Source organism: Hevea brasiliensis, chromosome 17, assembly GCF_030052815.1.
Source record: "Hevea brasiliensis isolate MT/VB/25A 57/8 chromosome 17, ASM3005281v1, whole genome shotgun sequence".
NCBI lineage: Eukaryota > Viridiplantae > Streptophyta > Magnoliopsida > Malpighiales > Euphorbiaceae > Hevea > Hevea brasiliensis.
In genome coordinates this window covers 42,926,941-43,071,119 of record NC_079509.1, presented here as the reverse complement: position 1 = coordinate 43,071,119, position 144,179 = coordinate 42,926,941, and the positions used below count along the sequence as shown (strand labels likewise).

At 33.1% G+C, this 144,179-nt stretch overlaps 2 protein-coding genes and 1 non-coding gene across 5 annotated transcripts; all 3 read right to left on the bottom strand.

Moving 5' to 3' along the window:
- Nucleotides 1–63,307: 63,307 nt before the first annotated feature.
- On the bottom strand, nt 63,308–63,414 carry LOC131175720 (small nucleolar RNA R71). The gene has a single exon (XR_009145909.1). It is a non-coding gene; the product is annotated as a small nucleolar RNA R71 (small nucleolar RNA).
- Nucleotides 63,415–70,601: 7,187 nt separating this feature from the next.
- LOC110658845 (probable 1-deoxy-D-xylulose-5-phosphate synthase 2, chloroplastic) lies at nt 70,602–73,960 on the bottom strand. The gene is made up of 9 exons (XM_021816606.2): nt 73,678–73,960; nt 73,403–73,582; nt 73,135–73,299; nt 72,593–73,015; nt 72,186–72,459; nt 71,782–72,089; nt 71,395–71,676; nt 71,034–71,318; nt 70,602–70,930 (listed from the first exon to the last, which is right to left on the bottom strand). The coding sequence occupies exons 1-9, from the start codon at nt 73,807–73,809 to the stop codon at nt 70,778–70,780; spliced, it is 2,202 nt and encodes a 733-aa protein (XP_021672298.1). The 5' UTR covers nt 73,810–73,960; the 3' UTR covers nt 70,602–70,777.
- Nucleotides 73,961–107,930: 33,970 nt separating this feature from the next.
- On the bottom strand, nt 107,931–118,796 carry LOC110650455 (ADP-ribosylation factor 1). 3 transcript variants are annotated; one of them, XM_021805417.2, is made up of 9 exons: nt 118,637–118,796; nt 118,310–118,514; nt 118,146–118,184; nt 117,737–117,799; nt 113,926–113,944; nt 113,043–113,154; nt 109,654–109,701; nt 109,227–109,357; nt 107,931–108,276 (listed from the first exon to the last, which is right to left on the bottom strand). In XM_021805417.2, exons 2-9 carry the CDS (start codon nt 118,410–118,412, stop codon nt 108,243–108,245), a joined length of 549 nt encoding a protein of 182 aa, XP_021661109.1. In that variant the 5' UTR covers nt 118,413–118,514; nt 118,637–118,796; the 3' UTR covers nt 107,931–108,242. The 3 variants fall into 3 exon arrangements, with proteins under 3 accessions (XP_021661109.1, XP_021661111.1, XP_021661110.1); XM_021805419.2 differs by having other exon boundaries at nt 118,310–118,489; nt 118,637–118,787; XM_021805418.2 differs by having other exon boundaries at nt 118,629–118,779.
- Nucleotides 118,797–144,179: the final 25,383 nt, after the last annotated feature.

The window sequence follows — 144,179 nt, the reverse complement described above, 5'->3', positions numbered from 1 at the left end:
CATTATTAATATTTATCAAATTTAAATATAAGAAACATTTTAAAAATAAATTTTAAATTTTGTATAAAAATTTTTATTGAGTAAATATTCAAATATATATTAATATAATATTTAAAATAATAATTTCACCCTTTTTTAGTATAATAGAAGATTTGAAAAACTCACCTTGGTGCTAGCTCCCCTGCTGTAGGTACCTTAAAAGCAAGTTCTTTTGGTACCTGGGTGTTCACTCCACTTGCCTAACTCATTTGCCCAAGTTGCAGAAGGTAATAATTGAATTGCTCCTGCTCGATGAAACTTGCTTTGTTGTATATTATGTTTACTTGGAGGTTGTGTTTGAAATTGGCTAAATATTGAAAAGCCAATTTTTTGGATTCTTGTACGTAGAGGAGATTTTGTCAAAATTTTTAATGACCAAGTGCCTTTGTTAACCTGCAGGTGCTTCTATAGATGCCTTTATAGGTGCCTCTATGGGTACTTCTACAGGTACCTTTATAGGTACTTCTGCATGTGCTTTTTCTCAAATACTTCTAGAGGTGCTCAGCCTTCATCCGCTCTTGTTAAGGTTAATATAAGTACTTACAGTCACCTAAGACCATTGTATACTTGAATAGCTAATTTCCTCAGGTGTTTTTCATGGGTATCTAAATTCATTTATTTGTTTTTACTTTTGCAAAACTTGCACATAGAGAATGTAAGTGTAGGTCTTCTGGCATTTACTCATCAAGCGCAATTCTAGCCTTATTCTAGAACTACCTATTGACTCTAAGCTCCTTCTAAGAATTTTTTTGCATGTTTTAATAATTATATTTTAATGTAATAAATTTAGTATACATTTGAACACTTGATTACCTATTGAATAATATGTCATGTTTCAGCTTTCCATTTATGAATGAAAGTGGCCATGAGGCCTATTTACTACATTAACCTTCTATTTGATTTATATAAGTGGCGTTAATGCCTACTTAATTACACTTAGCCATTATATCGGCTTTATCTATTCTATTTTTTGCATGGATCTTAGGAAAAGTTATAGGTTCGCTATTTAATGTCACAGGCCAGCTTGAGTATATTATGTTTGGTGTTTTCCCATTGGTTTCCTACAAAGTGCAATGGCTTTGGACTTGCAAAATCACATCATTAAAACCACTACCTTAAGAACTGGAGCAATTATAATTATCATATAAGGTACTTGAATCATAGGACCACTAATTCCTCTTATACTGCCCCAAGGGGGAACTTTGGGCTGATGCCTCTCGAGTCCTTTGATACTCAGGGAAGTCAAGTTTGGCTCTCCGGCATAGGAATTTGGTTGTTAGAAACTATAGTAACTTGAAGATCCAATTTTCATTTCCTCACCAGCATGCTTGAATTCAACTTATCGAGGGTTTTATTTGTTGGAGCTGTGGTATTAGGAACCAAAACTATAAGGGAAATAATTCCCTTGATATGGTAACTATCGCCCTCCAAGCCTAGAGTCACCTTAGAAGCTACTAGTGCCACTAGAATTGGAGCCACATATACCAGCATCTAAGTAATTGGTGTAGCTATCTTGGGAACCTACACAGTAGATATGGTAGTTCCTTTAAAGCTACTGACCTAAGTCTAGCAATACCTGAGGTGTCTGCATCTGCTGAGCAATTGATACCACCTAAGGAACTAAGATTGCTTCTGCATCATAAATGCCAGGGTGAGTTATTGGATTAGTTTTGCTAAGGATTTGGGCAAAAGCAATGGTCTTACTGTTGGATGGCTAGTTTGAACTAGTGCTCTTGGTTAGCTAGCCACTTGCTCTTCTCTTCTATGTAGTGGCTGATACCTTTCTTCACTCTGAGCATGGCTTTCATTAGAGCACTATCTTAGGGAGATTGTTGTTAAGGTTGACCCCGAGCTCCTTGGCACTTCCGAATAATATATCTTCTACTTAATTCAATTAGCATTTAAATTATAGTATGAATAATTCTCAACTGATGGTGATGTTTTTTAGGTTTTTTTTTTTGTAATTTTATAGAAGCATTTCACTTGGGATGATGCAATTGATAATTTGGTGAAGATAGCGTGGTAGAAAAAGGCGGCCGAGTGGTATCAGTTGTTATTGTGGAGTATTAAGAAAGAAAAAGATAGGGTTGTGTATTTACTAGACACTGCATGGCAAAAATGGAATGTGGCATGCAGTGATGCTAATATCAAGGCTAAATGCTAGCAATATTTAGCCAACCACTACAGCGAGACAGTTGGTGCAAGATCTAGTATTTTCATGCAATTGTGAGGGATCTATTCCTGTGTTTGACATTAGAAGAGAATGGTAAGAATACACACACATATACATGCACTAAATAAAATTGATGTCTATTTCAGAGATCATGGTTGGGAAGAGACCCTTTGCCACACAAGCTCTTTAAGGAGACCCACACTAAGAAGGGGACCTATGAGTTCATCGATGGATGATATAGAGCCACTCATACAAATATTAATTATATTTTTGGACATATATCCCAATTATGTCTTCGACTGCATGCTAAGTATACATGATAATTGCTTTTATATCACAGTTTGACTATTTGTTTTAATGTGTAGGATCGATATATTGCACTATAAGAATAAGGGTCTCAGCCATAGGTGGGGTTCAAAAAGCCTTTAATTGTGAATGAGGCACAATTATACTATGAGGAAGTAAGAGTGGTGGGGGGGAGAAGAAGCAGAGAGTGTAAAGAATATGTTTCCAGGCTTCAAAATTTTTCCCTCAATCCTCTCAAGGAGCTTCATCAATATCATCTTGCCATTTGTCAAAATCATTGTAGTAGGAGCTTCGAGAGCTACGACAAACATTAGCTATAAAGGTGGAGAAAGATTGGTAGAGATAGTAAGAGCTGGAGAAGAGAGAGTGACAACGATAATAAGAGATGAAGGAGAGAGAACAATAATGAGAGCAGGAATTGAGGGAATTGAGGGAATTGAAGGAAAGAGAGAGGAGCATAGACAACACAAGATGTGTGAGATTAGAGAGATGATGATGATGATGCATTGGGCATTTTCACAAACATGTTAATCTATAACTTCGAATTAACACACTCCCTCTGATCAAGATGACTGCAACAATTAGCATGGTTTAGACTAGGTTTTATATACTGTTTATTTCAACATTCATGCACACCATTTTCATATACAATTTTGTTCTTATTTTATGAATGATTTTAATTTATAATATTTATATGTGCGAAAATGTTGTTACTATGAGACTATATGTGTAAATACATAGATAATTAGATAAAAATAAATAAATATTATTTTATTCTATTGAATGTGTTTACGAACAAATTTACAAACAGAGACAAAAGTGAAAATTCCATTTGTAATAATTTGTTTCTAAAGTTATAGAATTTGTTAACTAAGTTTACAAATGGATTGCCTATCCATTTGTATTACAAACAAAAAAGAAAATTCATTTGTAAAATAATTACAAAATAGCATTTCTTATACCAATTTGGTCCATTTGTAAATATTTTTACCAATAGATTCTCATTAATTACAAACACAAATTTAGGTTTGTAAACTGCAAAAACCTTGTAATGATGTATGCACCAATGTTAGATTGATAGTATCTTGTATCAAATAATTTTTTGATTTTGGGAATTTTGTTGTAAGTTTTAGTTTCTCTTTGAAATACAAATGAAAGAATCACTAATAAATAATACAATTACGCATTGTTGTTGATTTATTCTCGCCAAGGATGTATGATATGAAGGAGAGGAAGCATGAAAAACATAAGTTTATATCATTGAATTCAAAGATTTTTCACCTAGGGTCACATGCATCATGCAAGATTCATTTTTATCTATTTGATTTCAATGATAAACATCATATTAAAACTCTTTTAATATGTTTTTGGATCTACATCTGCCATTTAAGATTTTAGAATTAATCAGATTAATTATTAGAACCCTAGATTAGATCAAGAACAAGTGCACTAACCTCTTGATGTACTACAGTGTATTTGACACCGTTGGGATGCGTCTAGGACACCAAATGTTATCCCTCTGGCTTGTCCACACTTAGATCACCTATGGCAGCCTTTGAACAGCTTCTAAAGCTTTTTCGATGAATTAGAAAATCAAGTTTTGCCTTTTGAGAGATTACAGATGTAAACAGGACACTAGAAACAATTTCTAGTATTTTTAATTCAAGATATTGTTTTCTAATCTCTTTGAATTGATGAGAGATGAAGAAGAAGAGGAGGAGTGGCAGCCAAGGGTGGCGGTACCAAAAAGAGAACAACAGCTTATGTTTTTGTTCTTTCATCCTTACACTTATATAGCTAGGTCACCACTTAAAACACTTGCCACATGTCATCCTCTGATTGGTTCTAGGTTTAATTGATCCAATCACATTATGTGATGAGAATCAAGCTACATCCACACCAAAGGATTTCATCCAAGGTCCAATTACTAGAGCTAAAGCTAAATCACTTCAGAAATTAATTTGTGAAATCATAAGGAGCAAGGATTATAAGCTGGAATGGCATAAAGAAAATTATAAAGAATTAAATTTGGTGAAAATTAAGCTTAGAAGTGACCAGGTGTCATGTGGAGCATTAGGTTACATGGAATAACCTGTGGACATGCATGCACCAGATCCAACCCATGTACATGCATCTGCTGGCACCTTATTCAAGGAATATTCCATCTGTTATAACCACCTCTCTTTTGGACTTAAATGCCCTTATTTGTTGCTGTATTAAATTTACTTTTTGTAAGGAGTTTTTAGTCTTTTGATAGATTAATTTTTGTTTGGACTTAAAGCTCCTTACAACTGTTATTAAAGGAGGGATATTTTGTCTTTAGCTTTGAAGCCAAGAGGCTATAAATACAATTGTAATGAGAGAGTGGAGGACACACTTTGAATATTAATGAGAGATTGTTTCTGCTCTTTTAGTGAGTAAATTGGTTGTTGCCTTTGTTCTTGTGAAGCTCATTAACTTGTTGAGATTCTATCTTGTAAGGTTTAATGTGCATAATATTCTTGGTTTATTCATTCTCCATATGAATTAGGTCAAGAATCTCATTTCTGATATTTTCTTTGAATTACACAACAATCTGATTGTGCTGGTTCAAAGATTCAAATTCATACATCTTGATTTGGTGCTTCCCATATTGTTCGTTTAATTCTTGAATGTGGGTTTTCAAGTTACCAATTGCTTGAAGGTTCACATCAGTTTTGGTATCAGAGCAAAGGGACGTCCAAACAAGGTAGATTCTCTATTTGCTTCTTATTCTTTTTGTTTGTTACCTTTTTCATATTTGCTGTTTGGCTCTAGTTCCATATTTGTTTCTTTTTCTTCATCTTGCATCTGGTTCTTTCTTGCTAAACCTTATTTTGCTTCTTATTGTGTTTCTGTTATTCACATTTTTGTTCATTGTATGCTTGACCGAAATTGGATCTTGGGGTTTAGTATGACTTGTTTGTTTAAAAATTTGTTTTGTTGAGTTTGTCTTGGGGTTTTGGGTTAATCAAGCCAAAGCCATTATTCTAGCTATCCATCTTGCTTCCTTCATTTTGATATCAAGCATGAGAGATTACTTGGGTCATTGAGTTTGACTTACCTATTAGGCCTGAAACTTTACCAGCATTATTTGGGTGTGTTTAAGACGTTGGGTGTAAATTTTGGGGGTTGTTTGATATTGTTTGCCTACTAAACCAAAATTTTGCGGCAGATCTGATCAAATTAAGTTCACATAGCAAATAGACCCAGAAATGCCAAAAAATTTACAGGGTGTTTATGCCCCATATCAGTAGTTCCCAAATTAAATTTCAGCTTAAAATTCATCAGTTTGTGTGGGGAACCAAAATTTTGCGGTAGACCCGATCAAATTAAGTTCACATAGCAAATCAGTCTAGAAATTCCTGAAAATTTATAGGTTGTTTGTGCCACATTTGAGCTATTCTCAAATTAAATTTCAGCTCAAAATTTAATGTTTGTGTGGGGAACCAAAATTTTGCGGCAGACACGATTACATTTGATTTACATAGTAAGTCTATCAAGAAAAGCCTGAAATTCTAGCAGCAATTAGTCAGTATTGGGTTGCATTTGCCTACTCAATTTCAGATCAAAATACACTCATTTGCTTGGTGATCCTAAATTTATGCAATTCTTGGTGTATTGTGTGAACTGCTGGTAATTGTGATAAGTTGGTGGCAAACTTGGATATTTAACCTTGATATCACTTCTTTAGGTTGTCACTTTTCCAGCTTATTACTCTTTTATTTTGGTGTCTTCTTTCTTGATTCCTTATTGCATTACATTTCCATACTTGAGCTTTTCTTTTCTTGATTTCTTGAGTCACATTATTGCTTTTTTTTTACTCGTTTTGATCCGTCACGTTCAAGAATTTTATTGTGTGTTAAATTTTTGTGATTACAGTCTTGGTTTGAGTTACTTGAGTTTGATAAGAACTTATGGACATAGCCAAGAGAGGTAAAAGGCACAGAGTGGTGAGTTCATAAGAGGGGAAAAGCCTTGTTGAGTTAAACACGAGTGGAGTGTCCCCTATTGAGTGTAAACACGTAAGGGAGTGAGTGAGGTGTTTTCTTTACACTAACCATTTTCTTGTAGGTCTGAAAACATGTCTAGAAGGGGTGATGGTAGTGAGGGGGAAGGTGAAAATCCATTCTACATGCAGGCTGTCAGACAACAATTTGAAAGAATGAATGTTGTGTGCAATGGAATCATAGATAGGTTGGAAAGATTGGAGAAAAGAGATAGGCAAAATGAGAGAAGGCTAAATAGAAGGGATCTTGTACCTCCAATAGTTGAATATGATGAAGATGAGGTTGATAACTATGATTTTGAGGTTGAAAGACCTAGGAGGGGTAGATATGAGAGAAGAGTTGAAGATAGGAGGAATGGAGATAGGGGGATAAGAAGAGAGGAAAGAGAGAGGAATAGGGTAGATGACAATATCAAAAGTATTAAAATGAGCATCCCTTCTTTCCAAGGGAAAAATGATCCGGATGTGTATCACTATTTAGAGGAGAAGAAAGTAAAGTTAGTAGCAGTAGAATTTACTGATTATGCTTTGGTATGGTGGGATCAAGTGTTGATTAGTAGAAGGAGAAATTATGAGCAATCAATTGCAACCTGGGGTGAGATGAAATCTATAATGAGAAGGAGATTTGTTCCTAGTCATTACTATAGAGAGCTACATCAGAGGTTACAAAGATTGACTCAAGGTTCTAAAAGTGTTGAAGATTATCATAATGAAATGGAAATTGCAATGATTAGAGCAAATGTAGAGGAGGATAGAGAAGCCACCATGGCTAGATTCTTGAATGGGCTAAACAAGGAGATTGCTCATATTGTTGAGTTACATCACTATGTTGAGTTGGAGGATATGGTCCACATGGCTATGAAGGTAGAAAGGCAACTTAAAAGCAAGTCAAAATTTGGAGGAAATGCAGGTACTTATTCATCTTGGAAGTCTAACTGGAAGAAGGAGGATAGGGAAAATGCTGTTAGCAAATATAAGAGAAATGAGGAAAAGAAAAAAAAGGTGGAGAAGAAATTTGTAGAAAGTAAAGGAAAGGAGGTTGCAACTACTACCCGAAATAGAGATGTGAAGTGTTTTAGGTGTTTGGGCAGTGGACACGTAGCTTCTCAATGCCCTAACAAGAGAGTCATGGTAATGAGAGAAAATGGTGAGATAGAAACGGAGGAGGAAATTGTTAGTGATTCCACATCTTCAGGGGAGGAGGATGCAGAGGTGGAATATGCTGCTGAAAGAAGTGCTCTAGTGATTATGAGAGCATTAAATACTCAAGTAAAGGAGGACATTGGTGATAAATTGCAAAGAGAAACAATTTTCCATACAAGATGTCTTATCCAAGACAAAGCTTGTAGTGTCATCATTGATGGGGGAAGTTATGCCAATGTTGCTAGTACTATTTTGGTGCAGAGATTAGGGTTGAGGACTTTGAAACACCCTAGACCCTATAAATTACAGTGGTTGAATGAATGCGGTGAGGTGAAAGTAACAAAACGAGTGCTGATTTCCTTTGCAATAGGAAAGTATCAAGATGAGACTATGTGTGACGTGGTTCCAATGCAAGCTGGCCATTTATTACTTGGCCGACCATGGCAATTTGATAGAAAGGTGATCCACGATGGGTATAAAAATAGGTATTCTTTTGAAATGAATGGAAGGAAAATCATTTTGGCACCTATGACACCAAAACAGATTTATGAAGACCAAACAAGGCTTAAGCAAGCAATGGGTGAGGTAAAATCAAGAGTGGCCGAAAAGAGAGCAGAGAAGAAAAGAAGGAGTGAAAAGAAATTGACTGAAAATGTTGTGAGTGAGCAAGACAAGGGTGGTTGTGAGGAAAGAAAAGAGAGTAAAGAAAACATTCCAAGAGTGCTTGAAAAAGGTGAAACTTTGGCGCAAAAGGAGAGCTGTGCGGAAAGAAGGGAGAGAAAATTAAGCTTGTATGCTAAAGGAAGAGATGTGAGGAATTCCATGTTTGCCAGCAAGCAAATGTTATTAATTGTGTTTAAGGACTCTTGTTTATCCACATCTGACCTTAACCCCAATTTGCCTAGTGTTATTGTCTCCCTTTTGCAGGAATATGAGGATGTGCTACCTGAGGAGATGCCAGCTGGACTACCACCTATTCGAGGGATTGAGCACCAAATTGATTTTGTACCTGGAGCAGTTATTCCCAACCGTCCAGCCTATAGAACTAATCCTGAAGAAACCAAAGAATTACAAAGGCAAGTTGAGGAATTGCTAGCTAAGGGTTAGGTGAGAGAAAGTATGAGTCCATGTGCTATACCCGTCCTTTTGGTACCAAAGAAAGATGGCACATGGCGCATGTGTGTGGATTGTAAGGCGGTCAACAAAATCACTGTAAAGTATCGCCACCCTATACCTAGATTGGATGATATGTTGGATGAACTTTGTGGTGCTTGTGTGTTTACCAAAATTGACTTGAAAAGCGGATATCATCAAATTCGCATGAAAGTAGGTGATGAATGGAAGACTGCATTTAAACCAAAGCATGGACTATATGAGTGGTTAGTGATGCCTTTTGGGCTAACTAATGCTCTTAGCACTTTTATGAGATTGATGAATCATGTGTTGCGTGCTTTTATTGGAAAATTTGTTGTTGTTTATTTTGATGATATATTGGTTTACAGTAGAGGCATGAATGAACATATGCATCATTTAAGAGCTGTATTCGATGTGTTGAGAAAGGAAAAATTATATGCTAACTTGAAGAAATGTTCATTTTGCATGGAAAAGGTTGTCTTTTTAGGATTTGTCATTAGTGCAAGTGGTGTTGAAGTCGATGATGAAAAAATTAGAGCTATTAGAGACTGGCCCACTCCAAAGTCTGCGTCTGAAGTGCGTAGTTTCCATGGACTAGCTAGTTTTTATAGAAGATTTATTAAGAATTTTAGTACCATTGCAGCACCATTGAATGATCTTGTCAAAAAGAATGTTAATTTTGTTTGGGAACAGAAACAAGATGATGCTTTTCACAAAATTAAAGACATGTTATGTTCCGCTCCTGTGTTGGCTTTACCTGATTTTGCTAAGACTTTTGAGATTGAGTGTGATGCATCAGGTATAGGTATTGGAGCAGTTTTAATACAGGATAAGAGACCAATAGCATACTTTAGTGAGAAGCTTAATGGAGCAGCTTAAAACTATTCTACATATGACAAGGAGTTATATGCATTGGTACGTGCCTTGGAAACATGGCAACATTACCTTTGGCCAAAGCAATTTGTCAACCACACAGATCATGAGTCATTGAAGCATATCAAGGGGCAAAATAAGTTAAGTAGGCGTCATGCAAAATGGGTTGAGTTCCTTGAGACCTTCCCATATGTGATTCAATACAAACATGGGAAAGAAAATGTGGTGGCTGATGCCTTATCTCGAAGGTATAACCTTCTTGCCCTTCTTGATGCAAAGTTATTAGGATTCGAATATGTGAAAGAATTATATGCTGAAAATGATGACTTTGCTAGAGTGTATGCAGCTTGTGAAAAGAATGCTTTTGAGAAGTTTTATAGGCATGATGGATATTTGTTTAGAGAAAATAGATTGTGTGTGCCTAAGAGTTCCATGCGTGAATTACTTGTGAATGAGTCTCATGCTGGTGGATTAATGGGTCATTTTGGTGTTGCCAAAACTTTAGATGTGTTAAAGGAACATTTTTATTGGCCGAATATGAAAAGAGATGTTGAAAGAGTATGTGTTAGGTGCATTTTGTGTACTAAGGCTAAATCTAAAGTTTTGCCACAAGGTTTGTATACACCTTACCTACCCCTAGTGATCCTTGGGTTCATTTGTCTATAGATTTTGTGTTGGGATTACCTAGGTCTAAACAAGGCCATGATTCAATTTTTGTTGTTGTTGACAAGTTTTCAAAAATGGCACATTTTATTCCATGCCATAAAACTGATGATGCTATAAATGTTGCAAATTTATTCTTTAGAGATATTGTTAGGTTGCATGGCATACCTAAGAGTTTATGATGAGAATAAGGCTACATCCACGACAAAGGATTTCATCCAAGGTCCAATTACTAGAGCTAGAGCTAAATCACTTCAGAATTTAATTTGTGAAATCATAAGGAGCAAGGATTATAAGCTGGAATGGCATGAAAAAAAATATAAAGGATTAAATTTGGTGAAAATTATGCTTAGAAGTGACCAGGTGTCATGTGGAGCATTAGATTACAAGGAATAACCTATGGACATGCATGCACCATATCCAACCCATGTACATGTATCTGCTGGCACCTTTTTCAAGGAATATTCCATCTGTTATAACCACCTCTCTTTTGGACTTAAATGCTGTAACACCCTCCCGATAACCACTCCGTACATCCTACTGTTCCGGTGACCGGTGTCGGTCCGGACAGCTAGAATGTCCGGAAAAATATTCAAACTAAAGTCAGGAACCATAATTAACTCAAATATTAACAAGAAAAATTTAGTAAAAATTTTAGAAATAAAATACAATCAAGTTAAACGAGCCGGTGCCCTAGCGATGGGTAACAGGAGGAAGTTGCGGTTCGCAACGAGGAGCCCTAGATCTGAGGAAAAATTATAAAATAATTTTGGGACTCAGAGAAGGGTAATTGAGGTTCCCATGGCATTAGAATGCCAAGAAAATACCTAGAAAAATTTTTCAATCGATACAGCCAATTTTGACCCGTTAAGCCAAACGGAGGGCATTTTGGTCATTTCGCCTTCAGAGGTGAATTTTGGCCGACTTGTCCAGTTAAGTAAATAATTATTATGACTCAAAATATGAATAAATATTGCTAAAAATTAAATTGAAATTTGGTAGAAAAGAAAAGAAAGAAAAAGGAGCTAAATTGGGAATTATGATGTCATGCTTAAGTAATTAAAAATGCTATGGCCAATCACAATTAAGCAAGACAATTAAAATGCAATAAAAATGGATAAAGGAGGCAGAATCTAGAAACCAAAAAGAGCAGCCCTCTTCTTCTTCAAAACGTCTCACTCACCTCCCACACATTCCACCATTAACAAACCTTCCTCCCTCCATTTTTCCTAGCTCCCTTCCACTAAAAACCCTAACTACCAACACAAAAATTCATTCTATCATCTTGGTGATTATTGTGGGAGCAAAAAGAAAAGGAAACCAAGACTTTGAGGAAGGGAAAAATCTGCCCTAAGTGAGGTTAGTGCTACAATCTCATTTTCCTTCTTTTAAATTCTAGTTAGAACATTTTTGAGCTAAGAAATCTTAAGGAATTGAAGTAAATTACATGTGTTAAGGGTACCTTCAATTTTCAGCAGCCCTATGGAGAATTGAGTTTGATTGTTTAATAAACTTATAGTGGCTGGAAATGAGGGTTAAGGTATTAAAATGCATGGATATTGAACTAATTATGTAATTAAGGTTTATGAGTAAATTTAGTTGAACATTAGGGTTTGGGAAGGTGAAATGGTGACTTATCTTTGGAAATGGTTAGAGGACTTATTAATGGTCAATTAGTGACCATTTTAGGTAGGTTGACTCTAATTAGAACTGAAAAATGGGATGGTAAAATGAAAGTATAAACTGCCCTATGGACAGCAGCATAGGGACTGAAATTTCAGTCCCTTTGCACTGCCATAACTTTGGCTGTGCTTGTCCAATTGATGTTTGGCCAATTGGACATGAAACTAGGCTTATAATGGCACATTTTTGCTGAAGAAACCATGCCCGAAAGACCAAAGCAAAAGGGTCAAAACTCAGCCACAATCCGGAACCCTGAAACTGCCTCTGCAGAATTTGACCAAATGAACAGTAACTGTTCATTTGGCCATAAGTCACTGTAGATTTGGTCAATTGGTCTGAAATTTTTACAGCAACAAGTTAAGACATAGACAAACAACTTTCATGAAGGAACCTACCCCAAATTATGGCCAGAACCCATTCAACCAAGTGACTCAAGTCACTGTTCATGCACTATAGATATGGTAAAATTCTGCAGACTGCATATCCGGACAGCCTGGGTTTTTGAGCCATATCTGGAGCTACAAAACTCCAAATGGAGTGATTCAAAAAAGGAAATTCAACTAGACAAAATAAGGAACAACTTTCATGTTTTACATTTCTTCAAATTCCAACAGTAACAGTGTCCAATGGAACAGTGAAGTTAGGGCACCAAAACTGAAATTTTCTGCTAGTGTGGGTTACACTTTGAAATTGCAAAAACACTTAATGCCAACAAGTTTTAAACACCAAATGTGGTATGTTGGGAGTGCCAAAGTTGATGTACACATTTTTATGCTAAAAGTCAACATTTTGTTGACCAATGATGAATAGTAACACCCAAAAGTTGAAATTCACAAATTGACAAATTTAAAAGTTTCAAATGCCCTAGTATACCTAACAAGATTGGTTTGGATAGTTTGGCATGCCAATAGGGTTCAGTTAGCAGTACTGCATATGGCAAAAATGCCATTTTGTGATTTCATGGCTTTTAGCCATTCGACTTTGTATTGAGACTTGGCCTTGTGCACGATATTATTCTGACTTGTTAGGCTGTTACATTTGCCGGAGATGCATATGTGACCGATGGTGTGACGGCCGAGGTACTAGGTACCCAGCGCGATTTACCGTTATCGATCCAGATCGTCTTGTGTAGGTTACTTGGGTCAACAAAATTAATAAAAGTGAACAAAGTTAATGAATTAATGAATATACCAAGATCAAACAAAGAAAGCATACACATTGTATACACATTTATTTTCTTGCTATTTTCTTCTATTATATTATTGCACCACTAAGCATTATTGCTTAGCGCGTTGCTTTTGCCACGCGTAGGTACTGGAGATCCCGACCGTGAGCCCAGTAGACCACAGACTGGGTGAGTTCATCCTGTAGATCTGCTCAGTGTCCGTGTCACCTCAACTTCTGCTGTGCATTGGTAGGACACTAGGTGTCATTTTGACATTTTGTAACTAAATGTTGATTTTTCTTCATATGTATTTAAACTTGTGTAATGTATATTGATGTATATGTAAATTATGAAAATTATATTGTTAATGGAAAAGTAAATGTTTACTTGTGATCTATATGCGAACATCACATGTGAATGATGAATGAAAATAGAAATTGAAATGTTGAAATCTTGATATTGAGATTGGTGTTGATAATGGATGTTTGAGAAATATTGTTGAGATTTTGGATAAAGGGAGTTTGAGATGATGGAATAAAAATATTGGAAGTGTTTTTAACAGGTTCCGAAGAACGGTTTTCTCCATTTTTAGCCGGTACTCCGCCGGATTTTCTTTAAAATTTTCGGAACCTTAAATGAATAATACTTTTGATAAATGGCTTAAATAAATTGTATTTCATTAAATTATATGCAAAAGTATGATATAAATTAATTGAGGAATATTAGAGTGTGCCGGTACACCGTGTGGCATTACTTACTCGGGTATACTGTACACGGGTAAGGGTGTCACATTTAGTGGTATCAGAGCACGGTTTAGGCGTTCAGGCCTAGATTGAGTCCATACCATGCATTGCATTTGTAAGAGTCGAGGTGACACTAACGCAGATCTGTTTATCTTTCTTATTTTAAATAGGATATGGATCCTTCATCTCAGAGGGCAGTCGAGGAGGAAGTGGAGAGTCATACTCCACTGGCGGTGAGGCCCGGGGGCATGAGAGAATCTGCTCGCCACTCAAGCGAGCACCTTTCGGCCTCCACGAGCCATGTTCCAACAAATGGCCGACTTCTTTAGACAGAGATGGTGGGGTAATGCCAGCACCACCACCACCACCGGCTCCACAGTGAAGTCACACTGGAAAGGTTAAGAAAATTTGGGGCGGTGGATTTCTATGGCAAGAGAGAAGATGACTCATTGCGGTAGAATTGGTTGAGCAGAGCAGCGAGTCTTGAAACAACTTCACTGCACTCCAGAGCAAAACACGGAAGCTGCCATCTCTTTCTTGCAAGATGATGCTTATGAGTGGTGGGACACGGTGTCGATGAAGTGCAGTTAAGTCAGAACTTGGGACTTCTTTCTCTCCGAGTTCAAGAAGAAGTATGTGGGTCTTGTATATCCGGAAGAGAGAAGAAGAGAATTTATTAACCCGAGGCGAGAGACAATTGTCGTGGTGAGTATGAGAAAGAATTCGTCCGATTAAGCCGCTACGGAAGGAGATAGTCCCAAATGAAGTGAAAGATGCAAGAGATTTGAAGAGGGACTAAATGATAACATCAAGATCCAGCTCACTGCCTTGGGAATCACCGAATTTACCAAGTTAGTGGAAGCTGCCATAAAGGTTGAAAAAGTGAGAATTAGTGAGTGGACTAGAAGAGAGAGCGAGAAGAGGGGCCGGGTCGGTCTAGTTCGGCTCTGCATCGGGGAAGAAGTTTAAGGGTCCTCTGCACAGAGTTGGGTCAGCCACGGGGCGAGTCGTCTCGGGGCGAGCCACAATTCACCCCTAGGAGAGGACAGTCCACACCATCGGTGGGCAGCTCTCGAGGATGGGGTTGAGGACCAGCCCGGCATCTTCTCGCGTGTCCACACCGAGAAATGGCACAAGGGGGAATGTTGGAGAGTGGCGGTGCTTGCTTGAGATGTGGGTCGACGAACATCAATCGAGAGCGCCCACGCAGAACTACTACTGTTGCTCGACACAAGTAGGCAGACTGCTCTGCACCACCAAGGGGTAGAAGGTCGGGTAAATCAGCGTGGGACCATCTCGAGAGGCCTACATCCGAGCGCCAGAGAGGCCGGATAATGGACCACCTGCGAAATTATGCCACGAGAGCTCGGGAGGAGCAAGATGCCGGACGTCATCGAGTGCGTTCTCCTCTACACTACACTGTGCATGCATTGGTGGATCCAGATCCACTCATTCATACATTTGCATCAATCTACCCGTAGAAAGGGGATCTGGTAGGGAGAGTGACCAAGACATTCTGGTCACTAATCCATTGGGTCACAGTGTGGTAGTGAACAAGGTATACAAGGGTTGCCCTTTAAGGATTCAGGGGTATGAATTCTTGGCAGACTTGATTGAGTTGCCCTTCCATGAGTTTGACGTGATTTTGGGAATGGACTAGTTGTCACGTCATCAGGCAATAGTTGATTGCAAATTGAAGAGAATTTCTCTAAAAACTTCAGAGGGTAATGAGATCACAGTTGTGGGGGAAATAACAGATTTCTTGTCCAATGTCATCTCAGCCACAGTTGCAAGAAGAATGATGAGAAAAGGCTGTGAAGCCTACCTAGCACATGTGGTGGATGCTAGGCAGGCTAAGCCAAACTTGAGTGACATACCCACAGTGAGAGACTTCCCAGAAGTATTTCCTGAAGAGTTGCCTGGTTTGCCACCAGAAAGGGAAGTCGAGTTGCTATTGAGACACTGCCGGGTACAGCACCCATTTCTATTGCTCCTTATAGGATGGCACCCACTGAATTGAGAGAGTTGAAAACTCAATTGCAAGATTCTTTGGATAAGGGGTTCATACGCCTGATGTGTCACCATGGGGAGCTCAAGGTCTTGTTCGTGAAAAAGAAGGATGGGACTTTGAGACTTTGTATTGATTACCGGCAGTTGAATAAAGTGACTGTGAAGAACAAATATCCGTTGCCTAGAATTGATGATCTGTTTGATCAGCTGAAGGGAGCAGGAGTATTTTCTAAGATTGATCTCAGATCAGGGTATCATCAGCTGAGGGTGAAAGATGTAGATGTGCCCAAGACTGCATTCAGGACCCGGTATGGGCATTATGAGTTTCTGGTGATGCCCTTTGGCCTAACAAATGCACCAGCGGCGTTCATGGACCTTATGAACCGTATCTTCCATCCATACCTAGATCGGTTCGTAGTGGTTTTTATTGATGACATTCTGGTGTACTCCAAGACCAGGGAAGAACATGATGAGCATTTGAGGATTGTTCTGCAAACCCTGAGAGAAAAGAAGCTGTATGCTAAGTTGTCCAAATGTGACTTTTGGCTGAATGAGATTGCATTCCTTGGACACATAGTGTCAGCTGATGGGATTAGGGTGGATCCCAAGAAAATAGAAGCAGTGATGGAATGGAAGCCTCCCAGAAATACAACTGAGGTCAGAAGCTTCTTGGGGCTAGCTGGGTATTATAGAAGATTTGTGAAGGGATTTTCCCTAATAGCTGCTCCAATGACCAAGTTGTTACACAAGAATGTCAGATTTGACTGGAATGACAAGTGCCAGACCAGTTTTGAGAGGTTGAAGGCTATGTTGACAGAGGCACCAGTGTTAACACAGCCAGTGTCCGGAAAGGACTTTGTGGTCTATAGTGATGCCTCACATAATGGGTTAGGGTGTGTATTGATGCAAGAGGGGAAAGTGATCGCCTATGCTTCCAGACAGCTAAGGCCACATGAGCAGGCGCCCTACCCATGATCTAGAGCTTGCAGCAATTATCTTCGCACTGAAGATATGGAGGCATTACTTGTATGGTGAAAAGTGCTACATTTACACAGACCACAAGAGCCTAAAATATTTGCCAACCCAGAAGGAGCTCAACCTTAGACAGAGGCGATGGATTGAGTTCCTGAAGGATTATGACTGTGTAATTGACTACCATCCTGGGAAGGCAAATGTAGTTGCTGATGCTTTGAGCAGAAAATCCATAATTGCTTTGAGATCATTGAATGCCCGTCTATCTTTGATTCGAGATGGAGCTATTTTGGCTGAGTTGCAAGTAAGGCCAAACCTGCTACAGCAGATTTTAGATGGGCAAAAGGCAGATGAGAAGCTAATGGCTATTATGAGCAAAATCCCAGAGGGAAAAGCAACTGATTATGAGGTGAAAGCAGATGGGTGTCTGTATTACAAAGGAAGACTGTGTGTACCAGATAATGGGGAATTGAAAGCCAGTATTCTAAAAGAGGCACACACCAGTGTATATGCTATGCATCCAGGAAGTACAAAGATGTATCATGACCTGAAGCTTCAGTATTGGTGGCCTGGTATGAAGAAGGACATAGCTGACTATGTGACTAGATGCTTGACATGTCAGCAAGTCAAGGCAGAACATCAAGTTCCATCGGGTTTGCTACAGCCTATACGCATACCTGAATGGAAATGGGATCGGGTCACCATGGATTTTGTAAGTGGTCTGCCTCTCACCCAGAGGAAACATGATGCAGCATGGGTAATAGTGGATAGATTGACCAAGTCAGCACACTTTCTGCCAGTTAGGACTGACTACTCACTAGAGAGATTAGCAGAATTGTATATCAGTGAGATAGTTAGACTGCATGGAATCCCACTTTCCATCATATCTGATCGAGACCCAAGGTTTACATCGAGATTTTGGAAGAAATTGCATGAATCCTTGGGTACACAACTCCATTTCAGCACAGCTTTCCATCCTCAGACGGATGGGCAATCAGAAAGAGTAATCCAGGTAAACAATTGAAACCCATGAAATTGATACAAATATTGAATTGAAATGATAACAATAACGTGAAATACTTGTCAGGTCCTTGAGGATATGCTGAGGAGTTGTGTCATTGAGTTTGAGGGAAGCTGGGATAGATACCTCCCACTGGCAGAATTTGCATACAACAATAGCTACCAAGCTAGCATTCAAATGGCCCCATATGAAGCACTGTATGGGAGAAAATGTAGAACTCGGTGTCTTTGGACTGAATTGGGAGAAGACAAGCGGTAGGGCGGACACAGTGAAGCAGTGAGGAAAAAGTGAAAATAATCAAAGCCAACTTGAAGGTTGCCTCAGACAGACAGAAATCTTATGCCGACCTGAAGAGAAAAGAAATAGAATATGTGGTTGGCGACAAAGTGTTCCTCAAGGTGTCACCATGGAAGAAGGTATTGAGGTTTGGAAGGAAAGGTAAGTTAAGCCCTAGGTTCATTGGCCCATATGAAGTCATTGAACGTGTGGGTCCAGTGGCCTATAGGCTAGCTTTACCACCAGAGCTGGACAAGATCCACAATGTGTTCCATGTGTCTATGCTCAGAAGATATCGCTCAGATCCTTCGCATGTCATCTCCAGAGAAGAAATTGAAATACAGCCGGATTTGACATATGAAGAAGAACCTCTACGGATCTTGGCTCGGGAAGTGAAAGTGTTGAGGAACAAACAGATTCCATTGGTGAAAGTGCTATGGAGGCACCACAACACTGAGGAGGCAACTTGGGAAAGTGAAGAGACGATGAGGCAACAGTTCCCTCAACTGTTTGCATCAGGTAAATTTCGAGGACGAAATTTAAATTAGAGGAAGAGTTGTAACACCCTCCGATAACCACTCAGTACATCCCATTCGGTGGCCAGGTGTCGGTCGGACAGCTAGAATGTCAGGAAAAATATTAAAACTAAAGTCAGGAACCATAATGAACTCAAATATTAACAAGAAAAATATAGTACAAATTTTAGCAATAACATACAATCAAGTTAAACGAGGTGCCTAGCGATGGGTAACGGAGGAAGTTGCGGTTCTATAACGAGGAGCCCTAGACTGAGGAAAAATTATAAAATAATTTTTGGGACTCGAGAAGGGTAATTGAGGTTCCCATGGCATTAGAATGCCAAGAAAATACCTAGAAAAATTTTTCAATCAGTCTGACCAATTTTGACCAGTTTAGCCAATCGGAGGGCATTTTGGTCATTTCGCCTTCAGAGGTGTATTTTGGCCGAGTTGTCCAGTTAAGTAAATAATTATTATGACTCAAAATATGAATAAATATTGCTAAAAATTAAATTGAAATTTGGTAGAAAAGAAAAGAAAGAAAAAGGAGCTAAATTGGGAATTATGATGTCATGCTTAAGTAATTAAAAATGCTATGGCCAATCACAATTAAGCAAGACAATTAAAATGCAATAAAAATGGATAAAGGAGGCAGAATCTAGAAACCAAAAAGAGCAGCCCTCTTCTTCTTCAAAACGTCTCACTCACCTCCCACACATTCCACCATTAACAAACCTTCCTCCCTCCATTTTTCCTAGCTCCCTTCCACTAAAAACCCTAACTACCAACACAAAAATTCATTCTATCATCTTGGTGATTATTGTGGGAGCAAAAAGAAAAGGAAACCAAGACTTTGAGGAAGGGAAAAATCTGCCTAAGTGAGGTTAGTGCTACAATCTCATTTTCCTTCTTTTAAATTCTAGTTAGAACATTTTTGAGCTAAGAAATCTTAAGGAATTGAAGTAAATTACATGTGTTAAGGGTACCTTCAATTTTCAGCAGCCCTATGGAGAATTGAGTTTGATTGTTTAATAAACTTATAGGGGCTGGAAATGAGGGTTAAGGTATTAAAATGCATGGATATTGAACTAATTATGTAATTAAGGTTTATGAGTAAATTTAGTTGAACATTAGGGTTTGGGAAGGTGAAATGGTGACTTATCTTTGGAAATGGTTAGAGGACTTATTAATGGTCAATTAGTGACCATTTTAGGTAGGTTGACTCTAATTAGAACTGAAAAATGGGATGGTAAAATGAAAGTATAAACTGCCCTATGGACAGCAGCATAGGGACTGAAATTTCAGTCCCTTTGCACTGCCATAACTTGGGCTGTGCTTGTCCAATTGATGTTTGGCCAATTGGACATGAAACTAGGCTTATAATGGCACATTTTTGCTGAAGAAACCATGCCCGAAAGACCAAAGCAAAAGGGTCAAAACTCAGCCACAATCCGGAACCCTGAAACTGCCTCTGCAGAATTTGACCAAATGAACAGTAACTGTTCATTTGGCCATAAGTCACTGTAGATTTGGTCAATTGGTCTGAAATTTTTACAGAAACAAGTTAAGACATAGACAAACAACTTTCATGAAGGAACCTACCCCAAATTATGGCCAGAACCCATTCAACCAAGTGACTCAAGTCACTGTTCATGCACTGTAGATATGGTAAAATTCTGCAGACTGCATATCCGGACAGCCTGGGTTTTTGAGCCATATCTGGAGCTACAAAACTCCAAATGGAGTGATTCAAAAAAGGAAATTCAACTAGACAAAATAAGGAACAACTTTCGTGTTTTACATTTCTTCAAATTCCAACAGTAACAGTGTCCAATGGAACAGTGAAGTTAGGGCACCAAAACTGAAATTTTCTGCTAGTGTGGGTTACACTTTGAAATTGCAAAAACACTTAATGCCAACAAGTTTTAAACACCAAATGTGGTATGTTGGGAGTGCCAAAGTTGATGTACACATTTTTATGCTAAAAGTCAACATTTTTGTTGACCAATGATGAATAGTAACACCCAAAAAGTTGAAATTCACAAATTGACAAATTTAAAAGTTTCAAATGCCCTAGTATACCTAACAAGATTGGTTTGGATAGTTTGGCATGCCAATAGGGTTCGATTAGCGATCGCATATGGCAAAAATGACATTTTGAGATTTCATGGCTTTTAGCCATTCTGACTTTGTATTGAGACTTGGCCTTGTGCCTGAGATTATTCTGACTTGTTAGTTGTTACATTACACAGGAGATGCATATGTGACCGATGGTGTGGCCCGAGGTACTAGGTACCCAGTGCGGTTACCCGTTATCGATCCGATCGTCTAGTGTAGGTTACTTGGGCAACCAAATGAATAAAAGTGAACAAAGTTAATGAATTAATGAATATACCAAGATCAAACAAAGAAAGCATACACATTGTATACACATTTATTTTCTTGCTATTTTCTTCTATTATATTATTGCACCACTAAGCATTATTGCTTAGCGCGTTGCTTTGCCACGCAGCGTAGGTACTGAGATCCCGACCGTGAGCCCGGTAGACCACGCATCGGGTGAGTTCATCCTGTAGATCTGCTCAGTGTCCGTGTCACCTCAACTTCTGCTGTGCATTGGTAGGACACTAGGTGTCATTTTGACATTTTGTAACTAAATGTTGATTTTTCTTCATATGTATTTAAACTTGTGTAATGTATATTGATGTATATGTAAATTATGAAAATTATATTGTTAATGGAAAAGTAAATGTTTACTTGTGATCTATATGCGAACATCACATGTGAATGATGAATGAAAATAGAAATTGAAATGTTGAAATCTTGATATTGAGATTGGTGTTGATAATGGATGTTTGAGAAATATTGTTGAGATTTTGGATAAAGGGAGTTTGAGATGATGGAATAAAAATATTGGAAGTGTTTTTAACAGGTTCCGAAGCAGTTTCTCTATTTTTAGCGGTACTCATGGATTTTCTTTAAAATTTTCGAAACCTTAAATGAATAATACTTTTGATAAATGGCTTAAATAAATTGTATTTCATTAAATTATATGCAAAAGTATGATATAAATTAATTGAGGAATATTAGAGTGTGCCGGTACACCGTGTGGCATTACTTACTCGGGTATACTGTACACGGGTAAGGGGTGTCACAAATGCCCTTATTTGCTGCTGTATTAAATTTACTTTTTGTAAGGAGTTTTTAGTCTTTTGATAGATTAATTTTTGTTTGGACTTAAAGCTCCTTACAGCTGTTATTAAAGTAGGGATATTTTTGTTTTTAGCTTTGAAGCCAAAAGGCTATAAATACAAGTGTAATCAGAGAGTGGAGGACACACTTTGAATATTAATGAGAGATTGTTTCTGCTCCTTTAGTGAGTAAATTGGCTGTTGCCTTTGTTCTTGTGAAGCTCATTAACTTGCTGAGATTCTATCTTGCAAGGTTTAATATGCATAATATTCTTGGTTTATTCATTCTTCATATGAATTAGGTCAAGAATCCCATTTCTGATATTTTCTTTGAATTACACAACAATCTGATTGTGCTGGTTCAAAGATTCAAATTCATACATCTTGATTTGGTGCTTTCCATATTGTTCATTTAATTCTTGAATGTGGGTTTTCAAGTTACCAATTACTTGAAGGTTCACATCAGTTTTGGTATCAGAGCAAAGGGACGTCCAAACAAGGTAGATTCTCTATTTGCTTCTTATTCTTTTTGTTTGTTACCTTTTTCATATTTGCTGTTTGGCTCTAGTTCCATATTTGTTTCTTCTTCTTCATCTTGCATCTGGTTCTTTCTTGCTAAACCTTATTTTGCTTCTTATTGTGTTTCTGTTATTCACATTTTTGTTCATTGTATGCTTGACCGAAATTGGCTCTTGGGGTTTAGTATGACTTGTTTGTTTAGAAATTTTTTTTGTTGAGTTTGTCATAGGGTTTTGGGTTAATCAAGCCAAAGCCATTATTCTAGCTATCCATCTTGCTTTCTTCATTTTGATATCAAGCATGAGAGATTATTTGGGTCATTGAGTTTGACTTACCTATTAGGCCTAAAACTTTACTAGCATTATTTGGGTGTGTTTAAGACGTTGGGTGTAAATTTTGGGGGTTGTTTGATATTATTTGCCTACTGAACCAAAATTTTGCGGCAGATCTGATCAAATTAAGTTCACATAGCAAATAGACTCAGAAATGCCTGAAAATTTACAGGGTGTTTATACCCCACTTCAGTAGTTCCCAAATTAAATTTTAGTTTAAAATTCAACCGTTTGTGTGGGGAACCAAAATTTTGCGGTAGAATCGATCAAAATAAGTTCACATAGCAAATATACCCTGAAATTTCTGAAAATTTACCGGGTGTTTATACCCCATATCAATAGTTCCCAAATTAAATTTCAGCTTAAAATTCATCCGTTTGTGTGGGGAACCAAAATTTTGCGGCGGACCCAATCAAATTAAGTTCACATAGCAAATCAGCCCAGAAATTATTGAAAATTTACAGGCTGTTTGTGCCACATTTGAGCTATTCTCAAATTAAATTTCAGCTCAAAATTTAATCATTTGTGTGGGGAACCAAAATTTTGTGGCAGACACGATTACATTTGATTTACATAGTAAGTCTGTCAAGAAAAGCCTGAAATTCTTGCAGCAATTAGTCAGTATTGGGTTGCATTTGCCTACTCAATTTCAGATCAAAATACACTCGTTTGCTTGGTGATCCTAAATTTATGCAATTCTTGGTGTATTGTGTGAACTGCTGGTAATTGTGATAAGTTGGTGGCAAACTTGGATATTTAAGCTTGATATCTCTACTTTAGGTTGTCTCTTTTCCAGCTTATTACTCTTTTATTTTGGTGTCTTCTTTCTTGATTCCTTATTGCATTACATTTCCATACTTGAGCTTTTCTTTTATTGACTTCTTGAATCACATTATTGTTTTCTTGATTACTCGTTTTGATCTGTCACGTTCAAGAATTTTATTGTGTGTTAAATTTTTATGGGCACAGTCTTGGTTTGAGTTACTTGAGTTTGATAAGAACTTGTGGACATAGCCAAGAGAGGTAAAAGGCACAGAGTGGTGAGTTCATAAGAGGGAAAAAGCCTTGTTGAGTTAAACATGAGTGGAGTGTCCCCTGTTGAGTGTAAACACGTAAGGGAGTGAGTGAGGTGTTTTCTTTACACTAACCATTTTCTTGTAGGTCTGAAAACATGTCTAGAAGGGGTGATGGTAGTGAGGGGGAAGGTGAAAATCCATTCTACATGCAGGCTGTCAGACAACAATTTGAAAGAATGAATGTTGTGTGCAATGGAATCATAGATATGTTGGAAAGATTGGAGCAAAGAGGTAGGCAAAATGAGAGAAGGCCAAATAGGAGGGATCTTGTACCTCCAGTAGTTGAATCTGATGAAGTTGAGGTTGATAACTATGATTTTGAGGTTGAAAGACCTAGGAGGGGTAGATATGAGAGAAGAGCTGAAGATAGGAGGAATGGGGATAGGAGGATAAGAAGAGAGGAAAGAGAGAGGAATAGGGTAGATGACAATATCAAAAGTATTAAAATGAGCATCCCTTCTTTCTAAGGGAAAAATGATCCGGATGTGTATCTTGAATGGGAAAGGAAGGTAGAAGCTGTGTTTGATTGTCATCACTATTCAGAGGAAAAGAAAGTGAAGTTAGCAGTGGTAGAATTTACTGATTATGCTTTGGTATGGTGGGATCAAGTGTTGATTAGTAGAAGGAGAAATTATGAGCAATCAATTGCAACCTGGGGTGAGATGAAAACTATAATGAGGAAGAGATTTGTTCCTAGTCATTACTATAGAGAGCTACATCAGAGGTTACAAAGATTGACTCAAGGTTCTAAAAGTGTTGAAGATTATCATAAAGAAATGGAAATTGCTATGATTAGAGCAAATGTGGACGAGGATAGAGAAGCCACCATGGCTAGATTCTTGAATGGGCTAAACAAGGAGATTGCTCATATTGTTGAGTTACATCACTATGTTGAGTTGGAGGATATGGTCCACATGGCTATGAAGGTAGAAAGGCAACTTAAAAGCAAGTCAAAATTTGGAGGAAATGCAGGTACTTATTCATCTTGGAAGTCTAACTGGAAGAAGGAGGATAGGGAAAATGCTGTTAGCAAATATAAGAGAAATGAGGAAAAGGAAAAAAAGGTGGAGAAGAAATTTGTAGAAAGTAAAGGAAAGGAGGTTGAAACTACTACCCGAAATAGAGATGTGAAGTGTTTTAGGTGTTTGGGCAGTGGACACATAGCTTCTCAACGCCTTAACAAGAGAGTCATGGTCATGAGAGAAAATGGTGAGATAGAAACGGAGGAGGAAATTGTTAGTGATTCCACATCTTCAGGGGAGGAGGATGCAGAGGTGGAATATGCTGCTGAAGGAAGTGCTCTAGTGATTATGAAAGCATTAAATACTCAAGTAAAGGAGGATGTTGGTGATGAATTGCAAAGAGAAATAATTTTCCATACAAGGTGTCTTATCCAAGACAAAGCTTGTAGTGTCATCATTGATGGAGGAAGTTGTGCCAATGTTGCTAGTACTATTTTGGTGCAGAGATTAGGGTTGAGGACTTTGAAACACCCTAGACCCTATAAATTACAGTGGTTGAATGAATGCGGTGAGGTGAAAGTAACAAAACGAGTGCTGATTTCCTTTGCAATAGGAAAGTATCAAGATGAGGTTATGTGTGACGTGGTTCCAATGCAAGCTGGCCATTTATTACTTGGCCGACCATGGCAATTTGATAGAAAGGTGATCCACGATGGGTATAAAAATAGGTATTCTTTTGAAATGAATGGAAGGAAAATCATTTTGGCACCTATGACACCAAAACAGATTTTGAAGGCCAAACATGGCTTAAGCAAGCAATGGGTGAGGTAAAATCAAGAGTGGCCGAAAAGAGAGCAGAGAAGAAAAGGAGTGAAAAGAAATTGATTGAAAATATTGTGAGTGAGCAAGACAAGGGTGGTTGTGAGGAAAGAAAAGAGGGTAAAGAAAACATTCCAAGAGTGCTTGAAAAAGGTGAAACTTCGGCGCAAAAGGAGAGCTGTGCGGAAATAGGGGAGAGAAAATTAAACTTGTATGCTAAAGGAAGAGATGTGAGGAATGCCATGTTTGCCAACAAGCAAATGTTATTAATTGTGTTTAAGGACTCTTGTTTATCCACATCTGACCTTGACCCCAATTTGCCTAGTGTTGTTGTCTAGCTTTTGTAGGAATATGAGGATGTGCTACCTGAGGAGATGCCAGCTAGACTACCACCTATTCGAGGGATTGAGCACCAGATTGATTTTGTACCTGGAGCTGTTATTCCCGACCGTCCAGCCTATAGAACTAATCCTGAAGAAATCAAAGAATTACAAAGACAAGTTGAGGAATTGCTAGCTAAGGGTTACGTGAGAGAAAGTATGAGCCCTTGTGCTGTACCCATCCTTTTGGTACCAAAGAAAGATGGTACATGGCGCATATGTGTGGATTGTAGGGCGGTCAACAAAATCACTGTAAAGTATCGCCACCCTATACCTAGATTGGATGATATGTTGGATGAACTTTGTGGTGCTTGTGTGTTTACCAAAATTGACTTGAAAAGCGGATATCATCAAATTCGCATGAAAGTAGGTGATGAATGGAAGACTGCATTTAAAACAAAGCATGGACTATATGAGTGGTTAGTGATGCCTTTTGGGCTAACTAATGCTCCTAGCACTTTTATGAGATTGATGAATCATGTGTTGCATGCTTTTATTGGAAAATTTGTTGTTGTTTATTTTGATGATATATTGATTTACGGTAGAGGCATGAATGAACATATGCATCATTTAAGAGCTGTATTCGATGTGTTGAGAAAGGAAAATTATATGCTAACTTGAAGAAATGTTCATTTTGCATGGAAAAGGTTGTCTTTTTAGGATTTGTCATTAGTGCTAGTGGTGTTGAAGTCGATGATGAAAAAATTAGAGCTATTAGATACTGCCCCACTCCAAAGTCAGCGTCTGAAGTGCATAGTTTCCATGGACTAGCTAGTTTCTATAGAAGATTTATTAAGAATTTCAGTACCATTGCAGCACCATTGAATGATCTTGTCAAAGAGAATGTTAATTTTGTTTGGGAACAGCAACAAGATGATGCTTTTCACAAAATTAGAGACATGTTATGTTTCTCTCTTGTGTTGGCTTTACCTAATTTTTCTAAGACTTTTGAGATTGAGTGTGACGCATCAGGTATAGGTATTGGAGCCGTTTTAATGCAGGATAAGAGACCAATAGCATACTTTAGTGAGAAGCTTAATGGAGTAGCTTTAAACTATTCTACATATGACAAGGAGTTGTATGCATTGGTACGTGCCTTGGAAACATGGCAACATTACCTTTGGCCAACGCAATTTGTCATCCACACAGATCATGAGTCATTGAAGCATATTAAGGGGCAAAATAAGTTGAGTTGGCGTCATGCAAAATGGGTTGAGTTCCTTGAGACCTTCCCATATGTGATTCAATACAAACATGGGAAAGAAAATATGGTGGCTGATGCCTTATCTCGAAGGTATAACCTTATTGCCCTTCTTGATGCAAAGTTATTAGGATTCGAATATGTGAAAGAATTATATACTGAAGATGATGACTTTGCTAGAGTGTATGCAGCTTGTGAAAAGAATGCTTTTGAGAAGTTTTATAGGCATGATGGATATTTGTTTAGAGAAAATAGATTGTGTGTGCCTAAGAGTTCCATGCGTGAATTACTTGTGAATGAGTCTCATGCTGGTGGATTAATGGGTCATTTTGGTGTTGCCAAAACTTTATATGTGTTAAAGGAACATTTTTATTGGCCGAATATGAAAAGAGATGTTGAAAGAGTATGTGTTAGGTGCGTTGTGTGTGCTAAGGCTAAATCTAGAGTTTTGCCACAAGGTTTGTATACACCTTTGCCTACTCCTAGTGATCCTTGGGTTCATTTGTCTATGGATTTTGTGTTGGGATTACCTAGGTCTAAACAAGGCCATGATTCAATTTTTGTTGTTGTTGACAGGTTTTCAAAAATGGCACATTTTATTCCATGCCATAAAACTGATGATGCTATAAATGTTGCAAATTTATTCTTTAGAGATATTGTTAGGTTGCATGGCATACCTAAGAGTTTAGTTAGTGATAGGGATGTTAAATTCCTCAGTCACTTTTGGACGGTTTTGCGGGGAAAATTGGGCACCAAGTTGTTATTTTCCACCACTTGTCACCCACAAACCGATGGTCAAACTGAAGTAGTAAATAGGACACTAACTACTCTTTTGCGTGCTGTGGTTAAGCAAAATTTAAAATCATGGGAAGATTGCATTCCACTTGTTGAATTTGCATACAATAGAAATGTGCATTCTTCTACTGGCTATTCTCCATTTGAAATTGTGTATGGTTTCAATCCTTCAACTCCTTTGGATCTTTTGCCTTTGCCTATGAACGATCTTGCTAGTTTAGATGGAAAAAGAAAAGCAGAATTGGTGAAGAAAATCCATGAACAAGCCAAGCTTCAAATTGAAAATAAAAATGAAAAATATGCTAGCCAAGCCAACAAAGGAAGGAAGAAAGTCACATTTCAACCTGGAGATTGGGTATGGGTTCACTTGCGCAAAGAAAGGTTTCCCTCTCAAAGGAAATCAAAATTACAACCAAGATGTGATGGACCTTTCCAAGTGCTGACCAAAATTAATGATAACGCCTAAAAAATAAACCTGCCCGGTGAGTATAATGTCAGTGCCACCTTCAATGTTGCTGATTTATCTCCTTGTGTTGATGCGAGAGCAGTTCGAGGACGAATCCTTTTGAAGCGGAGGGGAATGATGAGAATCAAGCTACATCCACGACAAAGGATTTCATCCAAGGTCCAATTACTAGAGCTAGAGCTAAATCACTTCAGAATTTAATTTGTGAAATCATAAGGAGCAAGGATTATAAGCTGGAATGGCATGAAGAAAAGTATAAAGGATTAAATTTGGTGAAAATTATGCTTAGAAGTGACCAGGTGTCATGTGGAGCATTAGATTACATGGAATAACCTGTGGACATGCATGCACCAGATCCAACCCATGTACATGTATCTGCTGGCACCTTTTTCAAGGAATATTCCATCTGTTATAACCACCTCTCTTTTGGACTTAAATGCCCTTATTTGCTGCTGCATTAAATTTACTTTTTGTAAGGAGTTTTTAGTCTTTTGATAGATTAATTTTTGTTTGGACTTAAAGCTCCTTACAGCTGTTATTAAAGTAGGGATATTTTTGTTTTTAGCTTTGAAGCCAAAAGGCTATAAATACAAGTGTAATCAGAGAGTGGAGGACACACTTTGAATATTAATGAGAGATTGTTTCTGCTCCTTTAGTGAGTAAATTGGCTGTTGCCTTTGTTCTTGTGAAGCTCATTAACTTGCTGAGTTCTATCTTGCAAGGTTTAATGTGCATAATATTCTTGGTTTATTCATTCTTCATATGAATTAGGTCAAGAATCCCATTTCTGAAATTTTCTTTGAATTACACAACAATCTGATTGTGCTGGTTCAAAGATTCAAATTCATACATCTTGATTTGGTGCTTTCCATATTGTTCATTTAATTCTTGAATGTGGGTTTTCAAGTTACCAATTACTTGAAGGTTCACATCAGTTTAGTTAGTGATAGGGATGTTAAATTCCTTAGTCACTTTTGGAAGGTTTTGTGGGGAAAATTGGGCACCAAGTTGTTATTTTCCACCACTTGTCACCCACAAACCGATGGTCAAACTGAAGTAGTAAATAGGACACTAACTACTCTTTTGCGTGCTATGGTTAAGCAAAATTTGAAGTCATGGGAAAATTGCATTCCACTTGTTGAATTTGCATACAATAGAAATATGCATTCTTCTACTGGCTATTCTCCATTTGAAATTGTGTATGGTTTTAATCCTTCAACTCCTTTGGATCTTTTACCTTTGCCTGTGAACGAGCTTGCTAGTTTAGATAGAAAAAGAAAAGCAGAATTGGTGAAGAAAATCCATGAACAAGCCAAGCTTCAAATTGAAAAGAAAAATGAAAAATATGCTAGTCAAGCCAACAAATGAAGGAAGAAAGTCACATTTCAACCTGGAGATTGGGTATGGGTTCACTTGCTTTAAGAAAGGTTTCCCTCTCGAAGGAAATCAAAATTACAACCAAGATGTGATGGACCTTTCCAAGTGCTGGCCAAAATTAATGATAACGCCTACAAAATAGACCTGCCTGGTGAGTATAATGTTAGTGCCACCTTCAATATTGCTAATTTATCTCCTTATGTTGATGCAGGAATAGATTCGAGGATGAATCCTTTTGAAGCAGAGGGGAATGATGAGAATCAAGCTACATCCACACCAAAAGATTTCATCCAAGGTCCAATTACTAGAGCTAGAGCTATATCACTTCAGAATTTAATTTGTGAAATCATAAGGAGCAAGGATTATAAGCTGGAATGGCATAAAGAAAATTATAAAGAATTAAATTTGGTGAAAATTAAGCTTAGAAGTGACCAGGTGTCATGTGGAGCATTAGGTTACATGGAATAACCTGTGGACATGCATGCACCAGATCCAACCCATGTACATGCATCTGCTGGCACCTTTTTCAAGGAATATTCCATCTGTTATAACCACCTCTCTTTTGGACTTAAATGCCCTTATTTGCTGCTGTATTAAATTTACTTTTTGGAAGGAGTTTTTAGTCTTTTGATAGATTAATTTTTGTTTGGACTAAAAGCTCCTTACAGCTGTTATTAAAGTAGGGGTATTTTTGTCTTTAGCTTTGAAGCCAAGAGGCTATAAAGACAAGTGTAATGAGAGAGTGGAGGACACACTTTGAATATTAATGAGAGATTGTTTCTGCTCCTTTAGTGAGTAAATTGGCTGTTGCCTTTGTTCTTGTTAAGCTCATTAACTTGCTGAGATTCTATCTTGCAAGGTTTAATGTGCATAATATTCTTGGTTTATTCATTCTCCATATGAATTAGGTCAAGAATCCCATTTCTGATATTTTCTTTGAATTACACAACAATCTGATTGTGCTGGTTCAAAGATTCAAATTCATACATCTTGATTTGGTGCTTTCCATATTGTTCATTTAATTCTTAAATGTGAGTTTTCAAGTTACCAATTGCTTGAAGGTTCACATCATGTCCTTATTGTGAAGTATCCTCGATTGTGAACCTATTTATTATAATTTGTGCTAGAAATACTGTCACTCATATTCTTAACAACTTAAGAATAGAATTTCTAACAAAATATCAATGGACCTTTTCTATTACACATAAACATATCATGTAAACAGAAAAGTGAAAATGCCTTTTATTAATAAAATATGTACAAGATACATATCAAATGATATGCTCTAGGGCATACTACTAACATGATCAAGATGTATTTGATGGAATGTCTCAAAAACTCCTCTACTCAAGATTTTTTTCTTTCATAGAGTGTTGATAGTATGTGGTTATATTGTTAATTATAGTAGAATATATGCAATTATGTATTATTTTTTGGCGTAGGCCATGCCATATGAAGTCATTATCATGATGTGCATTCGGGTTTAGATATTAAATGTTAGTATGTCATTTACTTGTAAAATGGTGGTGCCATACATAAGGCAAATTATTGAGATGACCTTACTAGAAATCTGCATTGTCTTTGCAATAATGGAAAGGATATCACCCCATTCACCTTCCTTGGATGATATCCTCTCATCTTTTACTAAATATGGTAAAAGTTCTATAACACATTTGACATCCTATCCAATCCACCATATGTGTGTAAAGTGAATATCCTTACCCACTTGTACAACCATGAACTTATACGCTCACATTGTCACATACACATATAAATAGTAACCTTGATAGTTTCTTGCAGATAAAACACATACAAGTTAACAAAGAAGTGGAACCAGGAAAAGACAATAAAAAACATAGAGAAAAGGCATGAAGCTATAAATTTTTTATATCAATTTTAATCATCCAAATACAACCTGACATTGAAAGAACTTCTAATAATACTTGGCCCATTCTTATAAACAATTTTTATGCTAATTATTTTTTTTATAGGCACACTATTATTTAAAAGGAAATCTAATACTCTATGTTGAAATATGTGCTTTGCATTCAATTGCTTATATACAACAATTTTGAGATAATGGCTATTTTTAGATTCTTTTATTTACTTCAATTTTAGATATAAGATAATGGTAATTCTGCCATTTTCTTGTCTCAAAATTAATCAATTGCTTTCAATTACTACTTTAAACTTCTTGGATGATGAGAATTATTTTTTGACAAGTCTATTTGATAGAAATGAACGGGAAAAAAAAAAGCATTTGTTGTCATTTCTTTCAAAATCTCACTTAACAATGGAAGCAAGAGGCATGTGGGTTCAACCATCTATTTTATTGTCCCAATCTATAACAAATGAAGGGAATGCACAAGGTTAGTCTTCATCAGCTAATTTTCAATTGTTAACAAGTAATGGAGGAAGAGAAAGAATAAGGTCATATGTTTCATGGAATAGAAATGGATAATATATTTGCTAGTGTTTTAATGACCAACTAAATCAAGGTAATAAAAGTGAAGGAAAGTAGAAGCCACAACCTTATCAAGCAGTTGTGGATAAACTAAGTTACAAATTAGGGCTTAATTTACTAAAAGATAATGTGAAGAATAGAATGAAGGAATGCAAAAGACATTATGTTGTCATCACTAATATATTGGCAAAGACAAAATTCAAATGGGATGATGAAATATAGATGGCGGTGATCACAATAATGGTTTTCATAAATGGAATGAACATGTCGAGGTATGAAATTTCAACTTTCTTGTTTGTTTAATTCTTGCTTTTACATTCTTGCTTGCTTATAAAAATTAATTTGTTTTAGGGCTTTCCTAAAGCATGTGGTTATCAAAATAAAGTGATCGATAATTGGGATGATATTGCTATTCTATGTCTAAGAGATAAAGCCGTTCGGAGAGTGTGTAGAGAACTGTCATGATGCTACTGAGGCAATGGAGCAAGAAAGTAATGAATTGCAATATACTATTAATTCAGATGAGCTAGATAGTTCAAGATCACAGCCTCAAAATTCTAGGAAAAGTAAAAGAACGAGAAAAGTTCCTTTAGCTGATGCAATAATGGAAATAGCTTACCCATTCAAAGAATATTTGACAAATAAGAAGAATCTTGAGTGATCAAAGCTTGCAGGAGAGGAAATCCATGCGGTAGTCTTATAAATTCCTGGACTTTGTTAAGTGAAAATCTTTGATGCAGTTCGAAAGGTAGTGGAAGGGTAATCCAAAAGAATTTTATTTGCTCAAATCTCTTCCTCTTCAAAAAAAAAAAAAAGGATAGAGTTTCTTCTCAATGGCATAGAACTTAGTACTTTTTTTATTAATTTTCATATTTTTGAAGTTGTTGGACGAGTTTAAATATAAAAATTTATGCATGTTTGGTTCATTTGGAATTTAACTATTATTATTATTATTATTATTATTATTATTATTATTATTATTATTATTATTATTATTATTATTATTATTATTATTATTATTATTAGGTGCATTAAGGATAAAGAAGGAAAAGTGTTGGTGAAAGATGAGGACATTAAAGAAAGATGGAGAAATTATTTTAATGATCTCTTTAATAATAGTCAAAATGGTAATAGCGTGAATATAGATTATAGAACAATAGAAAAGAATGTAAATTATACTAGAAGGATTCGATCTTTAGAAGTAAAGGAAGCACTTAAGAAAATGAAAGTGGGTAAAGCCTGTGGACCCGATGAAATACCAATTGAAGTGTGGAAGTATTTGGAAGATATAGGAGTGGCATGGTTAACTAAATTATTTAATAAGATTCTAAACTCAAAGAAAATGCCTGATGAATGGAGGAAGAGTATTTTAGTACCTATTTTTAAAAATAAGGGAGACATACAGAGTTGCTCAAACTATAGGGGAATTAAACTCATGAGCCATACTATGAAGTTGTGGGAGAGAGTGGTGGAGCATCGACTACGTCATGATACTTCTATCTCTCTCAATCAATTTGGTTTCATGCCCGGTCGTTCAACTATGGAAGCGATCTTTCTCATTAGAAGCTTGATGGAGAAATATAGAGATGTGAAGAAAGATCTACACATGGTTTTTATTGATTTGGAGAAGGCTTATGATAGTGTTCCAAGAGAGGTCTTATGGAATGTGTTAGAACAAAAGAGGGTATCTATTAGGTACATACAAGTATTGAAAGATATGTATGAAGGAGCAACTACTATTGTGCGCACAATTGGAGGGGACACAAGAGATTTTCCAATCTCAATTGGGTTACAGCAAGGATCAGCCATAAGTCCTTACCTTTTTACATTAGTTTTAGGTGAACTGACGAAACATATACAAGAGAGTATTCCTTGGTGTATGATGTTTGCGGATGATATTGTTTTGATAGATGAGACACGAGAAGGAGTCAATAGAAAGCTAAAACTTTGGAGAAGTACTCTAGAGTCAAAGGGTTTTAAGTTAAGTAGAACGAAGACAGAATACATGCATTGTAAGTTCAGTGAAGGCCAAACTGGTGATAGGGAAGGAGTTAGTTTGAATGGAGTGGTACTGTTACAAAGTAATCACTTTAAATATCTAGGCTCAGTCCTTCAAGTAGATGAGGATGTGAGGAGGATGTTAGTCATAGGATTAAAGCCGGATGGTTGAAGTGGAGACGTGCCACGAGAGTTTTATGTGATCGTAAGATTCCCAATAAATTGAAAGGAAAATTTTACCGTACAGCCATATGACCGGCTATGTTATATGGTAGTGAGTGTTGGGCACTGAAAGAGTCGTATACATCTAAGATAAGAGTTGCAGAGATGAGAATGTTAAGGTGGATGAGTGGTCACACTAGACTAGATAAAGTCCGTAATGAGAGTATTAGAGAAAAGGTAGGAGTGGTGCCAATTGAAGATAAGTTGAGAGAAGGGAGATTGAGGTGGTTTGGCCATGTGAAACGTAAACATACGGAGGCTCCAGTTAGACAAGTAGAGCACATTAGGTTAGAGGATAGAAAGAAAAAAAGGGGTAGACCTAAATTGACTTGGAGGAGAGTAGTACAACATGACTTAGAAGCATTACATATTTCTGAGGATTTAACCCAAAATCGTTCAGAGTGGAAAAAGCGAATCCATATAGCCGACCCCAAATTTTTGGGATAAAGGCTTAGTTGAGTTGAGTTGAGTATTATTATTATTATGTCATCAAGTCATGCTATGGGTCCATAATATTAAAAAATAAAAAAGAATTTTTCATGCAAAAATTAATTAATTAGAATCTCATGTTAATTTAATATATATATATATATATATATATATATATATATATATATATATATATATATATATATATATATATATATATAATTTGAGTCTTTAAATTTTAGTAATTGCATAAAAATTATATAAATTCAAATACATAATTAATTAACTAACCAAACAATAAATTGCAAATTCAAGAATTGAAATTCTTTGTATTATTAGATAAGAAATTCTTAAATTTATGAATTCAAATTCTAAATTTGAAATCCAACTTTTGAAATCCAAATCCCTCTTTCCAAATGCAACCTAAGGTTGTGTTTGGATTCATGAATTTGGATTTGCAATTTGAATTTCAAATATTAGATTTGAAATTTGGAATTTGAAATTCATAAATTTAAAAGCATCTTGTTTGGCTAACAAAAAGAATTTCAATTTTTAAATTTAAAATGGAGGTGAGTATTCAATAAAAAAATTTTGTTAGGTTGAATTGGAATTTCAAATAATATGGTTAACATTGTTATTTCAAATCCTTACTTTTGTGAGTCTTTATATTATCTTGGATTTGATTGAAATCCAAATTACTTTCTTTTTAAGCTTCTCAAACAATGTTCCTAATCCAAATCTAAATCCACATATTGAAATCCATGAATCCAAACACAAGTATTTCAAATTTCATGTCAATATACAAAATATATACTCATATATTTTCCAAGTGTCCTTATCTTAACATGCTTATTTAAAGTATTCACCAAAAGACTTAAAAAAAAAAAAATCATTGCTCTGATACCAATACTATTACAGCCAATTTTTCATTTGAATAGCACTAAAATTTGGGCAAAATTAAAGCTACCAAAGCTCATAGTAAGTCTAATCATTATCATGAACTTATATTTTTTATGTATAACAATCAAAGTACTTATAACAATATGCAAAAAAAAAAATGCCTCATGAAATTTTATTAAAAATATAACAGCCCAAAATACAACATAATAATTTAACTACTTTTTTCAATATATATATATACACACACGGCACTTAAAGTATTTACCTTACCCTCCCTTGATTATTAATGTATAAATGGTCAGGTAGTTTAAGAGGTGGTGGGAGATGAGAGATGGGTATAGAAGATAGTAGAGATGAAGAAGTTTTTAATAGTCAACAAACCAATGGAAGCATTACCTATAAGATCTTTCCATCCACGATATTTGTGGGCATATGCTTCAGTTCTTGTACATCCCAAGAGTGGCAAGAGGAAGAAGGGTTTGGGTTGACATTTATTGGAGTTCTTTTTTTTCCCTTGAAAATAAATACTTTTATTAAAAAATTCAGTAAAAACTTAACACATTAGGTCTGCTCTATAACTAAGGCCAGCAACCTCCCCACTATACCCAACTTAGGACCTAAAATTTAACAACATCAAATTTTTAAGATAAAAATATAATTTTTAGTATTATTCGAATCTTATTCTAGTGAAATTATTATAATTTAAAGACCTCATTTAAAAATATTATTATTATATTAAATTAAATCTTGATTTAAATTATTGGATTGAAATAATTATATTAAATAAATATTATTTTATTATTAGTGCTATATTTTGATTTAATAACCATTATTTATATTTTGATACTTAAATTATATATTATAGTGTAGTATATTATTAAGCAGAAAATACAATATTCCAATATTATTATTATTATTATTATTATTATTATTATTATTATTATTATTATTATTATTATTATTATTATTATTATTATTATTATTATTATGTTGATAGCTTTATAAAACTTCATTTAAACAAGTTAAGATAGTTTTGGACTTAATTGAGAAGAGTTTGGACCTAATTGAATAAAGTACGAAAGTTTAAGGATCTAAGATGTAATTAAAAGCGAAGTAAAAAAAAAATCAAATTTTGAAAGAACCCAAAACCCCGCCACTCCACCCCTTCTTTCTCTCTCTCTCTTACTCGACTCTCTCTCTCTCTCTCTCTCTCTCTCTCTCTCTCTCTCTCTCGCGAAGACAGTTTATGTTATGGACTTCAGTAGTCGAAACCTTAAGGTTCGGTAGCCGAAGTTGCTTCTGTCAGCAACTTTCCTCTTTTGATTTTAATGCTCTAAAACTTTTTTTTTTCTTTTTGGTATTGTAATAACTTATAATCAAGGATTCATATTTTTGATATGATATTAGGGAGTCTAAGAGGTACAATTGATGTGTTTTTTCATTCAACACTTGTAGAGAGTTAGTGATTAGTGTACAATCAACCGGGCCCTAAGTCAAAGTCTAGTATAAGAGATAGTTTAAGGATAGAATCTACTTACCAAATCAAAGGGGTAAGAATAATTGATAAGTTCTGTGAGAGGTAAGTATAACTGCTTAATTGAATTTTAAATGCCTTTATTTATTGAATTTATGCTTTAAGCATAATCATGCATCACGAAATGCATTAATACTAAGGTGTAATGCATTAAAACTATACTTTTTTGTAATTGCATAATGTTTATGATGTGAGAAAAATTATCGATGACCCATTAACTCCTAATGGTATATGAGATCATGTTATGTTACGTTATATATGTTTCAGATCCAAAAGGCTAGGTGAGGACTATATGAGGCCCTTGATACATGACACATGTCATATTTAAAGAGGAAGTCTTGAGGAGCTTCTATATGAGCCGGGCACATTAGTTATAATAAGAGGAAGTCCCGAGGAGCTTCTATATGAGTCAGACATATTGGTTTATAGGGAAGTCAGTGGTGACATGACTGCCATATTTGTAAATGTTAGAAATTTGTTGCATTCATGTGTTTGATACTCATGTGTATGTGATAAAAAGAAATATATAATTGTTTTAAATAGTTTATGGTTACTGAGCCTCCCAGTGACCACCTCCCCCTGCCCCCGCCAAACCCTAAACCAACACAAGTTTCACAGGTAGGAGATGCACAAAAACCTATAAGGACATTAACATGTTAAAAGATAACTCAAGTAATAGTGGTAGACCTATAGATATGTGTATGTAATTAGGTTTATGTCATAAATCTATTAGAATATGATCATGTATATCTATCAAGTTATGAGGTAGCCTAGTGTATGCATGCATGTATGTAAGGTTAGTGTGGGCATGTATATCTAATGTATGTTAGAATGTGAATGTCCTTGCCAGTAGGACTGTATGGTTACATGGGTAAGTAAGTTATTTCCTTTAGAACTAGGTGGAAGAGCATAATGTACTTTGAAAGCATAATTTTATCAGTGTAAGAAGGGAAAGTTGAGTTTCCTAATTACATACAATAGAAGTAATAGAGATATGATAAAGACAAATGAGGAGATATGATAAAGACAAATAAGAATGACTAACCTCTTGAGTTATTTCCTTCACTTTATTATACTTTATGTTGCATAAATGATATGGCTAATGTATGGTAATGGATGAATGAATAAAGGAAGTAGTGTCCCATTAATCACATTAAACATATGAAATTTTATAATGAAAGTTTACTAGGGGAATCAAGGACCCTCTTATGTATTTCAATACTAAGGATAGACTTAATGATGAAAGAAAAGTAAGGTTTAGTGTGATTAATTAAAGTTAAGATGAAATGTTTATGTAAAGAATGTTCCTTAAGGAAAAAATTTCAAAGTTAATGCATCAAATGCTTTGAATAGCTGTAAATAAATTAGAAAATAAAGGGAAGTGAGTACAATCTCCCTAGGGAAACAATTCTAAGTAGTCCTTTGTTTAACGAAAGAAAGTTAAATGGTTCTTAAGAGCCTTACAAAGGGTGCAAGAAGAGTTTAACTCTGCTTAAGTAAAGTAGAATACAGAGGAAATGGTAAAGTAATCAAGAATAGAAAAAGAAATTTTGACATAATGCACTTAAAGTGTTAAGCTCTTCCTGCTAGGTCTCAGTCTTTATGGAGGAAAGAACATCCCTTTGACTTTAAAAAAAGTTCCAAATCAATACAATAGGCCCTTAGAAGGTCAAAGTCTATAGTCTTAGGTTTGCTATGGGTTCCGGCAACCTTAAGCGACCCATTCCCTAGCACCAGTAATGGCCCCCTAGTTAGGTCATTACACCATGCATGTATTAACACTGATTATCATGATTCCTTCATTTTAATTAAGCTTTGGAATATTAGTGGAGAATGAAGTAGAAATATTAAAATGATTTTAGTTATAGGCAATATCAACTAATTATTTCAGAGTGATTAAATTAATGGACCTAAATATGTTGCAACAATTAATAGGCTATAATAGGATACTACCATTTGACTTTAACGATTTTTCCAAAGCCATTATATTATTGCATGATATTTTACAAAGGCACCATTATTATTTCAGAATTTTCTTTAAATTATTTCATTATTTCAATATTTCATTATTTATCAAACTCTTTTTTAGTATTTCCCTTCAATTTAGCATCCTTGATTACTCATAGGTTAATTAATTAATAGTTGTCTATTATTATTATTATTATTATTATTATTATTATTATTATTATTATTATTATTATTATTATTATTGTATTGAATAAGGGCTTATTGAGAAAGGACCAAATTTAATATGTATTAATTAGGTTATAAAACTTAGAAATTCTTAATTTTACTATAAAATAAATACTCAATTAATAACTTAGAAACCTGTTCATTGTCCTACTCGCATTTTATGCAAGAAGGCAATGAATTATCCATGTGGACCAAAAATGCAGGGATTATTCAATTATTTTTTTTATTGTATTATATGGTGAATGCATTATAATTGATTTTCATTTTTTTTATAACACACATATGGCTATAATAGCTAGGAGGGAGGAGCCAACACAAACTGTGTGACACCCCTTACCCGTCTACAGTGTAGCCGAGCAAGATATGCCACACAGTGTACCGGAACACTATATTTTATTTCAATCGTTTTTATTCTTTCTTAATTTATTTCTTCATGGATATGAAGTGCAATTTGTGAAATTTAACTCATTTAATTCTTTTATTGAAATTATAAATTCATTTGGGATTCCGAAAGTTTTATAGAAAATCCGGCGGAGTACCAGTTAAAAATGGATAAAACAGTTCTTTGGAACCTGTGAAAAACACTTCCAATAATTTCCAATCATTCTCAAACTCCATTTGTATCACATCAATTTATGACAATTTCTTAACAATTCCTCCATTTGTCATTCATTCATTTAACATCATCATCATGCTCAAATCATAAATAAATTCACATATGTTATTTATAAACACAAAGTTACAAATACTTACATTAATACAAAATTATATTACATATGTTTCAAATATACATGATAAATAAGAGTTTAATTACAAAACTTACAAAAATCACAAAATACAAAATAAGACCTAGTGTCCTACCAATGCACTGTAGTCTGTGAGGTGACATGGATACTATGCAGAACTGTGAACGGCCTTACCCAATCTGTAGTCTACTGGGCCCTCTGTCCAAATCTTTAGTACCTATGCGTTGCAAAAGCGACGCGCTAAGCATAAAGCTTAGTGCTGCCAATAATACAAGAAAATATAATATGCAAATAAAAATAATAATTTCCTAATTATTATGTTCATAAAAAAAAATAATTACTAACTTATTGTTTAGTTGAGGGCTAATTACATTTTATGATATTAACTCCTAGCACTTTGTTAATCGTTTTCTTAATGATTTTGAGCTTGTTTATTTTATTGTAATCATTCTTGATCTTTATCTTAATATTTAATTTCCGTATTTTCTTTAATAATCAGTTCAATTACAATTATACTTTTCCATGCCCAAGTAACCTATACAAATTGACCGGATTGGATAAACAGGTAAACTAGCACTCAGGCCGTCACACCATCAGTCATAATGTGTCTCCCAGTGTGCAAACAGAATGGCTAATAAGCCATAAAAGCAATAAGGCATAAAGCCAAGTATAACATCATAATCAGTATAGCCATAGGCTATCATCACAGAATGGCAATGAAGCCATACATCGTGCGCAGTATTGCTATCAGAACCCTATTGGCATGCCAACATATCCAAACCAATCACATTAGGCCTACTAGGGCATATTACAAAGTCATTTCTTGAATATTTGTACTTTATATGTAAGGTTACTATTCATTTCATTAGTCAACTAAAATGTTGACTTTTTCATAGATAATAGGTATATTGGTTCAAATATCACCAACATACCACATTTTGCATTCCAAAGTTGTTGGCATTGGTTGCCAATTCCATTTCAAAGCTTAGTGTTAGTTATTCACAATTTTCAGATTTCAAGCCTCATGTTTACTGTTCCATTGGTTATTTGTATAGTAGGAATTTGGCAAAATTGTCTTCATGAAAGTTGTTCCTTATTGTGTCTTGTTATATTTCCTTTTTTTGAATCACTCCATTTGGAGTTTTGCAGCTCAAGTTATGGCCTAAACACCATAACTTGCCGGATTGGACAGAATCCAAAATTTTGGGCAAAACTAGTTCTGCCAGATTTGGTAACCTAAGTTTGGTTGGTAATTTGACTAGGTTATGGTCAGAATTTGGATTTGTGTTCTTCATGAAAGTTGTAGATCTATGTCTCAGCTTTCATCTGGTAAAATTTTAGGTCAATTGGACCTTTCTACACTCAGTTATGACTAAATGAATAAATACTGTTTATTTAGTCATTTTGCCCAGGCATAATGCAAGTCACCCAGATTAGGGCACTTTTTAGGTCAACTTGGTTTGGTTTTCTGGGCAGGGTTTCTTCATCAAAGTTGTGCCATTATGTGTCTAGTTTCATGTCCAATTGTCCTTGTACCAATTGAACTCTACAACTCTATTTATAGCTGCCCAAACATGCTGGACTCACATCCAGACTTGCAGGGCACTCAAAGGCAGCATACCTAACTTCAATTCCCATGGCACAAATCACTTCATTTCCTAATCAAACATAGCCAAATGGTCACTAATTGACCATTACAACTTTAGTTTATGTCCATTTTCATCCACCACTAAAATTAAATTTCAAAACCCTAACCCTAATTGACTAAACCTCTAATTCATGCATCTTACCCCTAATTTGCTATACTAATCATATAATTTATACTAGGGGCAGCTAATATGTCACTTTAATTCAAAGAATTCTCCTAACCCTAACTCATGTCAAGGCTGCCAAAATTTCATGGAACATAATCATACCTCATTAATTCAATTTTTATCAAATTCTCAACTTGACTTAGCTTAAATTCATGTTTAGAAAGATGTAAAAGCAAAGAATATGGCACTAACCTCTTTGGTGATTTTCTAAGCTTATTCACACCTCACTTTCTTCCAATTCCTCCTCTTCTAATGGCTGCCCAAGTCTAGCTCTAGTGGTAGAGACAAATTTTTGTGAAGGAAAGATGAGGTTTTGAGGTGGTTTTGGTAAAGGTTTGGAAGCTTGGGTGAAGCTTCAATGGTGGAATGGTGTGGGAAGTGGGTTACGGCTGATTTTGGGAAGAAAAAGAATGCAGATTGTTTCTTCAATTTTTCTGCCCATTTTAGGCTTTTAATTATGTTCATAGTTAGGTGTCACAATGTAATTGGGTGAGAGTGCTTTAATGACATCATGTGATGTCATAATTCCTAATTTCTTTCATTTTTCTTTCCTTTTCTTTTCTACTCAATTTCAATTAAATTTTTAGCAAAATTTATTCATATTTTATGTCATAATAATTATTTACTTAACTGGACAAGTCGGCCAAAAATCATCTCTGAAGACGAAATGACCAAAATGCCCTCCGTTTGGCTTATTGAGCCAAAATCGTCTGTACCGATGTAAAAATTTTTCTAACCATTTTTTTGGCATTCTAATGCCATAGAAACCTCAATGACTCTTCTCTGTAGAAACCTCAATGACTCTTCTCTGGAATCTCAAAAATTATTTTATGAATTTTCTCCCCGGTTTAGGGCTCCTAGCTGTGAGGACCGCAACTTCCCACTGAGTTACCCATCGCTAGGGCACCAGCTCATTTAACTTGATTTTATTTTATTTCTAAAATTTTTCCTAAATTTTTCTTATTAATATTTGAGTTAATTATGGTTCTTCAGTTTAGTTTAAATATTTTTCCAGATGTTCTAGCTGTCTAGACCGCACCGGTCACCAGAACAGTAGAATGTACGGAATGGATACAGCGAGGGTGTTACAAACTGCACCCAAAAACATCCATGAGAACTGATGCTGCCTATGAATCTCGGGCTGGCAATATGATATAATGGATCTCGGATAGCCTATAAACAAAGAAAGATATAAGGTTGGCAGCCTAAAGGTGATTAATCACTCCAATGCTTAAGTTAGCAAGTATTTAAAAATGATGGAAATGGATAATAACTAGTAGAAAATGAAAAATTAGTTATTAACTTGGTAGGCACTAGGGGCCCATTTATAGGGTGAGAAATGTTATATTTGTGTGATCCTTGGGATTTTGCTAATTTACATCCAGCTGTACACCTCTGTATATTACAAAAATGCAATAATACTATATCAGCGATATTCTCAGCGGTAATCTCACCTGTTTCAATGGCTTTTGTCTTATTTCTGTGTCTCCAAACTCAACTAACTTATCCTAACTCAATTCAAATTAGAATCTCAAAATATCATTTTTTTTACCTCCTTGTGTTTAGTCTTGTTTCTTTTAACTTGACACCGTTATCTTCGGACCAATCGAATGATGAATCCAAACTTCTCGTGATCGGATTGGATCTGTTCTAGGGGATCTGACCCTTTTGGGGACTTGTTTGGATTTTAGGGTGTGCTGTATCATTAGTGCTCCCTTAGTTCGAACCTTTAAGTTCAACTTGATGTATATTTGTACTCCAAGTTAACCCACGTGTCATACAATTATGGCATTAATGGTTACTAACAGTTGTGCCTCGAAAATCTAGAGGGTCACCATCCCTTTTTGGCGTTCAATGTAACTTGGTGGTTTGATTCAAAATTTATGAATTAAATGTACTATCTAAAAAAGTACATTTTTTACAGTGAAAATCATTTTGCCTTCTGTGTTTCTAAAGCCTCGTCCCCTTCTCCTTGCTAACGCTATTCATTTTGATGACCTTCCGGCAAGCTATAAAAGGTAAACTATTACTCTATTTTTGTTTTGCATCATTGTTTTCTTTAGTTTCTATCAAAAATGAGTAATAGAGATAGCCAAGAGACTCCAGAACAAAATCAAGTAGTTATACTCATAGTTTTGATGAGTCACTAGGGATAGCAATAGCTACTAATTCATCCCTGTAAAATGAAATAAAGGTGGCTGGCCATAGCAATGGTGGTGACACTATGGCTACTAATTCATCCTTACTAGTCTCTTCCCTTTCTTAATCCAAGTGACCTGATTTAAAGTCTCTTTGTTGTGTTTTAGTGCTTTGTTTGCAACAAAAATAGGGTTAAAGGGTTAATTGAGCAAGCTATGTATACAAATGCAATGCATGAATGCTAGTATGAATGCACAATTTTACCTTTATCTTTACCATTACCTTTGAAACCAAAATTTACAAAATCAAAACCGAAATATACAAACCGAACCAAAAATCAATACCAAAACCAAATTGAAATCTTTCACTATAGCTAAATATTCGCCTCCTTTTTTCTCTAACTCGTACATATGGGGTAGGGTAAAAATCTATCCTAGACTTTGGTACACTAGACACACCAACAGGGATGGTCTAGGACGTCCCTTCCTTTACAAACACTAGGTTTATATCCTTAAAGTTTAACCATAAGTAGGCATCCTTTTGTCTAACATGAATTTTGAAATGGACCTAGGCCTATACACACATTAGGTTTATGCATAAGCCTAAGTTCATTTCAACTACCATTAAGACTTATAGTTTGTATAGTAAGGCCATAAATCTAACACAATAAATCTACAAGGCACCTAGGGCTGAAATCTATAGCTCATGGTTTCTTTGGATAGGAGAAAGGGTTATCCATGTGAGCTTTGTCCATTAAGCACAACATCCAAAGCTGTTTATGTATCCGAAGGTATGAGCATGGGGTGTTAGCATTCACCAATTTATCATAGCTCGAGTGGGACTATGGCCTCCTAAACTAGTACTAGCAAAGCTAGAGGGTAAGTGTAATTCGTGTGATAGTGTAGTTCAATGCAAAGAAGTTTAAAAAAGGAATAATATTAAACTATTAGAAACATGTTGGAGTAACCATCTATTATCCCCAGTGGAGTTACCAAACTGTGGGGTTATGTGGCATGAGGCAAAAGATCATCTACTAAGATTTAAAGTCTCTTTGTTGTGTTTTAGTGCTTTGTTTGCAACAAAAATAGGGTTAAAGGGTTAATCGAGCAAGCTATGTATACAAATGCAATGCATGAATGCTAGTATGAATGCACAATTTTACCTTTATCTTTACCATTATCTTTGAAACCAAAATTTACAAAATCAAAATCGAAATATACAAACCGAACTAAAAATCAATACCAAAACCAAATTGAAATCTTTCACTATAGCTAAATATTCGCCCCCTTTTTTCTCTAACTCTCACATATGGGGTAGGGTAAAAATCTATCCTAGACTTTAGTACACTAGACACACCAACAAGGATGATCTAGGACGTCCCTTCCTTTACAAACACTAGGTTTATATCCTTAAATTTTAACCATAAGTAGGCATCCTTTTGTCTAACATGAATTTTGAAATGGACCTAGGCCTATACACACATTAGGTTTATGCATAGGCCTAAGTTCATTTCAACTACCATTAAGACTTATAGTTTGTATAGTAAGGCCACAAATCCAACACAATAAATCTACAAGGCACCTAGGGCTGAAATCTATGGCTCATGGGTTTCTTTGGATAGGAGAAAGGGTTATCCATGCAAGCTTTGTCCATTAAGCACAACATCCAAAGCTGTTTATGTATCCGAAGGTATGAGCATGGGGTGTTAGCATTCACCAATTTATCATAGCTCGAGTGAGACTATGGCCTCCTAAACTAGTACTAGCAAAGCTAGAGGGTAAGTGTAATTCGTGTGATAGTGTAGTTCAATGCAAAGAAGTTTAAAAAAGGAATAATATTAAACTATTAGAAACATGTTGGAGTAACCATCTATTATCCCCAGTGGAGTTACCAAACTGTGGGGTTATGTGGCATGAGGCAAAAGACCATCTACTAGGATTGCATAAAATACACCAGTAATACCCAAGAAAGATGGTAGAGTCATATTGGTCTCACTTAAATACCAACTCATTAGATAGCATTTTCTACACATGCAATTTATACAATCTTAATAGAATCGAGTCCACTGGTAAGTACCGTCTTCTCATAACACTACCACGGTACTAAAAATTTATAGTACAAAGGCATAAATAGACAAGAGTTACCATCAGTGTAATAACTAGGACATATTCATTGTTTTTTTCACGAGACATCTGATTGAGGCATCGATTTCCAAAAGGACAATCAATGGGATTTGATTATGGATGGCAACTTAATCCTTGCACGGGTTCCGCAATCATCATTATCATAGTCCAATATCTAGGTTTGGGATAGTGGGTACATAAGGAAAAGGTGTTAGGCACCCCTTACACCTAGTTTAACCTCGTCAATTCGAGTGCCAATTCTCTACTAATATTTTTAAAAGTCTTGTTTATTATTCTTTTATCAAACTTCTTACCTAAATATACAATTTCTAAACACACAAATAGTTCATGTAAGGGCTATTGTTTATAAATAATTTTCATGTACAAGTACTCCCCATCTATAGGGTTGCTAAATTTAATTAAGTGATATTTACTAAATGGCTAAAATTAATTAATTATTGACAATTTAATTTATAAAAAAATTCAATTTAAAAATAACCTTAAGTTTCTATTTAACTAATTAATTTATTCATTTACCAAATTACCTAAAAATAATTAAACAAATCAAATTATACACATGTATATTTTATTCTAATAAACACATAAGGCCCAAATAATGACAATCTAAAATAATTTATTTCTAATAGACCAATTTATTTTATAATTTACCAAATATTTAACTCAATTTTTTTTACTTGCCAAAATTGGTTTTTTACAAACAAAATTAATTTTAACTTACTAAATATTTATTTAAGTCAATTTTCATATAAAAGTGAGTTAAAAATGCAAACAAAATTATTTTTTATTATTTTTTCGATCAAATCCTATTATACTACATATTGTATGCAAAAATGTTATTTTGAAAATTTAAGAATACTTTCCTTAAAATAATTGCAATTACCATTGAAGCAAGTTACCATGGAAAAATGGGTCTTCTCTTATAGTATGGCATGTTTATCCATGTCTTACTCCCATTAAACTTCACATAGCTTCTACACAATTATTACCCTGTTTGATACTTACATTAGGGTTACTTACCAATTTTATTTATAATATGAAATAAACAAATAAAATTTTATGTTGAAATCTAACACTTATATCCTAATCAATTTAAACTTCTATTTTGAAAAAATTACCTAATGGCCAGAGGTCTTCCAATCCAATTCTAATGCTTCATAACACCATATCACATCAGATACAATATTAAAACTACATCACAATAAAATTTGAAACTTGAAAACAAAAAATTATAAACCAATATGAAATTTTCACATATAGACAGATTTATAATACTTTGAGATTTAAATTTTTAATGTTATCAAAACATGTACAAAAATTACACAAAAATTCCATAAGCATGCCAATACATCAAACAAAATTATAAAATTAATAACTAATAAAAAAACCTTGCCCAATAATTTAAAAAAAATCAAGGTTCACTACTATTTTACATCAGAGACAAATTGACATTACTTTTTTAAAATCGACGTATCTCACAAACCACGAAAGGTATTGACATGAAACCAATGGAAAAATTTAGCCAAGATCCTAAAATTATTTTCAAATTAAGAAACATAGAAAATATTAAAAATCAAGAAAGATATAGGCCCTAAAACCTGGCTATTTTGCATATTAGATTCTGTAGACACCTTAATTTTGAGTGGCCATAACTAACTTAAATCACAAGTTTTTTTTTTTATGATTCTTGAGCTTAAAATTATTAGAATTTCAAAAAGAACACAAATACAATTTTTGAACAATTTTTGAAAAAACATAAAAGCACAAAAATTAATAATAGCATGAACTCAAAAAAGAGACATGTGCAAAGTTATTGATTTCTCTCAAATACACCACATAAACATGTATGTTATGAATATATGAGATATATTAGAAGCATATAATTTTGGGGATACAACATATAGCATATTTCTTAAATATTTATCACTTAGTAACACCCACCTTAATCAAATCTTGAATACTTTCTTCAAGTAAGAATGAAGAAAAGGAAAGAGAGGAAGAAAGAACGAGCAATGAGAAAGAGTCTCTTCTTTTTTTTTGTGGCCAGGTGAATCCATTTTTCTTTTCTATTTTTTTTCTCCCTCTATCAAGTATTTATAGGGTTTAGGCCAAAATTATATAGGAAATTTATGCAATGCCAAAACAAAAAGGTTTAAAGAGTCTTAAATAGAAAAACTTCCTAATTATTTTTTATTTTCCTTTAATTTCTTTAATTAAAAGAATGGTAGGCTTTTATTTATTTAGTCAAAATTTTTCACCATGCCTCATTGGACCCATTGAGTCTAATTAGGCTTAGTTAGGTTTTTTTTTTTTTTAACAAATTCCCAAAATTAAATTTAAACAAAAATAAACTTTATTTAAATTTAATTAATCATTTTTTACTCTTCAAAATTATTTTCTCCAAAAAATATATTATACATATGATTGTCCATTTTAATGTTTCTAAATATATCTCATAGTCATATAATTTTTTTATCATTAGATTCCTCACAACCCCAAAGCACATGCCCAGAAGGTCATATAAATAGGGTCTACATATATATGCTAGTACTGCATAACACGAAGGAGTTGCATTATGAATTGTGTCACATTGGTAGTTCATGGATGTCCAATGGTTCCAATTTTGGAAAGTAAAGGAAAACAAAGAGAAAGGCATGCATGCAATGAGCTCATAAATGAAAAGTAGAGGAAATGGATGTTAGGTAAAGTAATTATGTGTCTCTAACATCTAGGTATTAGAGATTACAAGATCCACCTCAAGTAAGTTATAACTTTTGTGTCCTTAATATCCATTAAGTGTTATAATTATGAGAGAGTCTAACTGTTAATAGGCCAGGCACATTAGACATATAATAAGCTTATGGGATAAGAATTTAAAGTGAGATTATCATGTAACTTAGGATTGCTATGGATTCTGGTGACCTATACCTTCCAATGCCTTAGTGTTGGTAATAGTCTGGATTTGGATTATTACAATCCTAGCCATGCTGTCGAACGTTGTCCAAACCATCAAAAAGTTTCTCTTAATAACTTTCATTGTCACCAAAGATGTCTAGAGAGAACCAGAATATTGGAAAGTATTCATATTGGAAATGGACAACAAAATCATGCTGACCCTTTGTAAGAACTTTTATTGAATGCTTCAATTGAATTTGAGTATCAAATGTGACTCTAATCCTCATATAACTCTTACAGCCACCATTAGTGATAGTAGAATCATAAGAAATAAATTTCCTAATAAAATCACCCAGTAATTTTTGTAACAATTTCATTAAGATAACTTATTAGCACATTATAGATTCACACCCAGAACAATGCTTTATTTATAATTTACATATAAAATGAGCAAATACCACATATAATAGATCTTATTCCATCATGTATTATGGTCCAAGTAAAAAATTTAACCTCTTATGAAGGAATGGGTTTTATTAGAGGGATTGAAATAAGCCTAACAATTTTAATTAACTTTTAAAAGTACCTGACTATTAGGGGTGTGCAATCAGTCAGTTTGATTCTGAATTGAATTGAACTGAAATAACTGAATAACCAAACTAGAAAATTATACAAATCAAACCTAACTGAAGTATGGAGAAAACCAACTTGAACCAAACCAAAGATTTTCAGTTTGGTTTGGTTCGGCTTATCGGTTTCTTACTCCATCTCTCTCAGCCAAAGCTGCAGTGCTAGTGAATGCACAAACCCAAGTCAATCTTCATCAATACCCAGCAAATAATTCAATCTCCAACAAAAAACAAACACGGCAATAGAAATAATTCAGCCATTAATAAAAATGATTCAACAAAATCAATACCCAATTCTATTCAAAAATCAAAAGCACAAATTCAATCAAACATAAAACATGAAATTGAACAAAACCCAAGTATTCAACAATCAAATTCAAACACATAACATGAAATCCAATCCTCCTCATCTTCAAGACTCAGATCAGAGAAGAAGGAGAGAAGCAGAAGGCTATCGATGGGTCTTCGTCTTCAAGACTTAGAGGAGAAGCCACTGTTTTTGTCTCCATGACTTGGGCCTCAGTGGATCTGTACATGAGGCTTCTATGGTTTCTCTTATTCTAGCACATGCAAACTCATCTCTTAGAGAATGAGAACGAAACTGAGAGAGTCTTCATGAAGGAGATGTGATAAGTGCATAATTTATTAATTTTACTCCCATCACATTTAGTGTTTCTAGGGTATCTTTATACCTAATTCAGTTAATTAAAGTATAATTATCTATTAGGCATATGTTTAGAGAGTTATTGGAATAATTGTGTTAAATGGAGAAATTTTAGCATTTGCATTAATTTGACTCTTGTTGTATTTTTTCAGGGTTTTGGTGAAGTTCCAGAGCATAGAAGTGTGGAAGGAAGCTTGGAAAGGTCGAAGGATTGAGAAGCATTGTTGATACAAAGTACACGGGTCGTGTAAGCACAACCATAGACCCGTGTTACATTCTGCCAGAAAAAATCCAAAGAACTGAGGAAGAAAAAAAGTACACGGGTCGTGTAACTTGACCCGTGTAAATCCTGGAGACCCGTGTAACCTTTTGTGCCAATGCAAGACATACCCACTCAGCTCCAGTAAGTTACACGGCCCTAGGCTGTGTAGTGATACACAGGCCGTGTATCCGTCGACAATCAATTTCCTGATTTTGCTTTAGTTGTAATTTTTGACAGACTCTAAAAACCTAACCCTAGACCATTTATTATAAATAAAAGAGACAGTAGCTGACATAAAAAACATCCAATTCAGCAGCCTCTCGATCTCAAAAACTCCTTCATTCTCCATTCTTTTTTGTAGATTTCTTCTTCAATTTTCTGTAAGCCATGAACATGAGTGGCTAAGTATTTAATTCAGTTCAAGGGATTCAAGTTCTTTTTCTTGATTTGTGAGACCAGGTTCTTAATTTAATTTATGTCTTTTTGAATATCTATTGTTTTCTGATTTCATTGTCTTTGATCTATTGAATGATTTGCTAAAAAGGCCTATTAGTTAATTGTTTGATGTGATCAATTGCTAGTTCATCTTCATAATCTGTAATTGTTGTGTGAGATTGAACATGAGTAGAAATTAGGTTTTATTGATTATGATCCCAGTTTTCGATAATAACCTAAGAAAACAATAGGGTGAATTAAATAATTTATGCTTCATAAATTGTTGTTCAGCTTAACTACTTCCTATTCTTAAAGCAATTATTAATTTGATGAGGATTGCTTAATACCAATTCAGTTAATAATTAAAGTCAACAAGAGTGCTGGGCTCAAATTGATGAGTATAGGGAAGTCAGGGGTTTACCTCGCTGTTTGGTAAATCTATGTTAAGTATTCAGTAAGAGATAATTGTATTTCTTTTGTAAATACCACTTACTGTAGAAAATATTTCATAATTGGTGATTTAAGTTAATTTAAATTTTGGTAGATTCGACACCCACCAAAAATTTTGGCGCCATTGCTAGGGACTAAAATTCATTGGATTTCATGTTTTTAGTGTTAGGATATTTTGTTATTAATTTTGTTTATGAAGTGTTGCTATCTTCAAGTTTTTAAAAACAAATTATGGTGTTACTATTCATCGACAGATTTTTGGTTGAATTTGGGGGGCAGATCATACCTATTTTAAAGGAAACGACGCTCTGATCAAGACCAATGATGCTCTAATCAAGATTCATTGGCCCCACCCTCTTGAGCCCAAATTTCATCATTTTCTAGGGTTTTGAGGCATTTTTTTGTTTTTACTTTGATTTCTTTTTGTTTATGACAAGAACTTCTCAATCTGGTTAGTTGATCTTTGATCCAGAAGTAGAAAAAATAGCTAAAAAGTTGAGAAAATTGGCAGATTCCGAATACATTTGAAGGAGTCCAATCTCTAAAGGAGTTAAGTTCGGGTTTGGATTCGGATTTGGATTCAAATTCCTAAAATGAAACCATGGCTGCTAGAACCTTGAAAGAATTGGCTACTCCTGATCTGAACTAATAGCCTTTGTGTATTCAATATCCTGCCTTAAATGTTGCTTTTGAGTTGAAATCTAGACTAATCCATTTGTTGCCTAAGTTTCATGGTCATGCAGGTGAGGATCCATATAAGCATTTAAAAGAATTTCATGTTGTGTGTTCCAACATGAAACCTCAAGGAGTTTGAGAGGATCAGATCAAGCTTCGGGCTTTCCCTTTCTCACTAGAGGGCACAGCTAAGGATTGGTTGTATTAACTTTTTTCTGGATCCATCAACTCATGGAATGGATGAAGCAGATATTTTTGGAGAAGTATTTTCCTGCTTCCCGTGCTGCCTGTAACACCCTTATTTGCATAGCCTGGTATATGTTACTGTTTCGGTGATCGGTATCAGTCCGGATAATTAAGAGGATTAGAACTGTGTTTAAAACACCTAGTTAAGCTCTGAACACAAATAATTAGTAATTGTCAATTAGTTAAGTATAAATAAGAAAAACAGACCATAAGAAGTTAAATGAGCTGAGAGTCACAGCAATGGGTGACCTTCTCGGGAAGAACTGAGAGGTTGATTTAAACTCAAATTTTGAACCGCAAAATGTGACGCTGCGGTCCTTAGGACTATTATGAACACATTGGAAAAGAGAAAATCACGAAAAAGAATTGTTAAGCCAATCAAATAATTAGGTTAGGGAGCCAAAAGAAATATTGAATTATTTACAAACAGGGTTGAACCGGCGAGGGGCAATTTGGTCAATTGACCCCAAGAGCTGACACCTGACCTAACTGTCAAATAAAATCAGAGAAAAGAAAATTTCAGAATTAGGAATTAAATTAAAAAACTAATAGAAAAATAAATAAAAAAAAGAAAAAAAAAGAAAAAGTAAAAAGTGATGACATCATGCATGACCTCATGCATGATGCAATAAATATTATAATTAAAATTTAATTAATTTAATTCATGGTCTTCCTAAAGGATAAATTCATAAAAGAAAAAGAAAAGAAAAAAAAAAGACTTCATCTTCTTCAAAAACGTGAACCATCTCTCCCTCACCTCTCCCTCACCAAAACTCCATGAAAGCTCATTTTGAGCTTGATCAAACCTTAAATCCCACCATAGAAAGTTAAATTTCCATCATTAAATCTTGATTTCAAGCTTTGATAGAAAACTTGACAACAAAAAGAAGAAGAAAGGAAGAGGTTTTGAAGAGGTGAAAATTCAAAGTAAAGTTAGTAAGCAAACTTCCATTTCTTAGTTTAATTTCTATGTTTTTTGTTCAAGTAGCTTAGATTTTAACTTAAAATTAAAAGAAAATAATTATTGAAGGACAAGAGGAAAATTTGGCCAGCTAGGGTTTTGATGTGTATGTGCATGAATTTGATTGAATTCAAAGTGTAGGTAAGTGGGTATGAGTATGGAAGTGATGTTGGGATGCATTGTAGTAGTTAAATGCAACATATTGGTGAATTAGGGTTTAGCACTTAGGGTTTAGAAGATAAAAATATGATAACTGGTCAAATGGTGTGTTTGACATTGTTTGAGATGGAAAATGGTCATTTATGACCAATTGACATGTGTTGGAAGTGTTAGAAGTGAGTTTAAATTCGGATTGAAAATGGCCATGCTACAGGCAGTAGGACCAAGGTCCATTTGAGGGACCGAAACTGAAAATTTACAAGTCCAATTGGTATGAGACCAATTGGGAATGAAAATAGACACAAAATGGAACATTTTTCATTTAGGAATCATGCTCAAAAAGTGACCAAAACCTAGTGAAAAAATTGACCGAATCCGGAATTAGGCAATCTGACCTGTACAAAAATGATCAAATCAACAATATTTGTTCATTTGGCCATAACTTGGGCTAGGCAGGTCTAAATGACCTGAAATTTTACCTGTGGAAAGCTGAGATATAGACCTAAAACTTTCATGAAGAACACAAACCCAAATTATGCCCTTAACTAAGTCATTTGGCCACCCAAATTTGGTGACTTAAAACTGCCAGAACCAGTTTGGTGCCCAGAAATCTGGGTTAAGTTCAATCTGGCATCCATGATTCAAATGGCTATAACTTGAGCTACAAAACTCCAATTGGAGTGATTCAAAAAGGAGAATAAATTTAAGACAATAAGGAACATTTTCTTTGAAGAAAACTTAGCCAAATTCTAATAGTAAAATGACCAATAGAACAGTGCAACATAAGACACCCAAAACTAAAAATTTACAAATTTGCCTAAAAGACTTAGAATTTGTGTAAACAACCAAAACCAACAAATTAGGTAACCAAAATGTGGTATGTGGGAGAAATTAGAATTTTCATACCTATTAAGCATTAGAAAGTCAACAAATTGACTTGAATAGTATCATGAATAGTAACCCCGAAATATAAATTTTAAAGAACGTCAAGTTTAGTATATTAAAGCTAGGTATAAGTAGATTTGAGTTTATTTTTGGAGTTATGATAAATGGGGATACTAAAACACTATGAAACTGTGTGTTTCAGTGGAAAAGAATACCGAGAAAGAACCCGAGACATTAAGTCAAGACCAAGAGGTGACTCGTATAAGGTTTGTTCACAACTAACTATTGTGTTACTTTTCACTTCTAAATTGATTTGAAAAAGTTTATTTTATGATTTATAATTTTATTGTATTGAGGATTTTAATTTGTTAAATGAAATTGTATAAATTAAATATAAATTTCTTATGCATTTAAGGATTTATTCCATGATTTTAAGGATTGTAAATTTTAAGTTTGATGTGTTGCCAACCTTGAGCATGAATTTATGATGATTAAATATGTTAATGATTTGTAAACGCTTTGTAAATAGAAATTGTTTTGAATATGATTTGAAACCACAATTGACATGACAAAATATGTTGTGAATTCTCATTAGCTTGTCTAGTGAAATATCTCCTCTACTAGATGGGGTGAGTTCCTTCCTCTCTGGCTTGCCAGTTGGGGAAGAGTTTGAATGAGTACTCATATATACTAGCTAGACTTTGTTCCTCCCTTTTAGCCTCGGTTATTAGGAGAGTGTGAAATGTCATGGTGTACAACACGGCATCTATTTGAATTTTGGGTCATGGGTTCAACTGTGTAAATTGTTAGCAACGCCCTTTAAATTATGCATAGTTTGATAAATTGTGGTTGAAATAAATAATTTGTCAGTGATTCAAAATATTTTTGTATTGTTTCGGGATTTAAAAGAAATGTAGATAAATAGTTACTATTTGATCAAAATGTTACTCAAATAAATAATTTGCATGAATGAAAATATTGATTTCTGAATGTTATGAATTTTGAAAAATTTAGAAATTTTAAATTTTTATTTGTTATGAATTGTCAAGCATAACTTGTATTAAGTTTTAAATTATTAGTTTGTACACCACTGAGTTTACCACTTAGCGATAGCTTTGTATGCTGTCGCAGGTGAAAGAAAATATAAAGCAGCTAAGCAAGATTACTAAAAGGCATAGTGAGACTATCTTCAGGTATATCATAGGTATACCCTTGTACTTTAGATTTTGATGTAATTCAGTAATTGTATGTATAAAATTTACTTTGAGCAGTTGTACCAACTCTTTTGTAATATATTTTTGGATTGAAATGAAATACAAATTATTGTAAGGTTATCTTGAGATTTTATGTATTTATAAAGTTTTGCACTACTAAATTTTTTTATGATCCCATGAATGTAAATATTAATTTTGTTACCTTAATGAGAGGTTTCAATGTTTGATTTAATTTAAACTGTGTATTGAGTTGCTTGTGTTGATTTGTGAAATGAGATTGAATAATGGAGTTGTTATTTAGAAAAATATTGGGAGTATCTTTATTTTCAAGTTTTGAAGAACTGTTTGCTCAAAATACGGACGGCACTCTACCGAAATTTTTGTAAAAATTATGGAGATTTTAAATATCTAAAAATTTGATTTATGTTTGGACTTTAAATAAAGGTTTTTAGTATCCGAGAAAATTTTACCCACCAATTTAAAAATGAACGAAAATTGTTTCAAAATTCCTTGTAGTATATTTAATGGGTTACCGGTAGGCGAAGTACGGTAATTCATTAGGTGTACTACAGGAGCATGTTACATCTTATGAGGAGTAGAGTGTGACATGTTTTAGTGGTATCAAAGCAAGGGTTTTAAAGTAAATTTTAAACTATAAATTTGAAATATTTTTCGATAAGTACAACTGCTTGAATGTTTCATAAATATAGTACATTTACAATATAAATATGGACTAACGGGGAGAAATCTCCTTGTTTTAGTTGTACAGGAAATAGAAAAAAAAATCCAGTGAATAGATATGGACAAGGGGGATAAAATGGTAGAGCAGTCTGATACAGCTAACGTATAAGGAGAGGCCTTAGTTTTGTAGAGCGTTGGAGGTCCAACTGCACCAATCCCTCCTATACAAATTACTGCACAAACGGCCCAGCAAATGGCCATGTTCTTTCAGTAAATGGCTGATAATCTATCAGCCTAGGCCCAAGCACAAACCCAACCCCCTCAAGAGCAGCATGAAAAAGAGAAAAGTGGGAAACCCATCGGTCAAAGTTCGAGTAGTAATTTGGGAAAGAGAAAATATTTTGAGGGACCCCGAGCTCCTAAGTATGACAGAGGCAGATCTTTAGGGCGGAAGCAATTAAGAACTATTCATCAAAGAACCAGAAGTTCCTACCCTATCCGTATCTGTGACGTTTGTGGAAAATTTCATGGGGGTATTTGCCATAGGGTCACTGGAGCCTGCTTCAATTGTGGTGGAATTGGACATTTCGCCGGAGATTATACTAGCGCACATCGATTTATGCCACATACCACATCAGAAGAATCAGTCTAAGGTTCTGATTTTAGAGGCTCATTAATGGTCAGTAGGGGCAGAGGCAGAAGTAGAGATAACACTTCGGGTAATCCTCGCACAATGGACCAACCCAAGTAGAGGAATACATTAGAAAGAGGGAACGCCATGCATCGAGGGGAAGAAGTAGAGACTTCAGATGTAGTTTTCGGTATGTTCTTAACTTGTGAAAGGAATAATTATGTACTATTTGATTCTAGCTCTACTTGTTTATATGCTAATGCTAAAATTATATGTCCTACTGCTATTCCCTTGCATGGAGATAAATTTTAATGTGTTAGTAATTAGTCTTTTAGGATAAGAATTGCGATAATAAGCATGATTGGAATTAATTTTGGAAAAGTTTCTAGTGAGAGACATCTCCTAGACTACAATAAATTATAAAGTTAATTAGTAAGCCTAATTAGGTAAGGCAAGAGGACCAAAAAGTAAGTTATAGCAATATATCTGCCCTTGATGGAAGTAAAGGTACTATTGTTGATAGATGTCAGTAAGTACCATAATCAAAATAAGTTTAAGATATTAGTGGATTTGAAAGAAATAAGACATAGGGAAGTTTGATCTATTGGGATGTATCGTAGTTACTATGAAATATTCTTGATGTTTGTGCTGTAAGCTGCAGATTACAGTACTGACTTGAGATTTATTGTGTAGAGCTACATACTACCCAATAGTACATAAGGATAAGAATAGTTATAAATAACTTTCGCTTTGGTACAAATATACCAGAATAGAGTTTTATTACTAGAACTGAGTTTGAAAATCCTAATTCGGGATTTAAAACTCTATAATTAGAATATCAAAAGATCATGGTTGTAAGGTAGTGAGACTTAAAGACTCCGTTACCCTAACATGAATTACAGTACATCAAGAATTGTTATGGGACTAGAGATTTTAGCATGGTAAAAATTTAAAAATAACACCTATAGGGCTAAGTCATCCAGTCTCCGATATGGGGTTTATAGTTGTTTTGATATTGCAATAGATCTTTTGCTTAAAGTTTAGTAAGGAACAGTATTCTATTTGTGTAGCAGTAAGACACAAAATATATTTTTATTCCCCTAAAAGAGACAGGATGCTATGGATGACAATTATAACTTATAAAACAGTTAAGAAATGATATTCTACTGATAACAGTAATTCGATATGAACTAGTTGGCCAGGTATTCTTTAGGAAGAGCATAATTTTATTGTGCGGATCATAAGGATTAGATTAGAATTAAAGCGAAACTTTTGAATAGCATGAGAAACAGGAGAGTCCGGTAGACTCTCTTCTTAAGATTAAGGAATTTTTTATGGTTGAAAAAAAAAAAAGGGGAATGATCGCAAACCAGCGGAAAATAAGCTATAAAATATCGGTAGATAAAAGAAAATATAGAAGTAAAAATTAGAATAGTTGGTGCGAATGTAATAAAAAAACGTTATGAATATTAGTTAAAGTGTTGATTAGAATGGTCAGATGACCAAATCAAAGTAATATTGAAGTATAGTGGATTTATTAAGGATGATAAGAGGTGTTAAATCATGACTCGACAGTCAAGTTAAGGAAGAAAATAAGATTGAGAAATAAAATAATTAAAGTAAGTTTTGGAATGAAAAAAGAAACAAATAGAACAGTAAGAAATGAGAAAAACATTAGATGAGGAATTGCCACCGGGGCAAACAACCTACTTAAGACGCGTAATGATATTCCGAACTATTTTATCAAGAAGGAAATAAGTTAAACAAAAGAAAACAAGATAGTGCAAAATGGCACATAGGCCTTGGTCATAAATGGAGATGGTAAGATATTGGTTATGGACCTATAGCCAAGAAAGAGATAAGCAGTTCATATATGACCAACAAGGTCATAAATAAAAAATAAAAAAAAAGAAAAATAATTGCTAAAACAAAAGCAAGAAAAGACTAAAATATTCTAAACTAAACTAAAGGTTGCATCAAATAATCAAGAGATTTGATAAGAAAAGAGTAAAACTAAGTTCTCACCCATAGGACCATACGAGGTCCTAGAAAGAGTGGATCCACTAGCACACAGATTTGCTTACCTCTAAAATTGAAATGAATTTGAATCTAACTTATGACAGAAGCTCATAAGAAACTTGGCACACGAGGTGAGCAATCGATGAGTAAATAGTATTGGTTAAAGTGCTAAGGAACCATCATTCAGGCCAGGAAGCTACTTAAGAGCATGAATAGGACATGAGGAGACAGCACCCACAACTGTTCAGAGACTGATACTAGGTAAAATTTTGAGGACGAAATTATTTTAAGGGGGGGAGAATTGTAATACCCCTATTTGCATAGCCTGATATATGTTACTGTTCTGGTGACAGGTATCGGTCCGGAAAATTAAGAGGATTAGAACTGTGTTTAAGAGACCTAGTTAAGCCTTGAACACAAATAATTAGTAATTGTCAATTAGTTAAGTATAAATAAGAAAAACAGAACATAAGAAGTTAAATGAGCCAAGAGTCACAGTGATGGGTGACCTTCTCGGGAAGGACTGCGAGGTCGATTTAAACTCAAATTTTGAACCAAAAAATGTGACGCCGCGGTCCTTAGGACTATTACAAACACATTGGAAAAGAGAAAATCACGAAAAAGAATTGTTAAGTCAGTCAAATAATTAGATCAGGGAGCCAGAAGAAATATTGAATTATTTACAAATCGGGTTGAACCGGCGAGGAGCAATTTGGTCAATTGACCCCGAGATCTGACTCTTGACCTAACTGTCAAATAAAATTAGAGAAAAGAAAATTTCAAAATCAGGAATTAAATTAAAGAACTAATAGAAAAATAAATAAAGAAAAAGAAAAAAAAAGTAAAAAATGATGACATCATGCATGACCTCATGCATGATGCAATAAATATTATAATTAAAATTTAATTAATTTAATTTATGGTCTTCCTAAAGGATAAATTCATAAAAGAAAAAGAAAAGGAAAAAAAAAGACTTCATTTTCTTAAAAAATGTGAACCATCTCTCTCTCACCTCTCCCTCACCAAAACTCCATGGAAGCTCATTTTGAGCTTGATCAAACCTTAAATCCCACCATAGAAAGTTAAATTTCCATCATTAAATCTTGATTTCAAGCTTTGATAGAAAACTTGACAACAAAAAGAAGAAGAAAGGAAGAGGTTTTGAAGATGTGAAATTTCAAAGTAAAGTTAGTAAGCAAACTTCCATTTCTTAGTTTAATTTCTATGTTTTTTGTTCAAGTATCTTAGATTTTAACTTAAAATTAAAAGAAAATAATTGTTGGAGGACAAGAGGAAAATTTCGCCAGCTAGGGTTTTGATGTGTATGTGCATGAATTTGATTGAATTCAAAGTGTAGGTAAGTGGGTATGAGTATGGAAGTGATGTTGGGATGCATTGTAGTAGTTAAATGCAACATATTGGTGAATTAGGGTTTGGCACTTAGGGTTTAGAAGATAAAAACATGAGAATTGGTCAAATGGTGTGTTTGATCTTATTTGAGATGAAAAATGGTCATTTGTGACCAATTGAGATATGTTGGAAGTGTTAGAAGTGAGTTTAAAATGGCCATGCTGCAGGCAGCAGGACCAAGGTCCCTTTGAGGGACCGAAACTGAAAATTTACAAGTCCAATTGGTATGAGACCAATTGGGAATGAAAATAGACACAAAATGGAACATTTTTTATTTAGGAATCATGCCCAAAAAGTGACCAATACCTAGTGAACAAATTAACTAAATCCGAAATTAGGCAATCTGACCTGTACAAAAATGATCAAATGACCATACCTTGAGCTAGGCAGGTCCAAATGACCTGAAATTTTACCTATAGAAAGCTGAGATATAGACCTAAAACTTTCATGCAGAATACAAACCCAAATTATGCACTTAACCAAGTCATTTGGCCACTCAAAGTTGGTGACTTAAAACTGCCAGAACCAGTTTGGTGCCCAGAAATCTGGGTTAAGTCCAATCCGGCAGCCATGATTCAAATGGCTATAACTTGAGCTACAAAACTCTAATTGGAGTGATTCAAAAAGGAGAATAAATTTAAGACAATAGGGAACATTTTCTATGAAGAAAGCTTAGTCAAATTCTAACAGTAAAATGACCAATGGAACAGTGCAACATAAAACACCCAAAACTGAAAATTTGCAAATTTGCCTAAAAGACTTAGAATTTGAGTAAACAACCAAAACTAACAAATTAGGTAACCAAAATGTGGTATGTGGGTGAAATTAGAATTTTCATACCTATTAAGCATTAGAAAGTCAACAAATTGACTTGAATAGTATCATGAATAGTAACCCCGAAATATAAATTTTAAAGAACGTCAAGTTTAACATATTAAAGCTAGGTATAAGTATATTTGAGTTTATTTTTGGAGTTATGATAAATGGGGATACTGAAACACTATGAAACTGTGTGTTTCAGTGGAAAAGAATACCGAGAAAGAACCCGAGACATCAAGTCAAGGGCAAGAGGTGACTCGTATAAGGTTTGTGCACAACTAACTATTTTGTTACTTTTCACTTCTAAATTGATTTGAACAAGTTTATTTTATGATTTATAATTTTGTTGTGTTGAGGATTTTAATTTGTTGAATGAAATTGTATAAATTAAATATAAATTTTCTTATACATTTAAGGATTTATTGCATGATTTTGAGGATTGTAAATTTTAAGTTTGACGCGTTGCCAACCTTGAGCATGAATTTATGATGATTAAATATGTTAATGATTTGTAAACACTTTGTAAATATAAATTATTTTGAATATGATTTGAAATCACAGTTGACATGGCAAAATATGTTGTGAATTCTCATTAGCTTGTCTAGTGAGATATCTCCTCCACTAGATGGGGCGAGTTCCTTCCTCTCTGGCTTGCCAATTGGGGAAGAGTTTGAATGAGTACTCATATATACTAGCTAGACTTTGTTCCTCCCTTTTAGCCTCGGTTATTGGGAGAGTGTGAAATGTCATGGTGTACAACACGGCATCTATTTGAATTTTGGGTCATGGGTTCAACTGTGTGAATTGTTGGCAACGCCCTTTAAATTATGCATAGTTTGATAAATTGTGATTGAAATAAATAATTTGTCAGTGATTCAAAATATTTTTGTATTGTTTCGGGATTTAAAAGAAATGTAGATAAATAGTTATTATTTGATCAAAATGTTATTCAAATGAATAATTTGCATGAATGAAAATATTGATTTTTGAATGTTATGAATTTTGAAGAATTTAGAAATTTTAAATTTTTATTTGTTATGAATTGTCAAGCATAACTTGTATTAAGTTTTAAATTATTAGTTTGTGCACCACTGAGTTCATCACTCAGCGATAGCTTTGTATGCTGTCGCAGGTGAAAGAAAATATAAAGCAACTGAGCAAGATTACTAAAAGGCATAGTGAGACTATCTTCGGGTATATCATAGGTATACCCTTGTACTTTAGATTTTGATGTAATTCTGTAATTGTATGTATGAAATTTACTTTGAGCAGTTGTACCAACTCTTTTGTAATATATTTTTGGATTGTAATGAAATACAAATTATTATAAGGTTATCTTGAGATTTTATGTATTTATAAAGTTTTGCACTACTAAATTTTTTTATGATCCCATGAATGTAAATATTAATTTTGTTACCTTAATGAGAGGTTTCAATGTTTGATTTAATTTAAACTGTGTATTGAGTTGCTTGTGTTGATTTGTGAAATGAGATTGAATAATGGAGTTGTGATTGAGAAAAATATTGGGAGTATCTTTATTTTCATGTTTTGAAGAACTGTTTTCTCAAAATACAGACGGCACTCTGTCAAAATTTTTGTAAAAATTATGGAGATTTTAAATATCTAAAAATTTGGTTTATGTTTGGACTTTAAATAAAGGTTTTTAATATCTGAGAAAATTTTACCCACCAATTTAAAAATGAACGAAAATTATTTCAAAATCCCTTGTAGTATATTTAATGGGTTGCCGGTAGGCGAAGTACGGTAATTCATTAGGTGTACTATGAGAGCATGTTACATCTTACAAGGAGTAGGGTGTGACACTGCCAAAATAAAAAAAGAAATTTGTGGCATCCGGCAGTACAATGGAGAGAGCTTGTATGAGTATTGGGAGAGATTTAAGAAGCTGTGTGCAAGCTATCCCCATCATCAAATAAGTGAGCAGCTTTTAATTCAATATTTCTATGAGGGACTTCTACCAATGGACCACAGTATGATAGATGCTGCCAGTGGAGGAGCTTTGGTTGACAAGACACCAGAAGAGGCAAGGAGGCTGATTGCTAACATGGCAATAAATTCTCAGCAGTTTGTAATGAGAATGGATCACACACCTATGAAGGTTAATAAGGTAAGTACATCTAACCTTGAGAAACAAATTTCTGATTTAACTTCTTTGGTAAGGCAGTTGGCTATAGGGAACATGCAAACTGTTAAGGTGTGTGGAATTTGTTTGGGTTTGGGTCATGCTACTGACATTGTCCTGCATTACAAGAGGATGAATCGATGCAATATGCTAATGCAGTAGGACATTATGGACAGCCACAACACAGGTATGATCCCTATTCTAGTACTTATAATCCAAGATGGCCAGATCATCCCAATCTGAGTTATGGGAATCAACCGGTGCAAAACCGATACCAGCACCAAAGACCACAAGTGAATCAACCACCTCCACCTCCACCTCCGCCTCCCTCAAATCAAGGTATGTCACTTGATGAATTGTTAAGGTTTTGGCCAGCAATACACAATAGTTTCAACAGGAGACCAGAAATAACATTCAAAACATAGAGAGGCAGATTGGTCAGTTAGCCTCATCTGTGAGTAAGCTGGAAGCTCAAGGTTCTGGAAAGCTTCCATCACAAACAGTCATGAATCCCAGAGAAAATAAGAGTGCTATAGTGTTGGGGAGTGGGAAAGAAGTTGATAACCAGACTCCACATGAGCCAAAGAAGAAGCAAGGAGAAAAAGAGTCTGAAGTTCCTGAAGTTGAGGTAAATACTGAACCTAAACTAAATAAGGTTAATAATTATGTTATTCCTCCATTCCCCTGCAGATTGGCCAAGACGAAGAAAGAAGAACAAGAGAAAGAAATTTTGGAGACTTTCAAGAAAGTAGAGGTCAATATACCTTTACTTGATGCGATCAAACAAGTTCCTAGGTATGCTAAATTCCTTAAGGAACTATACACTACAAAGCGCAAGTTGGGGAATAATGAGAAGATCAGTGTGGGGGAAAATGTGTCTGCATTAATTCAGTAAAAATTACCCCCTAAGTGTAAGGATCTAGGTTCATTTTCTATTCCTTGCAGAATAGGTGATTCTAAATTTGAATGTGCAATGGCAGATTTAGGAGCATCTATTAATGTTATGTCAAATTTTATTTTTCAAACTTTAAATTTGGGTCCTTTGAAAGAAACCAGTGTCATTATTCAGTTAGCTGATCGTTCTAATGCTTACCCATTGGGCGTAGTTGAGGATGTGCTAGTGCAGGTTAGAGAATTGATTTTTCCTGCAGATTTTTATATTCTGGATATGGAGGATAGTGTTCCCACATCAAAGTCAGCTTTGATTTTGTTTAGAATTCCTTTCCTAAAAACTGTCAACATAAAAATTGATGTGGATAATGTTACCTTAACTATGAAGTTTGATAGAGAAACTGTCAAATTTAATATCTTTGATGCCATGAAGTATCCTGCTGATGATCATTCTATTTTTTCTATTGATGTTGTTGATACAATTATGCAGGATGTTTTTGAGTTAAGCATGGAGGATGAGTTAGAAGTGGTTATTAGTCAGGGAATTCAAGAAATTAGTACCAATTAGCCATTAAGTGTAGAGGTTCAAGAGGCAGTAATGGCATTACAGTCATTACCACTTGCTCAAAAAAGGTATGAAGTATCAAAGATTGACTTACCTATATCTCACACAAAATTATTACCTTCTGTGGTACAGGCACCAGTTCTTAAACTCAAGCCTCTACTTGAGCATTTGAAGTATGTTTACTTGGGAGACAATAAGACACTTTCAGTTATCATCTCAAGTAATTTAACAAAGATTCAAGAAGACAGATTGACTAGGATTCTGAGAATACACAAGGAAGCAATTGGATGGACAATAGCGAACATCAAAGGTATAAGTTCATCAATGTGCATGCACAGGATTTTACTGGAGGATGAGGCTAAACCAAGTAGAGAAGCTCAAAGGAGGTTGAACCCATAGATGATGGAGGTTGTGAAGAAGGAGATTTTAAAGCTATTGGATGCAGGAGTTATTTACCCAATTTCAAACAGCAAATGGGTAAGTCCAGTCCAAGTAGTGCTAAAAAAATCAGGAGTCACTATGGTCGCAAATCAAAATAATGACCTTGTTCCAACAAGGATTCAGAGTGGATGGCGAATGTGCATAGACTACCGCAAGCTGAATTCAACAACAAGAAAGGACCACTTCCCACAACCATTCATTGATCAGATGCTTAAGTGGTTAGCAGGTAAGTCTTATTTCTACTTTCTCAATGGCTTTTCTGGATATAATCAAATTGTGATCGCACCGGAGGATTAAGAAAAGACTACCTTCACTTGCCCTTTTAGAACTTTTGCTTTTAGAAGGATGCCCTTCGCGCTTTGTAATGCACCTGCCACATTTCAGAGATGCATGATGAGCATATTTTCATATTACATTGATACTTGCATTGAGGTGTTCATGGATGATTTTACTGTGTATGGTGATTCATTTGATGCATGTTTACATCATTTGACTTCTGTTCTTGAGAGATGCATTGAATGAGAACGAAACTGAGAGAGTCTTCATAAAGGAGATGATGCCGAGGGATGATGAAATATAAGGGTCTTCGTAAAGCATATGAAAATAGAGAAAATGGGACGATGGGTCATAGATGGTCAAAGCGATGATGCCAAGGGTAGCAAAGCAAAGCGAAGGAGATGGGAAAGTGAGGGTCTACGAGCAAGAGGAGAGGAAAGGAGTCGATGGTTTCTCAATTTATGTGACTAAGATTCTAGGAATGATATAAGAGAAAAAACGAAAGTCCTTTTAGGGATATGTGTATTTATACCACCATAAAAATGACAACACTTTGGTATTTTAGTCATCTTAGTTTTTTTTTTATGATTTTTTGCTTAAAAAACTGAACCAAATCAAAAATCGAACTATCATAAAATCTTAAACCGATACCAAACCAAAAAACTGAGCTAACTCGATTCGGTTCAGTTTTTCAGTTAAAACCATTGTGTGCTCACCCCTACTAACTATAGAATAAAATATTACTAGATCTCACATTTAGTGAATATGTGATGCCCCTCACCCGTCTACAGTGTAGCCGAGTAAAGCATGCCACATTCGGTGCCGAAGCATCCTATCTTATCTTGTCTTGTCCATCGTTAATTTTAAACTTCATAGAAAACATGTGGTATTTTTTTTATCACAATTTATTTCTATGGAGACGCGGGCAGAGCCTCCTCTATTTTATTAGCATCTGGCGGGTTCCAATATTTACCTGTCAACATAATCATATTCTACTCATTTCCTTATACATCATGTCATTCACAAATTCTCATGTAATTTCAAGAAAAATATATATTTCCTGCATGTGAAAATCCATATATAAAAATTTACAAATTTTATTTACAATACAAAATATAACTACATGATTTTTATATACAATAAACCAAAATACTAAGTCTAATACATGGGCCTTACCAACAAAATACAAAATGCTGAGATGACTCTGGACTGTGGCAGATCTGGTCAAAGCTCTATCAGAACACTACTGCTACTGCTGCTGCGACTGTGTTTGGTCTCTAATACCTACGCGATGGAAAATCAATGCGCTAAGCGAATTGCTTAGTGGTGCATAATTTTAAAGAAAAGTAACTAAATAATTAAAAATAATAATTCTAGGCAAATTTCATAAATTCTAAGTCTTTACAAATTTATTTAACTTTGGGATCAATTTATTTATCAGAATCTTATCTGTGCATTTATTTCATTTTCAGTCTTTTTTAAAATCATATCAATGCCCAAGTAACTTATAACAGACTATAAAGGCTAGATACACGGAAGTATACTAGTTAGACATCCATATGTTTACCCTGTATACAACTTTCATGTCAGGCACAAGGCTAGTGGGCAGGCTTTTAAAGCCAGAAATAAAATTAGGCACAATGGCCAACGGGCAGGCATATAGCCTGTAGAACAATCATATCACACATATTTTATTGATCAATAATTATTCATGTAGGTAGTACTACTATCTGTAGTCCCTAATTGGTATACCAATCAATCCAAGCTATAAATATAAGCCTAGGTTTACTTTAGGCGATTAAGCATTATTAATTTTTTTATTAGAAATTTCATGTCAATTTGTAGTGAGAAAGTGGGTCCCACATACCTATTTCATGTAATTTAGTATTTAGCAACATATTAGGGTTAAAACCCTACCATAAAATAATTTGTCTTATGAACTTTTCTTTAGGTTCAATTTTAATGTCTTAAATTTACCTATCAATTTGATCAATTTGTGACCACTGTTTGGCCATACTTCCTTCATAGAAGTTGTTCCTCTATGTCTTGTCTTTGTTTTCCTTTTTGGAATCATGTCATTTGGATTGCTAGAGCTCAAGTTATGGTCAAATAAACATAACTAGTATATTTCCTAATTCTGGTTCCTTAACTAGGCAGCTTTTGGACTTAGATTTTACCTAATTAATGGAATAGGTTGTAGCCACTTTTAGGCTTATTGTTCTTCATAGCAATTGTGGCCCTATGTCTTGTGGTCACTCAAAATTTTTAATTGCAATTTTTCAGATTTTTTAGAATTAATTATAGCTAAATCACTGGCCTGGACTCGTGTACCCTATGCCAACAGGATTCCAGTTCAGGTCAATGGTTTTGACTCAACTTTTAGGATTCTTACATTTATAATTTGTAGAAAGTGTCTAAAACAAAGTTGGAGCCCTATTTCTTAAGTTTCCAGAACAATATGGCTCATCCCAATTGGAGTTTCCTAGTGGGAGATATGACTAAAAGGCTGTTCTAGCGTCAAGTGGTCACTTAGGCAATTTCCAGAATTTGCATATTAATTTGACCTAGCCAACTGACCTAGTTCCCTTAATTTCTAGGTTTTGGTCAAGGCACCAATATTGTAGATTTATGTCTTGTGGAAATTTTGCCACTGGTTTCATTATATTTGGATTTTTGTAGACTAATTTATGGCCCTTTTGCTAAAACTGGTCGGGTAAACCTATGTCTAGCAATTTCTAGGCAATATGGTTCTAGACAATTTTGTGACTTAATTTGGGCCAGCAATTTGATTTGGTTATAGGCATTTTTGGGCTCTATGATCTTCATAAAAGTTGTAGTCCAATGTCTAAGCTTTCTAATGGTATAAAAGTCATGTCATTTGGACCGGTCTAGAGGGAGTTATGACCAAATGAATGTGTACTGTTTATTTGGTCATTTTCTGGGTTCATTGTATGGTTAGCCGAATTGGAATAGTAAATTGGTCAAGTTATAGATAGAATTTGGGCATGGTTTCTTCATAAAAAATGGAGTATTTTGGGTCTAGTTTTATCTCCAATTAGCCTTATACCAATTGGAGCAACACAAATTTAGTTATGGCTCAAAACACACACTCGACTTATAGAGTCCCAAACCTGCAAAGAAATGTACACTCCCAATTTCATTTCCTCCAACTCCCAAACTACAATTTGGCATTCATGGCACTTCTAAATATTATCAACTTATCTCAACAAAGTCAAATTCCAACAATTATACAAAATCTCCAATAGTTAGGTCAAAACCCTAACTCAAAGTGTCAAAGTCAAGCATACACATGCAATCCAATTTCTAGTACATGTAACTTCATCACTCAACATACAACTCACATCTACTTATTCATCAACACCACTAATCACCATTTGCATGCATGAATTTATCAAACTCCCATGTTTTCCAAGGCTGCCGAATTCTAGGGTTCTCAAATACTCATCATTTTCTTCAATTTCCTTATCATACCAACTCATTTCAACATGCTTAGCATGATTAAAGAAGAGAGGTAAGATAAATTTGCACTAACCTTGTTCAAGAAATGTCTAAGCTTATAAAACTTCAAGTTCCTTTAAATTCTTGGCTGCCAATAGACTTCCCAAAGTGTGGGGATAATTTTTATTGAAGGGATTTATGGAAAATATGGTGAGAAATGGGAGGAAATCAAGCTCAAAAGCTTGAAAATGGTGGGAGTGGTTTGGAGAGAATTTCAGCCATGGGAGGTTTAGAAGGAAAAAGATGAAAAAGACTTTGAGTGGTTGAAATCTTGTCATCTTATGCTTATATATATCCTATGGTAAATTACATAAAATATTAATGATGTAATATTTGCATTATACTTAGTAATAACTCATATAATAACTCATATATTTATATTTGGTTTTCTTTCTTTTCTTTTTTCCATTTCAATTTCATTTTTAATGATTTTAATTTATTTTATATGTTTTAATCTCTCTTATTTTAATTGACATTTAGGTCAAAATTTAACTCTGAGGTTGAAATGACTAAAATGCCCTTCGTGATGCTTGTCGGGTTATTTTTGTTTGTACTAATTAATAAATATTTCTAAATTTTATGTGACATTTTTACTATCATTTATACCTCAGTAAATCTTTAATTAAGTCCTAAAAATTATTTCCTAGGGTTCTTCGCAAGTCTGGGGTCGGCAACTGACTTCTCAGTTACTTCTTGGTACAGTCACCCATCACCGGAATATCGACTCATTTAACCTAGTTGCATTTCATTTCCTTTATTTTCTCTTAATTTTTATTATATTTTCTTAATATTTATTCCATCAATTTATGCCTCCTCAATTTATTATAGTTCCAGATATTCTGGCTGTCCGAATTACAGAATAAGAAAGTATGTACTTAAGTGTAAGTTTGTATTGATTATTTAATTATTCATTAAATAATAAAATTATATATGATTATTTTAAGTGGGTAGTTTTGTACAATGAAGTAAATGTATATGTTAAAATAAAAATATAATTAATGAATTTTAACTCAATGATATATCGGTAAAAACCATAAACCAAACTAAGCTTCAAATGTATTTCATCATTAAATTATTAACATAATATTGCAGCTGTTGTTTATTAATTAAATCTAATATTTTTTGAGTCTGACTCCATTGCAGGGGCATAAATACCCAGAAATGTATGGGTACAAGGAAAAAAAAAAAAAGAAAGAAACGATGAATCAAAACAGGCAATGGCAATTACTTGGAATTTGTTTCAAGTTGGAATCAAACAATGGAACTCAATACATGCAGGGAAAGATATATCCTGCCAATGGTATGCTTCAATTGCATTAAAAATCTCGACTTATTATTACATTGAGAGCACTGTCCTTGCTATTCAAAATATACAAAAATAATCAATGAAGAGGACGGCACATTTGCTAATGCATTTCGTCCTCCATACAAATTTTACACTTGAAAAAGTGCCTTCTTTTCATTCATAGGTTTAGAAGGTGAAGACTGTCCTTTTGCCCTCCAATCAGTGACACAACTGTGGCTGCAATATGCTTTGGACTGAGTCCTGCCTCTTCTATCTGGTCTGCTTGAGATCCATGGTCGATGTATCTGTCAGGAAGCACCATAGACCTCAACTGCAACATTTAAAGTATAATCACGTCAGCAAATGTTTTATAAAAAGAGAAGAATTTGATAGTTTACATATAAATAGATACAAATATATTAATTGGAAAATACCTTAAGATTTCCATCTAGCAATCCATTTAAGCACAAGAAATGAGTAACATGAGAGCCAAATCCTCCAATGGATCCTTCTTCGGCGGTGATGAGTATCTCATGCTCTTGAGCTAGCTGCCCGATTAACTCTCCATCAAGAGGTTTGCAGAATCTGGCATCAGCTATTGTAGCTGTGATGCCAAATTTCTGAAGAAGATCAGCTGCAGCCAAGCAACTTTGTACTATTGTTCCATAGCCAAGAATGGCAACTCTGCTTCCCTCTCTTAGAATTCTTCCTTTACCAATCTGTAATCCAAATTTTATCAGTTAGAAAATTATGCAGATGGAAAATTTTGTCAAATTTGTTTAGGTTTGTAAGTACCTCCAAAGGTGTCCCCTTGTTGTTAGGTGGAAGAGTGGTACCAATGCCATTTCCTCTAGGGTACCTAAAGCAACAAGGACGGTCATCAATGGCTGCAGCTGTAGCCACCATATGCATCAGTTCAGTCTCATCAGAAGGAGCCATAACCACCATGTTAGGTAAACAAGCCATGTAAGTAACATCGAAAGCTCCGCAATGGGTTGGACCATCTGCACCCACAAGGCCAGCCCTATCTAATGCAAATCTCACTGGAAGCTTTTGAAGGTCCACATCATGAACAACCTGTGCATCACCAAACTCACATTTAACTACGGATTCAAAATTTTCTCTTCGTACATCATTTGAATGAAAAGCAATCAAGGCTTTAAACAGAGTAATTTCATTTACCTGATCATAACCTCTTTGAAGGAAAGATGAGTATATAGCACAGAAAGGTTTTAGGCCTTCAGTTGCTAGACCAGCAGCAAAGGTAACAGCATGTTGTTCTGCAATCCCAACATCGAAACATCTATCTGGGAATTGTTTCTGGAACAAATTAAGCCCTGTGCCTCCTCCCATTGCAGCATGGATGGCTACAATCTTATCATCTCTTTCTGCTTCAGCAATCAGAGACTCCGCAAAGTATTGAGTGTAGGAACGAGTACTTGATTTGGACTTCAATTGTTTTCCAGAAGTTGGATCAAATTTCACAACACCTAAAGGAAACAAAACCCCATTGTGCTTAACAGTTAAATGGAGTCCATAGAAACAAAAATTTTGTTAATATTTGTTTGAAGAAGAATGGCGTGTACCATGCATCTTATCAGCAGCTATCTCAGCTGGAGTATAACCCTTCCCCTTCTCGGTGATCACATGGATAAGAACAGGTCCTGGTGCTGGCAATGACTTGACCTTCTTTAATATAGTTACAAGGTCCTCCACGCTATGCCCATCTACAGGACCAATATAGTACAATCCTAGCTCTTCAAATAAGCTAGCGCCAGTACCAGCTGCCATTCCTCTCACATAGGAATCAACTTTAGCTGCAATTTCATGTGTTTGCCCTCCAATTTGCTTTGTGATGCCCTGTTAAATGTTTCAAGATCGCGATTTTGTTATTAACTGAATCAATCCCAATTGTCGAAAGAGAATTAGTGAGAAGTAATAAGACATAGCCTCACAGTCCTAAAAAGTACTCCGATGAAGTTAAAAGACTAACCTTTGCAGCTTCGCGTAGCTGGCGAAGCTTTCTGCTTGATTGTAGCTTTGTCAAGGCTTTGCTCAGAGCACCAACAGGAGGAGCAGGACCATCCACAGTAGCAGTAGGCAAAGAAACTTGCTTATTGTCATTCAAGATTATAATGAGATTTGAATCCAGATATCCTGCATTGTTCATTGCCTCATATGCCTGTCCTGCTGTCATGGCGCCATCACCTATAACTGCAATCACATGATTGTCCTTCCCCACCAAGTCTCTACCAACAGCCATACCTATCCCAGCTGAAATGCTAGTAGAACTGTGTCCAGCTCCAAAGGCATCATGTTCACTTTCATCCCTCTTGGGAAACCCTGCAAGCCCAAAAGTTTGTCGAATTGTATTCATTCTTGATCTCCTTCCTGTTAAAATCTTATGCGGGTAGGCCTGCAGATATCCATAAACAAATAAGCAAGATTAATATTAGCTTTAATAATTAAAATAGCGGAAGAAAACATAATTAAAATTCTGATGATATATTGGTCTATATCCATAATTTTTTTCACCTGATGGCCAACATCCCAGATGATTTTGTCTTCAGGAGTATTAAATACATGGTGAAGTGCCACTGTTATCTCCGCAACTCCTAAGCTTGAACTCAAGTGCCCTCCGGTTTTTGAAACTGTATAAACTATCTCTTCTCGAAGTTCATCAGCCAATACCTCAAGCTCCTATCGATTTTTCAAAACCAACATATTTATGGTTTAATTTAAAAAATAAAATTGGTTGTGTATACATTTTCTTTAACTGAAAATTCATTCATTTCAGTTTTACCTGAACGGAAAGATTTTTCATGTGAATTGGATAGTTTATAGTATCAAGAATTGGTGTAGATGGCTTATTTCCAGAGAAGTTAAGCGATCTTCTCTGCTTTGCTTCCTGCTCTCTTATAACCATAGCACTATTATCATCACTTGCATTATTATCCAAAGCAGCTACTACTGCTCCATGAAACTGAAGACACCAGAGAATCAAATCCATTTAATCTCTCTTTTCAGAAACGAAAACAAACCATCCAAAACTAAACAACAAATTAATCAAATGATTACCTTTCGCTTGGTTTTGGAGACATTGGTTGTAGTGGGTTTATGAGGCAGCAGCTGACCAGAGAAAGAATGGGTATCTTGAGCAAAAGCCGAAGGAAGAAGAAAACTTGATCTGAGAAGTGAAGTAGCCGCCATATCTAGGTTGCTAAAAAAGATAAAGAGTTAATTAATCGAGAGTAGCTGAAGCTTGAGAACAAGAAGAAGAAGAAGAAGAAGAAGCAGAAGAAGAAGTAGCTGAAGCTCTACTGATGGCTGACAGAAGAGAAGAGCCTGAGAGAGCCTGAGAGAGAAGGAGAAAGTGAAGTGCTTTTATAGGAAAAGTTTTGGCGTTTGAAAAGTCAGTCAAGAAGCAACAACTTTTTCACATTATATATAAAATTAGGCCCCGTAAGACTGCCATTAGTTTGTAAGGTTCTTAACTCCTTCCTTTCTTTTGTCTTCTTCTACTGTTTTTATTATTATTATTATTATTATTAATGGCAAAAAAATATAAACTTTACTATTTTATAATTGCAATCCAAATTATTAATAATAATTTTTTATTATTTCTTCTTAAGGTTCTAACATATTTTCTAAAATGTTATAGCAGAATAGTAAAAGACTAATGTTGGGTAGGTATTGATTTTGGAAATTCTTTTAATGTTTTTTAGTATATTAACTTAATTTTGGTGATGGAGAAATTGATAAGAAAAGAACAGTTTTAAATTACGTATATTCCAAGAATACTGCATTCAAAATGCTTGAACTGGAGGAAGTAAACCAAAGACCTTAAAGAATTATATTGGCTGCCGCCAAAATTCACTACTCCTTAAGTTCTGTCTATGAATTTGAATCTTGTGGTCTCCTCTCCTTTTAAGAGTTTTATTCAACAAGTCCTTGGAATATATCAGAGACCTTTAATTTTTCCATGAGAAGGATAAGATATTTAGGAAAAATAATAATTATTTTATTTAAAAAAAAATCACTCTTTTCTATTTATTTTTTTTCTTATTATACAAATGAGGGCAAAAGCACTTTGAAGTAGAAATATATCCATGCACGTAATTCACACATTAATTTAATATGAAATATTATACTTACGGGACGAAACTAGAAATTCAAAATTGAGGTCAAAAATTAATATTAAGATGAAATTAAATGAAATCTTAATAAAATATAAGTATTAAAATAAAAATATAAAATATTAAAAGATGAAATAAAATAATAAAAAATAATAAAAATACAAATATTAAAATAAAAATATTGAAGGGACAATTAGTAATTAAAAAATTAGAATTTATAAATAAAATTTTAAATTTTATAAATTTTTATGGACAAATAGTAATTTTTAAAAAAAAAATTATACTAAATTTTATAGGTAAAATTTTAATTTCAAAAAGATTTGGGATCGTGCCCCTCCAATTTACACGTGGTACCATCCCTACGTACTTATATACGTCTAATAATATATCAGGATTATTAAATTTTTAAAATTAAAAAAATTTAATCACTAAACAATTTTATATATATTTTTTTTTTCTTTTTATTGTTTATGCATTATATTTATATTTTTTTCAAATCATTATTAGTACTAGTAAATATACATAATATTTAAATATATTATATTTCTTTAATATATTAAGAGAATATATAAAATTTTAATATTTAAAATAATAAAAATAATTATATAATTGAACCAATGACTCTACAACTTTAATCAATATTCTTATTATGTATTATTATATTTTTATTATTTTATTATAAAATCTTCATTAAAATGTTTAAGAGATAAAAAGTTTATTCTATGTAAAAAGTAATAAAAAAACATGAAATAATTAATTAAATTTTATTAAAAAAATATTTAGAATAATTTTAATAAAAAGAAAATATTAAATTTTAATTTAAATATAAAAAAGTTAACTATTGTTAAATATGTGCATAGCAAAAACATTTAAGTTAATTTATTAATAAAGTGGAAGAAAATCGCATTACACGACAGTGAAAATCACGTTTTGTGTTTTTGAATGATCAACTCTTCTTTCATTATTATTATTATTATTATTATTATTATTATTATTATTATTATTATTTAACTTGGCATGCTATTTTTAATATGAAAATTATTATAGAAAAATAGTAAATAAAATTCAATTTTTTCAATTTAGTTTATGTATTACAATATAGATGCTTATTAAATTACAATATTAATAATAAGATTGTGTAGTACATATAATTTCTTTTTTGTATTGTGGATATGAAAAAATTCCAAACCTAAGGTGATAATTCAACATGATTGAGTTGAATAAAATATCAAGATAAACCTCTTCTTTTTTTAACTTTATATTTATATTGAGTTGGTTCAAGATTTTGATTCCTAAAAGAAAGCACTCCGCACAAATTTTTTATTTTAATTAATAAAATATGATAATAAAAATTATAATAAATATATATATATATATTTAAAATAAGCATAATAAAAATTAGTTGCATTTTGTGAAATATAATGCTTTATTTACTTTTTAAGATATTGCTTTAAAAAAAGAAATTGCTCGTTTATTATTTAGCAAAAAACGATGCTTTTATTTTTCTTTCAAAATAAAAAATAACAATAATAAAATAAATTCACATTATGAAGCCTCCTATAGTTATTTGAAATATCAAACGTATACTATCATTTTTTATCATATATATAAAGAGAGAAAAATACATTTTATCTTTATTCGATTTATTATAAATTTAAAATATAAATATATAGGATTAATATATTAAATATGTGAGTTTCATTATATATTTTTTTCTTTAATTTTATGGTAAACTAAAATTATGTAAGAAAAGTCCTAGATAATAAAGAATTTAAAATTTTATAATTATCCTCCTTTTAAGGATATTTTTTTAAAATGAAGTTGAACCCGGAATTTAATATTTAAATCTTATAATAATAATAATAATAATAATAATAATAATAATAATAATAATAATAAAAGTAAGAACTTTAATGCTTGTTTTATAGTTCTAAGACCAATTTTTAATTTTATCAATAAAATATATAAATTAATAAAAATTTCACACTCAATATTTGACGAGATAAACTTAATTTATGTAAAAATGATGTTAATGTGATAGTTACATGGGAAATAAAAATATAGTATGGTTAAATATATAAATTCACTCTTAAATTTTATTAACAATATTTAATGATAATTTAAGCTTTTAAAACGTTTATTTAAATATTAATTGTTAATAAATAAAATTAAGAAAATTCTATAATTTTTTATTGAGTAACGTATTATATAATTGCATTGATCATAAAATATATTATTTTTTTATCATCAATCTCTAGTCTCAAAATTCATGTTAATTTTAATTTTTATAATTTTTTGAAGCTAACTGTGCAAAGTAATTAAAAAATAATAATAACTAGTTGTGTTCTTAAACTTAATATATATTTTTTGGAAAAAGCAATTTTTAATTGGAGTTTATTTTAACTTGAACATTTTCAGGTATATGAAAATTTTTATTAACTTATTTATTTTATTTATTAAAATTCTTCTACAAAAGAGAGATAAGAAAAGTGAAGAGATAAGAGTAATTAGACTAGACGGAGACACTCTTTTAAAAGGATAACTCTCCAATATTTATCATTAATATCAGTCTAGAATTTTTTTTCTGTATTAAAAATTACAAAAAAAAAAAAAGAGATTTTTTATCACTTTTTTGAATTTCCGTTTGCTTAGTAATCCAAACAACGGTCCACTTTTTAAGCACCTTGAATAGACACCTGGTATGTTTAGATACGCTAGGGCAAAATTTATTGGTCGGAGCTAATAAATTTTAATTTTTTAAAATTTAAGATATACATGTTTTTTTGGTAAGGCTTTTCTTGTAGTCTGGCAGTCAGTAAACATAGGCAACTAATAATTTTTAATAAAATAACTGAAAACGGCTGCTCGCGTAGAATAGGGGAAAGTCTACTAAGTCCAATATTGTAGGGCCGCCTTCTTTTTGTACTTTAGTTGGTTGGAATGCATGTTACGCCTTCCACCACGGTTCGATTTTAAATCAGAATCAAATCAAAATTGATTCGATCAAAATCAAATTAAAATTGATTAAAATTAGAATCGATTTTGAATCGGATTGAAATCATTTTTTTACAATTTGATTTAGGTTTATATTTTTTAAGAACCATGAACCGACGGTTTCGAATCGAATTGAACCGACAATTTCAAATCGAATTAAACTGACGATTTAAATATAAAAAAATTCAATAAATATGTTACCTTACTCCTAATTCATTTATATATATCATTAATTCTCTACACAACTATTCTTTGCATTTTCTTCAATTCTTAATATTTTTTCAATTTTTCTTAAATTCTCTAAATAATTATTACCTACACTCATTTTAATTTTCAATACTCTCTCAATTTTCCTACTTTATTATTTTATATACTTACTGAAATTTTCAATACTATCTCAATTAATTTGTTATTACTTTATATCTTCAATTAAATTTCCAATACTCTCTATTTTAATTTTTTTTTCTTTTATACTTTTTAATTATCAATTATTATATAATTTTTTTAAAAAAGGCAAGTAATAGAACTAAAAATTTTTATTCCTCTAAATCCTAAAGGGATATTTAGGTAAAATTAAGTTCATACACTTTTTGCTGATTTCTTTAAAAAAAATTAATTTCATCTCTAATTTTTTAATCAGGTTCAAGTCTTTATTTATTAAATTTTTCTTAAAGATAAATTATTCTTTCTTTTTTTTCTTATTTTATTTTCATTGAAAGATTTCTAAGAAAAATTAAAATATTTTTACAAATATAACTTAAATTTTGAGTCAATAAAATTTTTCTCTAATTTTTTTTGTCTAAGCTACCCTTAAACCATCCCTAAACCGCTTCCAAACCGTCCTTCAAACTGTCTTAACCGTTCTTTTTCGAATCGCCCTTCAATCCGTTTTAAACCGGGACTTAAACCGAAACCGGTGGTTCAGGAACCGTGTTCCAAATCATCCCCTGACGGTTTGGTTCAGGTTCATGATTTCATTGAACTTAAATCGGTGGTTCAGGAACAGTAACTGGCAGTTCCTGAATCGTGGCCACCCCTACTTCCACACACCCCGTTTTGTAATTAATAATTATTCAGAATTGAGTAATTAAAAATTATTTTTAAAAAAATATAGGAATTGGAAAAAACCATAATTTAAAAAAAAAAACACATAATTGGCTTTTGAAGTATATGTTCTGTTATTCTTTAAATTTTTATGTATAAGCTTATTTATTTTTAGGCTAATTTATAACCTTAATAGCACACAAAAGTAATACAAACTTAATGAAAAAAAAGATCACAAATATGGATTTTTCCCCAGAAAAAATAATGAGTATAATTTTAATTTGTACTTGAGCCTAGAAAACACTTATTTTAGTCAGAGATGAGCATTATTCAGTTTAAACTAAATAAATCGAATCAAATCGCCTTAATTCGATTCAGTTTTTAATATAATTCGGTTCGATTCAATTTTATATTATTTTAGTTTGATTCGATTTTAGAAAGAAAAAATCGATTAAACTGAACCGAACCGAATAGGTTTATTGATTTTTAAATTAATTTATTTTTATGGGAAATTTATAAATTATATGTAATTTTATATATATATATATATATATATATATATATATATATATATATATATATATATTATTTAATTTCATTGATTAATAGTTATTAGGTTTAAACTAAAATTAAAATCAGATAAAATAACTTGAAAATCAAGTCTAAATTAAAAAATCAATTAAAAATAAAACTAATAAATTTGAATCGAACCGAATCAAAATAGAGTGATTTGATTCCATTTGATTTTTTATCTATTTCGATTTGGTTTTATTTCTAAAATATATAATTCAATTTTTATGATTTGATTTGGTTCGGTTTGAACCGAATGCTCACCTCTAATCCTAGTGGTAGTAGGAAGACAACGTGGTAGAAAAAAATTGTTATATTAAAAGTGTGAGATGAAACATTTAGAAAGTGCTTGAATTAACATATAAAATTAATTGATAAGCATAAAATGCTTATAAGTCAATTTAAGTTTACAAACATTTAAAAATATAAATAATTTTGTATTTAATTAAATTATTTATAAGTAACTGATAAATAGTTGACACGTTCAAGTAAAAAATAATTTATAAATATATTCATTAATAAAATAACTAAAAAAAGATACTATTAAATTATTTATCAAATAATAGATTACATTAACATAATTTTTTACTATAATATTATCAAAATATATTTTAATTATATTATAATATAATTTTATTTTAAATTAAATAAACAAATATTTTATTGAAAACTAACAGAAATATTTTTTTAAAAAAAATTCTAATATTAATATTTTATTTAAATTAATGTTAGAAAACAAGTTAATTGAGAATATATATAGTGAGGGTATATATTGAAATTTTAAAATTAAATAAAAATAATATAATAATATATTTACTCAAATGAATTTATAAACATTCAACTTATAAATATTAAATGTAAAACTGTTATCTCTTAGTTTTTTTAAAAAAAATATTATTTTAAATAAATAGATAATAATTTATAAGTTAAAAATCGTTTTTAATTGGATTAATTATAATTAAACAATTTTTTATTTAATTTTTGCGAGTCAGGTGGAATGATCAAGGTCTCATCGAGCAAAAACGTGTGTATTTTGTTTAATGTAGGACCATGCATGTTTGACGTGTTCGATATCTTTCACAATATCAGCTTCTGATTTGTACAGGTCGCCATCACCTCCCATAATACTTGGATTTATTATTTATTCCCACGAAAATATTGTTTTTTTTTTTTATTTGGTTAATATTTAGGGTTTTATGGTGAGAAAAGCTTAAGAAAATAAATTTAAAAGAAAAGAAAAATGGTGAGTTTGGTTAAGGGAGCTACGGTCATGGAGTGTGTAGAAAAAGAAGTGTTATTTTTATTTCATTTTAAATCTTTTTAAATACATAATTATCCCTCTTGTTTGTTTGTTGAATTTTCATTGGCTACAAATTTTAAATGATGTCATATGACATCATAAATATAAAGTAATATTTTTTTTTCTCTTTTCTTTTCTTTTCTTTTCTTTTCTTTTCTCACTTTCTTATTTTCTTTTACAAAATTTATCATTTAAATTTATTTTTGGTATTTTTAATCTATTTTATTTTAATTGACATTTAAGTCAAAATTTAACTCTAGGATTAAAATGATCAAAATGCCATCAGTTGTACTTATCGGACATTTTTTGTCTATACCGATACATAAATTTCCCTGAATTTTTTTTGATATTTTTAATGTCATTTTTACCGCAGTAACCCTTAAATTAAGTTCCGAAAATTATCTCTTGGGATTACTCACAGGTCTGGGGTCGATATCTGTATTTATCGATACTTCCCCGTATGGTCACCCATCGTTGCGGTTCTGGCTCATTTAACTTAATTATATTTAATTCTTTTATTTTCTCTTAATTTTTCTTATATTTTCTTAATATTTATTCCATTATTTTATGTCTCCTCACTGTCATTTAAGTGTAGTTTCAAATACTCTGGCTATCCAGACAAACATTAGTTGTCAGAATAGTAGAACGTACGGACTACTTAAAGTGAGGGTGTTATAATTCTCCCTCTCTAATAAAAATTTTATCCTCGAAATTTACCCAGTATAAATAGTCGAGGAACTACTATCACTTTAGTAGGTTTTACTAGTTCTAGTTTTACGATCTTATTCTCAACTAGTTCTGTACCTATCTACTTTCATCTCGTACACAGGGTCTATTATTACATATACTAAAATATTATAAAAAGAGAATATACCTTTGACAGTATCTACTAGATCTGGCTTCTCCTGTGCCCTCATAGCATATACACGAGGGGCTACTCGGGCCTCAGGTCACTCAATCATCTCTGAAGTTGGTCTCTATAAGGTACCCGTCACCTCTGGCCTCGTAGGTCGTCTACCCCTCTGAGCTATGGGGGCAGATCTCTCAGTCGGTGGTGAGGCAGTGGGAACACTCCTGTGGGGACAATCCCGTAGGAAATGATCAATAGCTCTGCATCGGAAGCATCCCTCAGTCAACAACCGGCACTCTCCTCGGTGCCTCCTCTCACAGTAGGTGCATAATGATATGGAGGTTAATCCCTCTACTGCTGTACCTGAAGAACTCCCTACTGATGCTCTGGACTGTCCTCCTCTCTATGTAAACTGAGACCTCTGTCTCTGGCCTTGGCCTACTGAACCCTTAGGCCTCTTACCCTCAGAAACTGATGTACTGGACTGACCTTGCCCAGAACTCCTCTTTCACTGTCTATCTCTCCAGGTTTGCTCATCATTTCGTACTCTTTCTACATTGAGAGTTGCAGCCACTAACTTGGAGAAGTATGTATACTCATGTGCCATCACTATAAGTCTAATATTGTCATTCAGTCCATCTTCAAACCTACGGCACCGATCTGCCTCTGTAGGTGTTATCTCCCGTGCATATCTTTCTAGCCTCATAAATTCTCTCTCATACTAAGAGACCATGAGCTGCCTCTGCCTCAAGGTCAGAAACTCTCTCCTCCTGGCCTCTAAGTATATATAACTAATATACTTCTTCTTGAACTCAGCCAAGAAGAAGTCCCAAGTAAGCTCCGTCGGCTGTACCGTTTTGAAAACTGTATCCCACCACTGATAGGCTTCCTCCTATAGTAACGATAGAGCACACTCTGCTGCTCTGGCATGCAATGTAACTGCTTCAGCACTCTCTCAGTCTGCTCTAGCTAATGCTCAGCAGCGGCTGGGTCGTCCTCCTTCTTACTATAAAGTCGATGGGCCCATATTTTCTTAGCTTCTTTAGTGGAGACCGCTGTACTGGTTGTGGCTGTGGCTGTGGCTGTGGCTGTGGAATAGCCCCGGTAAACTGGTGAAGCATCTGGGTCATCTGCTCCAAGAATGCCTGCTGTGCTCTACCCGCAGCACTGTGTGATGACTCCTCTCTCCTGTCTCGCTCCTGACTAGGAGTAGGTATATGACTACCAAACTCCTCCTCCTCCTCCTCCGGTCTATAAGACCCTTGCTCTAAAGGATCATACTCTATCAATCCTATAAAACAGATAAAGAACAGATCTGCATTAGTGTCACCTCGACTCCCAAATAAGGGCTCATGCATGTTATGCACACTATATCTTTCTATCTACCTGTACCTAGGAATGCCTAAACCTTTGCTCTAATACCAATAAATATAACACCCCTCTCCCGTCTACAGTGTAGTCGAGTAAGGCGTGCTATATTCGATGCCGAAGCACCCTATCCTGTCTTATCGATTACAATATTAATTTAATGTCCATTTAATTTTATTATCTCACTTGTAGAAATTTTTTTTATCCCATTTCATTTTTATGGAGACCCAAACAGAGTCCCCTCTGTTTTTTTGGTGCATGGTAGGTTTCATGTTACCTGTTAAAATAATTCATATCCTTTACATCTATTCATTCATCATATTATTCCTCATGCTCATATCAATTTTCAAGAAAATAAAATACTGTATTTCGTTCATATAAAGTCAAGTACAATATTTACAATTTATATACAATTCAAATTTATTTACATCATTTAATTACATACGATACCAAAATGCAAAATCTAATATGTACATGAGCCCTACCCAAAATAAACTGGTGAGGTGACATTGACCCTGTAGCAGATCTTATCCTCTCTATCTGTACTCTCCTACTACTGCTGCGGCTACTGGTGCTCTCCCGTACCTATGCGATGAAAAAACCAATGCGCTAAGCATAACGCTTAGCGATGTATATATAAAGAAAAATAACTAAACAATTTAAAATAATTATTTTAAGTATAACCTTATAAGGTAACATACAATTATGTGAATTTACAGTCCCTTTTTTTTTCATGCTTATCAAATTTTGGAAGCAATTAAATTAATTGGGATCTTTTTATTCATGTAATTTATATTCGGACTTATATAATTTATATTAATGGTTCTCTCATGTACTTGTTTGAATTTAAAATTTTATTTCTCATAACTGTGCCCAAGTAACCTATGACAGATTATAAAGACTAAATACACGGGAGTATACTAGTTAGACATCCGTATGTCTACTCAGTATATAACGGTCATATCAAGCACAAGGCCAGTGGGTAAACATAAGCCAATAATAATGAAAATTGGCACTATGACCATCGGGCAGGTATAAAGCCAGTAAAACAATCATCTTAGACATATGTTGTCTATCTATGATAATCCCTGTGGACAGTACTGCAATATGTAGTCTCTAATTAGTATACCAATCGATCCAAGCTATATAAATGAGTCTAGGTGTACTCTGAGCAAAATAATGTTATTTAATACTCATAGTTTCATTGATTCATGTCATTTTCATGCTTAACAAGTTATTGTAATTTATTTCATCTCATATGCCAAATCATATTAGGAACCTTTCTCAAGGTCCAGGTTTAGTATCTTAGATTCACCTAGCAATTTGGCCAAGATGTGGCCCTTATTTGGCTACACTTCCTTCATGGAAGTTGTTCCTCTATGTCTTGTCTTTGTTTTCCCTTTTGAATCATATCATTTGAAGTTTTAGAACTCAAATTATGGCCAAATAACCATAACTGGTTCACTGTCTTTTTCTGGGTCCAGAATTTGATAGATTCTGGAGTCTATCTTGGTCTAATTAATTGGATATGTTACGGTCATTTTTAGGCCTAATATTCTCCATAAAATTTATTACCCTATGTCTTATGGTCACTCAAAAATTTTAATTACAATTTTCTAAATTTTTTAGAATTAGTTATAGCCAAATCACTGGCCTGGACTCAGGTATCCTGTGTCCTCAAGGTCTAAGTTCAGGTCAGTAACTTTGACCTCTATTTTAGGATTCTTATGTTCATAATTTAAGGATCATGTCTAAAACAAAGTTGGAGCCCTGTTTCTTAGGGTTCTAGATCAGTATGGCGCATCCTAATTGGAGTTTTTCTAGTGGGAGATATGGCTAAATGAGTGTTCTGGGGTCAAATGGTCCCTTAGAAAGTTTCCAGAATTCATATATTGAAACTAGTAAATTGACCTAGTTTACTTGGTTTCTGGGTTTTGGTCAAATCATCAATGTTGTAGATCTATGTCTTGTGGAAATTTTGCCACTGGTTTCATTGGATTTGGATTTTTATAGACCAAATTATGGCCATTTTTCCAAAACTAGTCGGGTGAGCTTTAGTCCAGGAATTTCTGGGCAGAATGGTTCTAGTTAATTTGGTAACCTCACTTGGGCCAGCAATTTCATTTGGTTAGGAGCATTTCTGGGCTGTGTGTTCTTAATAAAAGTTGTAGTCCTATGTCTAAGCTTTCCAACGATATAAAATTCAGGCCATTTGGACCTGTCTAGAGGGAGTTATGGCCAAATGAACAGGTTCATTTGGTCATTTTTCTGGGTTCAGTGTATGGATATCCGGATTGGGACAGTAAATTGGTCAAGATTTGGATAGAATTTGAGCATAGTTTCTTCATGAAAAATGGGGCATTTTGAGTTTAGTTTCACCTCCAATTGGCCTCATACTAATTGGAGCCACACAACTTCAGTTATAGCTCAAATAGATAGGTCTGAATTTCTTACAAAAAACATACACTCCCTATATTCATTCCTCCTTACTCCCAAACTACAATTTGTCATTCATAACACTTCAAATGATTAACAAACAGTCTCAATAAGATCAATCTCAAGCTATAACACCAAAGTACCAAAATTAATTCAAAACCCTAGCTCAAAATTTCACAACTCATGAAATCTCTATCTAATTTGATGTCTATCATAAACAACCACCTCAATAACACTAAAAAACCAATTTAATTCATCAAAAATCATCAAAACCATACTCAATTTAGGGCTGCCGAATTAGCATATTTATCATACTTTAAAGAAAGAGGGAAGCACAATAGTGCACTAACCTCAATTGGTGACTTGACAACTTCACTTCTACTCCTTCTTTTTACTATCAATGGCTTACTTATGAGGTGGGGAGAAATTTTAGTGAAGGCCAATTAGAGTTTTAAGGTGAGAAAAGCTTAATAAGATTATATTTTTACAATATTTTTACAAGCTATTATTTGCCCCTAAAACTATTTTTAGAAACAAAATTTTTTAATAAGATTATATATTGAGAATTAAATTTATAATATACTAAATTGTGTATTTATTCTAACATAATAAATCATATCAAGGCCATATTGATATTGATGCTGTTGGGCATTCTTGGATCCCCGGATAGGTTTTGTTCTCACACGCACATATATAAAACTAAAATATTATAAAAAGAAAAAAATTATATTCATTGATTTATAAAAATATTTAATTAAAATATAATATGTAATAAAATTATATAAATCTAAAATTTGTAAATAATATATAATTATGTACAAAGCATAAAAAAATAAATTATATATATAAACAAATATTTAAATAAATATATATATATATTATTGAAAAATAATAGTAATTAACTTAATATGTTAGGCTTGAATTTAATTATAAAATTAATATAATTAATAAGATAATTAAAATTTATAATACTAATTTTTTTATTTTAAGATGATGCATTATTAGAAGTTTAAAAAATTTAATGCGTACATATAAAATAATAAAAAATTTTTAATTTTTTAATACTATAATCTTATCCTAACTTAACGAATAGTGAATGTGCATAAAAAAAAATAGTAATCATACTTTGAATATAGAATTATTATTTTAGTTTAATAAATTTATATTCAAATATAAATATAAATTGATATTTTAATTTAAAAAGAGTACAATTTTCATATAAATATAAGTATTATATCATTTAACTGAATTTTAATTAAAAAATTAAATCTAAAATAACTAGAAAAAAATATCAACATTATATAAAATTATACTAAATTAAATTTATTTTTCTATTATATATAAAATCTTAAATGATGTTGAAAAAAATTTAGATTTTTCATGATAATTTTATATGTTAAAGTTACAAAATACTAAAAGCTAAAAATTAATTTGTCTTGATAAACTCAATACTTTATTATTGAAAAAATTTAATTCGAAAATATATAAACTAACAAAATAATAAATAGTTAAGTTTATATATTTAATATTTATAATTATAAAATTATATTATAATAATAAATTTTCATATTAATTTTCACTTTTATAATTTTTTTATTTCTATTGACGTATTATTATTTTGATTGACTTAATATAAAAATGATAAATATATATACGATATCCATGTTATGAAAAATAAAAAATTATTTTATTATTATAATAATAATTAATATTATAATAATATTATATTATATAAAAAATAAAAAATATATATGTAAATATTAAATTATAGATGCACACAACAATAAAAAAAAACGATTGCACGTTTAAAAAAAAAAACTAATATTGATTAAATAAGTTAACTAGGTATAATATTTTTATATTTATTGCAAATCCAATAAAAATCATTAGACTCTCTCTTTAAATAAATAGAATAATAGGAATATGTCAAATGAAATAGGAATTGTGATTGCATACATAGAAAAATTTAGCAAGCCATAAAAGTAGATAAAAAAGTTGGTATTATTTTTCATTTTGCCTTAACTTGATACAAACTTCCCTTTATATAGAGGGAAGGAAAGCAAATCGAAACATAACATAAAATATTATCATGTAATGTAGTATAGGCACTATAATCACTTTGGCTTTAAGTACCCATCCAAAAGAAGCCCTCATTTTTCTCAAAGTTATGGTTTTGGCAATTAGGGATTCATCCAACTGACAGGTACAAGACCACGTATTCTATGCTAAATTTATCGATTTGCCTTCCTTTCCTCTATATAAAGGGAAGTTTGTATCAGTTTGAGATAGAATGAAAAATAACACAAATTCTTCTAAAACCTTATTGAGATAGACACCACAATAACTAAAGGACACAGAGTAGTCATTTTTAATGTTGATAATGGTCTATGATACAAAAATTTTTATAGAGATATTGAATTAGAAAACTTAGATTACGATAATTTTAATCTAAGTCCTAGTCAAAACTCAAATTAACTATTAGTGCCCCACTACGAGCTAGTTCATGGAATATTATCCAAGTGTCTCCAGTGTTACATCCAAAATCAAATATTCTATCTCTCCATTGTGTGGAAAGAATATCATCAAATGTAAATAAAAGTTTACCACTCTGATAATTATAAGATTATTTGAACTTATTTTGAAAGAGAAGCAATAGAAGTACTTTTTAAATTCGGTTAATTGACTATAAAATAAATATATGATTATTATGAGAATTTTATAATCAAAATTTTAAAATTTAAATCAATATATTATATTATTGATTTTTCTTTAAATTTTAATTTATATAAAATAAACTATATGTATTTATTTAAAATATATTAATATATATTTATTTTATTAAATTTTAATTTATATTATTAACAACAATTATTTATATAAACATTTTATTATTAAAATCAAATAAAATTATTTATTTTAAATATATATGGCGGATATATCAATGAAACGACAAAGCAACCCTTTTTCATCTACTTTAAGCTAGCTGGAGAAAGAGACACGACTCCTCTTTGAGACAATGTACAGTGCTAATGCGCATTATTGACAGCGCAAAGTGAAATCCTTTAAAAGCTTATTCTGGTTTGATACACTGGTTAACGTTGTATCACTTATTTGATAAATTTACATTTAAGTTTTATTTTTTTTAATTTCTCTACTAAAAAAAATTAATATTATATATATATATATGAAAAATTTTATAAAAAAATATTAATGATTTTATTCAAAAATTAATAATAAAAATAATAATTTATATATTTTTTAATAATATAAAAGATGAAGTATCATTAAATAAAAAAACATATTAATTTTTTTATTTATGTGAAATTTTATAATACATAAAATAAAAAAATAATATTTTTAATATTATATTTAAAAAAAGGCTAAATTATTCATTCTAATGCTTACTTTTCATCATTTTCATTCTCATATTTACAAGCGTTACATCTTCTTTTTATATTTTTCTTTTTTTTTTTTAATTTTTTCTGCTTTATTTTCTATCAATTGGTTTTGTCTTTTTTTTTATTTAATGATTCTTTTATTACATATATTAAGAAAAATGTTTTTACTAGTATTGATAATAAAACAATCATACAACACTTTTAAAAAATAAAAATTCATTAAAAATAATTTTAAATTTAAGATTATTACAATAATTTAATATTTTATAAAATTATTTTCACTTGGATCTAAAAAATTCACATGAATTATTATTTTTTCTCTCATTAAATAATTGATTATTATGTACAATATTTTTTTTTATTTAAATTAAGTAAAATAATGTCCTATTGATTAAATTTTCTAACCCCACCCCTCATGGGCAAGTCCATCTAAACTCAAACCAGCAAGTCTACCCAACCTAAGATTTGGCTTGCTAAGTGAAAAAGCTTGACAAAGATAACAAATAAAATAAAAGGGTCTGCTCAACTAGGAACTAACTAAGACACAGTATCAAATTACAAAAAGAAACAGGCCTAATTGAAATTTATAACTTTATAAGAATTTAATTCAATTAGTTTTTTAATTAATTCTCATATTTAGAATAAAATAATTCAATTTTTTTTATAATATCTAAAAAAATAAAAATTAAATATAATTATATAAGAATCATTTAAATTCTTTTTTTTAAATGATTTATTCTAAATAAAATCATAAAAATTAAAATTATTGAATAACACTAATAAAAAAAAATCAGCAATAAACTAAATTTTGTCTTTAATTGTTATAATATTGTTTTTGATAATATCATTATTTCCCTTCTGCATTAGAGGTAACAGCAAAATAATAAGCAGCTAGTAAACACGTTTTATTAACAAAATCAACAACAGCTGTGCAGAGACTGCAATTAAAATAATTAATTAATTATCTTAATTTGTATTTCCAAAAGAAATTATTGTTTTATAATCACCTGGCATGGGCAAAGAAAATAAATACAGAAATCATATACTTATCTGTGATAAAAAGATTTCAATAATTAATTTATATATATAAAGTCCAAATGGCACAACTATATATAATTTGTCAGAGATTAAATTATTACTTTTTTCAAAATTTTGAAAATAAAGTATAGCCGACATTTGAGACTGCTGACCACTTCTCCACATGTCTTCTCATCATGTACTTTCTTCCAGCGTGGGTGGCATTGCTAAGTCAACTGGTGACCTTTTGAGAAGAAATCTTCTGTGCAGATTTCTAAGATAGCTGTCATGCCTTTTTTTATTTATTTTTATTTTTTAAAATCTAATTATTTTGAAGTCAAATCACACATAACACGTAACTGAATTAATTTTTCAAATTAACTATTATGTGTCTATTTAATATTAAATTTAAAGAATTAAATTTAATTTTTTAATAAAAATATTATTTTAAATACTGTAAAAAATTAAAATTTATTAAATTAATTTAAAATATTTTTTAATTAATATATTTTAAAAAATAATTTTTTAACCACAATTCTAATAATAATACTAAATAAACCTATGTATTTTAAGAAATATTAATATTATTTATAAAAAAAATTATTGTTTAAAATATACTTATTACAAATTCAAAACGTAATCTATAATTAATTGAAACTAATTACAAAATTACCTTAAAAAATATATTTCACTTACAATTTCTGAATATATTTATTTTAGTATTATTTATAATAATAATTTATATTTTAAAAATTACTAAACTTATTAAATCATTGCAATAAGAGTCTCTTCTAATATATATATATATATATATATATATATATATAGAATACTGTTGTGGCAATCATTGAAATATGAAATAATATCATATTGTTTTGTCCTTATCTAATATCTATCTCTATGATAAAGTTTTTGTTTTGAATATTGTCAAATCTACTATTGTTATGATCTAATTTACTCTTTTGTTGTGATTGTTAAAGTAGCATACTCATAAAAATTAATTAAACAAGTAAAGTATATAATAAAATAATAATATTTACCTGTTTATCTTTTTAATATAGAGCTATAATTACAAGTATGTAATATTTTATTATCATAAAATAATAATTATAATAATTTCTTTCTCAAATAAGTCAAAAATAAAAATTTTACTTAATTAGAAATAATGTATAGAAATTTTACTTTATATAGAAATTAATTGTTAGGCTCTATTTATTTCACCAAAAAATTTTAAATTTTTTAATATTTTAGACATTCATAAAAATTAATTAATTAAAGATAAAATTAAATTATTTTAAAAAATAATTTTTCTTTTTCAAAAAGGAAAAGTTATTTTCTATTTATTAGTCTTTGATAATTTTATTATAATATGAAAATATTTATATATACATAAAATAAACTCATATCATTAATTTAATATTATAATTAAATAATAAAAAATATTTTTTATAAAAAAATATTTTTTATATAAAATTATTTTTTTATAAAATAAACGAAATTTCAATTAATAAATATTTCTCTCACGAAAATTTCTAATATCTTCTTTACGAAGATGATGATACATATAGCTTCCTTTTTATCAACGGAACATGATGTAGTTGATAGAGAAAAGTTATAGTTCTCTCCTTTAGATAAAAGGGCTTAAAGTCAACATTCACAAATGCAATTATACTTTGATGAACTGATGTAGATTGTGCCTACCTGCTTCTTTTTTAAATGTAAGTTTATTGTATTTTTTTTAATATATATATAATTAACTTCTATCAAAGTTTAAATTCAAAATCTCATAATTTTAAAGATAATTTTAATATTATTAAATTAAAACTTAGTAATTTTATTGTATTTTTTTGTTAGTCTCTTTTATCACCTTTAATTAAAATTAGGTATAAACTATAAAATATTAAAATTTTACCAACACAATAATAATAAGGATACATCTAATATAAATTTAAATTCATTTGAGAATAAATTTAATCACTATTAAATTAAATATTTATTTCAAAATATGTATATAACTAATCAAAAAATATAAATATAAAATATAAATTTATATATAAATATTTAATTTAACTAAACTTATTGTTATATAAATTCGATTTCTCTATACCCACGTCCTAAAAATTATCGATTGCTGTCAACTTACATAAAAGAAGAGAAATTACTATCAGATCAAGTGCTCTAAAGTGAGAATGTGCCATGCGGAGTGAGAAACTATATAATTAATGAATAGGTTAGGGTATGCATATGCAACAAAGAAGGAAGGCAGCAGCCAGACATGCATTTTCTTTATTATTTATACAGTCAAGCATGAAAAATTGGAAGAAGAAGAAGAAGAAGAGCCAAAGATTAGGGTGAAAGTGTTAATTTATTAATATATGTTCATGCACGTAGCAGGCTTTCAAAAATGAGTATCATTAAGGGTGTCAGTTTTTGACTTCCCAACTGTATCTTTTTTGGTTTTCAACTCAAATAAAGGATTAGAAAATCAATGGCGTATGAAATAAAATTTAAAAAGAAGAAAAACAGAATCTTTTCTATATAATTCCATGCATACAAGCGACAACAAGTAACAATGTCTCTTATTTCCTATATAAATCTCAAGAAAATAATTTTTTATATACATATATAAGAAGTTGACAGCTATGATATGGTTTTACCTTTGATTTTTTTTTTTTAAATTTATGTACAAATAAGTCTATTTTTTAATTTTTATGTCATCTATTAACTATAATTTTTTTTGTTTAAATCTAATTATACCTAATTTTTTTATAAAAAAAAAGATAGTATTTTTTTAATAGTAAAATATTAATTTATTTTTTATTAATAAATTAATATTAATATAAAAATTAATTAGAAAAAACAATTGTTTTAATTTTTTTAATAAAAATTGGATCTATTTAAATTTAAACAAAAAATTATGGGTTAATTGAGAAAAAAAAAACTTAGAAATGAATTTATTTCAGTATAGACTAAGAATTTAAGAGCAAGATTAAGCTTTTTTCAGACAAATAACTGTGAACTTTTGAAGAATAAATCAGACATACACTTCTTCCATTGAAAGAGAGGTCCATTTATTTCTCAGTGTGATCAGCTAAAGATCAATGCTTTTAACTATTTAATTAAGAAATTAACTTCTTAAACTAATAATTGAGCTTAATTTGTCTCTTTTCATTAGGAATAAATAACAATGAATAGGTTGAGAATATTAATAACATTATTCATTTTAATTTTTTTTATGTATAATCCCTATTATCTTTTGTAAAAGAAATAATAGGTAATTCTTTGGTCCTATATAAACTCCCTAAATGTAATAACGCAATCAGTCTAATTAATATATAACAACTTATGTAATAAATTTCATGGCCTTATATGTTGAAAATTAAATTAAAGTGTAATTTGAAAAATATAAAAAAATATGAGTTGATTAAATATTTACTCAAAACTTTTAAATATCATAGCAAAATTATTAATTAAAAATTCATTTAAATTTGTGGATAATTTGATTCCCTTTTAGTTTAAAATATTTATAATTATTTAAATTAATATATTATGTTTAATGTTAATTTAATTATAAAACAAAATATTTATTAATTTATAAATTATTATATCTTTAATTGCTATAACTATTCTAATTAATTATTGAATATAATAAAATTATAAAATGTGATATAATAAAAGTATGAATGGACCATAATGCATGAAAATTGGCTCATGATATTAGGTTTTTTAATAATTATTTTAAAAAAAAAAACAAGTTTAATTTACCTATATTTTAATTTCTTTAAAAATTAATGTTAATGTTCATTTCTTCTTGTGTTAAGGCTGTATTGAATAAGTCAAAAAAAAAAAAAAAAAAAAAAATATATATATATATATATATATATATATATATATATATATATATATATATATATATATATTATACATAGAACTAGAAATTATGTTAAATATTTTCGTAAGAACTTTTTCGGATTAGTAGATCATATTATTGTAAATGTAGATTAATAAAAAGAGTGAGTACATCAATTAAATAATAAATTATAAAGCATTAGTGAGTCGCTAGGAGAAAATAAAAAGATTTATCATGAAATTTATAATTAAAATGTAAATTATAGTTATTTGTATAATATGATTTTTTTTTTGTCAACTTTAAAAGTTAAATTTAAAATACATCTCTCAAACTATATGAGAGTATTTAATAAAATTTTTTCTAAGGCAAAAAGGCAGTCCATGAAAAATAGGTACTTTTGTTCTTTTTACGATGATGATAAGCAATTAAATAAGATAACTTACGATTATAAATTTCAAAATATTTTCTAAAATTTTTTTTATATTATTTATTAAGTTAAAATACTATTTATATGATAACATGCATATAAATCAATATTTATATAAAATTTTAATATATTATTAGATTTTATATTAGTCAATTAATTAATTAATTGACCTCTATTATAGTTTATGTTTTTATATTGCTGGTTTATAATTTTTCTTGTCATTTAAAAATAAAAAAATTGTTCACAAATTAGTTGTCTAATTAAGTTAGGATAGAATTTATTATCATTATTTTTTAATGTTGGCAGTGCGTTTTTTCTTTTAAAAAAAATTGTTAACTTAAATGATTTTTTTTTTATAAATTTAAATTTTTAATATCGCAAATAATATAAAAAGAACATTTATTTTAAGATTACTTAAATTTAGCATAAATTGTCCAATTAAAAACAGAAAATGTTAATTTAATATTTAATTATAAATTTCTCTTATACAAATAGTATTTAGATTAAGATATATTAATATAAAATTTTATTGTATATAAGTGTTTGTTGTAAAAATAATTTGGCTAACAAATAGTTCGAATTCAAACGTACTAGATACTGAGTGTATCAATTATGAGATTGCACTTTCAAACTTATGAATCAAACAATTATGAGAAATTGTTATATTGAACATAGCTTCAATTTTAAATAATAATATATCCTAATATTTTTGTTACTTTAGGACAAAAGGAAAAATTAGCAAGTTTCTCTTATGACCTGATAGATTTTTAATTATGCAGAAAAAACAAAATAATAGTTAGTTCTTCTGTCACATCTAATCTTTTTTTTTTTTTTTTAAATAAACCCCATCGGCTAGGCTAGTTTTTTAAATGCACGTAATAGTTGCCTAAAATGTCATTTTTTTATTATTGCATGCTTAGTATTTTAAGTTTATTTCTTATTTAATTAGCTTGTTGATGCTTATTTTTATATTATTAGGTGTTTATAGAGCATGAAAAAGCTTATTAAACAAATGAGCGCGATAGTTGTCTAAAATATCATATCTTTATTATTGCATACTTAGTATTTTGAGTTTGTTTCTTATTTAATTAGCTTGTTAATACTTATTTTTATGTTATTAGGTGTTTACAAAAGAATGGAAGAGCTTATGAAGCATAAAGAGTTGAATTGAGTATAAAAAGAAGTAAAAAACACATCATGCATTTTAAGGTAAAAGGAGGTGCGATTTTGATGAGGACTTAGCCAATGATAAAATGGGCTTAGAGTAGTTTTATTTATAGTATTTGGAGGCTAAGGGTGAAAAATGAGCATATTCGAACATCAACTCAAGTTAAGCTTCTTTAGATAGCCTTAATGGAGCTTGCATGTGATCCACTATTTGGAGTTTGAATCTAACCTTATGGTTAAAAAGACCTTACTTGACATATTTTAAGGTAATATATGAAAAATGAGAGCAATTAAGCCAGATTACATTGAGAGTCAAATGTTGAGTGTGTTTGGGCTCTTTATGTTGAGTTATGTGGAACCAGGAATTAAGGCCTTAATTGATGGGTTTAATTATTTTATTTAAGGCTCAAAATAAATAAAATTGAGGTGTGTGGGTCTCCAAAGTCATGCAAGTGGCATATCTGTATAAGAAGAGTTGTTTTTAACTTGTTTTTCTACTTTAATTAGAATTCTTAAGAGAGTTTTAAGTTAAAATGCAACTATAACTTCCAAATCAGATTTGGAGACTAAGTTAACCTATTTTTCTCTATAAAAATGGTCTAAAATATAGATCTGAGGCTGATCAATTCCCTTCTACTCATTGTGGCTAAATTTCCTCTTTATGCATTCAAAGGTGTGATTGCTTGATCTAGTTGCTGGTGTGATTCCTTCTTCTTCTTTTGCTTATGGAGTGCTTCTACATCCCTTTGGAGTGCGTGGCATCATCATCAACATCAGATTCAAGTTGTTCGAATTCCATTCAAAAAGGGCAACATGTTCTTATTTGTTTTTGTTATTTTGATTATGTTTTCTTTTGTTATAATGAGTGAGTAGTTTCCTTATTTAGTATAGAGGATTGTTGAAACCATGGAATAATTACTATGAGACTATTTTGAGCTATTGATTAAATCAATATTTTCTTCACTTGAATATCTATGTTTCTCTTGTGATTCATGAAAAGATGGCATGTTTAATTATTTAGGAGGCCTACTACTCAATTATTTACGTACGTCTAATGCTAGTATATTGCTTGATTAACTTTACATCAGTAACAAAGATGATATTATGTGAATTCATGACATTGCTTAGAGATTCATAGTCTAGGTTAAATGATTATGCCACTTGTTGTGTAATTGTTATCTAGAATTGGTGATGTTTCTCTAGTTGTTAAAGCTGCTATTGAGCTAAATCTTGCATTTGATTAAGGTTGTTCAGTTGGTTAGGGATTAATTAGACGCTTGCTTTGATTAATCTAATAAGTAAGGAGAAATAGAGAAATTGATACTTGTTTGATTTCTATAGCTAATTTGTTTAAGTGAATGAATTATTGTATTAGTATCAATGAGTGATAGTTAATTTCTACAGTGGATGCATATCTCTTTGTTGAGCCATTTACCATATTGTGTTATTTGTCACACTTGCATACTTTTTATCTTTAGTTTAATTTGCGTAGTTTAGTTTCCTTAGAATCAATAAAATTCAAAATTGTTTTCTTTATTGTTAGTGTGTGTGAGAATTTCATTTCACCTTGTTCATTAGTCAATCATTTTCCATGGGATTGACCTCTACTTGCTCTTTCTACAAAATAGTCTAGTGGAGTATTTTATTTAATTGGTATATTCAGCACGCATCAGCGTGTGCGCGCACACATATATAAATTACATATTTTAATTTGATGAAAACCATTTTAATTCTTAGAGAAAACTTGAGATTTTCATGCATAGTTAATAAACTTGAATCGAACCAACCAGTTGAACCAATGAATCAGTGAATTAGTCCTTAAATCGATCCAAATTTATAATCGAACCAGACAAGGAAGCTACTTGACAATTGAATCGGTGTGACCTGATTGACTTGATTGATTCAATTATTAAATAGAATCTTTTTTCTTTTAAAGCGCTGGTATAGAAAATTAAACTCAAAACCTTATAAAAAGTTTTTCAAATCAAAATCAATTAAGTTTGCTTGGTAGTTATTTTTTTTATTTCAATATATTTATTTTTACCATATGCTTAATATTTTATAAATATTAAAAAGATACATTTATAGAAATTTTTATGTAATATATCACTAGAATAGTTTTATATAAAATTTAAAATCACTATTAAAATTTATTAAATATAACTTAATAAATATTAAAGTTTTATTAATTATATTTATTTATTTATATTAATAGGTGTTATATTTAATTAATTTTAATTAATTTATATATTTAATTAATATTTAATGACCCACTAGTTAAACTATAGACCCACTTGTTGAACTACTGGCCCATTTATCCGGTCCCTTCACTAGGTCAACCTTTAGGCTGAGTTTAATAACACTGTTTCATGAGCTAAAACTCTATTCTTATTCATTCTTGGAAAATATCTCTCATCTTTAATTGCTTTTTGAATTTGTATTTATGAGGGGTGAGTGACCCAAAAACACAAAGCCAAACTATATATTGTGGTTGTAAGGCTATCAAACATCTTAATGAAGCTTGAGTGAAAGTTGTGTTGGAATAATTTTGAAATGTTGACAAGCACGTAGAAAACTTATTGGAGTAAAAGATTTATCTTTTGCCTGTGAAAAGAGATCAAAAGCTTATTAGTGTAAGAATATTTGTACTGAGAATTAAAATTTATGGGTGTAAGAATACTTGTAAAAGACTTGTCACTTCCTTGAGGATGAACATCATGAATGAAAACAAGTACTTCCAAATATTTTGGGTTTAATGAGGTACAAGGACCTATAAGGAAATAGAGCATTATAAAGAATATTACCATTAAGGATAGTGGAAGGTATTCAATTAATTAGAAAACAAGCTATAGCGACAACATAAGCCCAAAATTATTTAGAAACTTCAATTTGAAAAAGAAGAGTTCAAGTTACCTCAAGGATATTCCTATTTTTTCTATCAACAACCCCATTTTGAGAGGGTGCATAAGCATAAAAGATTGATGAACAATGTCATTGTGGGTCTTATGAAAGGTAGCTGAAAAATATTCTTTGGCATTATCACTTTGTATTGTGTATATAGAAACATTGAATTGTGTTTTTATTTTAGCACAAAAGACAAAAAAAAAAAAAAAACACATAATAACTCAAAATGACTTTCATTAGGTACAACCAAGTAACATGAGAATAGTCATCAACAAAAGTTACATAATATTTAAATCCAGACTTTGAAACAACTAGATATGAACCTGAAACATCATAATGGACTAACTAAAAAAGCGAAGTCCATTTATTGACTCTAGAAATTGAAGATAAACAATGATGTTCGGTAAACTGACATGACTTATATTCAAAAATTGACAATGACTGAAATTGAGGATATAATTTTTTTTTTCTAAGTAAATAAGGAAGGATGTCATAATTGACAATGAACTTTAAAAGGAGTTAAGATATTGGAACAGACAAGAGAACAAGACTTCTAGAATCATAACCTCTACCAATAATCCGCTTCATAGTAAGATCTTGTAACAAACAATGGACAAGCAAAAGGGAGATACAATAACTCAAGTTTGAAGTGAGTTTACTCATGGAAATTAAATTAAAAAAAAAAATTAGCTAGACTCAACATAGATGAAAAAAGATATTGACGAAGTTAAATTAACAGTTCCAAAATCAAGAACATAATTGGGGGACCCATATGCTAAAGTGACATTAAAAGATATTGTATGGTATTGAATAGTAAAAAAGAGAATTGGATTAATATCATATGATTTGTAGCACAAGAACCAATGACCCACTTGAATGATGAGGAAACAAGACAGGTAGATGATTTACTCGGTTATAGTAGTGCAGGAGTAGTAGTGGAGTTTAATGATACCTAATACTAATAGAATTAGGCATATTCTTTTGTAGATACTAGGGTAACATTACTTTCTACAAGCGTCTTCAAGGAATTGTCAAAGAGGGCAGTAGGTCACTAGGGCTACACAATAGCACAACACAAAAGAGACCCAAAATCTCTTCAACAATTGTTCCAGTAAATTCAAACAACTCAAAAAAAAAAAAAAGTCACATCAAATCCAAAATACCCTCATAATAAACACAACCAAAGGCCACCTAATGTGTAGTCATAATAATACTATCCCAACAACAAGTCTCATGTTAATAGAAGCTTTGTAACACAAAAAGGAAAAGAAAACTTTCACAAACACCAAAAAAGCTCTCACAACAATAAGAGCTCCTCAACAACAAAGAAGGAATTACCAAAACCACCCAACAAGGTACATGACTGCGCTAGAATAGGTGAGGCGACACTAGGAAAATAAGGTGGGATACCAGGCACCAACAAGCACGCCCTCACAGTCCGACACATAGGAAAGTGCTAAGATTGAGTTGTGACACGTTGAGCTCACTTGCTAGAGATTCGACCATTGAATCTCGATGACAGGTCAATTGGTAGCCTGGGAATCCCTTAGGGTAAGTGGCGTGATGAATGAGTTGCAGTAAATGGGTGACCTAAAATTCCAGTAGGTTGGCCGAAGAACAGAAAAGGGAAAAACAATTAAGATTCTAATTTTTCAACCAAGCTTTACACCATGTCTCCTAATTACGAATATAATTCTTATAATTATGCTCTAAAATAAGAGCACAACCTTAGCTAATTTAAGAATCTACATATATATATGCATTATATATAGTTGACCTCCCATAACAATTTTCACCATCAATTCTAGTAGTACTGACAACTGTTGATGTTGACACTGTCCCATCTCCTTTAATGTACTTAAAGTGACTAGTAAAGATCATAATTGAATATTTGGTGGCTGAAAAATGCATAATAAAGAAGGAGCATTGCCTACTTTTGAGCTTCAATTCATTGTTGTTCAACTTTGGATAAGTGCGTAGTTGTTGCCAGTAGACTTGTGATGTTAAGTTCTATCAAACCTAACCTTCCTCATTGCTAACCAACATTGCAATAAAGAAGGATGGAGGAAAAGAGAGAAGGGAGATGAGTGCAAGTAGGTTGTAATAGAGATGGGTGGGGGGTTAAAAAGGTGGGAGGGGAGTGGATGAGTTGTAGTAGAAAGCAACGAAGCTCTCCTCTCTAAGATAATCTCTCATTTTTCATTTTTCTCAATTCAAAATGCCTAATTGCTTTTTCAATGCCCTATTTTGAATTCATTCATTATGTCCTAGGAATTTGTTTGGATTTTCAAAATCCTAAATTTTACAATTTGGAGAAAATCTTTGAGAATGCATGTGAATAGAGATGAATGCCAAGTCACTGCAATTCCTGTTTCCTGTTTGCCACCAAGGACAAATTTTTGCCTTACAATCATCATAGACAAATGCATACCTATGAAGAAAGGAGGCATTATGCATTCATATAGAGAAAGAAGGTACATTTCATTGCGCAATCAACGTAAAATGGATCCAAGTAATTTCACATGCATACTTTTACAGTGCTAACAAAGCAAATTTATGCTTAATTATTACAAAAATAATAATTGAGAGGTGTAATAATAGAAACTCGAGTGCAATGAATTAAGTTCAAAAAGTTCAAGGTAAAATTATTTATTTGCTATTATTTTTACAAAAAAAATTGCATGTTAGCAAAATTATGAGCATGAAATTTATTAAAAAAAAAGTGAACTTTTGCTAAGAATCATGTTGGTACTAAAATTAATTGTGATAAAATTTTATGTAATTAAAAATATAATACATAGATACTTCATTGATTAGGATAATACACCTATTCAAAGGTTCATTTATGGGTTTTCCCCTTAGCGAGTGGAACTCATTTCAATTTTATTGTGTCTAAGCAATCCACAAAAAAATTCTAACAAAACATTACCTAAACTGGAATTCAAATTTCAAACCTTACCTCTAGAATAAAACTTATCCATAAAACTTATTATTATTATTATTATTATTAGGGAATTAGGAGAGTCAAACTAGGTTGAACATATATTCAGCTATCACTGGGCTTTGCCCACTTGCTCAATTTTTTTTCTTTACACAATAATTTTGGGCAAAACCCTATCTAGGACAAGAAACAAAGAAGCATGCAACAAAAACTAATCCAAAGTGTTTGTCCACCAGCTTCAATAATATTTCTACCTAAAACAATGTGATGCCGATTCAGTAGACTAAGGGAAGAGAAGAAAGAATAACACTCAGAGAGAAGAAGAGAGAATCTAGAGAGAAGAAGTTTATCAAAGAGATTCCAGACACTTGTGTCCACATTTCCATTTATTTTTCTTCTCGAAGGGGACACTAATTCAATCAAACCAACCTTTGCCTCATCATCTCCACTTCCCAATTTCCCCAAATCCCTCATCTTTTCAACTTTCTTGGCCTCCTTTAACTCTAAATTTTGAACAGACTCCACTTCTAAGATCTCCTATAGCCTATCAACTGAATCCAGTGTCATAACATCATAAAGAACAGGTTCACAAGTTCATTAGCGACAGATTGTGATTCAAACTTAGGTCTGAATGGCATAGCATCTACTTGTTCTGAAATTTTTGGATGCTTGATATGAATCCACCAACAGTTTTGGGACGAGAGAAACAAGGGCCTAAAGTATTGAGCGCGTATATCAAAAGAAATTCTATAAGAATTGGAGCTGGTTAGCTTATAGAAGAGATGAATCAGTTAGGGGAAATGGTGGGGACTCAAGTGGAGAAGGAGAGAATATAACTATTGCCATGCAATACATACGGGGAGGTGGAAAAACTATAAAAAGAGGAGAGTATCAACTAAATAGGGCATGAATTGAGTGTTATCTTGTTTCTTCAGCTTTTAACAGGGCCGAGAGCTTCCTCTGTTAGCTCTTTGGATTTATGGTATTCTCTGTTAGTGCAACTGGAGAGTAATTCTTGTATTCGACAATTCCGCTGGGCTAGAAGCTTGTCTCCTGGATTTGTTATTTCTTATCTTTTCCTATTATCTTGAATTCTTGTTGGTTAAGATCTTGTATTCAGTTTGCTGATAAGTAATACAAGTTTTGTTGATTTTGCTCATTAGTATTCTTCTCCTGATTTCAGTGTTTCTCTTATCATTTTGACAATTTCTGCTGATATTGCTTATTAATGTTCCTAACTCCATCAAATTGGTCTGACCTGCTAAATCCCAAAAATCACAATCGCATACTCAATGGAAATGATAGAGAGGAACATGGCAAATTTTCAAGAAAACCTATCTACCGACCATAGTGAGTTGGACCAGAAATTTAGTAGAATAGAAAATTTACTAATTGAATTGTCAAGGAAGGAGGCAGCAGTTGGGATTGGGAATAATGAAGCTCTCAAATATCTTCATCAACATCAAGCCAGTGGTGGTGAGCATGCAACCGTTCGCAAGTATATTTCAAATCGATTTCTGAAGACAATGCCGAAAGTTGAAATGCCCACCTTTACTGGAGACAACCCGCAAGGATGGAACGATATTTCGAAGCCTATGGTACTTGTGATGAAATGAAGATCTACAAATGTTGGGTCAGTATGGAGGGACCTTCCCTCCACTGATTTCGCAAGTTACGGCGAAGACATCCTCTTCTCACTTGGGACTAATTCACGTCAGAGTTGTTGCAACAATATGGAATGGAAGCCGTCCAAACCCCTACACATCTCGCTGTTGTTGCTCAGACAGGTCCGATGACTAAATATGGTGAAGATTGCGTCTCCTCAGTAGCACAGATGGATTGCGAACCCCAAATTGGGGAATGCAAAAAAGAGGTGTATGTAGCTTCGATGATAGCGATTTCAGATTTGCGCTGTCATGGATACTATTTTGATGGCTCCAAGAAGATATAAGGGTGAGGATGGAGGTGGCAACAAAAATAGAGAGAATGATTGCAATCAGGACAGAGCATTTTCAAGTTGTCTTTCCATTTACGCTGCAGGGAAGACGATGAAATTGGGTGATAGGAGTGGACCAAACGCAGCATTAGAAGCAGGTCCACTCCACCAATGGGCCACATTCTTGGACCTGGCTCATTTGAGCCACTGAAATTACTACACCACCATAACCGGCAACCTGAGAAACGTACTAGCCCATCATTTTAAAAGACTGCCTCCCAAGCCTCCAGATAAAAGCCTAGGAATGCTAAATAAATTAACTAATCAGTCGACGTCTTCCATAACATTTCCTATTCCTTTGACATTTCCTATGCTTTTGACCATTCATGTCTGTCACCGCAAGTTGATGAAAGTATGGCAACTGGCGGAAACATTGAAATTCCGAGTTATTTTTACTCAAAGGCAGCTACGATTACATTTGTGGGTAAGGGAATGGCGGGTATCTGTTACAACCCATCCAACTATAGTTATGATGGACAAAGGTGAGCTTTAGTTTCGAGTCATCCAAGTCGGTCCCATACTTCCACTTTCAGGTCAATCCTACTACTCATTCTAGTGTTGTTGGGGGATGGTTATTAGGCTCATTCTAAAAGAATATGTTATTTACTGAAATTGGGTTTGTGTAACTTGCAAATGGAGACAGGGTTGTGTGTTTCAATTGAAGGGAATTGATTTAGTTTTGGGAATAGCTTGGTTGAATAATATAGAAGAGGGGTTGTTTTAACTCCAAAAAAATGTCAATGAGTTCCATTCATAAAGAAGAAAGACTTTGTCCGAGAAGTAATTCTTCCTTGTTGCACATTTTAATACAGAAAGATGCACATGGGGAAAATTTAGTGGAAAATTGGCCACCTCTTATCTAAAATTCTGCAGTTTATGGTTCCGTGGAAAGCTCAGTTTGCTGTTGATAGATAAAAGTGATAGGGCAGTATCAATTTCCTCTAGGGCAGTTATCGATGAGCTAATTGGGGAAATTCAGGGGAAATATTGTTGGGTCTAATATATAAGAGAGGGACCATCCAGCGCAAGGGTTTGCGAATTCTTCAATTTTCAATTTCATTGCAACACTCGTTATGCCGTTACACTCACTTGGAGGGACTCCTCTTAATTAGTTGGATGTTTAGTGGGTTCTATAGTGCTATTATCATTTTCCTCTTCTGCACAAAAACATGGGATCACCAAGCATTCAATGATGATGGAAAAACTGTTGGACATGTTTCTGTTGTGAAAGGCTTAATTGGTGGCACAAGACTTGCTGGGTTTGTGACAGGATTAATGCTAAGGGAGCATTTTCAAACACTTCACAGATGAGGAGGATAAAAACTACAACCTTAAGGACAAGGCTGCTTTTGAAGGGGATGGCAATGATATTAATCCACCAACAGGTTTGGGACAAGAGAAGCAAAGGCCTAGTGTTTTGAAAGTGTATATCAGAAGAAATTCTAGAAGAATTGGAGCTGGTATAGCTTACTTGACAGAAGCTTCTAGAAGAGATGAATCAGTTAGAGGAAATGGTGGGGACTCAAGTGGAGAAGGAGAGAATACAGCTGTTACCGTGCAATACATACGGTAAGGTGGAAAAACTGTAAAAAAAGGAGAGTATCAGCTAAAGAGGGCATTCATTATCTTGTATCTTCGGCTCTTAGCTGGGCCAACAGCTTCCTCTGTTAGCTCTTTGGAGATGGATATTCTCTGTTAGTGCAATTGGAGTGTAATTCTTGTATTCGACAATTCTGCTAGGCTAGGAGCTTGTCTCCTGGATTTGTTATTCTTATCTTTCCCTATTACCTTGAATTGTTGTTGTTGGGATCTTGTATTCTGTTTGCTGAGAAGTAATACAAGTTTTGTTGATTTTGCTCATTAGTATTCTTCTCCTGATTTTAGTATTTCTCTTATCATTTCTGCAATATCTCTTGATATTACTTAATAGTTTTCCTAACTCTATCAATGCTCATCTTCTTCATCTACCATATCATTTATAATATTCACCATAAATGGTACTTTGACTCAATCATGGCGTATGGTGTATTTTTCTTCACCCCATAAACACAAGCCTCTACATCTTCTGTCATTTAATTCTGACATAGTCCTTGTGACCTCAAAAGAGTTCCATGGTTCTTGTTGCAGATTATTGGAGAACAAAAAGGAGATGTAGGTTTGCTGTAATGAATAAAGAAAAATGGAACAAATGAAGGGAATTCAAGAGAAAAATTTTACAGAAGACGGGCTCAAGAAATTCCAAAAAGAGAACAAGGAGTAGAACAAGAAATTAAAGAAATTGAGAGAGAATGAGAAAGAAAGTGTTATATTCCCTCGAATAGGATCTCGTCACAGGTCGATGAACTCGGAAATCCTCCTCAAGTTCTATTGTCTTTCCCTCATTCACGTTCTTGTTCTTCCTTGAAGGCCCCATGTTGAAAACTTAACGTGAAGGCTCATTAGAAAGAACCTCCAATCTCATAGATACTTTTTTTTGATAAAATGTTGTTTATTTTATTAATCATAATTGATGCCTTATATAGAAAGGCTACAGTAGAATAAAAGAACAATACTTCTAAAAGAAGATTACATCATAACTAATTATTTTTTAGCTTGAAATAAAAATTTAAAAGCAAAGTTGCAAATAAGATTATAGTTGAAATAAAAATCTAAAATCGAAGTTGTAGATAAAGATTTTGGTCTAGTCCCTTGATTTTTCAAAAGCACCTCCAACTGAAATGGATTTACTGCAATTTTAAATTTCAAACAAGTCAACCTAGCCATAAATGCATCCACAACATTACTCCCCTCCTGAAGATCAAGCTAGTCCTCAAGCTTGAAATCTAAATAGAGAACACAAAATTCATTTAATGGTTTCCATCGACTCCTACACCGTTCGACTCATCAAAAAGTGGTTCAAAATCCTTTAACTCCAGCCAAAATAATTTTGTGTAGCGGTGGTCTTGTGTATATGGCTCATCACAATTGCAACATAATCCTTTAGCGCGAAGTTTGGCCATCTCTGCCCTACTAAGCCGTTTAACAAATGGAGTTGAAGTACTACTCACACTCGAAGTTACTGCACCACCAGCTTCCATTGCTTTCAATTCTAGCGAGGCTCCCCTAGCAGATGGGGTTAATTTTTCAAATGACCCAATAAAAGTTGTTTGTTTAGTGTCAAATTGAATCGAGAGCTGCTTTTTCTCGAAAGCACAAGCAAAATTCATTGCAGTAACCAAATTTGGAGGATTTTGTAACTCAACTTCTAGCTAAATATTTTCAGATAACCCAGCAGTGAAAAGGTCAACTTGTTGATCAGTCTAAACAGAAATTGCCCTTGCTAACAATAACTGAAATTGGTGTTGATATTCTTCCATCGACTCGGTTTGTTTCAGGTTCACCAATTTTCCTGACGGATTGCTGCGCACAGGGGGCCCAAATCGTAAATTGCAATATTCTTTAAATGCTTGCACGTTAACCCTGTCTCTTCTTGTTCAAGTTTGTAATACCATAGCTGAACCTCACCTCTCATATGAAAAGCAACTAGACTAACTTTATCCACCTCTGCGGTACATTGATTATGGAATTGTTCACAACAGTTAAGCCACCTAAGCGGATCTTCAGAACCATCAAATGAAGGGAAGGCGAGTTTGGTATACCTAGGCACCAAACGCTCTTCCATCCGCTCATTAACTTGCTGGCCAAAATTTGGTTGGCTGCTACTCATGCCATCTTGGTTCTGGTTTGCTCCCCTGCTGAAAGTTTGGGCCAGCTCTTATAGTTATCGAGCCAGGTTGTTGAATAGAGCCTTGGATTGTTGCATGAAAGAATTCAACTTCTCTTCTAGATTCGCTAGTTCATCCATGACGACCGGCTCTGATACTAAAATGTTATGTTTCCGCGAATAGGATCTCATCACAGGTCGATGAACTCATAAATCCTCCTTGAGTCCTGCTATCTTTCCCTTATTCACGCTCCTACTCTTCCTTAAAGACCCTATGTTGGAACTTAACGTGAAGGCTCGTTAGAAAGAACCTCCAATCTCATAGATACTTTTTTTTTTGGATAAAATGCTGCTTATTTTATTGATCATAACTGATACATAGAAAGGCTACAGCAGAATAAAAGAACAATACTTCTTAAAAAAAGATTACATCATAATTAATTATTTTTGAAACTTGACATAAAAATCTAAAAGCAAAGCTGCAAATAAGAATCTGGTTGAAATGAAAATCTAAAATCAAAGTTGCAGATAAAGATTTTGGTCTAGTCCCTTGATTTTCGAAAGAACCTCCAACTGAAATGGATTTACTGCAATTTTAAATTTTAAACAAGTCAACCTAGCCACAAATGCATCCACAACAGAAAGGGAGAAACAGAAAGAAGAAGAGAGAAACAGGAACTCAAATAGAATTCATTGTTCAGTAACAAATTTCTAAAGATTCACTCGAGAATTTGACAGAGATGAGCAAAAATTAGCAGAACGAAATCATGGCCAAGGACATTGATGCAAATCAATTCCACAAATCAAGAAGAACAAGAAAAGAAGCAAGAGTAGAGGGAGAATTCATCTAAGAGAAACAGGAATTATTCATTGTATTTTCCGTTCTTGAGAGCAACTTTCTCTCCAAGGCTGAGGATCAACCAACTATGATACTATTGATGCAGATTTAATGGAATAAGAAAGGGAAGAGAAGAAAGAACACTCAGAGAGAAGAAGAGAAGAATTTAGAGAGGATAAGTTTATCATTCAATCAACACACATATTACAGAAGGTTCATTCCCTTATATAGGGAATACAATCAGCTCTGCTCTATCTAACTGTTTAACAACTCTATAACTACTCTTAACAGCTTAACAATCACACTACTCAACATTAGACAGGTATCACAATGTCACAAATTTGTTAAATTAATTCCAAGGCTGGCTGTTTTATATGAATGAAATAATCAAATGAACAAAATGAAGCCATCATTACAACCTTCAAATACAGTACAAAAGAGAGGAAAACAAAATTGAAAGAGCTCAGCAAAGAAAGTGAACAAGAAAGCAATGTTACAAAACAAAATAACGAATTGGTCACAATTTGTATGAAAATTTTACAAGTATATTAGTGAGAAAAATCGGTCAATGTCAATTATCAATAATCACAAACATGAATAGATTTTCTATTACCAGCCATTACAAGTGCCAACTTCTCTGCCCTTTCTATTCCTGGCCCAGGCACACCGCTCACAGCAGTACCTTTCAACTCTTCTCCAAAAGATTAAGCACCTCCAGATTTGAGTGTGTTACTCAACCTACATTAGCACATTGCTATGTCCATTAGGTTTTATTAAAAAAATACTATCACACAGTAGAAGATACAGGCTCTTAATTTACACATCCATGTATTGTACTCAGTACTAAATCAGTTCATGGGATTTATTTCACTGCTATTTATTTGCATATCCTAAGGAAGAAAGTTGAAAATCATAACAATAGTTACTGGTGTTTCCTTCTTGTAGATGCTGGAGTTCTGTAGGCTTCAAGCTTTTTTCTGTTTGTTACCCACGTTTTAGGTTTGCTAATGGACATGGACTCTAGAACTATTAAATTTGCTAATACAATGGTGAATTCCATGCTGGGAGTTTCAACTGAAATGCTCAGTACAATATCCAATTTGCATTCTCTATATACCAATCGTCATACAAGAGTTTCACATTAAAAATGAATGCTTTAAAATAAAGAAGGGCCCATCAACGTTAGCAGAAGAGAGAGGACAAAGGCAGAAAGCACCATCAAGGGACTGGCTTTCCCCTTCTTTTCTCTGCTTAGTAAAATTTCTTTTGATCGTCTCCTGTGAACATAGGCTAAAAACAGAACCACGTATATTCTTGTGTGTTATTTTTCTTTATCCATGTTTATTAATTTAAGCTCAAACAAGATTTTGGATCCAGGCTTTTGCCTAACAGATATAATAGCACACCATACAATAAACCCCACTTTATCATCACAAAAGAATGAGAATGGAAACAAAGACCATTATAATTTTGAGTTTCTAAGACCTAGGTCCCATGCGATAATGGACATCAAGGCTTCACTGCCAATCCAATTCCTGATCTCTTGTTCTCAGTAAACAAACAAGGCATTTAGTGTAGGAAGGATGATACACACTATTTGCAGAAAGTTTATACATGCAGTAGGCCTATACTCAGCATCTTAAAAATCAAACCCAAATATCTACCAGTTAATTTTTTGCTGAACTTACCAGTCCATGCCCTCAAAGAGACCTTCTCCTTTAATTGCAGAAGTTTTAAAAATTGCCCATTGACGATTCTTAATCTTATGCAGCTCTAAAGCCTCTGTAATTGCAGCATCATCAAGTGCCCCAGGAAGATCCTGTATGACAAAGAACAAGCTTCAGAACAAAAAACACAAATTTGATAGAAACATTTGTACGCTAAAGGCATGTAGCATATGAAACTTAATTATGGGCAGCATATGAAACTTAATTATGGGCATATAATTCCTCAAATGCATCACAAAAGCATGATAACTCTATTGTTTTCATGAGCAATGATTGATGAAATGATCATAGTCAAGATCCTCATAAGTTGAAAATTCCATTAGACTTCAAATCTTGTTTGCTCTTTATGCAAAACTTAAAGAACAGAGAGCTAGGCACAAAAACAAACCTGCTTGTTTGCAAAGATGAGAACAACAGCACCTTTTAGCTCTTCCTCCTGCCAAAACACTCAATCATGTAAACTAGCATCATCAAAAAGCTAATAAATTGCATGGGCATTGTTGTCAAATATGGCCAAATTTTTTTTATATCAAAAGTGAAAGGTTGACAACCTAAGGACCAGTGAGTCATTTTCTGCAATTATAAAAGGACAGAATTGGGTGTTGTCAGTGCTGAAGCCAGAATATTCTAACCAGGAGGGGCATAAAGCTCTAATTGTGCAAGAATAATACGCTGAAAATTTAATTCTCAATATAACCTTTTCATGAACAAAGAGCAGCCAACTTTGAGCATTAATCAATAATCAAGTAATTACCATTATATTTATTACCCATATTTAATTTTTAAAATTATAGATTTGACCCCTTCTGCAATTATAGAAGGACAGAATTGGGTATTGTCAGTGCCAAAGCCAGAATATTCTCATGATGGGCATAAAGCTCTAATTGTGCAAGGATAATACTCAACTCAACTCAACTCAACTCAACTCAATTAAGCCTTTATCCCAAAAATTTATTGGGGTAGGCTATATGGATTCTCTTTCTCCACTCTAAACGATTTTGGGTTAAATCCTCGGAAATGTGTAATGCTTCTAGGTCATGTTGTACTACTCTCCTCCAAGTCAGTTTAGGTTTACCCCTTCTTTTCTTTCTATCTTCTAACCCAATGTGCTCTACTTGTCTAACTGGAGCCTCCGTATGTCTACACTTCACATGACCAAACCACCTCAATCTCCCTTCTTTCAACTTATCCTCAATTGGTACCACTCCTACCTTTTCTCTAATACTCTCATTACGGACTTTATCTAGTCTAGTATGACCACTTATCCACCTTAACATTCTCATCTCCGCAACTCTCATCTTAGACACATACAGCTCTTTTATTACCCAACACTCACTACCATAAAACATGACAGGTCTTATAGCTGTACGATAAAATTTTCCTTTCAACTTATTGGGAATCTTGCGATCACATAAAACTTCCGTAGCCCGTCTCCACTTCAACCATCCGGCTTTAATTCTATGACTAGCATCCTCCTCACATTCCCCATATACTTAAAGGATTAAGCCGATATATTTAAAGTGATTACTTTGGGATAATACCACTACATCCAAACTAACTCCTTCCCTATCACCAGTCTGGCCTTCACTAAACTTGCAATGCATATATTCTGTATTCGTTCTACTTAATTTAAAACCCTTTGACTCTAGAGTGCTTCTCAAAAACTCTAGCTTTCTATTAACTCCTTCTCGCGTCTCATCTATCAGAACTATATCGTCCGTAAACATCATGCACCAAGAGATACCTTCTTGTATATGTTTCGTCAATTCATCTAGAACTAATATAAAAAGGTAAGGACTCACAGCTAAACCTTGGTGTAATCCAACTGAAAAAGGAAAATATCTTGTGTCCACCCCCACTGTACGCACAATAGTAGTTGCTCCTTCATACATATCTTTCAACACTTGTTTGTACTTAATAGATACCCTCTTTTGTTCTAACACTCTTCATAAGACATCTCTTGTAACACTATCATAAGACTTCTCCAAATCGATAAAAACCATATGTAGATCTTTCTTCCCATTTCTATATTTCTACATCAAGGTTCTAATGAGAAAGATTGCTTCCATAATTGAACGACTAGGCATGAAGCCAAATTGATTGGGAGAGATAGAAGTGCTATGACATAGTCGATATTCCACAACTCTCTCCCACAATTTCATAGCATGGCTCATGAGTTTAATTCCCCTATAGTTTGAGCAACTTTATATGTCTCCCTTATTTTTAAAAATAAGTACTAAAATACTCCTCCATTCATCAGGCATTTTCTTTGAGTTCAAAATCTTATTAAACAATTTAGTTAACCATGTCACTCTCACATCTTCCAAACACTTCCACACTTCAATTGGTATCCCATCGGGTCCACAAGCTTTCCCTACTTTCATTCTCTTAAGTGTTTCCTTTACTTTTAAAGATCTAATCTTTCTAGTGTAATTCACATTCTTTTCTATTACTCTGTAGTCTATATTCACGCTATTACCACTTTGACTATTATTATTATTATTATTATTATTATTATTATTATTATTAAAGAGATCATTAAAATAATTTCTCCATCTTTCTTTAATGTCCTCATCTTTCACCAACATTTTTCCTTCTTTATCCTTAATGCACCAAACTTAATTGAGATCTTGACATTTCTTTTCTCTCCTCCTTGCTAATCTATAAATATCTCTCCCCTTCTTTAGTTCCAAGTTTCTCATATAACTTTTCAAAGGCTTGCGCTTTTTCTTGACTAATCGTTTTTTTTTTTTTTGCCTCTTTCTTTGCTATCTTGTACTGTTCATAAGCCTCATTATCATCACACTTAGGTAATTTTTTATACCATTCCCTCTTTCTCTTCACTGCCTTTTGTACTTCCTCATTACACCACCATCTCTCTTTTGAGGGTGGTTTATGTCCTCTAGACTGAAAAATTTAATTCTCAATACGACCATTTTATGAAGGAAAAGCAGACAATTTTGATAAAGAGCATTTATCAATAACCAAGTAATTAACATTATATTTATTGCCCAATTTAATTTTGTAAGATTATAGATTTGACCCCACCTCTTTCATCAAAAATTTAAATTAGTTTAATCCCTATCTAAATTCATAGAGGGTATATGAAAACCATTGCAAAATTTCTTAATATATCTAAGTGAAGTTATAAACCCCAACTTTCTCCAATTCCAAGAAAAGCAACTAATCTCACTGAATGTGGATCCACCCTGAGTGTGTGGACCCTTGCATGTGAACTTGCAAACATCCATACACTAAACAACAAAAGAACCTGCAATGTCTTCAATCACTCAAGGGGATACTTATATGAAACAAACATAAATCAAATCTCATAATAGAACTTTTCTTTAAAAGCCAAACTGATAATCTCAGGTACAGGAACATTCAATAATGATATTTTTGCATTATAATTTACAACATTTGACTCCACATACTATGAACCAATCTTTTAAGATCCCTAATTATAAAAATGTGAATTTTTTAAGCCCAAGAAGTTAGTTGAATAAGAAAATTTTGGGATGTTAACCTCGATATCCTTAGCCCAACTCCAATGGAATGACTGCAGTTCACTAGGCTTAGTCAGGAGCTTAGAGAGCCTAAGATATCTAATTAGCCAAAGCAACAAAGAAAGGCAACATGAATTTATTTTTATTGCTCTGCTGATTTGATATCTATGGTCACCAAGATTTACATTAAATTAAAACAGGTTAGTCACCACCATGGTGTTAGGTTTCTGCAATACCACTTAAATTGAGCATAAAGTAGAGATAAAGGTACCTCTAGGATTGCATGGAACTCATCTTTAGCAATCACCAGTCTATCAGTGTCACTTGAATCAACAACATAAATTATGGCTTGAGTGTTAGGAAAATAACATCTCCAATAGGGTCTGTGGCATAAATACAAGCAGCCAGTGAGCTTCTGGATTTATGAAAGATTAATTATTTCACAATCAATCAGAGAAACTAATTCAAATAATGAGACAAAGATGCAAAAATTGTAAACCTAAAAGCATGAACCTCCTGTTGACAAAATTGCAAAAAAGATTTTGATCAAATTGAAAAAGCTCAACTTTTTGACTCCACAGCTGAGCAAGTAATTCATTCATTTGGATGTGATGCATAGGCTAGCTACATGTAAGATATCATCAATGCGAAAGCCTATGGCTTCAGCATACTTTTTTTATGCCACAAATATTAGTAATCAACAGAAAAAACTCAATGAATGCAAGCCATTAAAAGGAATAATATTATAATTATTTTAGTTCATTGGAAAACTTGGGAAATGCAATGGGGGATAGCTTCCCATCTAAACTAACTAGAATAACAATCTTTTTTATTCATAATGGAGTTGCTTGCCTTAAGATTTAATCTGAAGACTTCTTCACATTTGAACTTTGAACATTAGAATTGAAATCAAACGAATTTTTGGCACATCAAAATTGAAAATGAGCTAAAGAAGAGGACGTAGCTCCCCTCTACCCAACAGGATTTGAACTCAAAAACTCCAAATGAAACCTCAAGTGGACATTGCATGGTCATTTGAAACAAAACCAAAGAACACATCATAAGGCAAAAGAATAGAGTCCCTAGTCGCTAAAATGCAGATTTTTTTATTCATAAAAATTTTAGAGGACCAAAAATATTCATCAAGAAATTACCTGATACTTGTTTGTCCACCTGTATCCAAAAAAGAAAAACAAATGTATTAGGAAAGGAAAAACCATGACTTGGACTTTTGATTATGAAAGGCTTTTAGCTCTTCAACAAGATTAATTCTGTATTTATTTCCAAATATATAGTTGAAATAAAGAGAAAATAATTGTAAAACTAATGTGGTTTTAACTCTCATATAACTGGAGTTTTGAATTGTCTCATATACCTGGTGAAAGTTGGCATGCCAAATGTATTTAATGAAAAAGAAAATCCCTCTCAAATACTAATGGACCTTTGATCCTTTCTTTCATGAAACTTAGAGTTGAAATGAAACACATAAAGGGTGACAACTGTAGCAAATAGGTACATCAGAAGCCATATTCCAAAAGCATTATGGTGTATATGCATGGCTAGCATACTGCACAAGTGATATGGGACAAATGACTATAATGTTATGTTACATACTATAGAAGGAGGTATAGGTACAAAGATAGGAAGTAATGAAAATGATTATAGCTGTTTCTAGATATTCTAGAAGAGGTTATGAGCGGGAAAAGCAGTAGCAGTTACTAATTCTGTTGTGGAGATTGTTATAATGACGGCTAAGGAGTTAGACAGTTACAGCAGCTAGAGCTATAAAATCTCAGTAGTTACCTTGTAATTTTCATCCAAGAACTATCAAGAAATACAATTTCTTTCTCTTTTCTCTCCCTATTTATCTATTCTATTATCATTCTCTCTTCTATTTTTCTTCTATACTATTTCTTATCTATTAGGGTTTCCCAAACCCTAACATTTGGTATTAGAGCATTGCATCTGAGAAACCAGTGGGCTAATTGTTTCTTGAGGATCGCAATATGACTAGATCACCTGTGGTTAGTTAGGAGATGGTTAGAATTACGGAATTGGAAGAGCAAATGAGGAATTTCCAATAAGTGTCACAGAGGACTGTCGAGAAAGTGAACACTCTACAAGAATAAAATCAGAGGAATGAAAAAGAGTTAGCAGAGGTGAAAAAAAACTGCCATAAGCAATCATGTGATTCTAGAAGAGTTGCGAGCTCACATGATTGGCCATCCTGGGGAAAAGAATAAGGGAAGTAGCGATTTTGAGGAAAGGGGAAACAGAGGCGAGAACAGAGGTTCTCAGTCCGCACTTGTCCAATCAATTCCCGTGCAAATGCAATCAATTCTGGCACAATTTGTGTCTGTGAATCAACCTACTCTTTGGGATAACAGAGGGTTGTTGCCAATACCTAATATTCCAGGTATGACTCAATTTCTTCCTAAAATTGAGCTACCCACATTTGAGGACCCTAGGGTTTGGTTGAGAAAATGTGTAAAGTATTTTGAAGAGTATAGGGTGCCTTGTGATCAAAAGGTGCAAATGGCAAGTCTTTTTCTTGTGGATAGAGCAAATGCTTGGTACCACAATTGGTTTTAAGGGGGAAAACATTCTTGGGAGGAATTTGAGAAAGCTATTTGTAGTAGGTTTGGGGGTAAGGGATTGGAGGATATAGTGGAGGAATTTATGAAAATAAGGCAAGAAAGAATTGTGGGTAAATATCAAGATGAGTTTGAAGATCTTAGAATTAGAATGGAAAGATTGATGACTGATTTAGCGGAATCATATTTTCTCTCTGGTTTTGTGGGTGGTTTAAAAGATGAGATTAGGTTCATGTCTGTGCATGCTTTGGAAGGGATTCATGGTATGGATATAATAAGGATGGTATAAAAGTGTCACCACTGCTCAATTTCCAGATTGTTCACTTTCTTGGGGACAAGAAAGTGCTCAAAAAGGGGGTATTGTTACATACTATAGAAGGAGGTATGGGAATAAAGATAAGAAGTAATATAGATGAGTATAGCTATTTCTAGATATTCTAGAAGAGGTTATGAACGGGAAAAGCAGGAGCAGTTACTAATTCTGTTGTAACTGATATTGCTAGAGACTGTTATACTGACAGCTAAGGAATTAGGCAGTTACAGCAGCTAGAGCTATAAAATCTCAGTAGTTGCTTTGTAATTTTCATCCAAGAACTATCAATAGATACAATTTCTTCCTCTTTTCTCTCCCTATTTCTCTATTCTATTATCTTTCTCTCTTCTATTCTTCCTCTACATCATTTCTTCTCTGTTAGGGTTTCCCAAACACTAACATGTTACTTATAATTGATGAAAATTCCTTGTACCAGGATCTACATTGAAGAGTAATTTGTTTCTCACGATTTAGATATATTAAATTCGGAGAGTGTTATGCAAATTACGTATTGATTCATTTTAATATGGGCTTATTTAAGTAATTAAATTGCTTTACACATCAAAATGACTAGTCAAGTCAATATTGTAATCTAACCATTTATATATACCCTTTTATGTTCGTACTTTCCCGATGTGGGATTTATAATCCCAACAAGATAAAGAAGCATGAATTCAAGACTGTTTTCTGTATTTCTCCTAATTCATGTTACCAAATAATTAGAATTAGCAGCCTTTTGACAAGATAAAAATTCTTGCTTCTGGTTCAAGTTGCCACAAGTTCTCAAGCCATTGCTCATGCAGTAGTGTAAAAAAGGTTAATTTAAGAAAAAAAAAAGGATTTCACATGTTTTACTACAGGATCCCATTCTCTGTAACTTGGGGAATTTTATTGTGGAGCCCACAGGCAACATCCATATTTGCTGCAGGTGAGATATGGTTTTGAAAAACAGCTTATAATAGAAAAAGGACAATTCAATTTGTATTTGAAGTTTTGAACCCTTACTTTTAAGAGTTATGATAATAATACATTCAGCCCCATAATCATAATTTACTTTCATTCTTGCACTAAAAATTCTTTGTGCTTTTCAAAGAAAGAAGAATAGTTACATAGTATGCACAAGTCCAGAGATTTCCAAGTACTTTAATATACTTATGTGTGCTTTCTTGAATATCCAGAGACAGTCAAGGAGTTTAAGCATAGTTACTAAAATAGGCTGAGCCATTTAGAACCCTGAACTAGCAAACCATTGACCTGGCCTATTGGTGTTTTGATTTTTGTTGCATAGTGGACATGCACATGACCTGGAAAAAGCTGAGTGACTAGGGCATTTTGAAATATTCAAAACCATCTAACTGGGCTAATAAGTAACCAAAACACTTAATTTTAGCCTTGTGAACTATTTCAAGGTTATATATACTTTTTCAAGCATCAAAGGCATGGTTGCCAATTTACCATCATAAATTTATACTCTTATTGCACTTCTCCCGCTTCTTTTTCTCTCTCTTCATTCCATGCATACCTTTTAGATTATGACTGATTCTCTCTAGTAAATTTTCTTGCTAATCACATTTGATTTGTCCTTCCTATAATACTTATTTTCTCTCTACAAACAACATATGGAAAGGTAAGAGTCTTTGTTTGGTGTACAATTCTTCAGAAGCAGATACATGTTTATTTGCACGTAATGAAGTTTGCACTATTTCATTTCACCAGGAAGCTGCCCCATAAAATGGGCTGTACAAATTCAATTATGAATAACAAATTCACATAAATTCAATGCATATGTCTACTGACCAACCTCAGGCTCCACACTCTTTTGTATCATCCACCCAAAATCAAGTGAACAAAAGAAATTCATACACAGCATTGAAGATTATTCTTAGTAATTGAAAGAGATGTTGCTTCACACACTCTTAAAATTTAACAGTAGTGAGCAGCTAGTAATAAGGCTCATTGGAAAAAATGACTCTAATCATATGCCAGTCATATATAGAAAATGTGATTCTAGTTATATGCCAGCAGGAAATATGGATCAAAAGGAATAAATTGGCGTACCAAGATCCCATACTTGAAATTTGATATTGTTGTACTGCACTGTTTCGACGTTAAATCCAATTGCTGCATCCAAAAACGAATAGATCATTTGGTAATTCTGGACAGAGTGAGAAATCAAACAAGAAACTCTAGAAAAAGTTCAGAAGTTCTTTAAAAAAAAATGCAATTAGTTAAGCCCCTGAAGCAGAAATTCTGAATGCAGCTGAATTGAAGCTAAAACCATCGGATTCATAAAAAAGATCGCAAAGATAAACAGATTTTACTCCATCAATTTTTTTTATAGCTATCCAAACAAACGTTATAACCCAAAAAAACGCAAAGACATTTGAAACCATCTGGCTAGAATTCATTTGAAATGAATTCTAAGTTTGCATTTGATTTGAACCAAACACTAAGACAGAATACCAACTTGGAATTGTGGACACAACTTCACCCATCTGAAGCCGATCTGCATCAAATCAAAATCAGAACACAAAGATTATCAAAATTCACCGATTACCAATTGCATAAAAACGCAAAACGAGTAAATGGTATCACTCAGAATCAATCCAAATAACAAAGAACAAAACGTACAGAGAATCGTAGTTTTGCCAGCATTATCGAGTCCGAGAACAAGGATCCGGGCCTCTTTGTTGCCAAAGAGCGAAGAGAACATTTTAGTAAACAAAATACCCATCCTTTAGCTCTTCCTAAGAATCCAAACTGACGATTCTCAGTGCATGTGGAACACAGATCGCAGAATTTGGATCTGATCTGCAAAGCAAAGCCCTGTTCCTCTCTTAAAAATATTTAAAAAAAAAAAAAGTGTCAGCGTGAACCTTACGGGAGAAAGATAAGCAACCGTAGCAGATTGTGTATGCGTGACTAGAGTATGCAAGCATCAGTTACGCACAGGGGTACCTGAAGAGAAAAGGAGAGGGTCTGCCTGCGAAAGATGTAGTGATTATGGGGTCGGAATTTCAATGTTGAGAAGCGATGGAGCAGAAATGAGTTTAGAGTTAGCCCTTTTTTTTGTTTTTTTTCCTTAAGAATAGAGTTCTTTCTTGTTAAATTTGAGAAGTAGGCTCGTCGTTTTTGTTCGCGTTCGGAAACAGAATCGAAACACGTAAAACAATTGAAAAAAAAAAAAAAAAGCCCACTAATCAATTTAATTGGTTCTTTCAAGCACTCTGACAATTTGGTTGATGTTTTCGATGGTTTTATAATGCATCGTGTGATAATATGTAGAGTAAGTACCGTTTAATTTGGACCAAATAAATTAAATTAAATTATTTTAATTTAATTTAATTTTTAAAATAATTTTATTTAATTTTATATTTTAAAATTTTTAATTATTTTAATTTGATTCAATTTTAAAAAGAAAAAATTAGTTAAATTAAATTAAATTATTTTATTAATTTTTAAATTAATTTATTTTTATAAGAAATTTATAAATTATATATAATTTTATACATATAAATTATTTGATTTCAATGAATAATGGTTATTAGGTTCAAATTAAGGTTAAATTCAGATCAAAAAATTTAAATATCAAGTCTAAATTAAAAAACTAATCAAAACTTAAAAATCAAGCGATTTAAACCAAACCAAATTAAAATAAAGTGATTCAGTTCGATTCGATTTTTTATTTATTTTGATTCGATTTGATTTCTAAAATATGGTAATTCGATTAATTCGGTTTTGATAATTCGATTCAGTTCAGTTCAGCTTGAACTGAATACTCAACCCTAGTAATATTAAAATTGTCTCTGAAGAATGGTGGTTTTGAGTTATAAAGTGATTGTTTCTTAACCATAATTTTACTACATATTTTCAAACTATCAAATTAATGATTTTATATAGTTTAAAATTTTTACATTCTAATTTTATACTTACATAATTTATAAAATTTCAATTATAACTTATTCTTTTTATTTATAAACACTCCTTATCCCTTATCTTTAGTATCTCTCTTTGATAAAAAATATTCAGTCTCTCACATATGCTAGTCCTCTATCATCTCACACATCATCGGTCCTCCATAGCCCTTTCTCAAGCTTTGGTAAGTCTGCAATTATACTTCAATACCTCTCTCTACTCTTGCTTTAGCCATCAAATTTGGGTGTGGATTTAGTCCAAACTTATCACAAGTGTGATTTTTTTTATTGGTAATTATCTTCTTTTTTTTTTTGTTTATGTTTGATTGCTAGATTTGGTTTTCTGATTCTTCTATCACTTGACTCTAGAATTTATTTTCTTGTTTGTTGGTGAGTGATTTTATTTTGTATACTTAGGTTATTTTGTCTATTTTGTCAATTGGATAATCAACGCTGAACTCTTTAGTTTTGGGGAAAATTCATCATTTTTCAAATAGTGAAAGTAAAGTTTAAAACAACTATTTATATATTTAAAACAATAATAAGGGTATTTTACTAATCTTTATATTTATTATACCATAACATTTAATCAAACATGAAAAGGTTATTAGACTATTTTTTTTAGCATACCGTCTTTTCAAACATGTTAACAATAAAAACTAAACAATATAATATAATATAGTATAATACGGTATATTATAAACCATGTTACACTCAATCCAAACACAATGTAAGTCAAATAAGCAATTCTCACTTAACGTTGTGTGCATTGTTAAATGTGACTCCAGTTTGCCCAGTGCCATTGGATCATATAGCGCCTAAAACTTTTCTTTTACATCCATCACGGGACAATACCGAAAAACACTTAATTTAACACTAAGCATGTTGAATGACAATAACAGTGCACAAACTCATATTTTTTGTCATTTGTCCTCAATTTATAGAATTAAGTCATAGAAAGAGAGAGTGAGAGAGCAGTACAGAGTTTAACTTCTAGGTTAGGTAACAAAAATAGACGCCAATTAAACGTCTATCCATCATGTGTAAGTCACGTGATAGAGATTAGGTCTCTTTAACCAAAATTTTCAATGTTTTGACTATAAGAGTAATTGTTAGGGTTTATATGGATCAACTAAATTGATAAGGGCTTATTTGACTGTTTATATAAAATATTAAAAATATAAATTATTATTGCATAACACAGTGGTGAATGACTAGTGTTTTAATAATAGCTTATATTTTACCTTTTTTTTTGAAATTTTTATCATAGATTACTTTCATGTACAATTATTTTGAGACTCAAACGTAGGCTAACAACATTAACTAACTATAGAATATAAGGTAGTTTGAAATGAATAGTAAAATCAAATTTATTTCACCAAATTAAATTACATATTTGCACATTATGTTTCAACAGGTCTTTGCATCTCTTTAAGGGGTTTTTATTCTTTTCATTGCATATCTCCATAGGCAACTAGACCTTTGAATTATAATTTTTTCTTGCATATTATTGCCATCCAAAACAGCATTGTATTTCTCTCCCCAGTTTTTCTCATTTTACTTTAGCTCTACATGTACTTTCATTTTCTTTTACTTTTTTGACCTTGCATTGCCTCCTAAAACATTGTCGTTTCTTCTTAGAAATACACTGTGTGCAATTATGTGTCTCCTTTCTTTGCCTTTCTGCCCTTAGGCTTTTTTTCTTTTTTGGCACTCTTTGCCATATCAACATACTCATGTTGCATAATGAATAAAAGTTGTGTTTGTACGTGAAGCCTTTTAACTTATGTTTTTTTTTTTTTCCTTCTAATGTCGAGAAGGAGACTTTAAAATTTCTATTTTATTAGATGTTAGGGTCTTTTGGTCCTACAAGGTGCTAAGTTCCCTAGGCTTTATGAGTGGGAATCAAAATTCTATCTTCTTAAACTAAAAAAAGTAATTGTTTGCCCCATATCTTTAGGTGAGTTATTTTTTCACTACCACATCTTTTGACATTAATTTATCCGAGGGTTATCAACTTTTTCTCATGATTGCTTTGGCTTTTTTTATTGACAAGATCCTTGCTTAAAAAGAGTTTTATAAATACAAATAGTTTGCAACTTTAATGGCTGCCATTTTGCCTTCTTTGTGAGGTCACAATTTGTTTTTCGTTTACACTTTTTGCTTCTGTATTTGTCTTGCTTAGCTTTTAGTCTTATAATTATTTTTTTCTTTTCCTTGTAGCTGATCATCACTAATTCATTTGTTCTTTCAAGAATTGTTGCCCTTTAATGGCTTCTTTGAACTTGTTTTCATGGTTGTAGACTACATGTGCTTTAACTTACTTTTTGTTACACTTGCTTTTAATGAGAACTCCACCAATAATTTTTTTTTATGGATGTTTTCTTTTGCTTTATTAACTTTGCTGTCTTCATCTTTAATGGGGTTCATGTTAAATTAATCTTTAATTTTTCTGCCTTCTCTTACATTTAAAACTCTTATTTTGTGGTCAAGGTTGTTCCTCTTATTTAAGTAAATAATCTTTAATTCCCCTTCTTTCTCTTTCATCTGAAGTTCCTATTTTGTGACTTTTACGGTTGTTTTTCTTATTTAAGTCAATTAACACTTTGTTCTTCCTTTAATTCTTTTTTTCATAGAGTTTTGTTTTTTTGATTCTTTATGTTTTGCTGCATTAAATACTTTGTTTCAACTTAAATTAAGCTTTGATCAAATTTTCTTGCAGTTAAGCTACTATTTGTGCTTTTGAGATAATTCTTTACTTTTTAAGGCTCTATTTCTACTACTTGTTTTGAGCAGCCTTCTTTATGCCTTTTTTAAAACTTATTTTGATTAAGTCAAGTTGCGTGGCTAAAAGTTTGTAATGTTTTTTTGAACATCTACTTTGTGTTTAGGACACAGCCTAAAGAGTTAAGGAACCTTAGCTGCGTGAACATACCATCATTAATTGAACTAGGGTTCTCAAAGGTATATTTGTTGGGTTTACTGGTAGTCAACTAAGTTTGTATATGTCAAATGCACAAACAATGCAGTGAACATCTTAAAGGATGATAACTTTTAAGCAAAAAAGACATGATTATATAATAACTAAAGAGTGATCTCCCATTTCAATGTAAAATAATGAATATATTCAAAAGATAACAGGGTATTGGTCTTACATGTTGTATCACAGCCATCAAAAAATAACTAGGAATCTATTATATTCATACATAAGGGCCTAACATTCTAAGATTATTAAAGTTGTTTATAATAGTGTAACTAAGTGATTGAATCAGTTTATACTTTAGCCAATTCATAAGTAGTGTAATTAGGGGTAGTAGCTATATAGTTTATAAATTGGTGAGTCTAAAGACTAAACCAAGCTAGAGGTTATTGCCCATTTATTCTATTACACAATATGTAATGACTTAATACATTAAAGATTATTAAAATAATTATAAAGGCGTGATAAGATAGTTTAATCATTTTATGTTCTAGCCAATTCATGAGCTATATAATTAAGGACAGTTATTATATAGTTTGTGAATTGGTAAGTGCAAAAGTTAAACAAAATTAAGGAATATTCATTGATTGGTTAATTGTTATGGATTTAGTAAAAGGTTTATTTGATAAAAATGAAGGGCTTTAAAAAAAAATTGACTTGATTTGAGGTTTGTGAGCAGTTTGTGCATATAAATAATTAATATTTGGAAAAAATTACTATTTAGTTCTTATATTTTAACAAAACTAACTACTTAGTCCCTATATTTTGAAAAATATACTATTTAGTCCATATATTTTACATTTGTTAAATTGTTTAGCTCCTGCGTCAATTTTTCTGTTGTCAATAGATTTTAGTACTAATTAAACTACTATTTAATCTCTCTATTTTAGTGAAACTAATTAGTTGGTCCTTATATTTTTAAAAATACATTAGTTACTCCTTGTAATTTTGTTCCATTAACTTTATGGTCTCTTTGGTTATTTTTTTTATACATAAAATGCCCTGACCCTAGGATAAATTTTGACAACTGTTCCTGAACTTATCTAGTTATAATATTATAGTCTCTCAACTTAAAAATGTAACATAAAACCCCATTAGTTTTCAAATTCTGCACAATAAAATCCATCTAACCTCCAATTACCAGTTTTTCAGCTAGACGCTGACCTGGACAGTTCCAGCATGGAGCTTAGTCAGTATTTCTCTTTTCTCTCTCAAGCCATGTGTAAATTAAATCATTCTTCTCTCTATAGACATAATAATTTTTCATATGTAAACAGAATAATTATACACTTTGCATAAGAGAGGAGAGAGAAATGTTAACTAAGCGCTATGCGGGAGCTATTCACATCAATTTCTAACTAAAAAATCAGTAATTGAAAGTCAGATGGATTTTATTGTATAAAACTTAAAAGTTTAGGGGGTTTTATATTGCATTTTAAAGTTAAAGGATTGTAGTATTACAACTATATAAATTCAAGGACAATTATTGAAATTTATCCCTTGACCCTATCCCCCCCATTTCTTTCTTGCCCTCCCTTATTTTCTCTCCCCATGTTTTTCATCCTTCTTGTAACACCCCTATTTGTATAGCCTAGTATATTTCACTGTTTCGGTGACCGGTGTCGGTTCAGACAATTAAGGGGATTAGAACCACACTTAAGATAACTAGATAAGCTATAAATACAAATAATTAGTAATTGTCAATTAGTTAAGTATAAACAAGAAAAACAGAACATAAGAAGTTAAACGAGCTGAGAGTCATAGCGATGGGTGACCTTCTCGGGAAGGACTGCGAAGTCATTTTAAACTCAAATTTTGAACCGTAAAATGTGACGCCGCTGTCCTTAGGACTATTATAAACACAGTGAAAAAGAGAAAATCACGAAAAAGAACTGTTAAGCCAGTCAAATAATTAGGTAAGGGAGCCGGAAGAAATATTTAATTATTTACAAACTGGGTTGAACCGGCGAGGGGCAATTTGGTCAATTGACCCCGAGAGCTGACTCCTGACCTAACTCTCAAATAAAATCGAAGAAAAGAAAATTTCGGAATCTAGAATTAAATTAAAGAACTAATAGAAAAATAAATAGAAAAAAAAAAGAAAATGAAAAGAAAATGAAAAAGTTAAAAAGGTGTGACATCATGCATGACATCATGCATGATGCCATAAAAATAATAATTAATATATTTAATTAATTAGATTTTTAGTCTTCCTAAAGACATAAAAACAAAAAGAAAAGAAAGAAAAAAAAAAAGATAAAAGGTCTTCTTCAAGCAGCCCTCACTCTCCCTCTCATCTCCATTAAAATACCTCCATTGAAGCTTGTATCTAAGCTTTGAAACCCTTACTAAACTTCAACTTCTCCCATAATTGCTTCATAAAAACTTATTCTAATCACTTGAGAAGGAGATTGGTCATCAAAGAAAGAAGAAAAAAGGAAAGCTTAAAGACACCTAACAAAGTTAGTGATTTAAGATGCAAAATTAGTTTATTTGTTGTGTTTTTAGCTTGATTAACTTGTAAATAAACTTAAAATGAAATTAAACAAATTGTTGAGGGACTAAGCTGAAATTTGGCCAGCATGTGTATGGGGATTTATTGCATGATTTGAATGGTTTGAACGGGTATATGAACTTTAATTAGTTGAATGGTTATGATTAAAGTCTTTGAAAGTAGCTAAATGCAAGAGTTTGTGAATTAGGATTTTGGACATTAGGGTTTAGAGACAAAAAATGTGAGAAACTTGTAAATGATGTTTTGGACCTAATTTGAAGTGAGAAATGGTCATTTGTGACCAAATGAAGTGTGTTGGAATGGTTAGAGTTAAGGCCAAATTCGGATTGAGCATGGTCATGCTGCTGGCAGCATGACCAAGTTACATTTGAGGGACCAAAAATGAAATTTTACAAGTCCAATTGGTATGAGACCAATTGGGAATGAAAATAGACACTATATGACACAATTTTCATTTAGGAAGCATGCCCAAAAAGTGACCAAAACCTAGTGAACAAATTGACCAAACTTAAAAAATCACAGTCTGCCTCTGTACAAACTGACCAAATGAACAATGATTGTTCATTGATTGTTCATTTGGCCATAACTCGAGCTAGGAAGGTCTAAATGACCTGAAAATTTACCAGTGGTTAGATGAGATATAGACCTAAAACTTTCATGAAGAACACAAACCCAAATTATGTCATTAACCAAGTCATTTGGCCACCCCAATTTGGTGACCTAAAACTGCCAGCACAAAAAAATTGCCCAGAATTCTGGGTTGTGTCCAATCCGGCAGCCATGGTTCAAATGGCTATAACTTGAGCTACAAAACTCCAATTGGAGTGATTCAAAAAGAAGAATAAACTTAAGACAATAGGAAACATTTTCTATAAAAAAAGTTTTGCCAAATTCCAACAGTAAGATGACCAATGGAACAGTGCAACCTTAGACACCAAAACTGAAAATTTACCGAATTTACCTAAAAGACTTAGAATTTGAATAAACAACCAAAACCAACAAATTTAGTGACCAAAATGTGGTATGTGGGTGAAGTTGGAATTTCCATACCTATTAAGCCTTAGAAAGTCAACAATTTGACTTAAATAATGTAGTGAATAGTAACCCCGAAACACAAAATTTCAAGAACGTCGAGTTTAGCACGTTAGAGCTAAGTAAAAGTGAAGTTAAATTTATTTTTGGATTTATGCTAAGTTATGGTACTGAAACACTGTGAAATTGTGTGTTTCAGTTAAAAAGAATACCGGGAAAGAACCCGAGGAATAGAGTCAAGGCCAAGAGGCGACTCGCTTGAGGTTTGTGCACAACATCACTATGCTTTAAAAATTCATTGATAAAGTGAATGAAATATGTATTTTACTTTTGTTTTGAATTGTGAAAGTTTATTTGTGATATTATTTATGAAGTTTTAATTTAAATTGTTGAAAGTTATTGTGTATATTTGAAATGACAATATTTAGCAAATTGTTAAGATAAGTTTTGAAACCACAGTGTCATGATCATATATTTGAACACCTCACTAGCATGACTAGTGGGGGTTATTAGTTTCGAATTTTGATTCCTTCTCTGGAGAAGTGTTGAGATGTGCCAATAGAAGAGGATGTGAATGGATATCCATATATTTGAGCTAGCTAGCCTTGTGATGTGATTTCTCTTTAGCCTCTGGCTATTGAGATTCTATTTGTTTCGAATGGCATGATCTAACTGTGGGTTTTATGAAATGTGATTTGATACTTCAAAATGAAATTGTTTGGGATTAAAATCTCATAATACATGATTTGTATTTAATTCTCATGTTTAGTCAAATTTTTGAATAAATGTGATTTAAGTTTTGCCTAAAGATTATTTTAGTATGTTGTGCACCACTGAGTCCTAGTACTCAGCGATAGCTTTTATTGCTATCGCACATATAGAGACTAGAGGAGCAGCAGACTGAACTGCTGAGGATTGAGAATTTATCAGCTTGAAGTTATCGGGTATAATTTATACCCTGACTGTAGACATTTCTTTTGATGTATGTATTACACATAAATGTATGGACATGTAAATTCGATCTTGAGCAGCTTGTACAAAGTTTGTATAAAGTTGTAATAAAATTTAGTTTGGATTTTCCAATGTAGATTTTAGTATGATGTATATATAGATTGTTTGTCTTTAATGAATGGAAATGTTTTATTTTAATTTGAATGAGATTGATAGATATTATTTTAATTATTATTGAATTTTGAGAATTGAGAAATGTTGACTGTTGAATTTTGAGACTTAAGAAATAGGTTGAGATTGATTATGAAATTGAAGTAGTGGTTGAGAAAAATTATTGAAAGTGTTTTTTTTTTTTTTTTTCAGATATTTGAAGAACTGTTTTCTCAAAATACAAACGGAACTCTGGCAAAATTTTTATAAAATTTGCGAAAAAATAAAATGGACCAAAAATATTAACTAGTTTTAATTTCAATTAAATGTTTTAAATACCTATTAGAAAATGCTCACCACTTATTAAAAATAAGAAAATTGTTTTAAAATCCCTTGTAGGGTACTTAATGAGTTATCGGTAGGTGAAGTTCGGTAGTTCATTAGGTATTCTACGGGACCATGTTATGCCTTACAGAGGGGTAAGGTGTGACACTTCTCCCCTCATTCCCTTTATAGTTTTATCTTTCGATAAAAGATGATACAAATTGTTTACGCAAAAATGTTAATCAGTTTTCCTAAATTTTCATGTAATCAATGCAACAATCCAACAAAATTGTTTCCTAATAGAGAAAACACGAATTAATTTTAATAACTGTCCCTGAATTTATATAGTTGTAATACTACAGTCCTTTAATTTTAAAGTGTAACATAAAACCCCCTGAACTTTTAAATTTTATATAGTAAAATCCCTCTGACTTTCAATTACTGATTTTTCAGTTAGAAACTGATGCGAATAGCTCCCGCATGACGCTTTGCCAATATTTCTCTCTCATCTCTTATGCAAAGTGTAAAATTATTCTCTTTACGCATAAAAAATTATTCTGTCTATAGACAGAAAAATGATTCAATTTACACATGACTTGAGAGAGAAAAGAGAAATACTGACTAAACTCCATGCTGGAATTGTCCAGGTTAGCGTCTAATTGAAAAACTGATAATTGGAGGTTAGAGGAATTTTACTATGCAAAATTTGAAAGTTGATGGAGTTTTATGTTACATTTTTAAGTTGAGGGACTGTAATATTACAACTAGATAAGTTCAAAGATAGTTGTCAAAATTTATCCGAGAAAACACAAAAAAATGATGCCCAAAAAATTGAATAAAAATGCTTGAACAATTTAAAAAAAAATGCAAATTTAGATTTAGTCCCTACACAATAAATTTTCCATTTTTATTCAGGAATATGTTTTCCAAAATATTATATTTTTTAGAATACAGAGATTAATTAATTAGTTTCACTAAAATAAAAGGATTAAATAATAGTTTTTTTTCAAAATATAATGATCAACTAATTTTTTTCACAAAAATAGAGGGACTAAATAGTAGTTTGGTTGACATTAAAATCGGATAAATTTTAACAATTGTCCCTAAACTTATATGGTTATAACTTTATAGTCCTTCAACTTTAAAATGTAACATAAAACCCCCTCAACTTTCAAATTTTGCACAATAAAATCTATATGACTTTCAATTACTGATTTTCTAGTTAGATACTGATGTAAACAGATCCAGCGTGGTGCTTAGTCAGCATTTTTCTTTCTTTTCTTATGCAAAGTGTAAAATTATTCTTTCTGTGCATGAAAAATTATTTTCTCTATAAAGAGTAGAATGATTCAATTTACACATGGCTTAAGAGAGAAAAGAGAAATGATAACTAAGCGTTACGCTAGAACTGTCCAGATCAATGTCTAACTGGAAAATCGGTGATTGAAGGTTAGAGGGATTTTACTGTGTAAAATTTAAAAGTTGAGAGGGTTTTATGTTATATTTTTAAATTGAAAACTGTATTGTTACAACTATATAAGTTTAAGGACGGTTGTTAAAATTTACCACATTAAAATCTCTTGACTAGCGAAAAAATTGATGGAGGGACTAGACAGTTTAACGAAAGCAAAATACAGGGACTAAATTATTTATTTTTCAAAATACAAGGGCTAATTAGTTAGTTTTATTAAAATACAAGGATTAAATAGCAATTTAATATTTTCTTCATTATTTTTTTTTTGTTACTTGTCTTCTGCCCTTTTGTAGACGATGCTCCTTAGGATTTCTCTTGAAAATATGCTATGAGATGTTCTTAGCGAATTAGGTCTGCCACCACATTATTATCAACTAGAACATTCCGAAAAGGGATTGTATGGTGCCAAAGTCCTTTTTCTACACCATGATGCTAAGGGCTCTAGATTAGTTTCAGAGAGAAATGGTATTAGCAGTGTCGAACTTGAAGATGATAAGCATAATGATACAATGTTAACTTTGGATGCTTTAAAGGCAATTTATGAATTTAAGATTGAGGATCATAACTACAAGGGTATGGCTTGGTTAAGAACTAGCAATGGCTAAGTCATCAATGAGCATAATAGTAAAGGTGTTGAAAGTGAGGGTGAACTCCAAGCATTAAAACCATCATATGCTTCATTGGCTTTTAAGGATAAGAAAGTTAAGAAGAATTGTTGATGACTTGGTTAATGGGCATTATTTTAAAGAGTTAGTTTGGTTCTGTGGTGGTCTATTTTTCCTATATATGGAGGTGTATATATATATATGTATATATAACCATTCGATCGTCTTGGAATTATGCACTTCATATTAAAGAATGGTATTTTAGGTAATTTATTCTTACCATGCGGCTAGGTTATTCATAATAATTTACAAAAACAAGCTAGGAGCTTATAAAAAAAAAAGATTCCAATTGACATTTAATTGTTAATGGGATGAAATACATTTATATTGTCTAGTGTAGACTTGAAGACTTTAGCCCTAAATATATATTATTTGAATAATAAAAAATAAGTTCATCTGCTTAGTAGAAAAACACCAGATAATTTAGATAGAGAAGTTTATGTTTAAAATGAAACGATTGCATTTCATGCCTTATGCTTTACAAAATAGTTTCAGTCTCTCATGTTGAAGTACTTTCATCGTTTCAAAAGATTTAGGAATTTATTGTCTCTTGAAAACAATTCCAAGTGCAATCGTTAATATGGTTATAGCAATTACTTCGAAAGATTATTTTTATTGAGAATATTACTCATTCATGTTGATAGTTTACTAGGTATTGAGTTAGTTTTCTTGACAAATGGTCATATTACCAGTGAGGTTGTTTTATGAAATATTTAAATCACACAAATTTAGTTAATACATCCTATCTTTTTTCATTTATGTAACTTAAAATATTGTAAGTGATAATGGATTGAAAAGAGGAGATAGAATTTGTCCTGCTAGATTATTTATACTAAGGTAGAGCATCTCAAGCATTGAGATGAAATTAATTTTAATTACTAAATTCCCATGGAATTTCAACATTTAGCATCCTAAGAAAGCTTCAAAAGGTTGTAAAGCTACTCTCGCTGGCAAGCACCAAAATTGCCTTGCCATGATCTTTTCATCATGGCTCAATGCAATCTAAATCGACTAAAAGATATATTTAGTTCCATTTTTTTTTTTATATAGGAACAATATTATCAATATTTATAGGAAAAGCCATTGATATTTAAGTCAACAGTAAAGTGCTAACAGTTAATCACCACCAAAGCTTTTAATAACGAAAAATTATAGTTAAAAAAATTTAATTACTTATAAGTAAATAATTAAATTAGCTATAATATTATTTATAATGTGTTATAAATAAATAAAAAATATAATTTTAGTAAAAAAAATCACTAAAAATAATGAAGATGCACATGTAACGTAAGTGCTAATAAGTGGAAAGGAGAAAATAATAAGATGGACAAATAAAAATTCATGGTAATATATTACTATGACAATGAAAGACTAAATTTAATTGGCTGTTAAAATTAAAGAGAATGATTTAAAAAAAAAATTAATCTAACTTTGTTTAGAATTAACTAAGTAAACATAAATTAACTTTAATTAAGAGTAAAATACAGTCATAATAATTTATTATTACAATAAATTATTAAATTTAATTAGCTATTAAAAATCAATATATTATAATAATTTTATATTATATTACATATAAGAAATTAAAAAAAATTATATATTTAATTAAAATAAAATTAAAAATTATTTTATTAACTAAAAATAAAAAAATATACTTTAATATTCTCTTGTTCCCTCAATCGTTTTTCTTTCTCCTTTATCCCTAGTTTTTTTTCCTCCCTAACCACCACTCTCCTATCATGGGTGTGCATTATTTGATTATAATTAGAATCGATAAAATTCAATTATTTTGATAGGATAAATTCGGTTTAGTTTAGTTTTTTATTAATAAAAATAAAAATTTTCAATTTTCGATTATCGTTCGGTTACCTATGATTCGGTAACCGAACTAATTGAAATGACTGAATTTCTATTAATTAATATATTAATTATAATTTTATTAATAATATATTATTTATAATTATTATTTTTTTGATTTTATAATAATATTTAGCTTATAATCATTATCCTATATTAAATCATATTTATTATTTTTTATAAATAAAAAAGGATTATAACTATATTTTTTAGTAATATTTTATTAAATAATTAATGTTATAATATATATATATATATATATATATATTTTTTTTTTGTTAATTTGGTTTTAAGTGATAACTGACTGAATGTTTTCGGTTTCTATAATTTTTATTTTTTTCCAATTTTGATTCTTTTCAGTTAATATTTTTAAAATTGGTAAACAATTCGGTTAGTTAAAAATTCGGTTTGGTAAACTGAATGCTCACCCTACCACCCATTACTCTCACTTGACCCACCCAACTATTAATTCCCTAATTGTGTAAATTTATTTTCTTTTTATATTTCTTATATTAGCCAAATTCGCCCTATTTTTTTTTATATCTACTCATTTATAATTCATGCTATTTTACTTTTAATTTTTATTATTTTGATCATTACATGAATGCTGCTATATAAAATTATTATGAAACTTGAAAATAAATTATAGGATTAATTCATTAAATATATATATATATATATATATATATATAGAGGGTGATTATTAAATTTCTCATAAGAAAATCAATTATCAAAGAACCCTTCAATGCTAATGAAGCTAGGGCAATAGAAAATGTGCATAGTTCTTCAAAGACGGCTCCTTTGGAAATTAAAGGGATTGAAGACTTATATTTTTTATGTTAGATCTGATGATCAGTTTTCTAAACTTAAAGGGAATGGAGATCTTGCAAAAAAGTTAGTTTAGCCAAAGAAGAATGTGGTTTGTCCATTGTTCTATTTACTTGTGAAATTAGCTTTGATTTTCCCAGTCGCAATGGCATCCGTGGAGAGGGTATTTTCTACAATCAAGATGGTAAAAAATCGATTGCGTAATCATGTGGTCTCTAAGAAAAATGTATTTGATAGTGTTGAAAATGAAAGAAATTATTCAACACTATTAAATTATGAAAACTCAAAGGGAACAATTATGAAATAAAAAATAATTGTCTATTTAGTTAACTGATTATTTTGATACTTAATTTATAATATGTTTGTACACTTTTATTTGCACCCATCGAAGAAAAATCCTGGATTTGTCCTTGAAACCAAGGGAGTTCTCCCCTTCTCCTCTCCCCTTCTCCTCTTTACTTGGTTTTTTAATTAATAACCAAAAAAGGAACACACAAAAATCCAACCACCAAGGGCTAAAAAAAGGCCTCCACTAAGAAATAGCTCCAAAATGAAAATGTGTGTATCCTGACTTTTCCATTAAGGGATAAAATTAGAAGGATTTCAAGAGTCACGTATTATTCTACTGTTGCACAGCGAAGAATACATTGATCTAGCTAAAAGGTTTGCAAAACTGGTCTTCTAGACGAAATGAGAGAACAAATGCTTCTAGTGATGCATCTAGATCTTCTGTAAACATTATAGGGGCTTAGAAATGGAAAAAGTGATTCTTCTAATAGAGCACCTTCAGGTAAATGGGAGATTTCTACTAGATTGTCTATTTTTAAGGCTAAGGTTTTTCTACATAAAGTAGGGAGTGATAGGGGGAGAGAGAGGAGATTTTAACAAAGATCGATGAGGCTGAGGATGAGGATGACGTGGGAGTGAGAGTGTTCATGTTGAGAATAGTTACTTGTTACTCGATTTTGTCTTAACCTTTCTATTATTATAGGAGCTTAGAAGTAGAAGAAAATGATTCTTTTACCAAAGCACTTTCAAGTATATGGGATATTTCTACTAGATTCTCTATTTTGAGGCTGAGGTTTTTTTTTTTTTTTTTTTACATAAAGGAGTGAGAGATAAGGTGAGAGAGGAGATATTAACAAGGCTTGATGAGGCTGAGGATGAGGATGACGTGCGAGTGAGAGTGTTCATGCTGAGAATGGTTCCTCCTTGCTCGCTTTTATCTTAACCTTACTTATTAAATATTATAAGAGCTTAGAAGTAGAGGAAATGATTCTTTTACCAAAGCATCTTCAGGTATGTGGGAGGTTTCTGCTAGATTGTTAATTTTTAGGCTAAGTTTTTTCTACATGAAGGAGATCGAGAGAGATAGAGAAAAGAGGAGAGATCAACAAAGCTTAATGAGGAGGTAGTGAGAGTCCTCATACTGAAAATATTTCCTCTTTATTCGCCTTTGTTTTTACTTAACCATCTATATCTATAGAGAGAAGGGGGGAGGGGACATTTGTATTGCCCAAAATGCCCTTCATGATTTATATTATTTACAATTATATTATTTTTTTATTGTTTAAATTAATTTTAGAGTCAATGTAAATTTAAAATTTTTAGTTCTATTTGTATTTAAATTATACTTAATTAAGTTTTTAAATAATTCAAAATATTTATTTATAATTATAAAATTAAATATAAATATAAATAACAAAAAATATATGTTAATTAATATTAGAGCACTATATTATAGTATTTTGTTAGGATTAGAATAGAAGTAGTATTTTGTTTGGATTAAATTAAAAATATATGAAATATTAAAAAAATGCATGTTAGTGGATCCTAATTGAAACTTGCTTCAGTTTATTGATGTGGAGCATTCATAGTAATTAATTAATAATCATATAAATTTACTTGGAGCCTTGTATGCCAAGTTGATTTGGTTTCTTATAAACCAATTGAGTGTGACTGGTAGGAAAGATGGCAGACCAATTTGCAAAACCTAGTCAAAGCCGTATGAGATAAAAGATAGTGTGAAACTCCCAAGTTATCGAGGAGACAATATTAATGCTGATGCTTTTGAAGAGAAATCTAGAATGTTTGATCCTCAAAGGTTGATTAGATCACACTTGCAATCTGTTGGCACCTTGAGAATCTCCTTGGGGCTTTTGCTACTGGTGGATATGCTGCCATGCAAAGAGTTTCGCAATGGAATCTTGACTTTGTTATGCATAACGAGCATAGGGTGCTCTGGATTTGTACATTTAATTTATATACTGCACTGATTCTTCATCAGCTTTCAACTTTAGCTTCAGTTCCAGCTTGGCGTTGCATATATGACCAACTCTCAAATTGTTGCAGGTCTTGCATATTCTAAATTGAAGTGTAATTTACTGTTTTGTAAATTGATCTGCATGGTATTTTAGGCATTTTGGTTCACTCTTTAAGCTATCAATGATAAAATATTCTATCAAAATAAATGATTTTTTTTTTTTATGACAGTATGGCCTAAATGATATGATTTGCAAATTTGGTTGTTATTTTACTGGCTTCATATTAATCAATTAAATCTCTATAAGAATAAAAATGCTTTTAGATTTATTGATAAATGGTATTTGTTTTTACAACAGCTGGTATTTTTTTGTAATTTTTATTGTTGAATATCTTTTGCGCAAAGCCAGTTACATATGGCACTGCCGTGGAGAGTAGATCATCCTCTAATGAACACAATTGAGTTTTGGACAGGGCAGAGCCAGAAATTTGAATAAGTGAGGTAACAATTTTATTTAACTTAATTTAAGGGTGTCGACACCATATTTTGGCCGATCCCCAGAATCAATAAACTTCGAAACCGATCTCCAGCACTAAGTCTCACCTTGCTATTTAACCACATTTCCGATCTCTCCTCACAGGGAGAGTTGAGTCAATGCTAAGCCCTCGTATCCAATGAAGCCTTACCAGTCTATTAAATCACTCACCGATCTCTCAAACCCATTGTCGAATCTCCTGACCAGTCAAGTATGTTCCTGATCTCTTTTGACAAATGAAATTGAACTGACACTAAATCTTTGTTACCAGTTTTATTGCCGATCTCCCTTTCAAAGTTTAAGAACAATCAAAGGTTCCGTTTCGGTTTAATGATGATCCCGATCTTAAATGTTCAAGCCAAATTTTCAATTTTAATTAAGTCCTGTTTAGCGTTGGTTCTCTACCGATCTCATGCTCATTGTGTTTTCCGATCTCTCACACTTGGGTTAATAATCACTTTTAGTTATTTCAACATACTCAGACAATTAAGTGTTCCGATCACAACCATTCATCGAACAAAAGAGGCATTCCATTTCATTTCATTTCAAAAATTTGTACAAGTTATTCAGCTGGAGGATCACCCCCAGCCTGATCTACATATTGTCCGTTTCCCCTCTCACCCCCAGCCTGATCTACATTTTGTCCGTTCCCCCTCTCACCCTCAGCCTCCTCCTCACTCTCCTCATCTTCATCCTCGGGAGCCAGGTTGGCCATCCAGGAGAAGTCTTCCTCAGGGTAACGCTTCTTAAGCTCCGCCAGGAGATCTCTGTGGGCATTCACATAAGCGCCGGCCACTCCAGTCACCATCTCTTCCTCTTTCGCTTTGAGCCCCTCAGCAAGGTGAGCGAGTTGAGCAGCTTCATCAGCCCGAAGCGCCTGAACTTCTTCCAGAATACGAGTTCGCTCAGCCAGAACATGAGTCTGCTCGGCTAGCTTATCCTCATAAAGTTTCATCTGCCCCTCGATGTCGGATATATAGTTCTGAGCGGATAAAAGTTGGGATCGAAGGGAAGCTACTTCCTGACTCTTCTTCTCGACCTCCTTACCCAGGCGATAAGCCTTTTCCCGAACTATATCCTAATTCACTAAGCACTCCACGTTCAGGCTCATGGATCTGGTCAAGATGTCATCAAGAGTATCCGGAGACAGCCTATCCCGGTCTTCCCGAAGACAGATGGATGACCCCAAGACCTTAGCGAAGTCTGAATTTTCTCGAACCGTCCGGCTCTTCTCCAGTGAAGTGACCAACACTTGAGCGCCACGAGAAAGGGGCCTCACAGAAGGTTGAGAAGGACCCCCTTCTGTGCTTGGAGCAACTGGAGGTGGTGGAGGCGGCTCTTCTCGGCAAGGAGGAGATCGGACAGCTTCTACGATCGGCGGTCCCGAAGGTTGAGGTGGGCCTTCTTGTATTTCGCCGGACTCATGCCTGGGTGTCTGCATTTCCTCGGCTTGCTTCATCTCCCGTACTTTTCGGGAGATCTCCCTCTTTCGCTTTCGTTTCTCCTTGGAGGCTTCGTCTCTTGCCATACCTGCACAAAAGAGAGGTCAGTGAGATCGCTAAGGTCCTGAGATCTGAGATGAAGAAAATACCGATGCCGAGGTCAGAGAGTTGAAGCCCCCGATCTTGACCAGTGATCAGCTGCATCGTCCAATGATGCAGTTCGGCCGTCACTGCATCCAAACAAGAAAACTTCTCCCTAGCCGCTTGATCTTTCAATTCCATCACCACGGCTCCCTCTTCCCTATTCAGGGCGAGATGCTTTGGACGCGAAGGGTTCAGATGTAGCCAGCTTCGAGGGAAGCCCTCGAAGCCGTTCGGAATTTTGCTCCTCAGAATAAAGAAGCGGTTCTTCCAATTCTTCAGGGAGGAGGGCAGATCGGTAAAGAGCCCACAATGAGGCTTCGCCTGAAAGAACCAGTACTCGTCGTCCTTTCGGCGGGTCAGTCTATGTAGTTCGGCAAATACTTTGGCTGTAGGATAGAGTCCCTTGGCACGGCAGAGCCCCCTGAAAGCCACCAGGATCCGCCACGAGTTCGGGTGAACTTGGGCGATGCACACTTGGTGAAATTTTAAGACCTCTTTGAAGAAATCGTCTAGAGGGAACCGCAGACCGGCTTTTAATTGTTCTTCGTAGACCATGATCATATCATTCTCTTCGAAGAAGTGATCGGCACGAAGATCGCCGTGGCACTTAATTAGCTCGTACGAATCAGGCCGAATGTTGTATTCTTGGCTAAACGATTGGAGGTCGGTTTCTTGAAGGATCGACGGTAGCTCGTCTATAGGAAGACTTTCCCTCCCTGAAGAATGTACATGCCTTGAAGGTTCTGCTCGCTCCCGAACTGGAACAGAGGCCCTAGGAGGTTCAGGTTGGGCGCTTGGTCCGATCACCTCCGCTTCGTCGGACGACCATGAAACATGGACGGAAAGTGGGCTTGCTCTCGACCTTCTGTACGCTCATTTTCAAAAGAAATAAAGAACTCAAAAGTAAAAGAAGGATCAAAACCCTTACCGGAGCTTGATCGGAGTCGGAAGAGCTTGAAAATCAGGAGAATTTTGGAATTGTTTGCAAGAGACAGAAAATGGCATAAGTGAGAAACTGGCTAACCCCCACCCCTATTTATACTCGTCCGAGCATTTAATGCTCACGATGTCCCAGGCAATGCATCGGTTAGCGGGATTCGCCAGCTGTTCTGACACGTCTCTCGAACATTCCAAATTACATAAAGAGATCGGTTAACTGGAGATCAGCATATTAAGATGAATATTTTGAATAAAGGATCAGTTAAGGGTCGTTCAGTTAGGAACCAGATCGAACGAACACATCAAAGATCGAAAAATAATCAATAAAATGATAATTGACAAAATGAGATTTTTATTTCCAAGAGATCAGATTACATCATTTGGGCGATCTCAAGATCGGTTTACATTAAAAATCTGATTACAACAAAAGGTCGACCTCTAAAGATCGGCAGAACATCCTATCTAAAGGGGGTCTATGTCACAGCCAACATTGTGACTGATCCAAAGGGGTGTCACTGACCCGGACCGAGCCGCTGTCGGAACACCCAATGTGGAGGAAAGCCGCTGTCGGAACACTCAATGTGATGAAAAGCCGAATAAATTTGGAAGAGCAACTGCCAAGGGTCGGCGAAACTTTAGCAATTCTCTCACCATCATCAGATAAGGTTATCACGATCATTCGGTCACCGGGATCGTAAATTTTCAGTCGGGGAATAAAGAAGTCCATCGGAAAGGGATCAAAAGCCACAGTCGTAGCCGGAACTATCGCCGGAGCAGCTAGAACAGGAAAGGGAGAAGGGAGAGAGGAAAATCGAATGAGGAAAGCTTCTTCTGTCAGGGGTATATATAGGGGAAAGTCAGGCATTTATTGCTAAGCAGAAAACGAAGCGGGCGCTTCGAGAATCGAGGGGAAAACGCTTCGAGAATCGGGGGAAATTAATGCTTTGACCGGACTGGGCCTGACTAAAGAAAGGATCGGAATGATAGAGATCGGAAGAGGGGAGACTGGTATGAAAGATCGAAAGGGGCACGTGTCAAGAAGATCAGGAAGAGGGGAGATCGGAAGGCAAAGAGAATAAAACAAATCCCAATAACCGTCATTAGAATCAGAGCCAAGGTAGTTAAAGCGTTGCAGACGAAATCTCCACCGCACGCCTGAGAATCGCCCATAATGCTGACAGGTGCCAGAGTATGTCATGACAGTCCTGTACATCCCAATCTCCACCGTTGGTCTCACTTGCAAGGACGAGTCCAGAGGCTTTCGATCAAAGAGGAAGACGACAAGACCGGCGCCTTTTATTTCTAGCCCTTGGATCGCCCAGGTCAACGAAGTTTTGGACCGTCAGATTAGAAGAAGAAAAGGACAAGTATCCTGAGAATGATCTCGGCCGTTCATTTTGATTCGCCTTAATTCTCAAGCATCCGATCATGTCCTTTGAAATCCTGACCCTCCGTCTTCCTCAAAATAGATCTTGACCCTTCATGGAGGGCACCCGGTTCCTATAAATACCTGCATGAAAAACTGTTCAGGGGACGAAAAAATAAACAAAAGGCAGTGACTATAGTGGAAGAACTCTGAAACTTAATTTAGTTCGTTACTCTGCTATTTTTTTTTAGCTTTCATAAGAAAAACTTTGGAAACCAGTTTTCTGAAGTGTTTTCTTGAAAAGGGATTCTTAAATACTGAAATTCTTCATTTTCAGTCCGTTCATTATCCTGTGGCACTCTCACTTTCTGTCTTTGTTATCTCCTATTTCCATTCATATTGTCCAAGTTCAACTCCATTCAAGCTTGGTTATTTTGACCTGATTACATTTTAGCAAAGAATCCTTCATTTCAAGGCGAACCTTAGTCCTCCAAATTATCAACTGCAAATTCTATTACATTCTGTGATTCCATAGTTAGTTTAGTAGATTCGACTCCCTACAGGTGAGTGCTTATATCGCTATTTTATCAAATGTTCTTCTTTATTTACGTATTTCATTTATTCTTTTTATGTTTGTAATTTTCACCAAGTTTATACTGTATTTTAAACACGAAGACGGTCATTCTCGAGTTTACTTCTTTGTTAATCAGTCCATTCTTTGGTTAATCTTTATTACTTCCTAACACAGGAGTTCTGGTCCCGAATAGCGTAGAAGTAATCGAACAAAATGTAGGTAATCAGATTTTTATGGTCTCTTTGAAAAGAGGGTCTAAATAACACGTCAGGGAAGTAGCAAAATTGAATCACTAGGCTGACGTAGAAGGCGATCCGGCATAATGCCATAAGGCGGAATAAAAATCAAATCTCAGATAAGTAGAATGGAACGGATAGGATACTGGTAAGGCGACCATATGGGAGGTCGGTAAAATTCAGTCCGGCATCCCTTATTTAGTCACAAAGTATCAATGAGTTAAAAGAAGTCTTATTACGACCCTTGACATCTTTGAATACTAGAACTCTTAAACTTTGACTTTTATGATATATAGCTGTGATCAAATTTCGAAGAGATCGGAAGAGTCTTTATCCGAGTCCCATTAAAATAAAAGAGATCGGAGGAGAGTCCTTATCCGATTTTCAACTAAAAGTTTTAATAAATATTTAAAGAGGTCGGAGGAGAGTTCTTATCCGATCCTCAAGCTAAATTTTAATAAATATTAAAGAGGTCGGAGGAGAGTTCTTATCCGATCCTCAACTAAATTTTAATAAATATTAAAAGAGGTCGGAGGAGAGTTCTTATCCGATCCTCAAGCTAAATTTTAATAAATATTAAAAGAGATCGGAGGAGAGTTCTTATCCGATTCTCAACCCAAGATTTTAATTAAAAGAGATCGGAGGAGAGTTCTTACCCGATTCTCAAATTGAATTTTAACCAAATAGCCCTTTCAAACAAAATTAACATACAACAGTAACTCACTAAGGTTGTCTCATTTACTTATGTATCTGGGTAATCCGAATTTAGTGAAAAACCAAATTTTCCTTTTTATTAAAAGGATTAACATTTCCATTTTAGCCCTCCTAACTGATTTATAAAGAACGCAAAGTTAAATCTACTTACCCTTATCAAGGGACGAGGTGGGGTGCCTAACACCTTCCCCACCCGTTTACGGACCCCGAACTTAGAATCTCTGTCTTGAAGTGGTTTCATTTCGATTTATCTTCTCAAATGGTTTTCTTTAGTTTCCCTCAAAACTAAGGTGGCGACTCCTCACTCTTTCCCACTTCGGTGAGGGTTCGTCCAGGCGACCGCAAAACACGTTGCGACAGCTTGTCGACTCCACTGGGGACCATTTGACTTGACCTCGGTCTAGAGGTCCAAAAGTAGATTTAATTTTTCGATCAAATTATAGTTAGGTGGGCTCACTCGGCAATATTTTATGTGTTAATCGTTGATCATTCCTACTAACTGTTTCGCTTGTTTTGCTTGTTTTACTCCTTACAGTGCTCTTCGTTTTTAAAAAAAAAAAGGAGAAAAGAAGAAAAACAGGAAAAATAAAATCCCCCTGAATCGGGAAGAGGTAAAGGTGTCCCCTCACACACTGAACACTCACACGATGTCCTCACACACTTCGGCCCTATACCCGGGCTTTCTTACCCTTTTAGGAAAGTAGGAGGGGGTCATGTAGCGGTACCCGTGGGTTCTACCCCATTAGTATCCGTGAAGGCTTCTGCTCAAATTGAAACTCGTTCTATTCACCGTGATACCCGTGGAATTTTCCCGATAATATTATGGTTATAGAATGGGGCTCTACTGTTTACAGTAGGGGCAATTTGGGAACCTGTGGCTTTTAGAAAATTAGATCCTGAGCTAAACTATCACAATAGCCAAAAGCCGTAGTAAGCTACCTTATAAGATAGAACTATCCAATTAGGTAGCACTCATCCGGTATCAGGAGTCTCCCTATTCTAGGACAAAAGGGGCATACTTACTCTTACTCTATTCTGCCTTAATTTCCTTTTGTTCGTTTTTATGAGGGTAATCTTGAATTCTACTGAAACACGTACACATTTTCCTACTTTGATAAATGTGTATGTGTCACCCTGTCAACAGTATAATTCGAAATTACCCAAATCTATCTTGCTAACGAATTTTTCCGCAGGCATCACCAAACCAAGAGTCTGTAAAAAGGATAGGCATCATTTTTATCATGGCATCCTCGAGTCAGTCGGCAGAAGAGGTTCAGAATGCTAAACTTTGGTCCAAATCAGCTCATAGTCCAAGACTTCGCAAAATGATGTTCCCAAGGCACATGCTAGCTTACTACCTTCGTTGGATCTGAATAAAATTGAGGTCAAAATGAACAGCCTCGAGGGTCTGTCTAATGGTTGGAGGTCGCTTCCCGATCAGGTCAATGCACGATTTGAAGAGAAGTACGGGAGGATTGCAACCTTAATGCGAGTCAAGGTCCAAATCCCGGCATTAAAGGCCATGCTGTCAGTTTGGAGTCCTGAGTACGGGGTATTCTCTTTCAATGATATTGATACAGTTCCCACTATGGAAGAATATCAGGCATTACTAGAGATTCCTTACTCAACGCAGAATCGGATCTACCTACACCTTAAGCATAGGCAGACCTGGAAACGATTAACACATTTGTTGGGTATTCCTTCGGAGGAAGCAAAGTCAAAAGAAACTGTCAAAGGGAACACGCATGGATGGTATTGGACCTACCTTGAGAAGTGGCTGGATCAATACATCCAAGAGAAACAATGGAATCGAGCTTCAGTGGCACTCACCTTGGGAATCTATGGCCTGATTTTGTTCCCGGGACCATTGGGAATCATAACCTACAGCGCGGTGGAAGTATTCTGGGCAGTAGAAAGGCAGGAGGTCAATCCGATACCGGCAATTCTTGCAGAGACCTTATTAACCCTTACCTACTGCAGACAACAGGGCAAAGGGTCCATTAAGTGTTATTCTCAATTGTTATACCTCTGGATTATCAGTCACATGTGCCCTGTGGAGACAAAGGGATTGACTTGGTACCTTGACCAGCCTCCCATCGAGAAGATGACCTGGTTAGTAATCAGTCCGAAGAATGAACAGCAATGACGGGAACGGATTCTGAGTTTCAATAGCCATGATTACTGTTGGAGGAAACTGTGGACGTAAGGCCAATCCATTTTGATCAGCACGGGAGGTAATCAGTCGGTATCCCTAATCGGAGTAACCGGATACACAAGTTACACTCCGGCATTGGTAATGAGGCAGTTTGGCTCAACACAGTCCAGAGTCAACATTGAAAAATACCACCAAGGTCATTTCTACCATAAGCTCAAGGAAGAGGAAGGGTTGAAAGTGGCTCACAGATCCTGGGAAAACATCTCTCTGATGGAAAGGTCGCCTAAAGGTCCAAGTGCCACACGCGATTACCTTGAATGGAGGGCTGACAGAGACCGAGAACACTCAATTACAGAATTCAAAGATAGCGACCCTCGCTGAAACATCCTATTAAAAGAAGCTGATAATCATCTGGCTGACTCATTATAAAGGGCAAATACCGAAAACTCACAACTACAAGAACAAATAAAACAGTTGGAGGACCAACGGCAGAACCTTAAAAGAAAGATGAGAAGACTCAGGGAAGAGGCGAGGGCCGAAAAGATGGGGTTCGAAGGGCAAGAGGAACGGTGGAAAAAGGAAAAAGACTCTCTCCAAGCTGTGGTAAAAGAAGTGGAAGCACAGAATAGTAAGCTTCAGTAAAAAATGAAATACCAAGAAATACTCGTTGAGGAGTATAAACAAGAAAACAAAAAGAAGAAGCTCGAATTGAAAGAACAGGCACTACTCATTAACGATATTTTGAAAGAATGTGCTAAAGAAAAGAAAGAGAAAGAAAAGCAAGCTGCTCTCTATCAAGAACTGAAAGAGAATGTTGACCAGCTGGAGAGAACGATAGCACAGGGAAAATAAGAACTATTACCTGAATCCGAATATGCTCTGAAAGCATTCGACCTTGCTAAGCAAGAAGAAAGGTTATATGAGTATCTCATAAAATGTCATCTCATTATAAAGAATCTCCCAGAGCCTAGACCGATGTAAAGAATACGGTGTACAAATTATTCAGTTAATGAAATGATTTTTGGACCTTTGTTTAGTAAATTTGTGAATGAATAATATGACTCCGGTAGGAACTCCCTCGCTAGGGTTATGTGAAAAATTGAGTGCGCTATATGGACAGGTATCATAAATGCGCATTCAATCCAGTCATTCACGGTCAGACTATCGAATGATGCCATGATAAAGTTGATGCAATCATCCTTTCGCAGATTTCATTCTGGCTCCCAAATGCCACTGTATCCTTCGTCCACACCAGGACTTTTTAGTTTTTTTTGCAAAATTCGAAATTCATTAAAAACTTTTTTTACTCCCTACAGGAAATCAACATTGCTTCAAACAAGGCAAGTCCGACCAAGCACACGGTTCAACCCAAGCGAGTGTACTTAACAAGATCTCAAACAAAGAAGATAATGGAAGATCAGGAACAAATACATAACCTACAAG

Excerpts from the sequence above, each read along its gene's own strand:
- LOC110650455 (XM_021805417.2), bottom strand. The coding sequence starts at position 118,412 with ATGGGTATTTTGTTTACTAAAATGTTCTCTTCGCTCTTTGGCAACAAA. Across the intron at positions 109,702-113,042 it reads AGTTCCATGCAATCCTAGAG|GAGGAAGAGCTAAAAGGTGC; the intron begins GTACCTTTATCT and ends GTGTTTTGGCAG. Across the intron at positions 108,277-109,226 it reads CTCTTTGAGGGCATGGACTG|GTTGAGTAACACACTCAAAT; the intron begins GTAAGTTCAGCA and ends GTGCTAATGTAG.
- LOC110658845 (XM_021816606.2), bottom strand. The coding sequence starts at position 73,809 with ATGGCGGCTACTTCACTTCTCAGATCAAGTTTTCTTCTTCCTTCGGCT. Across the intron at positions 71,677-71,781 it reads TTCAAAGAGGTTATGATCAG|GTTGTTCATGATGTGGACCT; the intron begins GTAAATGAAATT and ends GGTGATGCACAG. Across the intron at positions 71,319-71,394 it reads ACAAGGGGACACCTTTGGAG|ATTGGTAAAGGAAGAATTCT; the intron begins GTACTTACAAAC and ends TTTGGATTACAG.